Consider the following 102917-nt stretch of genomic DNA (forward strand, 5'->3'; position numbering starts at 1 on the left):
GCCTTTTCTGGTGAATAGGGCGAGGCTTGATTAATTGATGATTTTAAAAAAGCATTTTTTTAATTACAAAAAGTTTACATTTGTGTTTTTATCTTAAATTTTTAGCAAAGAGAACATATCTCACTAACATGTGAAACAACTTTTTATGAAGTCGCTTTCTTTCAATGCAAAGTTTTGTTGTTCATTTTCAAAATTATTGTGTAAAAATAATGGTATACTTTACTATGATGAATATGTTTCAATTGTAAGTTTTATTCTTCAATTTGAGATAAGGCAGGGAAGCTGAAAACGTTCAGTTTATTTTTTTGATTTTTGTTTTGCTGAAATAAGGAATAAACCGCCATGTTGTTTGATTTCATGTCACTGTGATAGACTATAGCCTACAAAGTGTAAATTTTTATTTTTTTCTGAAATATTTAACTTTGAGTACGAAGAAACCTTGTAAATCGTAAGCCTAACGTGGTGTTACTGTTGCGTAGTCATTAGTTGGATATTTCATTTGTGAAAATGTGTTATGTACTTTATTTTTTCGTTCGGCAAACTTGAATTGCATTCAATAAAAAAACGACAACAGCTCCAACCTTTCAAGCTCAGCCAGACGCGGGCGTGAGCCGAAGCAAATATGGCTCAGCGAAAAAGTTAAGAAAAAAGAAACACGTGATTGTATTGCTATAAAAAGGGAAATCGAGATATTTTCAAGTCATATCTCTTCGAAGTCGTTTAGACAAACTAGCAACAAGCAACGGATATTACTGAATTTGTTTGCATTAGCATATCGTTTCTGTAACTGGTAAACTCAACTCTTCAAAAATTACATCGGTATTGCTGGAATATTTGCAAAAATGAAGTTCGTCGTTTTGTTCACCACTTTCTGTTACTTCTTTTCAGCTCAAGGTAAATAGTTATGAAAGGGCTATTATTGATTTTTCAAAAAGAAAAGTCAATTTGTCTTATCTGCAAATACTTTGCTTTGTCAAGTTTGACAATTGAAATAAAATAGAATAACATTCTTCTCAATCTAATCTTGTTTGTCTCTTAGGCGCTCCAACCATCAAGCGAACTCCTTGCCTAGACCGATCCGAGCAAGTCCTTTTGGACATTGCTAGCACCGGGAGGATAGTCAGTGAGCCAACCTATGTTCCTGAATGTGAAGCTGATGGTGTCTTATGGAAGGTGAATACAGTGAAAGTAAATAGGTTTACTGATGTTGTTCTCCATAAGCTCAAAAAGCCGACGAGCTTTTACTATTTTTGCTCAGAGTCAGAAATACTTTGTAAATATTCAAATTTATCAGCAATTGTCAGCTTACGTTAGATTTGTGATTTCTAAATTTGAATTTATTTTTTTCAGCACGCCCAATGCTCTCACCAAGACATTGGTTACTGCTTTTGTGTGGACCCAAACACAGGAGCACCACGAGAAGAAACAAGAAGCTACTTGCAGAGCAAAGAAAGTTTAAACTGTGGTGAGTTACCAATCGTGTTTTCGTTTTTTTTTTTTTATGTTTTAACAACATTTAAAACATTTTTCATCATTCGTATAAGCAATGGTAATTTGCCTATTTTACTAAGAAATACTAATGTTAATTTTTTTCTCATTTCAGTACCGTCTGAAGAATCAACCGAAGACTTTTCAGTGTGCCAACTGCAGCAACAAGCCTACGACCTTTTCTTACAACAGTGGCCAACTGTGGTTGATATCCCCTTTGAGTACGAACCAATCTGCGCAGAAGACAACAGCTTCACTGTAAGTAGGCAGAAATAATATTGTTCATTTAAATTGATAATCCTGCTTGCGAGTTTTTGACATTTAAAATATAAATATCAAAAGTTTCGTCTATAGTATTATATTTGCAACAACAAGCAAATCAACAGGATTTTTTTCTTTTATTAATCATTTCCTTATTCGTTTTAGGCCTTGCAAAGAAATTCTATGTCCTTCTTTTGCGTTGACATAACAACTGGAGATATTATTCCTGGAACTCAACAACCATTTGAAAATGAAAACAGAACTCCATTGCAAGAAAATGTCTGCCAGTCATATTCAGATATATGTAAGTTAAATTAATGTTAATACAGTATTTTTATAGATCATGCATGTAACTGCAATACTTGCTGGCGATATCAAATCATTAACAGTAGTCTATTTTATAACTGGAATTGTTGTAAAAAGATTTTAAATTAAAAAATAATGAAAAAATATTTAATTTTTCCCATATTAAATCAGCGCTTTATTTCAACAGATCAAGAGTATGTCTCCATTGCCACACTGTTCAATTTAGAAACAGATGAAAGCAACTACATGATCTCCTGTAAGTATTTACAAGCATTTAATCAAATTAGAGACCTACAGTAGCTGTTTATTTATATTTGTCAAATGATAAGCATTCAAAAGTTTTTTTTTTTATGTATTTATTTCGGTTTCTATAAAAAAATACTCATGTTTTTATTATGTTTTTCAGGGACTGCCTTTTTGCAAGAAAACGCTAACGCCGCTTTGAGGAGATTCTGGGGCTCGGAGCAAACTTCCGTTGAATCCCATGGCAATGAAATTGAAACCGAGGAACCCACGCTCAATAGAATCTCTGTTGAAGTTGATTCAAACGAAGAAAATCTTCCAGAAGAAATTGAAGAGACTGAAACCGAACTCCAAGAGGGAGAATATGAATATCACGGATACGAATACTATCCGTACGAGCCGTATACTTACACTGAAGAAGAGGAAACGCACGTACCTGACGAAACAGAGGATCCTTCAACAGAAACAAGCAATTCGTCGAATTATCATTCACAGAACTCTAATAGGTATCTCTCCGGAGACAATTCAGAAGCGTCAGAGCCAGAAAATATGTCAAATATTGACATTGAGTTTTTATCGGCAGAATCGGCTCAGTTAGTAGATAACCATGAGAGCACAGTCTTGAAAAAATCTTCGACGTAGGCTAGCGTTGTACTGTTGGGATTTTGTTTTAACGATCTTTCGTTCTCATCACTGTGAATTAATCATACATTAAACGTGATTTTATTGTTTGAAATCATATTAATTTTTATCACTATTGTCGTACAGAGAAAGTATCCTTTACTAATTTTAATAATACATGTAGTCTTGCCCCTATAAGCTGTAGCCGTGATCTGAAAGCTTCGTTATAATATACCAAGCCTTGTCTACAGTAGGCTATATATTTCTGATTTAACTAAGCCCAGTATGATGTGCTTGTGTTTCTGCCGGCTGATTTTAATTCTTATTTATTCGAGCTGTGATGCCGTATTTCATAAAAGAATAAACTTGTTCTGGATTTTATCTGTTTTATTTTTTGATTATCTTCATTGCCGAAATACAAAAAAATTACTGAAAATCTTACCTGCTAATCACTGTGCAAAGTTGTCAATTTAGCAGTGACTGTACTGTCAGGACGTGACTGTATCATTTGACGCACTTGCTCAGTGTCTGAGTGATTACCGCCTTTGGCTCTAGTGCTGGGAAATCTAGGTTCGATTCCAGGTCGGGTCATGACAAAGACTTTAAAAGCCGTACAGATTGTAATCTTTCTCGCATAACGCAGTGAGAAAAAGTCTGGTAAAAATGTGGCGTCATCGTAAATCTGATACAAATTCTAAACGAGCCCTGTCGCTGAAAGGCAATAAATAGCACCATAACATTATTTGAAGTAAGCCACCGAACGGTTATGGCAGTAGCCTACAGTGAAAGCATGCATCGGGAGTTATTGCAACGAAATAAAATCTTTAAAAAAGGAGAAATAATTTTATTTTTAATTATTATTCAAAGTGGTGATTTTCATTTAGAAAAAAATCCCTGTTGACTAACTTGAAATGGATTGCTACCCAATGAATACACTTTAACCGAGTTTTCTTGCTTTGCTTTGAGTGCAAATCTTTTGCAATTATGTAATCACGTTAGACAGTTGTCTTCACTAAATCCATTAACAACCACTAATAGGCGACCATATTAAAAACAATATTTTTTGCATTCAAGTGCTAAGTGATAATTGAGTAATAGCGTTGTCTGTTATGTTCCTTTACCTAAAGTCTTCTTCAATGCATAGTAAATCAAAAAGCAGAAAGACTTAATAAAAATCCGCACATGGTCAAGTTACCAAGCAAAGGATGTAGCAAAATGTTAGCAAGAGTTGTTGAAGCTAGCAATCTAAAATATTCTGGTAGAATAAAGCAATGAGATTTTGTTGCCAAAACAAAATTTTACAAGAATGCACAATGAAAACTTTAGATAGAATAACCATGCAGCTGTGCTATTGAAAAGCTTTTTTTTAATTAAAAAAGGGTTGTACAAAAGCTATTTGCAGTAAAGTGCGCAGCAAAACTTGGCGTATTTGCATTGTTTCTCTGACTGTTGTTTGCACGGACAACAACATCACCGTCTGTAACTTGCAGTACCGTATATCTCCCGACATGGAAGTGTTTTCTGTTTCTTGACAACACTGACAACAAAGATTGGTTAAAAATACGTGTCGAATAGCCTGAAGGATTTTGTGCGGTTGTTTGCGCAAGCATGCAAAAGCAACCAAGCCGGATGAAATAGGCTAAAAGTGTCTTTAAGCTTAAATGTGAGCTAGATCTTTTTAAAGGTAGAAACATTCGTACCTTTTTTGCTGAAAAACAGTTAATAGTAGTAGATTCACTGAATAACACTTGTGTAGATTCAGAGTACCGAAACAGAATACTTATACTTTTTACACTTGTTGCTTAGTTCCATGTTTTTAACAGCAATAGTGTTTACTAAAAACGCTAAAAAGCGCATAATATCTTGATATTTGCATTTTCAAATCAGACAAGTCTCCCAGAATTTTGCAAGGAAAGAGAAAAAAATGATTGACATCCGTCACTTGAAGATTTTCTTCCTTGCTTGCATTGTCCCAACTGTGTTTGCAGACAACAGCGGTAAAGTTGTAGCCTACCTTTCACACTTCGATACAATATTATTATGTTTTGCTGCTGTTACTCAGTCAAACTTTCTGAACAAATAGGATAAGAGTCGATGGACCTAAGAAAGAATGTTGGTGTGACGTAATCACAGCCTTCATTTGAAAATTTCCATTGTCATTCGGTTTGTTTTGTTTCGTAAATGCATGGTTTCCTGGTATACTTTATCTTTCGCAGAAATGCGAAACTTTTACATATAGTTTAATCAAGCTTTTGACCTTGAGACCTAATAATCCGATAACTCTTCCTCAATACTTTTTGAAAGAATGTCATGCAGGCTTATAGTGTTGGATCACTGACCAATGGAGGAAACAAATTTCATGTTTATGCCGATCACAGAGAACAACAACATGTTGAATTTGAGGGTGTACTTGATAAGTAGCCCTTGCATTAGATTCTGACGTAGTCTACTGCTCATAGACATTATTATACATTGTTTTACATTTAAAAAAAATTGGACTGCCATACAATAAACTAAAAAGTTTTTTTAACCGGGCTGTCCTTAGGTGATCGATAAGCTGCTTTAAAGTTGTTTTTTTTGAAAATTAGTTTAGATTGAAGGTTTTTCGAATTCATATTTTGTGATATTCGGGCTTATGCAGGCAGGCTAGTTAAAAATTTAAATTTATGAACAGAACGACAATGAATCCAATTTTCGTGTCCATCTCCAAGCATGTCAAGTGCCATGCCAAGACTCAACAGAGTGGTTTCTATTAGTTAACAACCAGACGTCTTTTTGAACTTAGTGCTAGTGCTTTCTCCACTCGGCCCAGTAGCTGATTGACATTTACATTATAGCTGTGTTTCAAGAAAATGGCTAACATGAGTAGACTAAATACTGAAAAGTTTGGGTGTTCATCAGGACAATTATCGTTTCTAGCACTAGTTGCTACGTTCATCTGATGAAATTGAAAGTAAAATTAACAACAAACGAGATGGTTTATTGCTTCACTGACGTTTCGCGCACCATGACAATGCGCATCCTCAGAGCGAATAACATACAAAATAAAATTTCACCAGGTTATATACTGCAGTGCGATTGAAGGCAAGAAAAAATAAAACACGCAATATTTTAAAAATTGGCCAATGATGTGTGAGCGGTTACTTTCCACGTTAAATTACGTAAAATCTTCCAACAATAAACATAAATTCGAAGCACTGAAGACCACTAGAAATTCGAGACAAAATTAGATTACAATAACATTTCCAACTGTGTTTAAGTACTTAAACACAGTTGGAAATGTTATTGTAATCTAATTTTGTCTCGAATTTCTAGTGGTCTTCAGTGCTTCGAATTTATGTTTATTGTTGGAAGATTTTACGTAATTTAACGTCGAAAGTAACCGCACATCATTAGCCAATCTTTAAAACATTGTGTTCTATTTCTCTTGCCTTCAATCGCACTTTTTCTGTTGGTCGTCACCGCTTCGAATTTTTGTTTATTGTTGGAAGTTTTTACGTAATTTAACGTGGAAAGTAACCGCTCACACATCATTGGCCAATTTTTAAAATATTGCGTGTTTTATTTTTTCTTGCCTTCAATCGCACTGCAGTATATAACCTGGTGAAATTTTATTTTGTATGTTATTCGCTCTGAGGATGCGCATTGTCATGGTGCGCGAAACGTCAGTGAAGCAATAAACCATCTTGTTTGTTGTTAATTTTACTTTCAATTTCATCAGATGAACGTAGCAACTAGTGCTAGAAACGATGAGTAGACTATCTATTTGGAAGACCACGCTATTTATTTTTCGTTCCATATGAATGGGAATAGGATTTATCTCGCTTGTGAGCAACATCTTTGATTGAAATCTCTTGTTTTTCTGTTGTTGTGTGTTCAGGTGGGAATCCTGTTTGGAAACAAAGACTACAAGCAGCCAATCATGGAAAGAAGTTAGAGCCAATGTCGTGGTAATTTACAGTAGGAAGCATGCAAGAGACAATGCAATAATTCGCTTGCTTTTGAAACGAAATAACTTGGCCTATCATGAAGTAGAATTTTTTGTAAAAAGTAGAAGCAACTGAATTTAGACAAACTTGTGCAAGATTCACACTTTCGGTTACACATACTGCAAAACCTTAATACAATTAAACTTTTGATACCAATCAAACCTTGTTTGTTGGGCAGTTTGATTTTCATTGATAAATTTGAAATAAGGCAATAGCAAAGACTAATCACAGTTGGACTTTCATGCATGTATCTAACGCTTGTGGAAAAAATATAATGTTTTTCAACAGTAGCTTGCTTTTAGGGATTTAATTTTATTCTTTGTATATTTTTTAACGAGTATAAACTGAAATAATTGTCAGGTCAATTATGCAGTTCGTACCTTACAAGCTTTTTATCATAGCCTACAATAATAATACATGCATGGACGAAATCAAACGTTAAACACTGCTTTAAAGCGTGTTAACTTTACTCAAAGAAAAATCAACAGGTGCTTGTATCACCGCTTGCAGAACAAGTCGGTGGTCAGTTGATTTAAAATAAGCGTAGGCTATTAAATGTTTTTTTTTTGCTTTTCTGTAAGTTTCGTTGTTTTTATACGTATCTGTAGCGTCACCGTGCGGCGTAAGATTATCAACGATGTATCTAGCATTGCATTATAGATTACATAGTAGTTCACAATGTAGCAAGAACAGCAAATGGTACGTATTTTGGTATTTTGGTAAGCCTCATTCGTTATTGGGTTCAAGGGATCAGAAAAATGGGATTTCCAAGTAGGCTTTGCCATCTATCGCGTTAAGAAAAACTGTTGCCAAATGTTTTTAAAATTTCAATCAGCAATCCTTTATTAAAATTAGGTTAGTAGTCACTTAGATCTTGACTATTTTAAACAAGCCCAAAATTTTGAGATTGCAACAAATTTAGTATTAACCAATTTATAACAAAGTCATATTGCAAGGATATCTGCATATTTATTTGTAGAACATCATCTTAAAAGAACTTACAGGTTTGCAATACCTACATTGTACTGAGCATCTGAAACTAAAATAATTTAAGAAAACTCGAAGTAGGCTACACCACAGAAATAGACTGTATTATGTGTCAAGTGATCATATTTTTCTTTGCTAAAAAGATCTGTGCGTCTGTAAAATGTGAACACACTATTACGGTTTGATGCCTTGATAAAAGTTGCCTCGATAAAAATTAATTTTTAAAACAAATTTACACGTGCAAGACTTGAGCATCAAGCATCATTACTGTAAAACACTACTCTTGCAGAAGCTTTGAACAACAGTTGGCAACAATCAATCAATCAATCAATGGTTTATTTTTTTCTCAAATTATCACGACAAATACACTGGTACATTACATAGAAGAGAGAGAGGAAGGAAGCGAAAGACCTTATGAGGTCACCAAGTCAACACTAACACACATTCTTGAGAAGTAGCTTGACATTCCATATTTGATTTCTAGATATCCCTGATTACCTGATTAGTGCTTATAGGTTTTATATGGGAAATGTTAGAAATGAGACATGGCTTTCTTTAGCTTCAAACCTACGCCAAACAAATAATCTACTAAAGTATTTGATATGGTATTGGCACTTGGCAGAGATTGAGTCTTTTTCTTTGTCTTGATAGAATTACTTTCTGAGTCTTTGTTTTGAAAATAGTCTGATCGCATTATCCATTGTTCGATGATAAAATTTCCATTTATCAAATGTTTCCGACATTCTTACTGCATGCCGCTAACCGCTAAGCAAGCACTTTATTCTAGCCGAGGAAAGGCCTAATAGAGATAACTTTTCGCCTCAAACCATTTCACCCTGGTTCGATATATGACTGAGCTCGACATTGAAAATACCGCTCACTTATACCTGAATTGCATTGACTAATTTAGACAGGTTTGGGGGCTAAAAGAAGTCAGCTAAAGAAATAAATTGGCCAGACTGCCCATAAGTAGCCTACCACAATCCTACGCCTACATATTTGGTAGCATCTCAGGAGTTCGACATTCTTGCGTTAAACCACACTAAAGTGCATGCTATCAAATCGGTTGCATGCATTTACCTGATTGATATTAATCTTAACTTGGGTTGCATTCAGCTTGTTGTTAAATTATAATTAAGATGCGTTCAAGAGTTTTAAAGTAGCTCCATCGTCGGAAGGCTTGAAGTTTTTAAATTTCTTGTGGTAGTGGATTTTCTAAAATATTATTCTAGCACGCTCTGTGTTGACACCAAGTACTTGTTTTCAGGTTTGATCCAAAAGAAGTTTATGAGTTGCAAAGTAAGTTTTTAGGTTATGAAAGACTTAACCAAAGAAGTTAAATTTAGTTGATGTTTAAATTTTTATTTTAGTTCTTGTCTTGCTCTTGCGTAATTTAAATTTTAAACTTTGTAAAGGCCCGACATGTATCTTGTGGGGATTCAGGCTGCCTCATTTTATTAGCTCGAATTGCAGTGGTAGGCAAACAGTACGACCAACACAAGCAAAAGTGAATGTCCAATGTAAAGATTCGATGACTTGAAGCAGCAATTCCTAGATTCTGAACTTAGATTCTTTGCTAGACGTTGAGCAATTAGGTATTAATAAAAATCATTGCAAGATTAGTACTGTATTTTCTAAGCTTTCTAACTGAATAAAGCTTCTTCTCATTCATTAATTCCTTCAATTGATGGTCAACATTAGATATAAAGTACTCAAGTTAGTTCTAAGTTTGGTGGATACCTACAGCAGGCTACTTGCTTTTCGTCGGTTGTATCAACAGGCACAAAATTCCAGGGTATATAAGTTGATTGATTTGTTTCTATGGTAAAAACTTTTACTGTAACACAATTCCGCGTTGGATTGCGGGAAAATAAACACTTTCGTTTGTTAAATAGAAAAGTGCCACGGCCGTCGATTCCAAGTAATATTTGTGCTTGATGGTTCAAGCAGCATGCGAAGAGAACTTTTCCGAAAAATGTTGAAGTTTACTGCAGAAATGTCTGAAATGTTTTACATTGCATCCAGTAGAACAAAGGTAAGCCAACAATTAACACAAGGCAATCTACGTTGATTGATTTCGTTTTACTAAACCTGTTTACAGACAACCTCAACACTGTTTCTTTTGAATACATTCCTTTTACGTAACATTCTGGGCATAAAAAAGAACAACCAAGCAACCGTGGTGTCGTGTGCAAAACAGCAGTTTTTTTGTTTGTGCCGTCTTAGTTTTGTGTTCAGACATAGCTTTGTTGAATACATAAAGAGACTAATCTCTGACGTTTTCAAAGTAGCGACTGCATATTTTGAGTATAACTGTAGTGCTGGATGGTTAGTGATGGGTGATGCATCCTATTTACTGATTTTTCAGAACATATGTTTAATTTTTTTCTAGATTGAAGTGGTGCCTTGCAGCAAGAACATTGATCCACGCAATGTTTTGAACAAATATACTAAAATATTAGAGCTCCAAGCTGCCATCATGCGGATTCAATACATCGGGAAGAATTGCAATATTTCTCGGACTCTGAATCATGTCGCTAAATATATGTATGTTACATATTTCACAAGTATAAATAAAAAGATCTGTTTTAGCCCAATGCTGCGGATTTTATGTGGTTTTAGCAATTTGTTACGAGCTTTTGGTACACAGTGGAACACTGAAACACTTCCTTCTGAGGTCCCTGACTTTCCTAATCAAATGCAATGACAAAAAGTCATGAAGATAGGCCTATAACTTTTTAAAAGTTAATTGAAAGAGATTTGCGTCAGATTTTCCTCATCTCCTAGCAACATATGTATCCAAATACATACCCTGACTTTTGTAAAGAGCTGAACTATCACAAGATGTATAAAGTAATAATCTGCTTTCATTCCGACGTTTCGTCCCGAGGTTTTGTCAATCAAACATGACTGACTTCTTCAAAGGGCTAGGTCAGGTAGTGCCTACTTGGTTAGCATGGCAAAACATAGGACTCTGTTGCTGTAAACCAACCAAACATGCAAAATGAAATTCAACTTCCAAACAAAAACTATCGCGCGCAAATTGTGAAACTAGAAATTACGGCAGAGCGGGGAGAGAGTAAACCGTATGAGTCACGAAGAATCAAATTGTGTACGCACTACTGCACAGTTTTCAATCAGCATAAAACCGATTTAAATACACCAGACAAGCACTTACAGTTTTTTTTTTTAATAGTAGGAAAAGAGATGCATCATTACAATTCAGTACATGGGGCATTTTTGATTGACAAACCAACCTTCAGAAAATACTCGTTTTTGATAATCACTTTCAACTTTTAAAATTGCTTCATGTTATTGTATGATCTAAAGTTATGGCATGCATGCAGGGAGCTGTTTTTTTTTTCGGGCGTTGACATTTGAAAGCTCTTTTGTGTTCATTAATGCGAGGTTTAAGATCTCGTTTTGTTCGGCCAACATAACTAAATTGCAATCATCACAAGATACTTGGTACACTAAACTTGAGATTTCACGTAGTTTCAAGGGATTTTTTAAAGACGGCAAAAATTTAATTTCATTTAAGATACGCCAATTTTTTTCAGAAGCTTCCATAAGTACATAAGATAAGTCAGTCGTGTCTGATTGACGAAACGTCGGAATAAAAGCAGATTATCACCTTATACATCTTGTGATAATTCTGCTTAGTTTACACCAGAAGAACGTATATCATGTTACATGTATTTAACTATTAAAAACGTTAATTTTTTTTGCTAGAAAGATATTGATTTTTTTTTGTATAAAATATTGAATAATATTCTACCTAAAATCAATGTCGTTTTGTTGTACCGTATTTTTATCAAAAACCTGTTTTAAGGTATTCTAAGACAAATGGTGAAACAAGCTTATCTGAACAACTAAAAAGAGTCATGATATTTCTCACTGATGGAAAGTGGTCTGGAACCAGAGCTATCTTAGCTACAGTGATGGAGCTGGAAGAGCTGGGCGTAGAGAGATATGCCATAGGGGTAAGTAAGAATTTTAGACTTAGTTAAATTGACAGAAAGCTACTTATAAACCTTGGAATGGAATGACATTCGATAATATGCATTCTAGTTAATAGCCAGCCAATTTAAAGCGTGGAATGTAGGCTATGTTTATTGTAACGCTATACGCTTAGAAGAACCTTTAATGTTATAAAGTGAAAATATAAGTACTGTATCGGTAAATCAGAAATATGGTAGAATGGCTTTCCAATAATGCAATCCTGGTTCGACACCCGGCTTAAGTTGGTTGTTGACAAACACCGCCCGCCTCTACCCAAGATGTGATGAACCGAGTGGGCATGGTTGCTGAAAAAAAGGCGGCGGAAAGAAAGAAACTGGCCACCTTGGCGCCTATGGCTTAATGTGATGAGAACACTTTCTTCTCACTCCCCAACGCTTAGTAACTGAGTAGGGGACCACTGTTACCTTTTAAAGCAGAAAAATTGGTTTTTCTTTTGCTTTTCTAAAACAAAATTTAAAAATGAGTCACTTATTAGATCGGAAGCACTTTAAATGCTGCAAATTTATCTGCAATTGCATCAACACCTTTCAAGAATCAACAAGGATACTGTTCCTCATTTCGTTCTCTCATTCTCAAAGGACAATCGATTGTCAAGGACTTGTGTTCAGGTGAAAAATTGAGTCTATACTTGCAATATAACTGTGAGACTGGTTATTGGAAAACGCTCTGGTTGATAAGCTTTCTGCAGAAGTTAGTCCCGATATTCTTTTTATTGCATGATGAATGTTCAAATTGAAAGACTATTTGAGCAAAACAAAGGACTCTATTTCCGTATTGGGTTGTTGAAAATTGGAATCATAAATATACAGCTTAGATTGAAACAGTTGAAAATTATTTTTGTTTCGATTATCCTTGCAAAAAGAGCAGGCAAATTTTATTATATTTTTTAGGTTAAAAATTAGATTAAACTTAAGTTCAAAAAATACTTTTTAATCAAATATTAGCTTATCATAAGACAGGCCAAAGTTAAAATTTATGCTTAGATTCTCTCGTTTTATGTTCCTACAATGTCCTGATGATGTCAATAAAGTCGTTCTTTTTTGAAAGTTTACCACAACAACTACAGACAAAGCACGCGAAAATGGTTTGCAAAAAAAATTGAAAATATTTTAGGTTTTCTTTAGCTAAAAATTATCGTCATTACTATGATGAATGGCTTAAAAAAATGGTGAAATTCAATATTTCTATTGATATTTGCAGAGCCACAACTTACCACATATTTATTACTTTTTTAAGATTGAATCTACTGTAATTTAGGATTTGAAATCGTGCTGTGTTTAACATGAAAACAGTTTCAGATGTATCTTATAACAGCCAACACATCGGTGGGACTGATTCTTCCGACCTCAATTCACATATCCCTGTCCGGTACGTTAGAAGCGTTTTTAGAAGTGTGGTAGGCTACAGGACGATAGATTTATAAAGCAAGAAAAGAAGCATAAACTGTAAGGGGAAAAAACCTTTACTTTTATTGCGGCTTGTTCTTCTGTTTCTTTAATGTTAGTCTCTCATTTTATTTTCAACAAGATTTGAACGTAAAATTTAAATTGTAAGACACTCTGTGTCGAAAAGGGGTAAATTCTACCTGCAGAAATTAATAATAATACCATGATTTATTTTTAAAGCATTATTTATGTTGGTGCTGTAGTTTTTTTACTACAATTAATAATTATATGAAAACATGTTTTGTACAAATCTTGTGGAAAAGTTTATTTTAAAGATGACTTCCTAGGTCAGGAGGAGCGTCTAATTGATTTTAGTTGTAAAATGTTTTAACTGCTTCATATATGCTGCTTATTGAGAGCGTTATTTTGACAGTGTGCTTTCTCCAAAGCGCTTCCAGAATAATTTTGCCATAGTGTCAACTTTTCGGATGATGCATGGGACACTTAACAACAATTGGAAACTTGTCCACTTGACTCAGACGCCTGGGAACGCCACCATGTGTTTGGAAATTGCTGGCAAAACAAAGCAAGTCCGCTACATGGCCAGCGATGGTCAAGGGAAAATACACATTTGTGACTTTAAAGGTTGTGGTTTGCAATAGAATGTCAACATCAAGTGGTATTTGAAGCACTTTACAGTACATGATCTCAAAATAAAAACTTTATAAACGCAATATGCTTCAAAACCATATTTGAACAACTTTTCGGTTAAACTCTCATGGAAATCATACAAGATTGGAAGTTTGCTGATTTTTTTTTATTATCGCTGTAAAAATATTTAAGAACCTTATGTTGCATATCTGCAAAAACGTTTTGAGAAATACACAACTTTAGGGCAGTACAGTAGAATGCACATTTGTGAAGAAGATAAAATAAAAATGTACTTTTAATGGTATCTTTATAGAGCAATGTTGCAAATTTGCAACACGTTGTAGCCAACTGGCCTAAACACTGCTGTGTTGGATAGATACTTTTAAAAATAGTCTTAAAATTGTATTTTTTTATTGGCCACTACGGCGTTGTTTAGCTGTTTTCGTGTACATTAAGAAGTCGAAGTTGCTTAGGCTACTAATTAACCTCAGTGTTAACATTCTGCACATGTTTTGAACAGATACAGCCGACCTTTTTGAACCTGGTTTTCACAGGCTTCAACTCTTCGTGTCTCCCCATAATATAACGTTGGCAGTAGATTGCTTATTCACCGGCCGAGTTTGCCATAACCCATTACCCCGTTATTGGAAGCCTCATGAAGAAATACACGTTGCTCCAATTTTTGATTCTTACAACGCTGTTGAGGTACTTACATAAGTAAGCTACAGAACATAATATGCAAAAAAATGCTCTTTTGTTATATTGCAACTAAACTATTAAACTTCATTAGGTCAGCAACTCAGTCAACAAGCTCAACAATTTCCTCCACTGAGAACTCCGTATTGCAACATGTGGTTCAAGTGTGTCGCCTGAAAATACCGAGAGAGTTGAAACGTGGCCATTTGATCTCGCAGTTTCGTTTGTTTATAACTGGAGATGATGAATATTTATCGAATAACTATTTGACAGTAATTGTTAAAGTAGGTTAGCCTATTTGTTTCTACACAGGCATAAGCCTAATAGGCTAAGCTACTGCTGCAAAACCACAGTAGGCTATCACAGTTTTGCATCTTCTTGGCGGTTTCGAGGTGGTTTTCAGCGATTTTGTTAACTTGCTTGGGTTAACTCTTGTTTTTAACGAAGGTTGATTTACATCGACTTTGGATAATCTGCAATATTTCCTATCAAGAAAAATCAAAAATATCGTATTGCTGCAAACTACCTAATAAACAGGTAATGTCAGCTCATATATGTGACTAAATACTAATTGACAAAATGAGATTTCTGTGTAGGCCTATCCTAAATCTTGTTCACGCTGTGTCAATACTCCAGAAACAAAACATTTAGTGATTATATTGACTACCTGATGGCAAACTACACTCATTAGAGAAACAAATAAAATAAACTTAACTTATACTACGTCAGCATGTGAGAAACCCTAATAAAGTTGAATGACTTTCCGGAGTTGGCAACGTTGAAATCTAATTAACGGATAGGGCCTGCGTTGAGAGTAGACGCATCTCCCAAACTTCACCCTGTATCAGAGTACCTTAATAAAGCATTTACAACTCACCATATAGTTGCTTAGTTTTGTTGAAACATTGGAATTTAAAGTTGCACTATAGGTACTTAGGCAGTCATCTTTTTGCTGTTTACAAATTTTATTGTGTTCACATTTTTCTTTAAAGACCTGGTTTTATTGGTGCATTTGTGAGACTTGCAATTGACCTATTGCACCTTGTAAGTCATATTACGTAAGCAACCTACGTGGCAGAAGAATTTCACAGGTAAATGAAAATTGTTTCGCCTTCTTAAAAGGCTGTTGATGCTTACATCTGGAAGTTTAGCTTAAACAGAAGTCGCAGGCGTAAGCTTTAATAGACAGAAAGTAAACTAAAAAAGTACTGTCATAGACCTACTAGCCCAGTAGTAGGCCGGTTAAGGAAAAAATCATGTTATTTTGTTTGCATACGTATATTAAATATCCTAAGAATGTGAGAATGAGGTTAATTTTTTTGTTGTTTGTTTTGTGCACTGGAAACATTCTTACAAACTATTCTCTGGTAAGCAAATAACCTATATTTATGCAATAATCCTGCAATCCTCGCCTCAATACGCAGTTGTTTGCCGCAGGTGCTTCTTATCTGCTTAACGTATTTTCTTAATTCATCATGTGATGCGTTTTTTCCTTGCGGAATTAACTGCCATGTGATGCGCCTTTCTCCCATGCTTTGCCGTTTCATTCTTACGCATTTCGTTTTTCAATTCATTGTGTAGATCAGTTACTTATTTCCAATGTAGATGTAAAATCAGTTATTTTTCGTTACTTGAAAAGGGCTAACATGTGTATGGCCGAAAACGTTTGTAGTTTATAGTTTATGTTCAGTTTAATGTATTATGTTAAATGCCGTGTATTTGCTTGGTTTTACCTGTCTATGATTGAAGAAAATCACCTCTTTACCAAAATTGTATGCAATAAAGTGCAGATTCTGAATCACAAAAAATTGGATTTTATCCACCAAACGAGTAATTTTATCAGGAGTAGGATGTTTTTCATGGCAAAGAGCAGTTAAACATGTGAAAAAAGTTGGATAGCAGTAAAAACTAAATTTCAACATATTTCTAACTCATAACTGAGCACTTGTTGTGGTACTAATAATAGGCTATTGGTTGTTTAATTCTAAAAGCTATTCTGTAGCCTATACGTACTTTCCTTATTGCAGTGTTATGCAAAGAAAGCATCCACACGTGATCAAAGAACTAACTGGAGAAACAAGTTTTCTCATAATACGAACGTGCACAAAAGTCACGGTCAAATGTCTTCATCAACACGAAATCTGTACTCGCGCTTGACCGGTCCTCCAACATCCATTGAAGCTGAAAAAAGAAAGACCTTCCCTCCATATCCTTCACCCGAACTAGATGGACATCTAGAAGATGTAGATGGATTTTTCAAGATCAATTTAACTCCAAACAACCATAAACGAAAAGCAGCATCTCTTAATCCACCACACGGATCGCGGATGCAGATTCCAAAATTTCACTTTGAAGTGACTCACAGCTTTCCTAAACGTACCAAACTGTCAACTTATGCGTCCAATCTAACCCACAGTAACCCTTTCGCAATGAAAGCTAATCCCAATCGAGGCCATCATCACGTGATCCATCACCATGACAACAACGATCGTGTGTCAATACAACGCATACCCGTTTCGTCAGAATATCACACAACGGTAAGCCAATGCAAAATAACTTAACGTCTGCTAAAGAATGAACACATCTGCTAGACCTGGGTTTTTGCTTTTTGTTAGCTGCAAGCTGGATAATTTGAATGCACTGTCCGTAAGCTATATGATTGTCTCATCAATTTTTTTTTTTTTTTTTTTGGTGGGCTAGGATTCGTTATAACGTAGCCTATGCTTGTTGAAAAATTATTACAAAAATATTTTGCTTTATTTGCTATAGAACTATGGTGTAATGATTAACATGATTAACATCTTAATTTTAGGAAGATCATCTTCGAAAAGAAAAAGGACATTCAAGATTACAAACTTATACCAGCTGTCCATGTGGGATGTCAAACCTTCCAGGAAGACCTGGATTACCTGGAAGAAAAGTAAGAATGTCACAATTGAAAACAACGGAATTTCATAGCAAGACAAGTCATTTTTGATCATAAAATTCAACGCCGTGAGCTGAAAAGTCTCTAATTTTCACGTAAGAAAGTAAATTTAATTGTTTCTGCAAGTAACGATATGGAGAGAACATTGACCCATGGTAACGCTTGACCTTCAACAGTAAAACTTTAGGTTGAGGTTGACTTCTGGTCAGGTTGACTTAAGGTTGACTTCTGGTAAGCAAAAGGTAAGGTAGAAAAACATCTTTCTGTTCCACCTAGGTGCCTGAAGGTGATCGATAGAAAGGGACCAGCCAGTTTTATTACCCTAATTAACCTTTGTGTTTATTCTTTAGCTTGCCACAATATGAGCCTATTTTTAGATTTACAAATTTTCCTTGACAATTTATATTTGTTTATGTTTTAGTTAGGCTTTAACAGTTTACTTGAAAAAATCATATTCCAACTAAAAATTGGAAGTATTCTAGTTTTTTTAATATCGAAAAAATAACACTCTTTTAAGGGTGAGAAAGGAGAGCGCGGGAAATCTGGTAAGGACGGAATTCCAGGAAAACCGGTAAAATGTTAGGCTACAGAAACTCCATTTTCGAATATTGTAAATACTGTAAAAACGATAATTTTTTTCTTTGTAGGCCTATACAGTAAATCGCTACTTACATCGACTTAGTTTACTAGCATATATACATAGTACAAGTAGCCTACGTATCGTGCCGTAGCTTACCTCACTTATCATGATATAATGTCATATCCATTTATGATTCATTTTTAGGCAAGCCATACTTAATCAAAGTTTGAATCTTTTAGGGGTCACCTGGAAAGAACGGAAGACCTTGTGCTCATATTGCTTTAAAAGCACCAAGGGTGAGAATACTAGGCTACTTTATGCATAGGCCTATCGAGGATCTATGCATTAAAGTGTTGAATATTTGCAACTAGAAAATGTTTGTAGGCTACAAGTTCCTCTCTTACAATGCATTAGTGATAATAAGTAGAGCTTCAAATTTGAATAAAAAAAACTCGGAAATTATATTTCCTCAACAAAATCTTGTCGGATCTAATTTTTCCAAACCTTCAAGTCTGATTTGAAAAACTTCACATTTTATTAAACAAGAAACTACAATTGCTGGAAAATCATTGAATCCAGACCTGTGAAAATTTAAAGTGCAAAACTCAATCTTTCCCTATGCTCAACGTTATGTGTGCTCTTACAACTTCAGCAGTTTAGCAACAAATTAGTTTGTAACCTGACAGCTCACCGAGGAGTAAGTTAGTCTACTTTAAAAAAAGTATTTCTATTTCAACATTACCGAAACGTATCTTATCCAAGAGGAATCTATTGTTAGCCAATATAGTATTACTGTACTTTTTTTGTAGAATTTGCACAAAATTTTGTTTTGATTCAGGTTTTCCCGTTCTTTCGATAAACTGTAGTTCGATAAATTGTCCCAGCACTAAGTGGTTTGTGTTTTCTTCAATCTTGAAAAGCTTAGATTTGATTAGCGGTTCGCTCATGTGAAAGACTTTCACTCGGTACTAGCGTGCTCTTTTTTATAAGCTAGTGAGCATAAGTTAGGATGGCCTAAACGTGTTTTCATGGTGAACATATAATTGGCGATTTTCAACCAAATGTCGCAGTTCTTCTGGGCTGTGCGCTGTAAGGAATCGAACCCTTCACATAAAAGTTTGTGCTGGTCTTCGTTTGTTTCGTTTGTCTTTGATCAGTTTGGTAATATAATAAGATATTTTTTATTATAAACTGAGTTGATTAGATATGGAATCAAGGATAACCTACCTAATTTAAACAGGCAGTTTCTTAAAAGCATTAGTTGCTTTAGAATTCTAGATCAACAGTAAATACGTCATGGCTCATCGATATTGTTTAATTTCAAGGGTGTGCAAGGACCTGACAGAAATCCTGGTTTACCGGGAAACAAGGTTTGATTTTACAGCTTTTTAAATTTTAGTGAAGTTGTTGGTAAGCTAACTGGTAAACAAGTGGAGTTTTTCAGTAACTGCTTGTCTGTTCCGTAAAAATCAATTCTTTCTTGGTAGGCCTATTTATTGATTTAAACCACCCTAATGCTTTGTTGTGCCAAAAAGCATGAAGCCATCTTTTGAACAATGTGGGCCCATTGTAGGCCTACAACTAACTTATACAGCTAAAGTTGAAGAAAAATCATAATTGGGATATTTTACTTCGATTAGGGTGTAAAGGGTGAAAAAGGTTCCAACAGCAAAGCAGGACAACCGGGGCCACCAGTAAGTGTTTCAATTTACGGTATGTTGGCTTTTGGGTTTTATTTTTCTCTACAGTTGAGTTTTGCATTAGTTACTGAGTTAGTTAAATCCACAAAATAGCTATATGCAAACTTCAGGATACAAATACCCAAATTTAGAACAATTGAGAAAAGCAAGTCTTAATAAGCAAGATAAGGATTGTTATTTGTAAAAAATAAAAAAACTAACAGAGCCCCAGTCCTTGACTTATCCTTTTGATGTAGACCTACCGTACGTAATACGTTAATACGGTACATTAATTTTTTTTTTATCAAGTTTGATAAGCTACATAGGATATATAAATTTTATTTCAACTGGTCTGGATTGTTTTAAAAATATTGACTGCCATCTTTTTAGGGGCGGCCTGGGCCTAGAGGCGCCCGAGGAAAAGTTGGCCCAAAAGGTTATCCAGTACGTTTATCATGAAATAGCCTACAAAGCTGTTGTAAAGCTTGCTTTTTCTGCAATAGTATTGATAAACTGTGTAAACGTTTCAATGTGCTACACCCTGTTTGTTTGTTTGTTGTTGTTGTTCGTATGAAATCATATTAGAACATTGGTTTTTATTTTTATTATTTTGGTAACACACGGGTATTTCTATATTTCTATTGAGGGTGAAAAGGGTGACAGAGGATCATCTGGGCCCAGAGGAGACGAAGGAAAACCGGTAACAATATCCATAAAGTATATTAGAATACTAAAAGTTTACATTTTATGAATTAATGCAAATCAAAAGAGCAACAGAATTTAATTTTAAAAAGAGCGGTCTACCGGGCGTCAGCACGCTCTAGGCAGATCATTCTCAGCACGATACTGATGAGTCCAGCATCATGGGCAAAACACTTGTCTATCGCTGACGATTCTTGCTACATTCGGCTCACGAGTATCAGTATTTTAAGTTTGCGACCGTGGCTTAAGGCTATTCTCCGCAACTAACTGCGTTAAATGCGCAGTAATAAAGAATGATTATACAATCACATTACCTCAATAAAACTGTGGAACAGAGAGATTGTTCTATTGTGATGAGCGAAAGGAGTTTGGCTAACTGGAAGATACTTTTAAGCCATAACAATCCATCACAACAATGCTTTTTTGAACTTTTTTTTCTGGTAAAAAAGGTTTGCTGCTTACAAAATATAGTTTTAGTTTTTCATTTGCAACAGTTCACTCCTACACATATTTTTTGCTACATGAAAAACTTCATATTTTAAGTAACGTTATTTTTAGGGTCCGAAAGGTGATGCAGGGCCCCTTGGCTTCCATGGAAAACCTGGATACCCTGGGTATCCTGGAGCAAAGGTAATATTGACCGTGATTAGTGCTCTCTAGGCTACTTCTTTTGCACAAAATAAATAAATAAAATTACTGCAGAAACCAACTATTTTTTCTTTAAAATCATTGTGACACAATTGTTCTTGACACTGAGTTTATTTGTCGTCACAGCATCAAATATATTTATCATGATTTGAACAAAATATTTATTAATTGTCCTGGTAATAATTTGTGTCGCCCGATGTCGCCATTGAGTTACATAAACAAAACTGATTGCTTGGAATTGTGAATACCATAATTATTATAATGTATTATTGAATTATAACCGATTGTAATGATTATTCTATGATTTTATCATTTATGTTATTAAAATTTATACTGTTGACAGGGTCATAGAGGCCAAGAAGGCCCGGTTGGCAAAATGGTAAGCAAAACTTGCTATTTTGCTTGCTATTGCACGGCAAGAAAGCTGATTGAATCGATTTTAGTCTACAGCTTTTTCTAGCTTGGTGAAAAATAAGCTTTGCATCTACCAAGGAATTTAAAGCACCTCGTCAAATAAAGGATCTTCATTCAGTAAAACGTGATTGATAAATTTGTCCTCAACAATGATACTTCTTTGTTAAAGCATTGTCAGGGTTGATGAACCCATGCAATTAATGACTCTGCGAACACCACAAGACTGGTACGATATGAAAAATAAATTTTCTCAATCCTAAGATTAATGCTCACAATAAATCTTATAATTCCCAAAGGTTTCATGACATTTACATTTTTTCTGCTTAGGGTGTGCGAGGAGAACTTGGTCCTGTCGGACAACCCGGATCAAAGGTAAGTGAAATACAATTCACGTTCCACAAAATATGACCAATGACATACCCAAATTTATATAAATTTATTGCAGGGAATGATTGGTCCAAGAGGAGCTCCAGGGCAGGTGGGCTAATTGGAGAAAAGTGATGAAGCAAAACAAGATATTGTAACAAGTTGTATACGCTCGTAATATTCAATGATTTCATACGTGTTAATTTTTCTGTAGTGATTTTAATATTAATATTCAATATTCTCTACAAGCATTATTTTCTTACTCATTCGTGCTCAGTAACCGAGTGAGAATGGATCAAGAATAACGATAGACACGTATTTTAGCCTTTGGGCAACTTTACGTATTACATAAACTGTTTTGAATTTTGACTATTTGAGATTCGGAAAATATTTCTAAATATTTTTTATTGTTTTGGCGAAAAAGTTTGAGACATAATGTAGTTATAAATTGTTTTAGAAAGGTGAAAAAGGAAGAACCGGTTCAAGTGGCCCGATGGGGCATCCTGGACTGAGAGGACCCTCGGGCCCAAAAGGTGAAAGGGGTTTTCAAGGTGCAATTGGAAAAATCGGATTAATTGGAGAAAAAGGCTCCCGCGGATTAAAGGAAAGATTACACATTTCATTTTGAGTTTGGCCTATGCTTGTTTTTTACACGTCAGTGTGATATTACGGTAACGGGCCATTGCAATTCCAGTAAAGCTTTCAAACACTACAATTGAACAAGAAAACTAAAAAATGCAATATAATCTACTTGAAGTTTAAAAATCAGAGTAAAGTTATTTAAACTGTTTTACAGTTAAAATAAGCCAGTAAGCAATTATTTGTGAAAAGAAAGGTTATCTCTCTTACTGTGCAGTATGTAAAGGAAATATGAATTAAAGTAATTTACATTATATTCCTAATTTTTAACTGTTTGTTGTATTAAAACTTGCAGGGTCCACCTAGAGACATGAAAGAAATTGAGATTTTGCTGAAGAAGCTGCTAGCTCAGATGCTTCCTAGGTAGCGCATTAGTTGAATATTATTTTCAATGTTTAGAATGCAATGACAGGAAAAAATACCGGTATTTTGTAGCCAACTATTTCCTTGTTTAAAAACATGCTAACAGCATCCATAAAAGTGATTTTAAAATTAAATTAAAACTACTAGAAATATGAAAGAAAAAGCACAATTATTTTCTCACGTAAAAAAAAAAACTGAGTCAACTATAGGAAAAATTTGAAACAAGTTTTAAAAGTTTAGTTTTTAGAAGCGCTTGTCCCTCAAAGTTGATTTCTATCTGAAAATTCTACTAGTTCTGAGACTACCACTTCTTGGCCATCGAACCACGCTTGTGATTGTTTTCTGCAGCTATATAGTGTCTGTTCGACATCAATGCCAGCGATGCATACCTCCAAGGAGGTTAGCTGGAGCTGTTGGACCTAAGGGAAACAGAGGAACCAAGGGAGAAACTGGTCCTTTTGGAATTCGGGGAGTTCTTGGAAATAAAGGTCATCATGGAATTCCAGGAGTAAAAGGAAATTCAGGAAAACCTGGTAACTAAAAACTAAAACAATTATTATTCCAACTGCATTTCATTAGCTACAGTACATGAAACGCTTCATATTAATACCTAGGCTTGAGGTCACTGACCTGATAAACAATTATGTGGATTATTTTCATTTTGAATTGACCATTGTATTTTAATTTAATAGTTTTTCATTTTTAAAATGTTTTATGTGCAGGCGAAAAAGGAGACAGGGGAGATACTGGAGCGAGAGGCTATTTTATCAAAGGACCTGAAGGGCTTCCAGGACCTCCAGGTACATCATGTCTTTAGCAAATGGGCAATAACTAAACGTAATTCTACATGGAAAATTTGTTTTAGAATTGAAACACAGCCAAAAGTCATGTTTCATCAGTCGCTTTTCCAATCTTTTAATGATTGCCACTAAATTGTCTACTATTGTATGTAACGCTATAGGTCGGCCTGGAAAACCAGGAAAAATTTACAGAGGAAAAGATGGAAAAAAAGGTGCACAGGGGATTATTGGAGCTAGAGGAGTGAGAGGAAGGAAAGGTCAGACTGGAGAACAAGGTGTATGTGACCCAATCAACGATTGCGCTGCACTTCCAGGATCGTATCATCCATCTTCAAATGTAAGATAATCTTTTTGAAACTGGTAACCACTTTCCACAAAACAAACCTTTTTTTACATTATTTTTTGCCTTTTTAAAGATATTAGGATCTTTTGTTAGTAATCTTGTTTCATCAATCGTTCATGTTATCAGTTATAGTATTTTCTGGTAAGCAATGCATTCGAATGACATCAACATACCAAATTAAGTTTTACCTTTTTTACAATTGATTTTCTGTACGCTTGCATTAAACGTTTGTTAAAACATGCTCATATTTTCAGTACCGCTCCAATAAAGGGCCCTCTTCAGCATACAACTCACCAAACAGGGTAAGAAAGAACTTTGCAAATTCCACTGAAACTAGCCTAGGTCACTATTTTCTCCACACTGAAAAAAATATTAAATCACCAGTCGTGTTCCTTGATTATTTTATATCTACGCTTAATTAGAGGTATGCTTTGGTTTAAATGCCAAGTTGCAGTAGATGTAACAAACAAAACACTTTCCCTATTTTGAGGCAGTGTTAACTTGCTTTACCTTTGGCGGCACACCGACGTAAAGTACCAGCTTACAGCAGTAAGCGTCAGGGCCTGGTTCATGTTTATTTAAAATGTTGTCTTTGGAGCAATTTCTCTACAAATTTATTTAACTGCTCATTAAGTATGTAACCCATGTTAGAATTTTTAAATCTTTATTTGCAAAGGCACATTAGATGGTTTGTTTGAGATTCTTCTTTGTTCATCATAAAAAAATTATCGCAGTATTCTTCTGGGGAAAAAGGACCATTGCTTCCAAACATACCTGCATATAGAACGCCAAATGAGGTAAAATACAGCATGGCCACCTGGAGATGCGGCCTGATTTGTCACATTTTGCAGATTTTGATTACAGCTACTGCTAGTGCTTGACTGACATTTTTTGAGATGTTTTTACTTTTTGCGGTTTCCTAATGACATAAAACTTTTTTGTTGTCTTGGGAAAGCAGTAGCAAATGATAAAAAGTCAGTTGAAAAACGCAAAATCAGACTGACTAAAATCTTCGAAATCAAATTTTCTTTGTTTTTCAACATGTGAGGATGTTAAAACCTATTGTGTCATCTGGGAAAAAGAATAAAGAAAGCGTAAAAATCTAATGTTTAGAAAGATTTATTTAAACGTTCGCCCAAAGTTAGAAAAACCTGAAAATTTCTGCAAAGTGTGACAAATCAGGCCTTATCTTTAGGTGGCCATGAATACAGATAGATCAAATGTTGCCTAATGATTAGAAACGATTGCCCAAGCTTATGCTTTCTTGCCGTTGTTGTGTCACTGAAAATGTTTCTTTTTTTTTACTTTGCGAGAGCTTTGTGAGTTTACGGTAATCGTTTATAAAGTCTTGTCATTGCACATGACTAGGCAACTGTGTTTCGAAAGCTATTGCGAATCGCTACTACTACAGAGAACCATAGCATCAGGCCAAAACAGGTCGGTTGTATTTATATTTGTGAAGCAAACAACGATCGTTCTGCTACAAGCAAAACACAATCTATTGCAAAGGTTGCCATTTCAGCTCCTCAAATGATTGACATGAGATTTGAAAAATGCTGAGATTTAATGTCCTTCCAACGTCAATCTGGGCTAATTGCAAGCAACTTACATGAAAACAGATTACAATGTATAGCACATGGTTTGATGAAACAGTTTAGGAACGGCAACTCTTTATAACTGCAAGTGACGGTTTAAATTTGTCAGTTACATCGATCCGATCTTTTGTGGTGGTTTGACTTTTCTGCTCTAGAGCAAGTATTCAGAAATGGATTAAAGCTTCCAAAAAAAGGTATCTCTGCTTCATATTTACAGTTTTTCACCAATAAATTGCTAGATTGTTGTTCAGCGACATTACTCCAACAATAAAGGACCTTCGTCTCCACGTGGCTCAGCTCTTCGACCTCCTCATAGTGCAAGAGCAGGCTTGACCAAAGCTCAACGACTCAAAGGGAGCACGGCTTACATTCCTGAGAGCTCGTACCATTCCTCTGAGCGTCTGGGTCACATCGATGTACCACCTCGGGTACTGAATTTCTTGAAAGGTATAAAATTTTCGTTTTTACAAACTCAGGAAGAAATAATTTACTGTTGTTCTCAATTTTACAAAGGAATTTAGAGTTAATTTGGAAAGAGTTGCAAACCAAAATGCAGAAACGTAACTCATGGCTCAGTCAACATAAAAATAAGCTCAACCACTAATTGGGTGTCTGCTTTGTATGCTCTTTTTGTTTTATTCAGATAAAATAGCATTCCATCTTGCTCTAAAATACTGTAACTCCAAAAACGATTTTAACACAGAATATGATAGCATCTATTCTCAATAGTTGGCTACCTTGTGTTAGCACAAAATCATAGCAAGGTATGTGAGAAAGCATATATGTACAGTATGTTCGATTTGAAAATTAACATAATCTCATGCCATTTTTGTTGCTTTTAATGTAGGACCCAGAGGATATCGAGGGGTTAATCTACGGAGATCAAGAACTAAGAAATAAAACAAAACAAAATCATTAAAAGTCGCTACCTCTCTGTATCACGGGAACTGTGAATGGCGTCATTGTGAACCTTGTAATATTGTGTTAGTGTTATGAATTTTGTGAAGTAAATTTTTGTAAGTGTTTTTCTTCTTTATTGGCGACTCCAAACTGGTGGATTGTAAGTTTCTTGTCGTGCCTGCACTCACTTGTTCAGTATTCTTTATAATATGATGTTCCCGACCAGAAAACGAAAATGTCTAGTTTGTGTTGGATTTAGCAATTTACCTTTGACAGCTAAAGCGGAGATCGAAGAAAAGATAAAGTCTAAGTAGACGTAGGGTACAACGCACTAATACCGATAAAAACTGGTGTTATGGTGACACCATCTGTTTACAATCTCAGTAGAGTCTTTTGATATTCATTCCACTAGGTGTCGAACCTATAGGTTTACTGCTGCAGGCGAACGCTCACGATTAAGCCACTCCATCGATGATAAGATTTCAAGGGTCATTAATTTCGCTAATATTTCGAAGATTTCTTTGGGGTTTGAAACCGATTGATTGTGATAAAAAGAATTAAATTTTTGGCGATAGCATAAAAATCCCTGCGGTTGAAAACACTAAAACGTACACTTAGGAATTGAAAATCGTCGTTCAAAATTTATGTTCTGAGTCATCGAATTGTCAAAAGACAACAACAACTTTTCTGATTTGTTCTCAACTGCTGGCTGTTTTTGTGCCTGCAAATCAGCCACTTAATCTTTGACAAAAGAATATTGCAAAGCCAAAACTTGAACGATTAACATCCTAGGCCACGTAACCTATGCGAATCAGCAACAATTTAACAAATCAGTAGGCCTAACAATTTTACGCCACATCAATCGCTGTGTTCACAACATGAAACTAATGACATCTGCTTCCGTAAGTAAAAGCCCGTACCGGTAGCGTGTAGCTTATTATATCCAACAGGAAGTTAAACATTGGTGCGATATGTTTGTTAGCAGATCCACTCAAGACAACATCCTGCCCTTCATTGTAGCTTGAGAAATTTTTAACGGTAACAAGTAACAACCTCATGTTTCCTTTTTTTGTTTTGAAACAAAATGTGAAAAGTGTAAAGTAATTTGCAAGTTAAATATAACACAATATCTCATTTGTTTTAAAAACGTGAATTGGTTGTAGTGTATTCTATTATAATCTGTGGCCATAGAATACACCAACAGCCAAAAGTGCTAGAGGTATTTTAATCTTATGTCGAATGAATAGCATTCGGTTTAGGTTAAATTGAAAACAGCTGTTTTTGTTGTCCACATACATTGTGTCAACTAATTACATCAACATAGGCTATCTATAGAGTTTGTTTCAAAATTGCAATTGGCAAACTGGGAAAATGAAATGAAAAATGCGCATTGAAAGTTAAATTAATTTGATTGTAGTTCCGAATGATTAAAGTTAAAAAAATGTTTTTTGGAGTAAAAACATAAAAAAATATTGCATGTGATGTATAGGCAAATTTTTCATGATTAATTTAAGACCTTCTGTTTCATAACTTTAAAAAATCACTCCAATTACGAAACTAAAAGCCTTAAATGAATCATAACTAATCTGCTTGCTAGAAGATTGTTTTGTTTGTGTCTCTTCTACTACAACTAGGCCTACTACAAACTCAAGACACATACATTTTAAAAGAAGCCAAAATATAGGTAATAGGGCAAACGGCAAACGTGAAATATTCTGGTGATGATGAAATCAAAATTTATTGCAGTAAAAAGGCATTATTTTATAATCACTTGATTTATTCACAACTTTACGTCAAGCAAGAATGCATTATTTGATTCTTCACCATCAATGCACCGCCATAATCCGTATTTGTCCGGACATCCAGGATCCTTCCTTTTCCGTCTTTGCAAAATGAAACCGTGGCAACGAAACGTGGTGATATTACGTTTGGTTGCGTAATATTTGAAATATGCTGTTGGCAAAATAACCTGAAATCTGTGGACATATGGTATAATACTTACATTAATATACTGTGAATTTGAATTAGTCCACCTATAATCATTTTCTAATCATGCTACTTATGTTTTCTTCCATAAGCACGTAAATCCCAGTAACGTGGCCAGATTAAACATATCGCGTATCTACGTAGGCTATATTTTTAACACGCACAGGAAAAACTACATTATGTGTTCTTGTTTAACTGAAACAAAAAGGTAAATCCAATTCTACATTGCCTTGATATCATTTTATTTTTCCGTGTTTCCTTTTAAAGGAAAAGGTATTTGTCGAGTTAATGCATTTAAAATTTACGAAGGTCATCTTGGAAAATTGAGACTGCGCCTGATGAAGAACCGCACCGGATGCTTGTCATTAAAATTGAATTAATAACTTACTTGGCAAGAGAATGGAAAAATTGACATTCAGGACTTAATCGCGCAAAACTTAAAACTAAAATGATGCAAACATCGGGTGGCTTCACTTTATCGATAGGTAACGGATCTAGTTTCGAAATTAAAATAGAAACAGCGGTCACCTGCTTTTTCCTACAAGGTATTTGCTAGCACACAAATACAGCGAATTCATATAACTTACCTAACTAAGGATTCTGTAAGTGTTTTTTAGATTTTGAATTTTTTATTAATTTCAATTTGCTCATCCGCAAAAAAAGGTTAATTCCAAGCAGAAGAATCTGCGTTTTTCAATCAGGCACAACTACACACTTTTTAACGTCTTTCCTCTTCAGCTGCACGTCTCATCAGACCACATCAATCATAAACTGCACTGACGATAATCCTGGAAACTGAAACATATCACTTCAAATTGATACATTTTTTTCTGTCATTCTGAGGGTTTATTTTTGCGAAAACCTGTGATTTGTTTGTCAAGCTGTGCAAACTCAAGTCAAGCTATGGAAAGATGCCAACTGGCAATCGTATGCCAGACAAATAGATTGATCAATTTCATCAGAAGCGGAGAAATTCGAAGAATCTTGATGTGCACTTGAAGTCCTCAAGCATCGAAGTCTGTATTCCTTCTAATTTTACTTTGACATCGAAGTCTGGTGGATTTGGCACTTTTGAAAATCTAAATTTTAATTGGAGCGTTCTATTTGAATAAACATCAATGGCGGAAGCCACACTTGTGTGCATCAGAAAACTTTACATTTTATTTAATTTGACAAGTTATTACAATGATCTATTTTATTGATAGCTTACCAAATTTAAGTAAAAGTTTTTAACGCATAAATTCTTTTATTGATGGCTAAATTAAAAAACTATACTAAAAAAAAAACTATAAGTCTTTTACCACAGTCAGCTTGTTTACACAAGTAAGATAATTGTCTGGAAAATTACAATAAACAAAAAGATTAAAGTTCTAAATCACATTAGAATAAGAAAATATTCAAATTCTACAGCAACTTTACCTGTGGCTAGACATATCCTAAGGCTTAAGCAATAAATTTTACAACATCACGTGGAAAGATTACTGTGAAGCAAAAGTTTAGATTTTACATCGTGTGAAGTTCATTAAAAAACTGAATGTATTTTTGAAAAAATACTGTATTGATTTTGTATTGCAAAATAAATTTATTACTGGCAAAGAAAAGATTATCTTGCTTTCTCAAATAAATTCACGTTTTTGGCACGACACAATAAAAAACTACTGCACTACTTTACGTAAATGCTAACCGTAGTTAATTAACATTTGTGAAGTGACAGCGGGCGAACCGTTGCTTAAATTAACGATGAAAACACTTCTTAAAGCGACGTAAATCTTGTCTTGGGAAAATAATAAATTGCATAATTTGAAGTTTTCGTTTTCTTTGCAACGTTAACATGTTGTTGAGAAGAACTGCCTGATTTTTCACTTGTATATCTTTATAGCCTATTCCACAGAATAACAGTCCATATCACAGAAGCTGTTGTATAACCCAGATATTTTTCGGCCAGAGATTTGACTTTAAAGGCAAACTAAAGAGCCTAAAAATGAAGATACTAAACTCATGTATAGCAAACGTTTCGAAAACTAAACTGTTTTCATTTCACACTTTGTATGCTAGCCTTTGGAGCAATTTTTAGACTTCTCCTCTTGCTCTTGTTGCCATGGATGAAAAAATGTGTTACCAAACTATAGGAACGCTTTGGAACTCTGGTGCAAATCGGTGTTGCAATTGATCGGCGAAACAACCATTGGATTTACAAGCGTGCCTCGCCAGTTAGCAAATCAGTTGAATCAACCTATTCAGACGTGAAATCAATGTAAAGAAAAACAATAGGCCAACTCCGTGATGCACCGTATTCTAACGTTGAATCAATGTAAAAATGAACTGTTAGGCTAACTTGGTTCTTGGAACAAATCGAATGGTATCTGTACATGTTTCTCAGTTTCAACTCATACCTAGTCAGCCAAAGTTTTCTTTTCTACACGATTTTAACGTCTGGCGACGTTGAAACAATGCAAAAAGGGCAATTTTGCTGGCCGGGTATTAGGCTACCTTACTGAAGTTGAACTTGGCCAGTTCGGCGGTTGTAAACAAATTTCCTTTCGATGAAATCCATAGGCTACCACGTTTGATTTGCCTTTACATTCTCTTATACATGTAAAGCTTTGATAAGAAAGATAAACCAGAGTTTATGAACAGGAAATATTTTGTTGGTATGAAATCTTTTTTGACTGTTTTGAGGTAGAGCATCTTTTTGTGCAAAAATTGTTTTGATGTAAAACAATTATTTTTGAACAGTCTATCCAAAACTATTAACTTACAGACTGAACGCACTCCCAAGTAAACACTGGATGAAATATATTTGAAATATCATATAAAATCAACAAATAGCTTAGTTGGCATATGAACATATTATTACCATAAAAATGTACGATTATCAGTAAAAATTGCTTTTGGGCATTCTTTTATTTCCACAATTATTTGGACAGTCATAAAACACTGAGAGCTGGTGTACAAGTCTCCGCCCTGATCAAAAATACATGTCATACACTGGAATCGACCAAACATATAGGGTGAAACTAGTTTGCGATGCCAAAAATTAAAAATAATGATTAAAAGTAACTACGTACAGTGGCCCTTGTCATTCCTGTCATGTCATTTTTGTCTTTTTTCAAGTTTTTATTTTTAACAAATTTCAATCATTGCTTAGTAGCCTAGCCTACAACTTTTCTAAAAAATATTATACTTTCTAATTGGCGGTAAAATTACGTTTCGCTGGAGTCCGAAATTAAACATTAAATCAATTGTCATTGGCTTAATAAAAATCACTCTTAGAACCATCATCTCAAAACTTCAAGACAACTTTCTACTTTCACTTTACTACGCTGAAGAGATCGGAAGATCGAAGCACTGGCCACTGTCTGTAGTTACTTTTAATGATGTTTTTTTAGGCAGTTGTCTATAGACATTCTTTTTAGACAATAATGTATTTTTAAACATTAATTTTAAAGAAATAAAAAAAGAGTCAAAAGTCATGCAAATTCCACTTTGTGTGGAGCTACATGTACTTGAGAGGTTAACTGTTATTTTTTTTATCCACCTGTTGAAATTCATTGTTGTTTTGGTTTCTATTTAATTTTAGGAATAGAGGAAAATGGGTTAAAAGTCTTATTTTTTTTAAATTGAAGCAACCTGTCAGGCCCCAAGATTGGAAACACAGGAAGCCTTTTTTAGGCATTGTGACGTCATATGGCGTCAAATGATCTCACAATGCTACGCCTATGAGGGTAGATAGCCACAGCAGCAGTGTTGTGTTATCATTATTTTATCTTGTATTAATTTTTAAGGATAGTGTCAGACTCAAATTCGGAAATCTTAAAATCCTTGTGATTCTAACACCCCATTGCTTCAAACAGCCATGAAGCCGGATTAAAAGCATTCACAGTCATTTTATTCATTGATTAACTAACTTGTTTCTCTACCACGTTGGGATAATTCATAACGTTAAGATTTATGGTTGACGCAGTTTGTCATGCATGCGGTTTTTGTATAAGGTTTTTGTTTACAAGCCTATAGCCAACTAATGCACAAAGAAAAGAAGAATATTATCCGGTTCACACATTACAATTATTTATTAAAAACGGACTTTTGGTTTTTTCTTAGATGCGCATCGTCAACATCAACAAGTCATGCCATTGCTGCCAGATGGCCTCCGCATACATTTTCACAACATTTTGTCTTTTCGCTTTTCCATCTTAAATACCAATCTTTTCTTCCAATGTAATCCTGTCATCTTCTTTTCGGTCTCCCTTTAGTTTTTTTTTTTTGAAACGCTCATATTAATCTGTCGATTGGATGCCAATTATAATCAGTCGACTCAAATCGAGAAAGATTTGCGCCGTGTCGTGTCAGTGTTTGTGCCGAAATATATGAAATAACGAATGCCCAACCTGACAACGATTACTCATGAGAGCAAATATTGAAAAAATCATGAAAAAAGTCTTGAATTTTAGTCATATGAACGTAATCATAAAAATGGCAATATAAGGTAATTAAATTTATTTCTATTTGGCCACACACATCAAACTTTAAGGTGTTTTGGTCTGTCGGTTTAGATGGCGTCCATTTGCACACCTATGCCACACGCCTACGGACAACCGAAAAACGATGCAAGTGTTCTGGAGTGCTATTGCACTAGCTGCCATTATCTTTTTTTTTTTATATTTAAAACTGCACACGATCTTCAACTTATTTGTACTGAACGTTTGTCACCGTGATTGGGAATGTGTGCCAGTTAATACAAGAAGACATATTCCTGTCTCAAAATTGTGCTGAATTCACAATCAGTCACTTAGAATGTTGTCAGTTAGTATTTCCGACGACATAATTAATGGAATGACCTTCGGTTGTCACCTAAGGAAAGTTTGCATTTTAGCTTTTTTGTAGAAAGCATCCAACACTACTGTCTAGTCTGAAAGAAAGGTGGTGGCTTAAAATAGATCTTCAATACTAAAATTTAATTAACAAGTTTTCTTACATGAAAATTTGATAAAAAGTAAACTTACGTGACTGCCAGGCTAAGCAGACAGTCCTATCGTGTGGAAGTTTTGCTGTTACTATGTAAATTTTGTGAGATTTCTTGAAACAAGTTACAAAGAGTTTTTCGATACGTTGCAGAAACAGTATGTAGAATGTCAAGTCAATGTGTAAATTTTACTAAATTTTTCTGAAGGTGTTTCAACCGTGCCAAATCCTTCAACTTAATAACTTACTTCGGTCACAAGCACGTTTTAACGTCTCTTCTACCTTTTCTCGACCTTTGCTATGTTGACGTGTATTGTTTTTGCTGTGATGGTCAGAAATAAAAACAGCTGAACTGAACTGTGTAAGTTGCGACACAAAAAGATTAGTTTTCATATTCAGAAGGCAGTTCTAAAGTTTTTGTACTGAAAGTATATTTATTCTTCATGGTTAAGTTCTTCCAAGAAAACATATTGTGGTTACTTTAAAACACTGCAAGTTTACAAAACAATGCCAAAAAGCAGAATTATGCATAATAAACCAAAAATTAACTCGATGTAAATTTTAGAACTGTTGATTATAAAACAAACATTAAAATAAATTTCAATTTTTTTTCAAATTGTCATTTTCAAAATCTTAAATAACACACATGAAACAATAATTTCCTGCAATGTGCAAATGGGAATTTTATTCTTTATTTTTCTCAAGCTCACTTTAACAAGATAGCGTTAGTTGGTAATCTTAATCTATTACAACGAAGCGATTAAAAGACAACGATTTGTTTGATTAATTATTGTTTAATTAAAATTTTAAACTTTGGTTTCGTTAAGGAGGTATAATGCTACTTGGTCCATTCATCATCATGGTCAGTATTAAAACGGTTTCTAAAAACTTAGAAATGCGTGTGAAAGCCAGCTGATGGTGTAGCTTTAACAATGGCACATGCAAGTACTTTTAGCGTTATCATAGCATTGCACCAAATACATCAAAGTTGTTAATACAAGTAGATGTAGTGTAGTTAGAGTGTGTATAGTCATTACGAAGTGTTTTCAAGCACTATAACCAAGTCATTAATCACTTGCATGCAATTAGTGAAAGTAAGAAATAACTCCGTATTTATTCAACAAAAGCTTTCGCCATGAACGTAAACTCTTGTTGAATAAATAAAAATGGTGAACGTTTTAGAAGCTTGCTTATATTTCTGCAAAAAGTAGCCTTGATTAGAGTTCAGCACTTCGATATCTCATTAGCACGTGGTTTCTTGTATTCCATCAATCGGATTACAAAAGAATTAGCTCAAAAACTAATTCTCTCATGTTTATGTTGATGAAACGTTTTTTAACACCAATCCTTTAAAATAATTTCACGTTTTTAGATTTTTTTCTAAGTTGTACTACAAATTCATAACCTCGGTCGAAAGCTCATTAGATGAAAATTGATCAGATGAAAAACTATATATATCAGAGCGATAACGGAACAACTCCTCATTACATGGAAGCCTGGAGCTGTGAATTTTTAGCAAATAAAAACCTGTAACTTCCACTAAAAATCACTGTTTAAAAATTAACTTCAGCCTTCCTAAGCAGAAAAAATGATAGGATTTGAACATTTTTCTCTTCTGGAAACGGTTCTTAAGTTGGGAGAGACATTTGAATGTAAAGCAGCTTAAATAGAATTACTTTTCGTTTGAAACAGCTGCCCTCGGCTCTTAGAACCTGCTTCAGGATGAATAAGATGAAAATGTGTTCTGAAAATTGAGTTAATTATGTAAACCAAAGCGGGTACGTATGAGCAGGTATCTCTGAAACACCTTCAAATGCATACGGAGTTTAGAGGAAACAGTGCGAATACACATTCTAGTATGAGAAAAAGGTGCATTGCTTAGACAAGAGCAATAATGAGGAAAAATTGATGCTTTTGAAATCTAGTTAGGCTATCTAGTTTATTAAAAAAAACGACATGGTTGGTTAAAATGGCGGAACAATTTTCACAAATCTGCAAACTGCAGCTCGACAAGTAAGTTGCGAGATGAGTGTTTGCAATATTTCAAACTTAGCGACGCAGAAAATTTTTTTCTGAACGTTATTAATTTAAACGTTCATCAGAATTAAACTACAGGTGAAAATATGTCATATTTGTAGGGGTGTAGTTGATTACAGGTACGCACGCAATCGTGTGCTATGCAAAGCAGTTGAAACTATGGTTAAAATAGATTCTTGAAATCAGTGCTCTATAAGTTGTTTATCATAAAGTGTTGCCAAAGGTATTTTAATAACCGCACACGTACGGTATATATGATGAATGCTTAACATGTGAGCAGTTGGTTTCGTTGACTTGGTTAAGTGAAAAGGAGCAAAATATATTTTATATAAAAAAACTCACTTTTAAAGAATTTGTCGGATACATTCTAATGTTGTCGCATGCGCTTCATGTGCATAGCCAAAACGCAGTTTCTGCGTTTTTGTGTAAAGGCTTGTGCATTCAAAAACATTGATGATGTGTTTCTACAATTTATGTAATCAATATCATGGTTTAAAATTTTTTTTCAGCAAAGACTCAATAATTGTTTTGTTTGAAACAATCAGTTATAGCCTATTTAGCTATTCTACAAATCGTTAAACAAATCTTTTTAAAACCACAGGATAGAATAAATGTAAGTTTAACTATGTCACAGACGTCGCTTTGTGTGGTTCTGCTTTTCATAGCGGTTGTTGCACTGAAGGTGAACTGCCAAGGTATGTGCATTGATGTTTCATATAAATACTTTACAAGTATGATATTTCGCTTGAGATAAGGATCGGTTCAAATTAAAGTCACCAGGTGCTGCCCATTGAACGAGATTTTTTTTAATCTGTCGCAGCAACCTATTTTCAGTTTACAAAATGTAATTTGGGGTGATTTCCTTATGTTATAGGTGTTATAATGCTGTATTCATGTAACATTTTGAAGATAGATGAGCAAAGGTCGACGTTTTTATAATGATCTGTTATCACGTTAAGCATAGATTCTATAACATAATCGATCAGCAACTATTAAGCCAGCTTGTGTACAAGCGAGATAAAGACCTTTCATTCAATAAACAAGTCATTAATTTTCAGTTGTTTCACATTAAAGTCTAATCACGACGCGCTCAAGTCGATGACAGTACTAAGATGTTCATCGTTCGAGTTATTTTTGCTTTTATCTTTTTCATCAAAATATTTCATCGCTGCATTCTGGGCATAGTGCTGGGCTATCGCCAGTATCTTAGTGTGCAATACAGTATAATAAAAGAGAAAAAAATGATGTAACTATTAAGCTATCAGTTGTAGGCTAGTTTTAGACCAAAAATTACCTGTGATGCGTAAATAAAGTAACTTATGAAAATATCAATTTGCTTGGGTTGTGATAAAACAGATTTATAAACTTGAACTTATTTGTGATAAGTTTTCCATTGGTTTATCATTATCAATGTAATACTACCGCTGACGCTGACTAGTGCTGACATCAGGAAGATCGTTCATTCTCGACACTACTGCTTTGTTTCAGAAAAATCCCGTAGTGGCGATTCAGTTGCAACTTACGATGTTGGATGCTACACAAACCGAGCCCAATCGGCTGGAAAAAACCTCTTTTCATCTTTGTTTCGTAGTTTTGCTTTGCCAACTTGTGAAGAAGGAGGTGTTTACAAAGTAAGCTGTATGTTGTCGAAAACAACACTTGGAAAATTATTGAATGTAAAACTTTGAGAATTTGAAAAATTGATGGACGGCTTCATCATTGTTGCCTAAGTTAGCAGTCAAATCCGATCTGTAATAGATACATAGAGATGACATCTCAAGGATATCACGCTGACCAGTACTTCTGAATGTATATCTCCAGAAATTTTAATTTTTAATCCGGAAAGTTATTTGTTTATCTCGCAAGTATCACACGTTTAGTTATTATTTTTGGCGTGTGTTGTCTGTCATTGCGATCGCTTAACACCAGTTTTTAAAATTAAGTACAGAAGGTTAAAACTGGTTTGTAGGGGAGACCGGGGAGAGATGTTACAGGGGTGGGTTGTTACACTCCCTTTAATTTATTAATTATATTATTCCAACCGCTGGAATTAAGTTTATTGGTTCAGACGCTTGTTTTCTCTTTCCAAACAAAGTTTCAGCTGTTTTGAAAGGTGTAGTAGCAAATTATTTATGAAAAGTGGTTTTGGGGTATCAAAAGTAAATTTTTACATTGTCAAAGAAAATGTGATTTCTATAAAGAGAGGAGTGATATCTTTTTGGTTTCAAAGTTACTGTAGGCTTCAAGTGCTGTAGCTTAGATTAATTAAAAATATTTTGGAGCTGATTATCAAATGTTTGACATATCTAGACATTATTCAGTCAACCGCCATAGGGGTGAGTTGTTACAAGGTGTAACATCTCTCCCCTACCAGAAAATTTACTTAATTTGGTATTTGAATAATAAATTTTTCAAATTTTTAAATTGCTCAAGCAGTTAAATTATGCTCCACTTCATCTTCTGTGGAAGGTAGCCTACCAGTGCAGCATCATGTGTTGAATTGGAGGATTTACCTGAAGGCATAACAGCATCTCGGGTTTCAATTCGGCCCTTTCCGAAAGCTCCAGCAAAAGTAGGTAAACATACTTCTCGAAAACGTTATTCTGCTGTTGTTACTTCTACTCCCAAAAAAAAGAAAATAGAAGATGCCTTCATTATCAGAGAAGCTAAAAAGACTGGCCACAACAAACAAGCCAAGCGAAACCATTTGAAGAAGAATTGCAGCCAAAAATCAAAGGAGTGGTTCTGCATGGTGTGTGATGATTCATACTCAAACTCTGCATCAGGAGAAACATGGATTCAGTGTGTACACTGCAAAGGCTGGTCTCATGAAGCTTGCACTGACTTTGAAAAGCAATATGTCTCTGAAAACTGCAATGAGTAGGCCTAGTTGGGTAGAGATTGTGTGTTTGCTACACCCAGTTATAATGCATTGTTTTTAGTGATTTGTTACTTGTTTGTTCTTGTTTTTTTTTTCAATTAAACTTGGGTGTTCAATAAATTCTGACAGACTTTGTTAAATATGACATCAGTTTTAGATGTTTTCTCTTAAAAGTAGACTTCTTATTTATAAAAAATAGCTGATCACCAGTCTAAAAAAAAACTGTAACATCTCACCCCGATACTGGGGTGAGATGTTACAACTGACTCATAGTAGGGTTGGGCAAACAACATGACTTTTTTTACAAGGAGTGTTTTTTATAGCCATTTTTCACGCTGATCACGAATCCGTTGAAATTTTTGACTTAGGATGATGTCTTAGGTTGGTAAAATGCAAAAATTCAAAATGGCCGCCAAATTCATGCATTTTTCAGATAAAATTTGATGATTATGTCTTACTAGGTCATGTAATATGTCATTTTTTATGTTTTTAGGGTCACTGATATCGAATATGAGGTCAAAACAGTGATATATACATAATAGCTTTTTATCAGTTATAGCTAAAACTGTGTATTTTTTATTGAAAAATACTTACTTTTTAATTTCAGAACCATTTTTGAGTTGATTAATCAACTATATCCTTTGTTTTTGATGTTGTACGTTTTTCGTGTCATTACAGATAATCAACAGTGATGTCTGAAACTAGTTATACACTTAATACACGAAGTGACTTTGTGAAAAAAACGTTGTATGGGATGGTTTACCATGAGGAACCTGAAATAAAGACGTTGAGTAAATTACCCGATGGAAGATACATCCTCGGTCGCATGTTAAATGTATGCAAAACAAAGAAAGGACAAAAACAACTAACACTAGTAGATAGCAGCAAAATAGTTGCAACTGAACTTTGCAAAGATTGGCTGGAAAAGAACGTATACCCAGAGCATGAAAGCGTGGTATCCAAAAAGATCAAAAATGATTATGAACTTCTCAGAAATTTGTGCAAACAAGATAACAATACAAGGTACAAGAAAACGGATGCGTGGATTAGTAAAGTAATGAGTTTTAATGAGAGAATGACTAAAAATGCATACGATGTTCGAACAAAAAACAGCGATTATCAAGCGAAATTAGAGAAGCAGTTTGGAGTAAAAATGACTCCAGAAGATGAAGAATTCTACCGTGATGACTGCTTTGGAAGTTATAAAGCTATTTGTCTATCTACTGTTTCAAGTTCCTGGCGAAAACAAAAGCACCGACAAGATACACGCCAATTATCAGCTGAGAAGAAAAGAGGAGAAATGAAATCTTCTACAATGCGAAAAATGGAGGGTAGGAAGTTGCAGTATGAGGAATCATTGTCTCTGGCTGATGGCGATAATCAATCAATCATGATCAGCGATAAGCAGAAACAAGATGTGGAATTTTCAATGGATAATCTGAACTTTCGTACGTCTTCATCTTCTTCCATCACTACCCGTAGTAAGAAATCGTCCAGTTTACTTGATACTCTGGACAGTGTCAAAGACTTCTACAGTGATCGTTTCCCAAAAGTCAAAGTCAGAGAAAGTCGCAATAAACTCAACGAAAAAATAGTGCGATGTACAATGCAATGTTTCTTGGATTATAAAGTGAGTGCTGCGGATTTAGCCGGTATAATAGTACAAACTGCTAACTTGATATTTGATCAAAACTGGGATTTGAGCACTGAAGAAAATGAAGAAGATGATGATGAATCGGATTCTGAAAGCCAAGAACTAATCTCTTCGCTTCCAAGCGGAAGCTCCGAAGCCGAGACACTTGCACAAAAACGACGAAAATGTACCAAAGATTTGACCTTCGTTTTCCCAAGTAGGAGAACTCTCAACAGGTATTTGGAGGATGCCTCACATATGAATTTGGAGATGGTCGCTAATATACTTCTAGAGAAAGAAGACAGTGTTGTAACTGTCGGCCTCGATGACACTACTAAAGCGGCCGGCCATCGGTCGTATGATGTAAAGGCCGACCACATTACAATATCGGGACCCAGTGGTGACAGACGTACCATGACTACTGGTTACACAGAGCATCTAAGTCACGCAGGAGCAGATGGCGCCGCAGCATACGAGTACAAGCTTAAATGCTTGGCAGCATTGTCAAATTTAACCGTTGATGAAATCAAGGGTGCCATCGATTTTTGGATGTCCGACAGGGCAGGTGACTGTACCACGCTCTTGCAACATTTAGGTATTGAAGCGGAGAAGATGATAAAATGGTGTGCCCATGTAATTTTGGGAATTGACCATGCTTGCGATAAGGTTTTTCGTAATATAGAGCAAAAGATTGGTGTTCAAAAGTTGCTACACGTATCTGCTGGTGAGAAAGTATTCAATATCACTTTATATTGATAAACGTGAAGATGACACGGGTGGTGAGAGAACTTGGGAAGGTGTCAGGTCGTTTTTCGATAAGAAAATACCAGAAATTAGAGCCAAGCAAGAGGAGTGCATGAACGCGGAGAGGGGTCAAGTCCGATTGTATGGTGCTGTACTGAATGAAGTTCTAGATGCAATGGACAGACAGTTGTCCGAGATGAACTTTTTTGCAGGTCAAAGTAGTGACGACGTCAAATTGAAACATGCACCATTGACAAATTTAGGATGCGAAGCCGAATTCGCCAAACTTGATAACCGTATAACTTTCAGTGGTGGATCGACGACAGTAAGAACTCATTCAAGGAAGAATGTAGTTTCAACGGATAAATTTCTCATGGATTCGTCGTTTACAGATCTCAATGAAGATGAGAAGTGGAAATGGGCAAGGTGCTCAGAAGAAGTTACCCAGGCGAAAAAGCTTGAACAAGACTTTATTGTTCAGTTAAAAACAAGTCAACAACTTGCGCTTCTGAAGAAGCAAGAAGCGAAGAAGAAGAAAATAGCCAAAGTGCTACTGGTACTTGAGGAGTGTAAGAAGCATGGAGGTCCGGCGACTCCAAATACACTTGACTCTCTTGATAGACTTAATGAATCACAACTGCTCAACGACATTGGTTACCTTAGATCGACAGTGGCGCTCGATATACGCCAAAAGCGTAGAGTTAAATGTGCAGACGGTATAAAAACATTCACGTTTGAGAAGTTCAGTATAGACGAACTGAAAACATCCATCAGAAATGCTATCAAGCCAGAAGACAATGTTTCTGTTGCTGTCGATATCCTGCTGAAAAAAGTTCTTTGAAATTCAAAGGACTCTTGTACAAACAAAGTTGTTGAGATGCTGGTACGCAGATGTTGAAGTGAAAATTAAAGTAGCTTATGAAAATTTATATCTTAATTTTTCCTTTGAAATTATGGTTCTGCTCACATTTCAGTGCACATTTTATCGCAATATGTATCTGGAGCGGTCCAGTTGACCTGTACAAGTTTGAAAACATGATTATCGATATCAGTGACCCTAACAACAGAAGAAATGACATATTACATGACTTAGTAAGGCATAATTATCAAATTTTAGCTGAAAAAATGTGTAAATTTGGCGGCCATTTTGAATTTTTGCATTTTACCAACCTAAAACATCATCATAGATCAAAAATTTCAACGGATTCGTGATCAGCGTGAAAAATGGCCATAAAAAACACTCCTTTTAATGGGACAACAGAGAAAAAGTCTATGTGTGCCCAACCCTACTCATAGGTATGTAAATGCAAATATTTTTTTTAAAGCTCAATTTAAAAAATAATTAAAGTTGCGATTATAACAACCAGTCATGTAGCAATAGTGTATTAAATTTGCAGCAACTTTGCACAAATAGTAGGAAAGAAATCTTACATTTACTGAAAACTGTAACAACCCTCCCCGGTCTCCCCCTATGTATGTAGGCTACATGGCGAAAATAAAAATAAACACTTGATTTTTTCTCTTCTTCGCCTTTTTATTCAACCTACAAATCTTTCAGATCAGTTTTTTCACCTTCTTTTAAAGCTGCACTACGTGAAAGACGAAACTTATTTTTAAGTTATTGCTAAATAAGAAATAAGTTAAAAGTAGTACCCTTTACCTTTCAGGTGGTTCAGTGTACAACAGATCGATGCTCCTGTGCATATGTTGATACGGGCACTAAATTTGGAAATGGCACGCACGGTACTGAGAGAGAGGAAGAAATGAGCAGAGAATGTCCGATTCGTACGGAAAAATATGCAACTAGCTGCGAAAGGCCTCCCATCAACTATCCTTGCGATCTGTCAAAACAGAAGTGAGCTTTGTTCTATATTTCGGTCTATGTCATACAATGTCACGGCTTGTGAGGCCAATCGTCAATCTTTAGTTAGCTTTTAAATGTTGTAGCTTGTTACACTCAATAGCGTTAACAGGGTCCGGTGGATACTTTTAGATTCTGGACGGGATGATTTTAGGGGCCGTAATTTTTAAAAAGGCCCGGGAACACAAAAGCAACGGTATATTCTTTGAATAGGGTGTATTTTTAAGTGTCCTGATTTGAGACTCGAGGATCTCGTTTGTACCGGGTCCAAATCATCCTCTCAATGGCTTTAGTTACACTTGTTCAAACTTTTCTTTTGATTTGTCAATATAATATAGCCTACAATGACCTACGATTTGTAACTGTATGATATAAAATAGCTACAAGTGCGTCAATTTACTGAAGTTATCTGCTTGTGGTGCAACAAAATCTTCAAAATTGTGTTACAAAATTTTAGATATTCTTACAATGCTGAAAAGCGACGCTGTGAGGTTGCTGCGTTTGGTTGCTTCGGATACAAAACCAAAGAAGAGTGTCGAAGAACCTGCGGTAAGTCAGAATGCTGGTTGCCTCATATTATGTTTAACATACACACTGCGGTAAACAGTTGTTTGAAGGGTACATTTTTATTGCTTCAAATACCTTCAGTTAATTTGTTTTTAGAGGACATGTGTGGAAGTGGATAGGCTAATCGTAGACTACAAGTGCAACCTGTGGTAGTCTACTATATAGACTTACCTATGTTTCTTGGTTCAAATTTTCACAAACTATATCAACTAGAAAAGTCAAACTATGCTGAAATAATAACAGCCAAATTTAGGCCTGTAAAGGAAATATTAATATAGGATAGCCTGCAAAATGCAAACCACTGATTGAAAGATGTACAAATATTTGATTGTCAAAACACGGTTTTTCAATTGACTGAACAGGTACATAATAATTCCCCTTTCTTCTTAACTCTCTGCTTAGCACACAAAGAACTTTTTTTGTCCTACAAATAAAACTGATCATACTAACTGTATAGCAAGAGCGGAGTGATTTATTGAAAGCTGTCATGATTCTTCCAAAAATATCAATGTAACTGTTAAATTCTACGAAAATCCTCAAATCAATAAACAATCGCTCATAGTTTACACGACTAGCCGCAGAAGTGTTCAAATTCAAGATATGCAGTCTTGTTCCTTCCACGCTAATATGTGTGTCACACGGTCAAGCTTTGTTTGCAACAAATTATTTTTAATTTATTGTGTTTCAACTTTCAACCACGGCCTACTTTTTTATAGATGGGCTGGAAGGACTGCCAGGTTATTGACGCTTGTGGACAATACAAGGCGAGATTAGCCTATGTCTCAGCCTGGTCCATAACATCTGTGTTTTCGTTTTGAAATCGTCAAGTCGAAAAGCATCATGAACTAGACTCATTGTTTCGATTAACTAGTTCACAACGCCCGACTTGTATTTCGTTTACTCAAGATCTTGAAGAAAAAGCTTCACAATTAGTTTGGCAGCATTTTGTTGCTAAATCTGAGATTATTCATATCAAGTTTTGAATGACGTGCGCATGACAGACCACTGCTGCTCGTTACTTGCAAGGAAGACACCGAACGTCATTTCGTAACAAAAACAGTAAGATTGCTCGTATTTGTAAGTGGTCTTGTTACGTTTATTCTGAGGTAACCAGAAAATTTCATGCATTAAATTTTAATTAGCTTTGTATTAATTTTCACATAATTTTTAGAAACCTCACGCAAACCAGTAACACGATCAGCAAGCCATTTCAGCAAGTGCTCTCTCCCACTAAACGTTGGCCGTCGGTGCTCTCAAGAACGAGAGAGACGCTACCGACATAATTCAGCAACTGGAAGGTGTGAAGATTTCATTTATGAAGGTTGCTTTGGAAATGCAAATAATTATAAAACCAAATGGGAATGCCAGCGGGATTGTGGTGAGCGTAACTTTTAAATCCTTTCAATTTTCTAAATAAATTTTAAAACTTTATTAAATTATTTTGTTGAGCTTTTACTTTCATCAACAACTCAACGCTTCTTAATATAATGTATTTTTATTGTTTCTTTACAACTGCTAAGATCTTTTAGTGACAGGGCTCGTTTTTTAATTTGTATCAGATTTACAATGCCACCACATTATTACCCCACTTATACTCACTGCGTTAAGCAAGAAAGAACACAATCGGTATTGTTTTTAAAGTCTTCGGTATAATTTGACCTGGAATCGATCTCAGACTTACCAGCACTAGAGCCAAAGGCGGGAGCCACTCGGCTACTATGCTGGTCTCAACACCTGATTTAATGGTAGCACTTTTTCACTACTTCGTGATGACTTAATCAGCAGAAAAGTAGGATTAAGAGAAAGTCCTGCAGCACTGATCAGATACTTTGTTACAAATTTTTAAACTGCTGGAGATAAAACACACAGTAAACGAATAACTCAAGGCTACATGTTTTTGAGTAGGCCTATGACAAACATTTATATTAGAAATATAGGCCTAATTCGATTTTTGACTTATTTACAGTTCCCCAAGGCAACATTACCATCAAGATTCAAGTCGATTTTGAACAGCAATATTTTGTCGTGCTTTCTGATTGGCTGATGACACGGTTCCGCTTGAGTCATGAAAGAATGAATGACGTGTCGAGAGAAATTTTTGGTGACATCAGAAAACACGCCAGTTCGATGGATTTTATCCAAAAGCCATCCAGATCAAGTAAATCATTTCGTTTTAAAATGTGATAATTTTATTTTAAGTTTACTGGCATATTTGATTAAAGGTGTTGCGACAGTGACAAATTGTTGAACTTACCATCTTACTTCGGTCTCAAGCAAGTTTCAACAGCGTTTTGTCGCTTACACAGTAGCCTAGATACATTTTTTTCTAGACCTCTGCTATGTTGGCATGTAATGTTTTGTTGTAATGGTCAGAAATAAAAACAAATGGCACTAATTTTTATATGTAAGCTATTTAAACTTAACAATTATTTTCAACATTTTCATTGTGATCTTTCTTATTGATTGTAAATAATAATCAATACCTCACGTACCAATAAAATTTTTAAAAGTGATGATTAAACAATTGAAAAAGCGGAAGGAATAGCTTATAAATATTTTTGTTGAACTTGCAGCGACCAGAAATGCAGTATTACATGTATTTCCATCTTACGTACAATTTTTTTTTTTTGGAAATTGAAGTTATGTTTACACAAAAGTTAAAAAGTTTAAACTTTTACTTTTTGCAATACTTGTATTTTGTGGTAAAAGAACATTTTATCTCTTGTTTTTCTGCATTCATTACTGTTGGCAATTTGAAATTTGCTAATTTTAATGCTTTTGAAGCAAGTCTTCAATGTTTGACTTAACAACAGAAACTAAAATAACGATCTTTCACCTGTATGGTTGTTATGCTCTCAAATGAACTGTATGCAGTTTTGATGTATAATTAAGTCAAGCAAGCTCTGTTTTTTAATTAGCGGTTGGAAAGTTATTTTAACGACAATAACGAAGCCATGCAATGAACGACGTAAAGTGCAATAATAATGTTTTGTGAGATAAGGCTGGAGAACATATCGCCTACTTTTAGAAACACTTAAATTCAAATTAAAAACTCACTGCCTGTGCCTGACACTGGAAAAACCTTTAGCCCCGTCTTGTAGAATAGATAATGTACTTATGTATTTTGTGATAAGAATAACGAGAACCATTCTGACAAAGGAAGGCAGCTACAGGTAGCAGCTACAGGTAGCAGCTACAGAGTTTCACTGCCTTAAGACAAATTTTTAAAACAAAAAATGAAAAAAAAATTAAAAAAAAAATCACTTTAAATTCACAACAGAGGACATTCATATCTAAATGGTCAACTGGGTTGTTTTGTTGGTCTGCTCAAAACTAATAGGTTATAGCCTACTTCGAAGCATTTTTCTCTAGCAGTTCCTTTGTCTAAATTTCGTTTAGAAAGAACATGAAAGTCTGCAAATTATTTGGGCTTACAAATATTCAGCACAAATACTTCGTGTTGTTTTTCTGTTTTTTTTTTGTAACGATTTTTGTTTAGAATGTAGATCAAAAGCAATCTATTTCGAAAGGCCATTACAGTATTCTCTCGGAATTTAACAGCGTCCATAAGCGAAAGCTACTGGAATTAATCAATTCTACAGTTAAATAATTGCTTTTCTACAGCTACGGGACCAAAGCCAAATTCTCGCTCTGATTCTAATTCACTCGATGAGGAAGTTGAACGCCACAGAAGCCCTCCCGAAGAAACTTGCCTTCTCGCATCCGATACCGGGACTTGCCGCGGATTTTTTGCAAGATGGTAAAATAACTTTACATATGTTCAATACTCTATACGTACATCAGAAAATTGTGTAACAGCGATTTTCAACCAGTGTTCCGCGAACAATATTGTACCGTAAAAGATCGTCAGATGTGCCGTAAAAAGTTTATAAAGTCGTATTCTATTGACCACCGATCGAAAATCGAAATCACAAGAGCTTCGCGTTTGTCTTTCAGCAATTTATGCTCCAATATCAACTTTGTGCTCATCCAAACAGGCCCAGATATCTCACTGAGGAAATTATTGTTGTGTTGTCTATTTTATTACATCATTAAAAACTTTGTTTGGTATTCCGCAAGATTATTTCAATGCATAAAGTGTTCCGTGCTCAAAAAGGTTGAAAAACATTGGTCTAACTAACGTGAAGTTACGTTTACTGCAGCAACAAAGTTTACCAATGAAAAATTGATGTAGTTTTTGAACAGAAACAATTTTGAAAAAAAACTTAAACTGCCCATAGGCTATAGCCCACATGAACTACCGTACTCAATTCTTATAACGAAGTCTGGTGTTAAAAGAGAATGAAAAAGTAGGCTAAACAGTTGTTTTAAGGATTTGATCAAATCACAGTTGTGAGGGTTAGCGAATGATTAGCAACATTATCCAATCTTCAGTTTTTTAACATTTGCATCCAACTGCTCATGTGCTGTAGCCCGAACTAGATTTCATTAAAGAATCACGTTTTAAGTTGTCAGTTGAAGAACACAATGTTAATTTTTCTTAAATACTTTACCTTCAATTAATTATATGGCCTTAGTTAACTCCTTTGTGCTATTACTGTAAATACCCTACCGAGGCAGCTCTTTTTGTTTGATGGAGCACCATTAGCACATATCAGTTTCCAGATTAACAAAAAACAGTGTTTTAAAAATATTTCAGGTACTACTCCCATGAAGAGTCGAAATGCAAACGGTTCACATACGGAGGATGCCAAGCCAATGACAACAACTTTTTGACACTCCGCGAATGCGTGCACTATTGTAAACCAGTCAAAAAAGCAGCAACTGGAGAAAACGTATATGTACCTTGATACAGACATGGATTAAAATCGTTTTTTGTTCTATGTTGAGTTACTGTAACGGTAAATTTTTTTAACATGGCATAAAAAAACTTCAAGTTTTTTGTTCCGTCGAAACTACCTAACAAGTTGATTGCTTTAATTTATTAATCCACATTGTAGTAACTTATTAAAAGACTAAGAAGATAGCCTTTTTACAAAAGTTCTAATGTGTGTTTGAAGACACGCAATTGCACGTTTGTGAGGAGATAATCGGTGCAAGAGATAGGCTACGTGTTGCTCTGAGTGTGCTTAAAACCTTTAACGTTCTTTCGTAAAGTATTTTTCCGTGGAAAAATTATATTTAACGTATCGTTCTCAATACAAACGTTGCGCTCTCAAAATTCATTTTTTCTTGATCAAAGCAATGAATCAGACAACGGAGCAACTTCTTTCTTGGTTTAATAGATCAGTGGCATGATCAATCATCAAACCCGAATAAATGAACAGGCTCGGTTGCTCGGTGACTGGAATGCCGCTTTTGAGTTGTGGTTTCGATTCCTTGTCTTGTCAGGCAACAGACCTTATCAAAATGGCACAAATTTCATTCTTGGTTAGCACTTAGTAGCATATAGGGTGAATTAGTTTAGCTGGATTAGGTGTGTAGCCGCGAGTCGCATGCGGCTTTTTAAACTATTAAAAAGTATTTAATTTCTTGGTTGTAAATAAAATTTTAATGGCGGGTTTTTTAAATTACAAGACACAATTTAAATTGTTTCTTTCTTTGCTACTGACGTAATGATAACACACCAGTATTATCAATTACGTCATGTAAAAGCATTTGTAATTCTTCAAAAAAATGATATAGGCCTAACTGCATTACTAAAGTCGTTGCACAGTTCAAACTTATTGAAGTTTTGCCAAAAAAAAAATGTTGTTGTCAAATAATTGAAAAAAGGAAAAACATGAAAACGAAAACATGAAACAGAAAATAGAACATTTAAAGAAGAATGAGGAAAATTTTGTATTTACTAATAATGGAGGTAAATTTGTGTCTTATCTTCCATGCTTCGCACGATCATTACAAAACCAGTTTTTTCTTTGTCGTATCCAGGCTTACACCTGGTGGTTGAAAATTTAGATTAAGTGGACGAGAAGGCAGGGAAGCCAATCTTCGTGTCCACCTTCAGGCATGCCTTTAAGTGTCCTGCTAAAGACACAGCTGCATGCTCTTGAGCGGTGTCGAACCGGCACCCTCTCGATTGCCGTTCCAGGGCTCTCACCATGCAGCTGAACAAAACCAGTCACTTGGAGCGTCTTTACATTTATTTTTGTGTTTCGGTACTTTGAAACTGGATACTACGGTATTCCCTCCCCAGTTTTCAGTTATACCAGCTCTCTCCATCCCTCCTGGAGCAGACCTCTCAAGAAAGGCATGGGTCACATTGAGCAAGATCAGATGTGACGTTGGCTGCACTGAAGCTAATCTGTTTAGGTGGGGGTTGCATAATACGCCGATATGTGTCTGCGGAGCGGTAGAACAAACAATGCAACACATACTCCACCAATGTTCCATCTTACGGCCCCCAAGTGGAATCATTGGTATTCGACAACTGGACCCAACTACCGTATCATGGCTGCACGAGGAGGCATTGCCAATCTAAGCTATTACAAGTCAAACGAGTGAGAGAGAGAGAGAGACTACGATATAAGGCTTGAGCATGAAGCAGGACTGACTGCCTTTAATCTAGTCTTTTCGGCTGTTCTCTACACTATAGGCTGTAACTGCGCTGAAACTGATATTTTCTCTGTAAAGAGCTAGGAACAACGCATATCTGCAATAAATAAGGCGCCACAAAAACACAAATGTAAGTCGATAACAAATTTTAAGAAAAGCGAATTTTCGCGATCGTAAATATTACGAAAGTCTTTCTGCACAAGTTCTCTTACCAGTAGGCCTAACTGACATTTATGTTTGAATGTATGGGAAACCTTCAAAGTAAAAATTGTCAATGGAGAACATCCACCATTGTAAACACAAATACTTTGGTAGCCTAAGTTTAATCAATGTTTTCGGCACCACAGCGGCACTCATCTGATAGTATTTTGGTTATCCTAGTGCTATAAAGTAATAGGAGAGCCAGGAAACTGTGTTAATTCACAAGATGTAGGCTATGTGCAACGCAAAAAATTATGAGAAACTAAATTCGTAATGAATATTTTCAATAAAAATATTTTATTTATTTCATGTATGATGGCACAGCATATCACAAATCCTTCTGATGAAAGCGCTAAGCATAACATGTCACAAAGATGGTTAAGACCTTGCTTTGAGTTGTAGGGTTAACTTTTTTATACTACACACTGAGCATAGCTGGGCCTCTTTCATATATTCTTAGAAATAAGAGCCTGTAAGCATCCATGATACCTTGCAAACACAGCATGATTACTCAAAATAAGGTCAAATGTCAAGTTCAAAGGTCAAATGTCAGGCTCGAAATCTGCTTCCGGATTTAAGTTTGTGGTTGATTCGTCAGCCTCAGTAAAGAAATTCTCCAGCACACCCACAAGAGCTTCAAACGTTGGTCTGTCCAAGGGATCTGCTTCCCAGCAACTGAGCATGATGTTGTACAACTTGAGCGGACAATTAGGCATCAAGGACAAAGGCATCCTGTATCCTTCGTTGACTTGCGCGTAAACCTCGGTGTTGTTCATAGCTGAAATTTCAAAAGGATGTTGCAACTTATAAAGATTTATATTTCGTAATGTCGGTAGATAGGCTACTGCGGTTGCAGCAATGTTGATTTTATATATGCCACTGTCTTTCTCAAAGAAATACAATAATTATTTCATTCCATAAAAAATATATAAATTATATATAGAGAATAGAGAATATATAAAAAATATAGAGAATATTTTTGTTATTCAAAATGGATAAGTAACCGTACCGTTTTCATCGATCATTGCTGTGAGCTTGACTTCTGGCTACAGAAATATCTATGGTCTTTTTTGCAAGACATACAGACTTGTAACGCTGTGCGGTTTTGATGGTTTGTTGGTAGGTTATATTACCGTTCCGACTATTCGTCCGAAAATTTGTTAACGTATTGATGATGGATACAGTTACGTCTTATTTATGGTGTTAATCGTGTGCTTTGAACATGTACCACGATTTCAACGAGGATTTCAGCCACTCATTCAGATTGAATGTGTCTTACCCGGATATGGTGTCATGCCTTTTTCAATGATTTCAACCAGAACAATCCCAAACGACCAGACATCGGATTTTGTAGTAAACTCTTTAAACTTGAGGGCTTCCGGAGCCGTCCACTTAATCGGAAGCTTGACGTTCTTTTTTGTCGTGATGTACATGTCATCCTAAGCATGCAATAAATACTATTACTACTGCAAAGAGAGTCCTCAATGCCAATCAAAAAGTCAAGCAGAACGGATTAAAGCCAATATACACAGCATATAACTGCTATTCTGGCGAGGTTTTTCATTGCTTGAAGCTGCAATATTTTTAGTCTGACTCTTTTCAGGAGCTTGTCGTTAGAGTAAAGTGAACCTCAATTTTATTATGACGACAAGTTAATGAAGAGACTCAGACAAAAAGTACTACGGCTTCGACCAAAGAAAAAATACTTTTCTCACCATATTCAAGTTTTGTACCACAAATCAACTCTTCAAGTTACTACTCTCCTAAAAACCTTAGATCTTGAGAAAGGTCTCATTTTGACATCATTTTAATGTTGTTAGAGGTAATTTTTAACCTATGCCTGAACAACATTTCAACTGTAATTTAAGAAAACTAGGCGACACTATTCAATTTACCTGTGTTATTCTTGCTAATCCGAAATCAGCTACTTTGCAAATATTTTCTTCTCCCACTAAAATATTTCTCGCTGCTAAGTCTCGATGAACAAACTTTTTAGATTCTAAGAACGCCATGCCACTAGCAATCTGCGATCCTATGTCAATTAACTTTGGAACAGGGAGCAAACGTCCTTTTCCTGGACAAAAAATAAGAAAAAAATAAATGGAATATAAATCTACAACACTGCAAGACTCCAGATGAAAAATTCAAAAATATTGTAAGTGTTTTCTATAGTACCTTAACAAGTTAGTTTGCTGCATACATAAAAAGAATAACTAAACATCTACCGTGCTTGATAAATCTCTTGATTTTCGTCAGTTTTAGTAGCCTATCTGTTTATTAAGATTAAGAATCAGAGATATCTGGTAAGAATGTAATCAAACCTAGATTCTGTTCACTAACCCTATAAAAGTGACATTAATTAACAAATTACTCGCACAAACAGCGCATTTTAGAAATTCCATCAATTTATTTTCGCCAATAAAACCAAATGTTAAGTTTTGTATGTGTACAAAACCTTAATACAATCGTCTCTACATAAACATCAAATCTACAAGCTCAAGAAGGGTTTTTTTCCTACAAATAAAACAAAATAAGGGGAATTAGACCTATACAAGGCTGCATAGCCAACTGGTGAGATTCCTGGTATCACGTTCGAAAGGGCGCTGGTTCGATACCGCTCAAGAGCATGTGGCTGTGTCTTTGGCAAGGCACTTAAAGGCGTGCCGTCAATTGCGGAGTGGCGCCCTCTTCGACTATAGCCCTTGATTTCTCTCATTATAATAAACAGTGAGTTGTTGTATAGAGAAATGCTTATGGCCTTTTTTAGGGCTATGGCCTGCTAACTCGAACTCAATCATGGCATAAAAAAATCGGTCTCAGACTTGTATGAAAAATAACTAGGTTTGGAAGAAAGTCATAATCAGTAGAGTCATGAGATGGTAGAGTAATGACATTTGTCAGTGAATTACCTTTCAACAGATACGTCAGCAAGTCACCGCTGCTCATAAGTTCCGTCACAATGTAATAAGGATCCTCTGATGTGCACACACCGTATAGCTGGACAACTCGGGGATGGATAAGTTTTTTCATGGTTTCTGCTTCTTTCAGGAAATCTTCCGATTGCAATCCTCCTGCAAAATTTTCTACATGTCTTTTTTCGATTTCTTGCACATGCCAGCATTGGCAATCTATGTAGCGGATCTTTGGCATTTTTGCACCGCGTGTAGTAAGTTTTCTTCTCAGACAGCAAAATCCATTATTACATTGATTCAACGTCTGCAGATGACGTTAAATCAGTGAAAAAATTACGGGTTTTTTGTCTGGAATTATCATCCATTACGTCGGATCCTATGACGATGTTGAATCGAAGTAAAGTAGCAAAGGGGGAGAGTAATGAGTCATTACGGATCCAATTCTCATTTGCAATCATTGAAGAGTTTTAAACCAAAACTAATGTCGGTCTATAAAAAAATAGTTTCGGGAGAGAGTTTGCTTTTTTATACCAAAGAGAGGCAAGACACAACAATAACACAGGGTTGAGCATTACAACAGTAAATTACATATTTACAAATAGTTCAACATTCAAACGTTTTCGGCTTAACTTAAGCCCTCATCAGGAATCTGCAAATATTTATAAACTACAATAAATTTCACTTCTTGACAGTAACTACCGTAGCTAACTAACTAAACAACTAACTAAAAGCATCGAGAAACACGCAACGATTAAAAGCAATAGAGTGGAAAACAAACAGACAAACGAAAAACAAATTACATTAAGAAAAGGCAACTGCGTTATTATGGTATGTTCATTATTATGGTAAAGGGTCTTTATTTTTCAGTCAACTTTAATTTCATTTAGGCTTATTCAACACCCTCACAGTGACCCTCAATAAACGGAGAAGCACAACTAAAGTGTGAAAAAAATTAAAACTAGCTAAATAAGACACAACCAAGCTAGCGAATCAGTCGTTTTTTTACATTGGATCAACGTTTGCTGGCATTGAAATAAAAAAGAACTGATTTGCTGGGTTGGAAAAGTTAAGTTATCGTTTGGCTCATATAAAAGAAACGATAGCAGGTAAGCACGGTATAGCAAAGTTGGAACATTGTGTTGTTGAGACAAACAACCTGGTTTTAATGTTTTTATGGCAACTTTTGTAACTCCGTTCCACAATCCTTCATAAACTTCACCAAAGTTTCCATGCCCTAGTTTCTGTTTTAACTCCAGTTTATTTCGACTGATTTCCCATTTGTCAGTAAGTTCGTATGACAGGCCAACAGTCTGAGGGACTTCCAGCTGAAAAGAATTGAACTTAAGGATGCGATTTATCAGACAAGAACCTCTTATTAAAAATGGACACCCCTTCTTATTAAAGATTGATATGGTCTTCGCATTAATATAAAAACATTGCCAGAAGAATAATGAAGAAGGGCTAAACCGAGTTGCTTAAATAGGGTAGCCAATGTAGGTAAAGCGTTTGCAAGGAAATATAATAAAACATTGCACGACTGCCATACCTATAGCCTACCTAGTGATTCAACATTTGGAAAATTGATCTCTTGTCTCGATCTCTCGAGCCGGCGTTGTAAAAATTGGTTAAATAGCTAATACAAAATTGAGCAGTACAAAGAAATCTCCTAGTATCAAACTAAGTATTTGACTAATCTCTGTTTAATAATCTTTTGAGTAAATTGCAACACATTCACAACACACCACAACTAGAAGAATCACTTATTCATTGAATCAAAATATAAAAAAAATTGAGCAGTACAAAGAAATTTCCTAGTGTCAAACTTAAAGTATTTGACTAATCTCTGTTTAATAATCTTTTGAGTAAATTGCAACACATTCTTTTCGAGCAAGTAGATACAAACAAGTGTGAATACAGATAAATTAGACTACTCTAGCAAAGCACTACAATAGTTCTCGTTAAAATTAAAAGCAATCGGCGAAACTTACCTTAATGCAAGGAGAGCCAAGTTTAGATAGATGTCTGCATCTGTGTGTTTGATGATACTCGATCAGCTCGACAATGTTGGGAAACTTTGCTTTTGCACTAAGGAAGACCCCTTCGGTTTCGTTCCCATGAATCAAGTAATGCCTCACTTTTTCGTAATCACGAACTATTTGCAGGATGGTAAAAAAAGCAGAAGTTATTCAATTATGGAATTGTGTTTTGCATATTATTATTGCGCAACGTAACTACAACGAAGCGAAACGGATTTCTTACAGTATTCAGGAAGCTATGGCCTACTTGGCTACTTACTTTTAAGGCCTCGATTTAGTAAAGAATTTGGCGGGCAGCGACACGTAAGTGAGCAATGGACTTTTTTTTGCAATCTTGTAAGTGTTTAAGATTTTTGAACGAATGGATTCAAAGAAAACTTATTCGTAAAGGGTCTTTAGAATTGAAGCCCCAAAATTGTAAAACATGCGAAAGCAAGGGTGGTTTCAGCTGATAAAGCTTGTTAATATGCTAAGATTACTTTATAAGAATATTTGTAGTCTACACACAAGACCACACTAAACCTGCGATAATTTAATGATCAATCGAGTTCAATTTCTACTCAGCAGCGTAAATATACATTACTTATTGATAAAGAAAAACTAAATAACGAACGACATCTGTTAGATGAATTTTAAGCAGCGATATGACAGCAAGATGTCGTTCAGCAAGTCAGCCGACACCTTTACCGAGTGAAACAATGTAGAACGAACAAGATACAACAGTGTGGACAGAGCACTGATTACAGCTAAGGCATGGTGATTGGTGAACCGTCAGATAATTTTGAAGGTATACGAATCAATCTGACTATTAAAAACAGCTTTATGGAGCAAGTTAACTTATATCCGCCCCAATAGCTCAGTTGGTTAGCGCGTGACTTTTAGAACGAAGAAGCTTCAAGATCAAGCGGCGCTGGTTCGACTTGGGGTGTGCACTTGAGCAACGCATTCTAAGGACTGCTCTCCATTCAGCAGCACCTAATGGATAGAATAATTCCCCAGCAACAATACTTCATCAGAAACTTCACTCTGTCAATCTCGGTAACTGGCCCTGCGTGAAATATCTCTACAAGTATGCGAAACTGCCAGAAATAACCTATCAAGGCTTTGTCAGGCCGAGGATAAAGATTCAAAAACCAACCAACCACTATATACGAAAAATCATAACTAAATTAGAGACCAACATCACGCTGTCAGTCAGTGACGTAGCTACAGTAGAAACACAATTTTTATGGGGGGGGGATAGCAACTGTGGGGAGAGTAACTTTACTTATCATGACTTAAAATGGTATTAAATGTTATAAAAGTATTAAAACATATTTTGGGAAAAAGGTAATATTTTGGAGAGTGATCGCCTCCCTCCTGTTACTACGTCCCGGATGTCAGTAAGTTGTCATTTACCTGACAATGCACGTTTCCCTTCTTCATTTTGAGAACCTCTAACTAAGAAAGAAGCATGTCTGTTTCGGGAACACATCAAATAGCGCTCAGCTTCCACTCTACTGCAGCGTGGAAAGTACCACCTAAATTGTAGGTACAATTACCAGACATAAAGTTAAGTAGACCCGAGCAGGGCTTCTCGCTTTTTCACTCCGAAACCTATTTTTAAAAGTATATCGGTGGGTAGCATATTCTACAAGAGTAGTCTACCTGCTAATGGCCTACTTTTAATTAGTTTGTGACTCCAAAGTTACAATTTAGCGCCTTACGACTAGCAAATGAGTGTGAAAGTTGGCAGCATTGCATTAACTTCACAGGTCTCTATTCCGTAAGACCAGCTGTCAAACAGGCTTTGCCTATCGTTTAACCTCAAAACAAAATTTTTCTGGCCTAGTGGTTATTTATACAGGAACTAGCCTTTATCGAAGTAGCCTACGCTGGGCTACAACGGTCTGTATTATATACGCAGTGGCGTATAGTTATGGCCTGGGTTAAGTGTCCCAGAGTGCAGTAGGCTTATCGGGGGAGGTAAATTGAGTGTTCGTTACATGCACAATGTTATGTAAAGTAATGTTTTATGATTCATACTTGTCATCTGGGAAACATAAAAAGTGTCGTTGTCCCAAGTTAAGCTAGCAGTGTGGAGCAATACTGACAAGAGCAGTTTATGAAAGGTTTCCAGCACAAATCAAATAACCTACAGTATATGGATATTAGAGATCTTTATCACGTAGGTTATATAGCTTACTAAAATCGTGAATCTGAGGTGGTAAAAGAATAGACCTCGACCCAGAGGCTCACACGACGAAGATATTAGTAAGTGGAAAACATTGTTGCTTTGGATGTAAAATTTACCAAACTTTTGCCTCGTCGCTATGGTGTTCTTTTTTGTAAAAGTATGTTTAGTTTTATTAGGCTATATACTGCTTTAGTCCAGTGGTTCCCAACGCATGGGAGTTGGGTCGCCTGATTATTTTTTTGGAGGTTGCTTGTTTTCAGGCATATTGTATCTTAGACAAATAAAATAACAATTAAAGGGCGGGGAAACCCAAATTAACTTTTTGCGAGTTTTTTGTTTCAGCGTGATGTCATTGTGTACAACATGCGTTTTAGCAATAAAAAAATCCAAATTTTGTTGCCCTCGTCTCGCTAAGGCCGCTTTTGTTTGATACCCGTTTGCGAGGTCTCGCGCGCATCAAGCTGTGACGCTGTTCGCTGTGACGTCACAAGGTACATATAGTTGTGGCCAAAATTTTAAGACCAGACTTGATTTATGACCATTTTTGCATTACTTCAAAATAATGCATCAGATATTGTTTCAGTTGCATCATCTTTATGCATCATCTTATATCTAATGCAGTATTTTGAAGTAATGCAAAAATCGTCATAAATCAAGTCTGGTCTTAAACTTTTGGCCACAACTATATGTACCTTGTGACGTCACAGCGAACAGCATCACAGCTTGATGCGCAACGAGACCTCGCAAACGGGTATCAAACAAAAGCGGCCTTAGCGAGACGAGGGCAACAAAATTTGGATTTTTTTTATTGCTAAAACGCATGTTGTACACAATGACATCACGCTGAAACAAAAAACTCGCAAAGTTAATTTGGTTTCCCCGCCCTTTAAAAAAAAATTATAACATGAAGAGATCGATCACAAAACTGAAACATATAAACACAAGTCATGAAGCTTTTCATGTCGAGACATCGGAATGCTTTGTAGCATGTTGGTAGTGCAAGAACTTTTAACAGTTTTCGTTTTTATTATTGTTGTTATTATTATTAAATGTAAACCCTATATAAAATGTAAACCTAAAAAAAATTTAAGTTTCAAACGTAACTTAACTTGCCAAATACATTGCAACGTGCACTATATGTCACGAACACTCGAACACTACAGTGGGTAGGACAAACCATGACAAGGTTTTCCACACATTGGGCCACACATTGGGCCACACATAGTCTGGTGTGGTAAAACGCATCAAAGACAAAGCCCCGAGTGCTGTATGGACTCATTGCGTTCTCCACAGAGAGGCCCTTGCTGCAAAAAAGCTGTCTCAAGAGCTGCATGAAGTGTTGAATGCTGTTGTGAAGTGTGTAAACTTCATCATAGCGAGGCAACTAAATCGGCGTTTGTTTTCGTTTTTGTGCACTGACATGGATTCTGATTATCCAGCATTGCTGCTGCACACGAAAGTGCGGTGGTTGTCACGAGGTCGTGTCCTGAAGCGAGTTCGTGATTTGCGGGAGGAGATTGCTATCTTCCTGAGGCAACTGAACTGTGTGGGATTAGCCGCGATACCTTGCCGATATATTTGACTCTTTGAATTTTCTAAATTTATCTATGCAAGGCAATGGTTTTACGGTGATTGATCACGCCGCAAAAGCTTCTGCTTACTACAAAAAACTCATACCTACTCTGGAAAAGTTATGTCACCCGAGATTACGATATGTTTCCTCAGCTATCGCAATATATTTGTGGCAAGGAAGTTGATATTAAGAAAACCATAATTGGACACCTCGAACAGTTTGCCAAAAAGTTTTGTGCGTTAGCCTACTATGGAGAATCTCCAACACCTAATAGCCAAAATGATTGGATAATTGATTCATTTGTTGGAAAATATCTGCCTCAACTTCCCATCCATGTTGCAGAACAGTTTATGGACATAACAGCAAATCGTATTTTTTTAGCGTCCTTCAAAAACAAATACCCCAAAGATTCTGCAAACATCCACTTTTGGGCTTCCATGTAGGCTACAAAGTGAATCCCACAGTTTCAAAATTAGGGATTCAAAAACTGATTCCATTTGCAACAACTTGGCTTTGTGAGGCTGGATTTAGCGGTATGTGTGCATTGAAAACTAAACAGCGAAACCGGCTGGAAGTTGAAGCCGACATGCGGCTATGCCTAAGCAAAATAACGCCTCGATTTCAAAAACTCACCGACAGCAAGCGAGCACAGCTATCTCATTAGTGATTTGATAAACCTAGGCTATTATTTTCGGAACAAGTTAATGTTTGTTTGCAATGCAATCTTGTATGGCTTTTAAAATATTACGACAATTTGCTTGGGTCGCAAGATTTTACAAAACTGAATTTTTTTTTTAATGGGTCGCCTGAAAAACGTGTTGGGAACCACTGCTTTAGTCTACATCGCTTATAAAATTTTGATGACGTCTATACACACGGTTTTGATTCAAGACTGTCTGGTTTTGCAACAAATGTGTGCGGAATGTAACCAACAGAATAGGGAGGTTCAAGTAACTTTGCTTTCCACCAATCTCCCTGTCCATCCAAAATCTCCAACCGGTCTCCTGAAAATGTAAACCGAACTGCTCAGAACTGAGCACCTTTTAACAAAAGCACGAACTGAGCACCTTTTAACAAAAGCGGCCAAACTTAATCTGTTTCTAACAAAATATTGCAAAATTGGCAAGGTCTTGTCAAGGTGATCTAACTTTATTTTGTCCTTGGCCAGTAGCCTAAAGAAGATAATCAGTTTGAGTTTAGTGTCAATGACGACTAGGTCTGTTCGAAACGAACTTTTTCGTGTCAAAACGAAATCTTTCTTAAAGATTTTTGCTCTGAAATAAAACAAAATCAAGATAGATAATTTTAGGTCGAAACGAAATATTTCTTAATTTCGAATTGAAATATCTTACAGCTAATAGCAGGCCATTAGGCCTAGCCTACTTCAGAAGTCAACAGGAAATTTTAAACATCCATTTTTGCAAACAAAAGTGTGGCAACACGAAAAGAGGTCGACAGCCCACGTCATCCTTTCTCCATCAAGCAGAACAAAACACTGGATTGCAAAAACGTAATCAACCAAATTTGGTAATGTTCGAAACGACTCTGTTAATGATGTCTGAGTGTTCAGTTCAGTTTATTTTTTCTGCTGGCGAATAAAAATAATATACACAACACAATAAACAAAAATGATTCGTACAGCAAGGATGGCAGCGAAAAACCAAAAGGTCACCAAAGTCAGCTGCCATGCAAATATATAGGCCTGAGCAAACCACAAAAATTAAAGAACATAATACAGTGAAATAACAAAAACAAAGCAACATAATGGCTAGGCTATGTGCAAGTAGATTAGCAGATGATATGTTTTAGGAGTGATTATTGTCCAATTTTTCTAAGAAACAAAGTACTGTAAGATGTTTCTTTTAGTTCTTGTAGCCTATTATGGGTGCCGGTGTAGGCGATGTAGCCGAGCGGTGTCAGGTTTTTAGAAGTTTCATAAATTAAACAAAACTTTTACTCATACAAAAACGATGCAGTAGCCTACAAACAAGAAAAAGAATGGGCTGGGCACAGTCAACGGAGGTTATAAAATTGTGCGTAGAAGGCACGTGTCCAATGGAGTTCCTGATCGTAGCTCTCAGAAAGGGCATGTTACAAACTCTTGATGTGTTCAAGGATGCTCGACTTGGTACCACAATGTTACCAGCGGCAGACCACAAACGCTCACTTGTGGTGGAAGTGGCTAGCATCGCCAACAAAATCTGTGTCAATTTAGCCAGCTATGGAAAATCAGTTCGACCATTGTAACGGAAACTATGTTGGTATACACTCAAGTTTCCAAAAGCGTTGCAATTTGACTTCAAAATCGCCTGTTGGCAGTCTTTCTGAACATGTATTTTTAACTTCTAAAAATCCCCAAGCCTGCAGCAATTGTTTCGTTCGTTTCCTTTTCCTAAACTTTGCTATCGTCCGACAGATCTTCTTTCGCTTTGTGATGCAGTTCCAAAAGTGTTCTTGAACACGTTGGTGAACTTTTTTATCAAACCAATTTCTTTAATTAAAAATTTTTCTTCCCAGTAACCTTAAAATTTTTTCAAATTTTGTGAAATTGGGGATAACATTCCTTGTTTGGCAACACTAATGGAACCCAAGGCGGTGGCGAATATAATGAAGACAAAAAGGAGCTCCTCGTAAGCTTAGTTTTTCTTACTTAGTGACTTGCGATGTAATTATCAAGCCTTTAAAAAACATAATGCGAATTCACTTTGAACGAAGTATGAGGTAGCCTACTTTTTAAATTTCCAAATTCTTGTATATTTCGTTTCAAACTCAGAACGAAACGAAATGGCTTGGGATTCGAAATGAAATTCTTCACTCAGAAATTATCTCAAAACGAAATTATAAGTAATTTCGCTTCGAAACGAAATACTTTTGTCTCGAACAGCCCTAATGACGACACTAGATGCAATCAGTTAAATCAACGACACCCAAATCGACAATATGTAGTGCACTGCTCTGGTGCATCAACTACAACTGCATTAAAATCTGTGATAAAATGCTAAAAACGTTATGTAGCAAAAAACCATACAAGTTTACCTACCTTCGTTAAAGCTAAGCTCTTGTTCTGTGCGTGCGATATAACTGTAAAGTCCTACAACTTCATCCGCGCTATGTTCATGCTCTGAAGATGAAGGCTGTCCTCGCTCACTTCCCGGTTTCAACTGATTTTCATACAGCTTTCCTACACTGTCCTTGTACTCGAGATTTTCATCAACGCTTTCAGCTGCCTGACTAGATTGTGGACGAGATTCTTCAGGCACAACCTCACGTTGTGTGAGATGAGTGGAGTGCGTTTTTTGCTGTTCTTTTTCCTCGGAGCCACGGGCTAGTGTGTAACAACTAATTGCACTTCTTCGCTGATGTGGCTTGACTAGGCCTATATCTGATTCCGAACAGCTTACGCTGGTTGCTGCACATAAAGTATCACTTTAACATAAAACAAATCTAAGACTATGTTTAAATAACAAGTAGGCTATTTGCCGCGGTGAAAAATTGAATATCGACTAACCCTATTAAAATCGATTTTTATTTTGGTAAAGCTCCTGCACAAATGATGTTTTTCGTAATTCAACGAAGAAATTCAACCAGAAACGGTAAGAAATTCAGGCAATGAATTTTGAGTTATAAAAATATAGCCTATTTCGAAATATTTTTCGTTTGCATAGTGCAAGTTAAAAACATATTTCGATAGGGGGTTTGCTTTTGTTTTATTTTAAACGACTTTTTATGCTAAATAATCTCGTTTTGTTTGGACTCCCTTAAAGTTTTTGACTCAAAATTATTCATACATTTTTTCCTCCACGAGAGGCTGCATCATTAGCAGCTAGCAGGACAATTAGACGGCAGGCCGACCTCTAATTCAAGGGTGCACATTAATCATGTTTCAGAACACAACTTTGCCGGTAAACGTGGCCAGCCTTAAAGGTAAAGTAGGCCTACAGTTAAATACTATAGGCTACCAACACCAACGTTTCAATAATAGCCTAATTGATAATTTTTTTTACAAATCTTATTTCAATTGAAGTTTAATCCTTCAGTAGTTATACAAAACCAAAGGCTTAGCCCATAGGCGTAGCCAGGGGGGGGCGAACGGGGCCATGGCCCCCCCCAAATTTTCAAAGTTTGGATTCCGAAGTTGAACCCTTTGTTGAAAATATAATATAATTTGTATAAATTTATATTGTTTTCCAAGACATCTGGCTATTAACACCCCCCAGGACTTGTTTTAGACACACAGAAAGACACCATAAATTTTGCAAATCGTAAATCGCGCAAAGTTTACGCGATTTACGCTTCTTTTAACTAATCTGTGGAAGCAATTTCAGAATCGCTTACTCTGTAGGGTTTTTGTGTAGCTGAGTTTTTTGTGTTCTCTAATTTTAGCCGCAGTTTTTGCCCGTTTGTGTGTAGATAAGAGCTACCTTTACTAAGTTAATAGCTGTTTATCTGCTAATAAGTTTCATACAAATATTACCCTGAAAGTGTTTCCAGAAAGCGTTATAATCCATTATTTAAGTGTAATTTTGCAAAAATTTTCCGGGGGAGCATGCCCCCGGACCCCCCTAGAATACGCGTGCCTTCGGCCCGCTCTAACCCCCACCAGCTTTATTGCTTCCCTTGCTTAACCCACCAGGATGCGCCACTGCACATCAGGTGGCAATGTCTTAAATCAAACATTTTGTCGTTCTCTTCAATTCATGAAATATTTGGCCCCCCCCAAAAATTTTTTCTGGCTACGCCACTGGCTTAGCCTACTTTCTACTTTCAAATAACACAAACTTCTTCATTATTTCAGGGCTTTGGAGCCGGAGCCCCGGAGCCGTGCATTTTTAACGGAGCTGGAGCCGGAGCACTACATGAAATTCAAATGGAGCTGGAGCTAGTTGTTTGAAAAATAGCTCCGGCTCCGATGTATTTCATAGGATGCTACTGCTATTGGCTGAATTTACATAATCTAACAACAACCCTTCACAAAATTAAGAAGTTGTTTGCGTAATCAGACGTCGAATTAATGAACATATTTTGAAATGCAGTTGCGCATGGCATGTTGATGAAAGTAAATTTCATGAAGTTGTGCCAGGCAATTTTAAGCTTTAGAAATTAAATTGATATGTAGTCATTATTTTAATGAAAGTTCTTTTCGAAGCGTGGAGTTGGAGCCGGAGCAGTGGTATCAATAAGCTCCGGAGCAGGAGCTAATTTATTATAAAAGAGAGCTCCGGAGCTGGAGTAACTTAACATTTACGCCTGCTCCAAAGCCCTGATTATCATCATCAGGTTATAAAAAGTTAAAAATGAGAATATTTGTGAACTGTAACGTAAAAATTGCAAAATCGTATCGTAGCCTACAGTGCAGCAGCTGAAAGCTAGAATATGTTGCTTTGGAAGGGCAGTTTTAGTGCTACAAAAGGTTTCTTTTAAAATTTTGAGATACCGGTATTGCAGCATTATGACGTACCGGTAGACAATTACCATTAAAGTAGCCTACTTCATAATTTCATGAAACTTGGTAGCTTTGGTTAAGTAACCTTCAGTAAGTTCAGCGGCCTGCCTATCTTATTTTCTGTAGCCTACAGCAGCCTAACTGCTTACGTTCTTCTCCATCAGTCTTTGGTCTAAATCCTTGATTTCTGAAACGTCTGGCATTGATTTTGTGGTGGTCTGGCTGGAAAGCATGTTTGACATATTGGTACGTTGAATTAAAACCTCCCATTTGTACAGTATATTTTTCAGCGAGCAATCAGATCCCCAGCGTAATAGCACTCCGCTTTGGACTCAAACATAGCATTCAAGCATGTGGTTTAGTTATGGCCAGTACTGGTTTATCACTACATTGGGTAACCACAGACCAAGGACAAACAATTAAAAACTAAAAAGAAGGGAAATTTGACTATAGGCTACACATCAAGTTTTGGCAGACAATTTGGTTTCAGTTTTTTTCAAATTGCAGTGATGTGCTATGCAATTCGATAACACTAACATAAAAAGTAAAGGCTACTATCTACAATTCAGTATTGAGCATACAGAGCTAGACAATACAAACAGACAAGCAAACTCCATGTTTTGCCACACAACTTATTTTTACACAGGCTGCTGCACTTGCATAATGAATTAATGATGTAGCCTACAAAACGGTTACCTAGTAACGCTAATTTCATAGAAATCATTATCAGTCAGAATTGAGCTGTGACTTACAAGTGTGGGACCACAGTGGTGGGACAAGAAACACTAAACAAATACAGTTAATTTCAAAAAGTAAAAATATTTCTATATCTTGGCTGCTATTAGCTTATCGGGCTTTACAAAAACTCGTGTTGAACTCTCATGAACTCACACAAGAAGCTCCTGAAGCAATGCAACATATAGCATTGTTATCGTCCAAGGATTTTCAAATAATTAAAGTTCTTTTCCTTAACGTTACAATATTTAAGCTATTTTATCAAAATAAAATAGAGGCTTATAAGAACTTAAAACTCTTAAAACTACCTGATATTTAAAAGAAATACCCTAAAATCAGCCTTTAAATCCAATATGAGCAATTGCAAATTAGGCTTCTACAATAAGACTTTGTGGGCCCATCTAAGAAAAGAACCTGTAAACTGTGATTTTGAACTTATTGTGTTACATTGTTTCTTGTAGATTTAGCGGTTACGTTAGTGTCATTGAAAACGGACCTTATTGTTACTGTATGTGCAGATAAGTTTATTTTGTTTCTGGCAGCAGGCCTAATTCCTAAAATCTATAATCAAGGTAAGATTGGGCTGGATTTACAACATTTTTTGTATTTACAGCATGTATGTAATAGCGGATACAGGAAAGCACTTGGCTAGGTGACCTCCAAAACAAAAACCCAAAACAAGCGAGCAGATTTTATCGGGCTTTACAAAAAAAATTCCCGTTCTGATTTTCTCCATTTCTTGATTGGTTCAATCACATTGGAGGCTACGAATCGTTATTTTATTAGGTAACGTAGCATATAGGACACGCTACACGTGTGTTTCAAATCGGCATCGGATTTAAGGATAGAAATTTGGTCATTTGCCTATCAACAGCGGCTCTGGGAGGAGATCACTTGGCCTTGTGCCTCCCCTAGCCTACCCCATGAAAAAACAGGAAGATAGTTCTAAATTCTCTTAAATGCTGTAAGCTACTTAAATAAAATTTAAACGGCACTGGATATAGGTACAAGCAAGAGCTATTTATGTGGTGTGAAACATGGAAGTGGAGGCTTATGCACCACGTAACTCTGCTGTTGTTGAAAGTAGGCTAGACTAAAATTACAAGAACTTCAAAAAACGAGTATAAGATTACAAGGTAGCCTATAGCAGGGCTTCCCAAACTTTTTTGCTCAAGACCCCATTTAATCTTCTAAAATGTTTCCCGGCCCCTTACGATTAAAACGATGAACCGTGCGAAATATACATTTGTGTTATTTATTGAAAAGCTTAAATCTAACGAAAATCAAAAACAATTCACCTTTCTCGGTTCAGTTTGTTTTTATTTATTTCTGACCATTACAACAAAGCTTATGGGCAGCCTATTGGAAACAAAACAAAAAAGCAAGCACATTTATTCAGTGTGAACAAAGCAAGTCCAGACGTGGCTCAGTGTTTGTTAATGCTGGTCTCAAGGCGGTTTCAATGTTGCTTAGGTTGGAACTGTAGGCGATGTGAGAAAATTGCAGATAAATCATTTTGAAATTTTGGTTTCCAGATGTTCAGTTTTTTGATGAACGCATCAATTTTAAATTTCAATGCAAAATATTGATGTTTTCTCCTAGAAAGAACAAATTAAATTCGTTTAGTTTTTCAAGCAAATCTGACATTTGACATAATTTCAAAGCTAGATGTTATTGTGAAAATGGTGAACCAAGACCGAATTTTATTCTGTTCGAAAAATCACGATTTCGATTTTCAACGTTAATTGGCTAGCCATTTTTAAGCTCTGGCTTTCGAAAGCCACCTCACTTCACAAGGCAGTAAAAGAGTTTTTAACTCCTATTCCATTTCACCTTATAAATTTTCAAAAATACGGGCACCCTATTGAGTGCGCGACTCTTAATAAAGTTAATAACTGTCAGAGCATCTCGCACAGAAGTGTTAATATGCAATACCTTGTGCAAATTGCTATACTTTCTGCGACCCCTGAAGTTCGTTACGCGACCCCTTGAGGGATCGCGACTCCCAGTTTGGGAAGCCCTGGCCTTGATAATTAGGATAGGCTAACCTTAATATCAAAGTACGGTAGTTTAACATTTGCATCAGTTGATCTTAGAAAGCAAGTGAAACTGAACTTTTCGGATTTATAAGCTTAAAGCTCTGAACAATCGCCGGGATAGGTTATAGGGTTATAGGCCTAAATAGCACAAATATACGAATTTAATGAACATAAACTCTTTGAAATCATAAAGAATTAAGCTAATAATCAAGGTAACCAGTCAACATATGTTTGAAACTGCTACCGTACATGAACTGTCTGTTTTTAAAAATTGAAATCGTTTTTTTTTCAAGAATATCTCCTGAAAATAACTTTAATATACCGTATACTACAATTTCAGCTGTTACTTAAATTGACAGACAATCTGTTGATGGGTTTCTGTTAAAAAAAGAAAATTGAGATGTTTCCAATCTATTGATGACCTAGCTCCAAAACGAAGTCAGTTTATCACTTGCAAACTTTTGATTCTTTAGTTTATCTACACCAAAAAAGTAAGCCACCATTTCTTTCAAATAACTAGGTTCCTTGTCTTGAAAAGTGCCACTAGTCATGATCGCTGCTTATACCGGTACCTATAGCTAAAATCATTCAAGATCTGAGGTTGGTACCGCACAGTTATAGCTTGGATCTGGGTAAAAATAATCCAAATCGTACAAAAGTTGTCCAAACGTGGGCCTCTGAAACGGATCCAATTGCCAACATTTCACCATGATCTCGTACAATTTGTCTGGACAGTTTGGCATTAATTCCTTTTCCATTCTCAAACCTTCACATATTTGTGATACAAACCTGGAATTGTTGGAGAGACCTGCATACAAAATTAAACTCAAAGTGAAAAACTGAAACTCATGTACGGTGTTGAATGTTAATTAATTATTTATCTACCTTTTACTAAACTTAGACCAGCAGTTTAGCTACAGATTGCACGTGCCCTGGTGTAAGTTAGAAGGACCTTTTGTTAAATTCGGAAAATTTTACTTAAACCATTTTCAAAAATTAAATTTTCAGTGTGCTATTTAAAATTGGAAGACAATAAAGTTATCTTAAGGTGATGTAGCCAACTCTAACTAAGAATTCAAAGTCTTTTTTAAATGGACGATGCTTTTACCACTTCAAGCAGAAAACCACCGTGATAAATTGCTTCTTTCAATTAAAATTAAGCAATTTATACAGACGTTGGATGAAAGTAAAACCAAGATAAATTTGTTGGTTGAAACTAACATCTTCCAACAAGTTTTTAAAATGCTCACCCGGGTATGGTACCATTCCTTTTTCAATAATTTCTGTTAAGAGAATTCCAAAGGACCAAACGTCAGATTTAATCGTAAATTCTTTGAACTTTATTCCTTCTGGCGCCGTCCATTTGATAGGGAGTACCAGATCAGGCACGTGTGACACATAAACATCATTCTATAACACATATACAAAAAACGCTTTCAGTGTTACTAATCTTGTCATTATGTAAGATCTACAGTTCATATTTTGTTACCACAGACTTACAAAACTGAGCAACATCAATAGTTTAACAAACTTTATCTACGCCAAAAATATAGCCTATACAAATAAACTCACAAAAACTACACTTCGAACGTTTTTAACACATAGTTGTGTCCTCATCAGGAATAGCGTAATAATGATTACATCTGCATTAAAAAAAAATGACTGAGATTCAATTTTTATTATACACTGACTGCAAACCATAGTTCTCAACTAAACAGCAGAGACGCAACAACTGACAGAAGAATGATAAGAAGCAAATAATTTGGCTAAAAATAGTCACATGAGGTTGTTCACTTCGTGTGGTTATAATAGCTATCAATTCCTTGCCGTAACTTCGAACATTATTTTACGAAATCACTCTGGCGTTACTTTCTCCTATATCCTACGCATCGAATTTCTCCATACTTTTAGGATAATCAAATGCAAGCAAGCCGTTAGAGACAATTACGTAGCCACGAGGGGGCTTCGGGAGCAATCGCACCGCAAAATTTTATCTTTTCTCCAAAAATATATGTCTTTAATACTATTGCAACGTTTTAATGACAAATTAATATATACTGGATGATACTTTATAAATGTTTGGCTACATTCAGCAGCTATATTTTTAAACAAATTATATATTTCAAACAATAAAATATTTGCCCCTCCCAACAGTTGATTTTCTCCCTTACAATTTTCTTTTATCTACATCATTGGTTAAAGATTTCCGGCGGCTACAGCCGTTGCCGGCTACATAGCCGAGTGGTGAGAGCCCTGGAACGGCAATCGAAAGGGCGTCGGTTCGACACTACTCAAGAGCATGCGTCTGTGTCTTTGTTAAGACACTTAAAGGCATGCCTGAAGGTGGACACGAAGATTGGCTTCCTTGCCTTCCCGTTCACTTAATCTAAATCTTCAACCACCGGGCGTAAGCTTGGATACGACAAACATTGGTTAAAGATTCGATGTCACTGCACGCATCAACGTCCCTTAATGGTCCGTTTTAACCATGTCTGCACCTACTTACCTGTGATGTCAATCTTGCCAATCCAAAATCTGCTACCTTGCACACATTATTTGCTCCAACCAAAACGTTTCTTGCTGCTAAATCGCGATGGACATACTTTTTAGTTTCCAAGTAAGTCATGCCTGAAGCAACTTGGGCCGCCATGTCAATCAAAGTCGCTTCGTCAAGACGCTTGCCTTCATCTGCGGTACACGTGATCAATCTAGCGTGCCAGTGGCAAAAATAGACATTTTAACAAGCTTAGAGAATTGTTGAGCTAAAAGTTGACACAAGGTTGGTGAAACGTATCGGCAGAACGTTTGTTTTTTAAATTTTGCATTTTTTTCGTTTTGCTTCGATGGTTTAGTTTGTTTGCTTTCAAGGGTTGCTTGGAAGAACTTACTTCCATGTATTTCAGAAGAGAGCAGGGGCGTAAGCAGAATTTTGTAACGGCGAGGGCTATTTGTTTCAATTTGGCATTTTTCACAAAGAGTATAACACTTTAATATTTTATAACCTGTGCGAGTTGTAAGGCAACCTATCGGAATTACTGATACATTAAAAAAAAATTGTGGGAAGGTAAGGCCATGGCCAACTGTCTCCCCTTCCTACCTGCGAAGGTCACTGTAACAAAGTATAGATCAATGATGCTGGACAAATGGATGATCATGTAATGTCTTCGAGGTGATGTAGGAAGATTTTACAAAAGTGCATTAATTCTTTGGGTTACTAAAGTGACAATATAGGCAACTTTTGTTGCTATTGGTATGAGATTATCACATATTATATGACGTAAGCTTCTGTTTTTGTGATCCAAAGTTGTATGAGACAATTTTGTCAACGTCACTAATGTGATGTCACCACCCACCATGATTCTTTAGTCTGCACTCAGCCATTCTTGTCGCCTGATAACTGGACGTCTGAAGTCTACAAATACCAACAAACTTTACCTGCTTGATGGTATTGCACCACCAGGCATTAGAAGAGATGTTAACGGTAAAGCTGAAAGACTAAAGTCAACATGTGATGAAAGACACCCTCTCTATGGACAAACTGCTGCACAGACCTGGTTAAGATCAAGAAAAAGCTTCATAATCCACGTTCAGCCATTAATTTCAACAACAAAAAACAAGGCTTATGCCAAAAAACAATGGAAACAACAATAGGAAAATGATCCATCAAACGCAGAAATTAAGGTTCCACTATCAGAGTCCCTTCTCCCATGAGCAAACGCTCTCTGGGCAAAGCGAAAAACCTTACATCGACTTCGAACCGGTGTTGGCCGTACTAAATTTGCAATGGTAAAGTGGGGCTACAACACGGACCTAGTTACGTGTACTTGGGGCACCAAGCCCCACATAGCGGACCATCTTCTTGTGTGCCCCCAGTTAACCACCCAGAACCTTTCAACAGACAACTCCGTCGCCCAAGAATATGTCGACCTGTGGTGTAGGCTATCCACCAAATTTAAAAGACTCTATAGAAAAAGACCAAGCACCAAATCCAATGCATCTTTAACCTGGTTAATTTAACCAAATTACAAAGCAATCTTAGTGAATTTGTACGGCCAATTTAAGCATCAAAGTATTGTATAAATAAAACTGTTATTGTTTTTACTACAATTAGGTATGCACGTAGCCTATGTTAAAGTGTACAAGTTGATTTTTTTTAAATAAATGTGCGTTTTACAGTAGATACACAAAGTGCACATCGGTAAACGTTTAGTTTGACTACACATGTATGACTTACGACTTCTTAAGTAACTACTCAAAGCACCATTGCACATAAATTCTGTCACAATATAAAAGGGGTCTTCATTTGTGCATATTCCAAACAACTGAACAACTCTATGATGGTGCAATTGCTTCATAATGTTAGCTTCTTTTAGAATATCATCTGGATGGATCGTTTCTGAAAAAGGTTGTTAAAATCTTCTTCAAATTCATAAAAAGCAAGAGCAACAGTCATGTTTCCATGAAAAATCAAACTATACGCACTTACTGTATGCTTCAGCAAAAGATCAATTTATGGTATTGTAAATATTACATAAACGTATTTTCAAATGACTTTGCGCCACGTCTTTTTATCAAACGCTGCAGTTGTTACTTACCTTTTGCACGCTGCTTTTCAAGTTTTAGTGCAAAGAAGTTGTAAAAATAGATACTGGGTGAAGAAATTTTGATATTTAAAAATTTGAGGGTCGACTAATGAAACCAATCATTTTTAACAGTCGGAATCGCTATTGAAATTATAGAAAATTTGATTACCGACTATAGCACTCTGGCGTTACTTTCTTTTATTTTGTAGGTATCGAATTTTTCCAAGCATAGCCTCCTACAGTCTATAGGTCTACAGTTACAGTCTACGTTGTAACTTACAATAAGAAAGCTTGAGTAAATCTGTACTACGCCTTCAACGTGTGTGTTAGATGCCAATTCCCTTAGTTCACAAATATTCGCACACTGTATTTTACATCTATGAAAATTTTCTTCATTACACTGCAATGCAGAATGTAAGTTAAAAAAATCAAAGAGCGCTGTGCTGCCTCTGATCGATCACATCTTTATTTACAGCACAATTTACCTTTTTTAAGCTTTTTAACAGCAACCTTAGTTTTTGTATTCCAGCAACCCTCATATACTTTAGCAAAGTGTCCAGAACCAATATTCTTGCCAACTTTCAACAGAGACCGATCCAGTTCCCATTCATCAAAACTCTAACATAATATAAAAGAAAACGAATAAGTTATTTTATCCCTTTGTCGCTTACCTTGCCATTTTACTCAGGTCATGATGAGGTAAAAGCGCAGTCTTCAATATTTTGATCCGATTTTAATGTAAACTTATTCAAGTTGATGTCTACAAGTGCTAGAACAACATGAAACATGCATTAGATTTGACAGTAACCTAATAGCAGGAGCTTTGATGAAATAAAGGCGTGATTCCAAACTGTTAAAATGAGAGTGCAGTAAGATAAACTTTTACTGAAACTGGATAAATTGACAAGCTTAATTTTTTTTTTGTCTCTTAAGAAAAACTCACTTCGTTTAAGAAAAACTTTTTAAAAGGAATTTTGCAATCCAAGAATATTATTTCGCGGACCCTTGAAGGACTCGGACCACACTTTGAGAACCACTGCCTTAACATCTACACCCACAACCTACCAAGCACTGTCCTGGCAAAATACGCATACGAGGATGACCTGGCAATTCTTCACTCCACAAAATCGTGGTAAAACCTAGAAAACACCCTAAGCCAGGACACAAAAAAACCCTCAGCTTATCTCCAAAAATGGCGACTGAAACTCAGCCTAACCAAAACTGTGGCAGCAGCTTTCCTTATACACAATCAGGAAGCTAATCGTGATCTGAATTTCCAGTACAACGGAAAAACTTTGTCTTTCTGCCCCGAACCCAAATACTTTGGGGTGACATTAGATAGATCGCTCACCAGTGATGTACGCGCATACAAAAAATATTGACGCCGTCAGCGTAAACGCAAACGTTCGAAAAACCATACGCCGTATGCGTCAACGTAACTTGCAAAAAAAGTTGGCGGCGTCAGCGTCAGCGCATACACTGGCGTAAACTCATTTTGTTTGTTAGGTGCCAAACATTCACACGGTATAAACAACTCGAAACAAACAAGTTTTATTTTGAATTTCCACGAAAAACCACAAGCATCTGAAAGTGTTCATCTGACATTTTGCTGCGTTTTGGTTTCAATATGTCTTTGCCCATTGAAACCATATTCTTTCAACTTATTCAAAATTTGGAAAGTTTGATACAAAAAAATGCAAACAACAGCTAAGACATTAACAAGTATGCGTTGACGCTATGCGCTAAAAAACCGCGAAAACTTTACGGCGTAGCCTCAAGCGACAACTATCCAAAAAAATGTGGCCGCAAGCGTTAGCGTAAACAAAAAGTCTACGCCACAAGTCTACGACATAGAATTTGCGGCGTATACGACACGTACATCTCTGTCGCTCACGTACCGCCACTATTTGATGTCATTACGCAAGAAAGTGTCAGCGCGCGCTGCGCTACTTAAGCCCTGGCAGGCTCTAGCTGGGGAGCGAGGGCTGACACTTTGCCTATAACAAACCTAGCCCTTGTCTATTTATCAGCAGAGTACTGTGCATCTGTTTGTTGCCGCAGTGCTCAGTGCCAGAACATCGACATTGCCATCAACAGCGCTGCGCCCAATGACCGGATTCCGCATCCAGCACCATTGGAGAATCTTCCCATCCTTGCTGGCATCCAACCTGCTGAACTTCGTCACGAAAAAGCCACTCGGTCTCTCAGACAACGGGCGTTTTCCAAGATCTCTGCTCCTCCAAACGAGAAGCCCCGCCGACTGAAATCAAGACACCCATTCGTGCCAAACGCTCAACTCCTGGTCAACCAAACTGATAAACAAGACATTTCTGCGGCCAATTGGGCGGACAATCGATGGAGCTCTCAATGGAAGTCAAGCACCACCGGATTCCATTCGTTCAGCTCCGACGATTACACCCGTCCCATCGGCCTGACACTACAGAGACAGGCGTGGGTGCGCTTCAACCGTTTCCGTAAGGGCATCGGGATTTTCCGCTCAACCATGCACCAATGGGGAATGGCATTTTCCTCCTGTAAATGTGGTGCTAAGGAACAGACCGCAGACCATGTCATCAACGATTGTATACATCTTCAAGACATCTAATGGAATAAAAGGTTTGGGTGTATTAGATAATGAAACCAAAGGCTGGTTGCTATTTAGTAGCCTTCCAGCATAGGCCGGGAACATCATGAATATGGAGTGGTAAAATGATAGACCCTCGGCCCCAGAGACTTGCACGATGACGGCGACGACAACATTTAAAAATTCATTTTGCAAATATTAACTACTTTCAGAAGTACAGTAGCGTCAGTAGGCTATACATATCATGGACGTACCATTATGCATACTTTCCCAAGGTTTGGAACTTTGCCACAAGGATGTTCTCGATAATATGCAATGAGCTGGTCAATGTTACGACGTTTTATTTCAGCGTTCAAGTAATATTCCTCATTCTCATGGTGTAAGAGAAAGTGCAAAACTGTATCCTGATGGCGAACTGAAAAAGTTCAAAAATTTGCTCCAAGAAAGCACGCAATAGTAAGTTTCCAAAAAAAAAATTTTATCTCCAATTGTATCTCAGTAAAACTTTTCAAAACTTCTACTTTAAACTTCAGTGTTAAAATTGTGTAGGCTACACTTTAATTTATCAGAAACCCAGCGCCTCATTCAGCAGGCCAACTAAAATATGTCGAGTAGGTAAATGCGTTTTTGTGGAACACATACCGTACCGTACATATCAAGTTAACTGAACAGTTTTAAAACTGAAGTTGTTCAACCTGCAAAAAAACACTCCAAAATTCGTTTCGCTTATTTAAACAGAAGAAAATTGTATATTTCTTTCCACCAGATTTTTGTTTTTTAAGTTGCCTGATTATTGAAACTGTTATCTCTAAGTTTAAACGCTTAATCCCTAGTTTATACCGAGTGGAATTTTACAGTTTCCGCTTGTTGTTAAAGTGTTTGTCATTGACTTGTTCTTTATCAGACTACTTTTGGATTTTGTTGCTCTGTTTTCTAAGTGCTACTCAAATGAGTGTTATTTAAAATTATAATAATAATTACGAAAGTGTACAGCATTTTTTTTTAATTAAACATACTCTGGCTTGGATTATGGAATATCTCGAATCGTTTGAGTAAGCACGTATTTGAACTAAGCTTTTAATTCCAAATAAACAAGATCAAATACAATGTTATCCTTGCTTTTAAGCCTACACCTTTGTGATACAACAAAATAAAAGATAAACCAAAACTTTTTCGTTCTTTGCTAAGTCTTTTAAATTTTATGGAGGGCAGACCGCCACACATTTCTCCAACATGCACTCAGATGCCTCACCCACTGGTAGCTGGCCCAGTCTTGTAAATGTAATTCCAGCTCACTATTGCAGATCGGATTCTGTCAATAACGGTTCAAAGTAGACCTTTGGCGTGTCTAAAATGTGCTTGCAGAAGACTTGCCCAAATTCACAAGCATATCTATTTGTTTTGTTGTTTCGTCAATGGAATGCCAAGTGAGAAATTGCTCACAAATGTAAAAGTCTGGCGTGACTCCCATGATAAACACAGCTTATCGCTTTGCATCCGTAATGTCATTTGTGCATGGTCACTAGATATACATTCTACTCGTCGAGTAACTATTTTCTTTATTTCAAATAATGTTTTTTTTTTTTGCATTGATGAGGGTCGCAGGAAGAACGGTTGAGGACCGCGGTTGAGAATCCATGATTTATGTCATGTAAGCTGAGCTAGCGGTTCTAAAAGTTTTTTTATCATTGTTTTTATCTTGCTTCTTTTTCTGTTTTTGTGCCTTGTGGTTCAAGAAGAGTCAAAATGTATTACGACTTTGAAACGACGTCACGTTATTCACAAATAGTGTTAAGCACAAAACAACTTCTCTCTTAAACCGAGTTTAGTCAAAAAAAGTTAAAAAATATTTTCTGCTTACTTTCATTATTGTACTTCATTTAATGCTTTTAGCATTTTTACTATACCTGATAATGCGTATGATGTCACATCTCCAGTTTTTTGTCGTACAAGGAAAGAGCCATTGGAGTTTTTGTGACACTTTAAGAGTCTAACCGCCTCCTTTCGATCTACATCTCCAAAATACCATCTAAAACAAAATATAGTTGATACGATCCCGCCTGATTGGGGTTACTTTTAGTTTCAGATGATCAGTGACGATGTCCAGAAACTACCCCAGACAGCAACAGTCATGTTTACATTGATTTAACGTCTGAAAATGTTGTAATGTAAACACGACTGATGTTGTTGTCTGGGATATACTGTAAATTACAACGTTCACAATCGACGAGTGGCAATCGGGTTGAAAGATGTAGCCTGCATTTTGATTAAAGCACTGATTGTGTCCAAAATTAACCGTAGGCTGCGTATGCTGCAGCTTAAGCAAATCGTGAGGCTTCTTCGTGACTGCACAAATTTTGGCAGTTTGAAAAAAGATACTAAATTTAAAAAATAAGTTAATTTTAAATCCCTTCAAATTTTCCTTTCAACTATTCTCCCGCCATACAAGCTCTTTCAATATTTTACAAGTTGTTCCTAGTGTAAAGTATTCAAGTGTATTGTAAACCACTACATTTTTGGCCTTACTCAAAGAATTCCATAGAGTCTTTTTGAACTATGTAGTTGCTTGGCACCAGCCCTGAGATGTATGGAGGATTGAGCAATGTAACTTCTGTCCAGCCGTCGTTTCCTATTCTTTTGATTTCCATTTTTTCTCCTTGAAAATTCAATAAATGCATTGAACGTAACTAGCCCACAGACTTTGAAAGAGATTTTACTTTAGGCTAATCTCAACATTGCCTACTGTATGTGCCCATGAAAGCAAACGTTTTTGTGTTGATGTTTTTTACAAAATATTTTCAAATGACAACCATTATTTTTTCCTAAATACAAGCTTCCATTGAGAGCTTAATCCTGGCAGCTTCTAATACTTCTAAAGCAGTGGTTCTCAACCTTTTTGTCTTAGCGGAACCCTTTTGGTACCTTCGAAGCGGTCGTGGATCCCTAAAACAAATTTTCTGAAATTTGGGAATATTGCGTCAGCAGTGGCGGCTCGTGCCACCTAAAAGAAAGAGAAGAGGGAAAATACGTTTTCCTCTGTGTTTGTCCAACCCGGTTACTTTTTTCACTTTAGAATTGCGGATCGAAAATTAAAATATTAAAAGTTTCGTTTGGCAACACCCATTTTGGGCAAACTTCTTTGCAGCCCGAGATTCTGGATTTCAAGCGCTCTGATTGGCTAAAAATTATCCTTGAAGCTCCTCCTCTTTTGGTATTTTACAGCAATTTTTTGAATCTGTTGGGCTGCATGGAAAACAGCCCCACCTAACCGAATAACTTTACAGACTTGTTAAAGTTAGTTTTTATTTCGCAAAGTAGCGATGAGCCATGAATGTAGAAGTGTTAGCTATAGAGTTAGGGTATTCAACAGGTTATAGGAAGTGTTAGGGCATCTCACAATCACAACCTCGTACGCAACGGCTAGGCTAGTCAAGACTAAGCTCAATACTAGTAAACTTTGTCTCCAAAGCAATACTGTTAGTTTTTTTTTTTTAATACAGCTTAAAAATACATCAACTTTTCAACAAAGTTGACTGCATTTTTTCAAAATTTGGAATAAAAACATGCTCAGAACGCACCAAATTTAACGCGATTTTTCACATTTTTCTGGAGGGAGACCCCCCAGACCCCGCGAAGTCGTTTGCAACCCCACTGCTCACAAACACCACCAGCCGCTACTGATTTGCGTCTCCTAATGGAATCAAATGTTCATAAGTTTCGAAGCGACACATTTAAAAGTATTTGCTAATTTCGCGACACATTTATGACGATTGACATTGACGAAGTTATGTTATGCGCTACATGTTGACACACAGGATAAAAATCAGTATTCTATATGCTGAATGTTTTTCTATAAATTTTATCAAAAATTAATTGAACTTTTGAGATTTTATCCCTTTTTTCAATTGAATTTAAGAATTTATCCCTTTTTTCAATTGTAATAAACAATCATTCGTTACAATCACAGCCATAGCAAAACTGAGAGTGTTGATTGACGGATAACGTTTGCAATTCTAAGTTAAGCCTTGATGAACATAATTTGCTGTCTCAAAAGAATTAAGTTGGGCATATAGCCTTTGTGCAAACCGAATCTTTGTGGGATGTCCTTTGAAATGCCAAACGACGCACCAGGACTTTGCGATGTAGCTTACAGTTCGAGAATCAGTGTAATACACAAATAGATCGCAATCAATTCTTAAATCTGGCAATTTATTAATCATGCTGCAAACTCGGAAACTTTCTCCCTGAAAATCGTTTCGTGGACCCCCCCAGTTGAAAACCACTGCATGTAGAACAGTGATTCTCAACCGCGGTCCTTAATCATATTATTTGTGCTCGAAGACCTGCCTAAAATAACAAGAATACATCCTTGTCACAATGTCACGTAACTTACGTGTTACAAAAAAAGCTTTATAATAACGTTTCTCGACACTACGGATACAGAGCAATTCAGCTGTGTTTATCAGGAGAGTTACGTCATACTAACATTTGTGAGCAATTTATCGCTTTGCGTTCCATTCAGGTAGCCACTTTAACAAGTCGAAATTCTGCCACTGCGATTGACCTTCCATTCACGGTACAACAAAAGAAATAGAGGAAAATCAGTCAGGAGCGGAAACCGGAGCTTAGAAAACAACAAAAAAAAGTATGGATGGCTATAGTTAATACGACACAGTAGCTAAAATTTCAGTGTTATTAAAGGTAGGACAATTTTTTTTATTAAAATTTAGGGTTTGTAAATAAAAAAAGTTGATTTTTCTTTCTTTCACAACCCAGGGAGGCCCGCAGCCTCTCCGCAAGAGCCGCCACTGCATCGAACAGGCCGTGTCCCAGCAGGAATGTTGCCAATTTTGCATCGTTTCAATGTTGCTAGATGTTAGTGTTCAAACGATGTGAAGGCAAAAACTTGTCACAGTTGGAATAAGGTCACAAGTTCATGTCACAAGTCTAAACATATCTTGCAATAAAAAAAAGTTTCTTACGTTTGTAGTCAAAGGTGATTTTGTCTATTACTTTTGTCTGCAGCTTGGCAAAGCTGACAAACTCATTAAAATTACAATAGTAGGCCTATATACTGCACAATGTATGCGCAACCCAGACGTTTAGTAATTGTATTGCTAATTTAGACTGTTTTCTTTGGCTTATCTATTTGTATAACTTCTATGCAATTTGTTCATTACCCACAAAGACTTTGAGGCCTATTATTGGGCAATGTTTAATTTTCATTTAAAACTTTAATTTCGAATATTTTCAAACCTGACAATCAAATAGACGCACGGTACCTTTCTTGATGCTAAGTTCTTGTACAGCTCTTGAATCATAGTTATATCGTGCGGCTGCTAAGTTGGGGTTTTCGTAATGATTTTCCTTGTCTGACACTGGACAGAAAAGCTAAAGTCAAAACTTATAGGCATCATTTATTCTTTATTTTTTTTAAGTATAATTTTCCAAAAAATATCAGTTCAGTTTAAATAATCATTTAATTTCATTTAATTGCAATAAGCTAGTCATAATAAATTCAAGATTCCGGCATTCATGTTTAAGAAATCCTACTGCTAGCCTACTTGCTGATGTGATGCTATAGTCTATTTTTAATTTACCTGGTGGAGGACTTGGACAGGGCGATAGTGGAGGACTTGGACGGGGCGATACTAGAGGCGGTTTCTGTTCACGACAGCAGCCGCAGAAACGTTGAAATAGTGCACGTAATGCTTTCATAATTATGTTTCAAATTTTCGTTCTACTGCATTTTCTCCGACTGCGTTGACGTTAATTTTCGTTGTAACTCAGTTTTAAGTTTAAACAGTAACAGTTGCATTTAAAAAAAAAGTAAGCTACTATTTATCTTTTTCTAAATATTGTTCATGGTACACATATGGAGTTATATCAATGATAAACCTTTTTGAAACAATCAAGTAGGCCTATGCGTGTAACAATCTCAGTCCTCATTGATGTACAGAGGCTCTCAATAATAGGCTACCCCTTTTTTTACCTCTCGACACTTGTTTGAAGATTAACTAACGCTAAAATCAGTGTTTCTCAGTCAGTAGGGGAAGGGAAGTAATTTGATACGGAAGGTATTTTGATGCACCCCCCTTACAAAAATGTACAAAAAAATGTAGTCGAAAATACTGTCATCAAGTGGAAAATCTGTGAAAATAATGCCTACAAAAATGACGCCATGCGAATGCAGATAACTCGCGCTTTTTTGGCATAAAATTGGAAAAGTGGATTTTTTGAGAATTTTGGTAAAGTTTTTAGCTCATGATTATTTTCGTCTCGAAAATTGAAAAAAGGTTCCAGAAAGATGAAACCAAATTGATTTAAAAGTTCGTTGATAAGGCTTCAAGCGCATGTTACGTTTTTTTGTAATGTGTATCCAAGCATATGGAAAGCAGAAATTTATAATCATTTTTGAAAAAGGTAAATTTGTACATGTGCAGAAGGTAAATTGATGCAGTATAATTCCCTTCTGTGAGTGTAACAAATGCTGTCATTGATCTAATTGATTTAAACAAGTTATTGTTCTTCTTTAACTAGACCTGCTATTTTGGGAAACAGCAATTATATTGGCTTTCATAGGCCTACACGCTATCTGCTGTCAAAAAAAAAACACGAGAGAACAGCGTAAGGCTCGAACCTTGAATAAGAACTCAAGCCAATCATCCTTCCTATGTCCATCCTGCAGCAGAAGCTTTGCCGCACACATGGGCCTCAACAGTCATCTTTGCACCTAAGCACGCCAACCACATATTAAGATTTTATTTATTGCTTTGCTGTCAAAGGAGATTTCTGTATTAGTTTTACTGTATCAAATTATATTTCGTGGAAGGTAAATTAATACATTTGAGTGACGTTTTTAACATTACAATTAAAAAAAGGAACAGAAATAGAAAAGTGAAAATGTTTTTGAAAAGTGTGTAAGAGATCAGACTTTCATTTTAGTATAAAATCAATAGTTTGTGTCACGTAATTTTCAGTTGATAGGCAAAAATGTTAAAAATTCATCAAATTACCTTCTCTTCCCCTATGCTAGGCTGAAGCACACCAGTGAGCCATGAACCAGCTTTTGATTTGTTTAGAGATCTTCTTAAAAAAAATGTTAGTCATAGCGTGAAATATCGATTGTGCGTTTTCTGGTTGTCGCTTAACATCGAGATTTCCATCCCTATCAGAACTGTGACGACTTGCACACATTAGTTCCGACTTGCCTGCTAACGATACCTTTTGTGGCACTTCGTCTTTGCAACATTGGTGGATTACTAGTCTACACAACCTGTTAAGAACAAAAACCGATGAAAAAAGTGTGCAGTATCTAATGGTGCGTGCAACTTCAGCGTGTCGTACCGAAACGGAATGTAGATTATATGGTTGAACTATGGGTTGGACAGAGACTGTGACTTGTGATCTATTTTAGTAGCCTATTTCTTTGGTCTATATATTGCATTGACTTGTATGATTGTATCAATGTTAACAGGAGTTGAACACAATAGCAGGACGATCAAACCAACATTAAATAATGTGTGTTCTATGTTTAACGGAGGTTCATTTAGCTGACTGTTTTCAATTTTTTCTTGGTATGATAAGCAAAAATGACCAGCAGACATGAAACAAAAGGCAATGCTCACGTTAAAAAGGGTAATGCTCAAAAAGAAGAACTCAAGAGACTTACTTGGTTTTAACACACTAAATCAAAGAAGTGTGATAAACAATGCATAATAGGCTACAAACTACCTTTATTGCAAAAACGGAATTTCCAGCCAAGGAATTTCGGTTGTTTAAAAAAGTAATCGGTAAAAATCCCCCATGGCAAAAGTACACTCACAATTTCACATCCTAAAAATATTTATCTTTAAAAATGTTGATTAATTTATTGCTAATTTAATACACAATAGCGCGATGCATAAAAATTGCACCCGCCTTTCAGTGCAACAGCCATTTTCGCGGTTTTATTTGATTCGAGTCATCACAATAATGCATCAGTCGGTTTGGTCTGCTTCAAAATGTGAAACTTATTCGACTCCATAAAAGATAGTAATGGATCTTCACATTATATTGTTTTGGAATAGTTTCGGAATATAGTGCCCGTTAGCTGAGTTGGTTAAGCGCCCGACTTTATACACAAAAGGAACTTTAACGTCGTGCTCTGGTGGGGCTCTAGGGTATGCAACTCTTGAACTGCGCACTTTAAGAACTGCTGTCCATTCAGTGACATCTAGAGGATGACCTAGTTCACAGACAAACAGCAATTCGACAACTTTCGGAAACTTACTGTGTCAATCTCGGTACGGTAACCGGCCCTGCGTCAATAGTTCAAACCCTCTGCAAGTATGCGCAACTTCCAGGAATCAATCAGAGGTTTCTCAGTCCGAAGACAAAGATTCAAAATCACCAAACCACGTTATCAGAAATCTTGAAAAAACTTATTGCAACAATAAAAAATTTCAAACATAAAGCTGCCTGTTCCGTTACTATACTGAGTAGTCTACAAGCATGATGTTAGTCATACAGATGTTGAGAGTACAGAGATTACATACACATAGACTACATTATTTTAACAGCAACTTGTCTGATAAGTTTTCATTTGTTGTTCCAAGGGACGTTTTTCAAGGAAAGTTTTTTAGACCTTTAGAAAGTCTAGAAATGATATGGAAACAAAAGCTTTCCATCAATAACTGAAAATTATTGCTAGCGTTTACCAGAAAGGATCATAGGGATGATCCAGTAGGCTACACAGTGGTGTCATAATGCGGCGTTGTGTGAAGCATGGCCATTGGTCAGGAAGTACATCTTCTTTGCGTCAAGTAATCGCATCTGTTATTGCGAGCCAATGGGATCATGTCCTCTCATGATTTACCCCATTAAGGGTAAACCGCTTGCTCTCTGGTGTTTGTCGCTTTGTCGAAACTATGAGCTATAGGTATTGCATTCGAGTTTGCGATGGAGTGACATCTATAAGTGCGGTGAAGTAGCCTACAGGCGGCAGGCTATATAGTTAGAAAGCCTATATGGTGTGGAAGGCCTGGTATCCATTGATGACACCAGCAGGTGGCTAGCTGAGAATATACATAAGGTCAACCTCATTTCACTTCGAACCGAAGCGGTATTTACTGCGTTGGTTTTTAAACTGAATATCTGCCGCTCATGAAAATGACGCAAAGACTACGTAAATATAACCGCCTTGAGGCGTGACGCAGTCGTGTCTTGCGGTACGCGACGCCCTTTCGGGACATGAATCAGGTTTAAGATGTATCTGGCAACACATTTCCAAACTGCGTCATAAGCGGGATAATGGTTGAGTTAAATTTGGCTTATCTATTACATATGGCCTTTCTACATTTCAATCAAAATTTAGATTCTTGTTGGGTGGGCTGGAAAATTTTCCCCCTCCAGCACTTATTCTGTTTTCGTAGCCAAGTTAAACCCGGTGGTTTAAAATTTTACATGATTCAAAGGCTGGAAGGCAAAGAAAACAATTTTTGTGTCCACCTTCAAGCATGTCTGTGTCTTGCTAACGACACAGTTGCCTGCACTCCACAGGTGTGAAACTAACGTCCATCCGATTGTCGAGCATGTCTCTAAACGTTAATTTGTCTCTCAACAGGCAATTATTTACCTGTGGCTCGTCTTTTTTTCTGTGTGTGATCTAATTGTTGTTACATGCTTGTATTTTACACCTGACATGATCTGTTTCCGCCGTGTTATTTACTCGTAATCATTCTTGTATCACTTGTTCAGTTTGTGCTTTTCAGTTCAGAGCGTCGTTACAGTTATAGTGCATAGTCACATTTATCTTATACTGTAGCCTACTTCTCATTATATGTATATTGCAGATTTAAAGTAATTCCTGATGAGAACACCAGAACGCGTCGAAAGCGTTTGACTTTACTTTAATTATGCTACATTTTTTTGTGTAATAAAGTATATTAAACCAGTTGAAGTTGTTTTGTCTGTCTATGGTTTAACAAAGCGAACTCTCTACTAAAGCTTTTTTATCATGTTTCTCAATGCAAGACTAAGCTCCCAATCATTTATGCTGTGAGTTTGTTGGAAAAATATCTATCTAACAACACTCAGGATGCGATCACAGGTTGTTTAAAATTACCGAAAACAAATCAAGGGTCAGTCCTTTACCGGGTAAACGCTTTTATATGGCTCCGCATAGCGAAAAAATTCACATTTTATACTGAACTTGGAAGGCTGAAACCATTTCGCACTTTGTTTGATTTTTCAAGTTGAATGAAATCTATAGCTTATAAGATTGCTATTTTTTTATCCATAAAAGTATCCGATTTTGTACAGAAGAAATGTGAAAAAGGCCAAAAGCCTCTTGTACAAGTGTTAGCCTACCACCAGTGAAAGCAAACAAATCTTTGCAGCACATTTGCGATGGTATCGCAATGTGAGACTACTTTGTCATATACTTCCTTTCTGTCGTAACCAAACAAACAAGATCAGCATTACTTTTAGTGTACAGTAGCATTCGGTGTAGAATCGAACCAAGTCCACCAGAAGATAATAAATTTTCCGCCATTAAGCTGGTGAACCATTATTGTTTTATAATAAGCATTATAATTTAGTGGGCAAATTCTTTCTTTGTTGCTGTTTTTGCATTTATAAAGGTTTTTAGCACCTGTGTTTTTTTTTTGTTCTGTTTTATACAGTACCGTATTACAATTGCGATGTGGTCACAATCATCACCACCAACAAAGAACACAATAGATAACATTTCAAAATATTTTATACTAGACATGATCAGCAATCGAACCACTGATAAAGATGAAAATCAAAAACGAAGGTTTTGATTTAGACTGGGCAGTTTTTCAGATCGAAAAGTTAAGTTTTTTAAATTTATTTATTTGTATCAGACAAGAATGCCCATATTCAATTGCATATTCAATCGAATGCCCATGCCCATATTGTGAGATTAAAAATACACTAAGCTTTTTTTTGCACGGATAGTTTCAACTTATTGTTACGCAATCGTCTACGTAGCATGAATTTTTGTTTAATTGAACCTTCGAAGAAATTCTGTTTTTATCAAACTGATTGCCTAGAGGTAAATGCTCCAGCAACGGCTGGTCACGACTCAGAAAAATCCCAAACGCATTTTTTCTTTGTTTCTTGCAGTTGTTTTGCTTTGAAAGAAGATAATAAACTTCATTCAGCAACTTTCCTAGAGGAGATCGTGTGATAGTGAAAATTTTATGTCTGTAACTTCTAGCTTGGCTATGATTGTCACTGTAGCTTTTACTGATTTCAAAAAATATGTCAGGTTGAAAAGCCAGCTGGGTCGTTCAAGGTAGACATATTGTTCTTGTTTTCTTTCGGTAGAAAGTGTTAAGTTGTAACAATACCCCCGATAAATATTGAAATGATGCGATTAATAGTACCGAAGGATCTACAATCTATAAATACTCCTGTCTTAACATAAACGAATGCTTGGCCTACATGCTTTTTTAGCGTAAAGAGCCAAAACTCATGTGACCTTGAAGACATAATCTCATGCGATATCTTTTGTTTTTGAAGATAAAACATAAATAGTGATATGCAATATGCATTCAAAAAAAGATATTTCAAATTTACAACTTTGAGATTTTAGGCCAATGCTTCACCAATATCGCTGCGCGAGCCAGGTAAATTGAACATCCGTGAAATCTGTGAATAGCTGTAAGAGAGACAAACACTACAAAAGCATGTATTATATTTAAAAAATCCTACAGTGGTAAATCAGTGGTTTATTTGTGCTGTCGCCTGTCTGTTGAAAAATAAAATGTGATTAGTTGCAAAGAGTAAGTTTAAAATAGTAGGCTAGCCTACGACACAAATCCAGAGAAGTTTGCAAGTTTAGCTTCAATCAAAATTTTTAAAAATAGTTGCAAAAATTGTATTTTTTAATTTTGCTTTTCTTCATTTGTGTTTCTGAAATTAAAAGAAGGACCAGTCAAAACTGGAGATTGTTTAATATGTTGATGAACAGAGCAAATATTCAAGTCAAAGCTAACGTGCATGAGCAGTTGTTTAGGTTGCAAGATTCGACTACGGCAATACGAAACCTACTCAACAGCCTTGTCAAAAACCTGATTTAATACATTTTTTAAAAAGAATCCATTTATTTTTTAAAAGCAGTAAATTTTAATTTTCATCATAACATTGTTGCCATTTAAACGCTGCAATTACAGCAACAAAATTAAGTTGCAACTTAGTATTTATGTCACTGCACGACCAGCAAGAATTAATGACCAGATGCGCCCGAACCAGCAATTATATTTTATTTGACGGTCTGGGTGAGGTTTTGATTTCGAGAAAAACCTTCATGAAAGCAGAAAAATTATATGCCAACTTACGCCACTTACATTTTTGTGACTACTTTAATATTTTTGGCGCTGGAACTTTCACACATTACGTGGAATCAGCGTCTTCTAAAAAAATCAGGTTCTGAGTAAATTACCTTTCAAGTCTTCAACAACATTTTTGTGTCGGAAATTATTTTATTTAATAACTTATTGCAGTTTTTTTTTTTTGCTGTGTGGCCAATTCGTCACTCAACTAATGCACATTATTGTTCAAAAGGCGCATTTCATCAGGCGCATTTTATCATTGTTTGCTGTTGTCAATAGTTTGAAATGTTTTGTGCAAAGTTTGCATTATCAATTTCTGGGAAGAAAAAAAATGTTTTTCAACAGTTCTGCAAGCTGATGACTTCTTGGTCATATCCGCCCTTTTGTCTGGCTGTGGTTGAAGACTTGAATTAAATAGCAAGGAACCAAAAGAAGCAAATTCTTTGCTTTACCATTAAGCATGCCGGTATCTTTTGAAGACCAAGTCCAGTATCCTCAATGGGCGTCAAAGTTCTTAATATCGGTCTGTCAAATAGCTATGTGGTTTTTCACAACGCAGCTAATAGAGCACTGACGTATGGTTGCCGCAGATCACGTTGTCACATCCAGGCGCAGCAGCCAATGGATTGTGTGTTTACCGAGCGTTGTGAGGTCCACATATCTGTCCTGGGGTCGATATACAGGACTAGCCTTATAACGTTTGTACATGCATGATTGTATGCATGAGTGTAGTATTGATGTAATCAATGATACAGTAAGTTACTCGGTGCAGTTAGCGTAGTTAAAGGTTTGTGTCAAATGGAATAATATAGCTTGTACCACTTAACACAAGGGTGATGTTTACGCCAAAGTTTAAAGCAAGATGTTGTCAAAAAGGAGGGTCAGTATTAACCCTCAGCTTCATTTGAGGAAGGACATTTCGACCTTCTGCTTGAAAGCCAAGAGTCTGTCATTTATCAATTCTATTGCTAGCTTGCCACTGCCCCATTACACAGAAACGTTTACCAGCAAGCATCCTGCTGTTGTATCGTCAACCAAACAAAGTAGAACTTATCACGATAAATTGACCTACCAACGGCATATCAATCACGATTAGCATGATAAATGTGGTGTGATAATCTAGTGTCAGCTTGTCGTGACAGAGTAACGGTAACGTTATGAGGCTAAATCGGAAACGCAATAGCCTACTAGTCATTTCATTATAAAAAATCAACTACAGTCCGTTTATTTAAAGTAACTTAATCATTATATTTGCATAATTTTCACAAGGAAATTTTATGACGAAACGTTGTACTGTATTGTATATTGCGAGCTATGTAACTATAACTACAACGTTCACATTTGACATGTAAGGATTAAAATTCCAAAGCTGTGATGTTGGTAAACATACAAAAATCTTCATTAGCTTTTGACAACAGAAACCATGTTATCGTAAAAATCCTGAGTCATTTTATGGTGACAAATCATCATCGATGTTCGAAGGATGCTGAAATAATAAAGCGGAAGAGATACTTAATGAGAGGAAGAAAGTTTCTAGGAATTATTTCAAATTTGGAATTTTGATTTTAAAAATACTACGCAAGAATCGAAAATGTCAATAATGTGTTGTTTGTCAAAAAATAAGTTTTTTTATATCCTTTGGAATGTTTTTTTGGGAAGGAAGCACGAAGATGTTAACTGTTACAAAAATAAACAACTGTTTATAGATTTTCGATACTGCGTTCAAACTTTATGTATGGTAAGGCATGCAGCCTATGCCACAAAAAGTTAAGCAAAAAAAGTAGTTTTCTTTACGAAAATGAACTTCACAAAAACAATGAAAAAATTATGCCAATGAGTTGGATTAACAAACCGGGTTAAGCTAATGTTTGATTGATCTGAAATTTTTGACTTTGTTGATTTTTTTCAAAAAAAAAACTTCATTGCGCTTTTTGTTGAACTGTCAGATTTTTGCTGAGTGCCTTTAGATAGTGAGCATTTCGTAGCGCACAAGAATAAGCCAAATCATTAGTTAACTTTTGTTTTCCAATCTTGAAAGTTTTGTATGTGATGCTGCATTTATCACAAGGACTACGGTACAACCCAGGGCAAGTTATACATTTAGAAATTAGCGTCGGCTATCACTTATAAACTTTCAAATTAAAGGAAGCCATGAGCAAGCTATTCGCCTAGCTTTTCCAAGTTAAGTGACACCCAGCAAGTTCAATATGCTGATTTTTACGCATATAAAGTGTTCTCTGGTCAAAACTTTATTCGTTGTAAAGAATAAAATAGTGTACAATATAAATTTGGCGGAACGTGATCGCGCCAATAACTATCCAAAAAATTAATTAAACAATGCAGGAAAAATACCTTTTTTTGCTTGTCGTACACGGGTGACTGATGGCAATCTTGCAATGCTAAACCAAATATAGACAATTGCGCCGCGGAAAGTGCCAATTACACAATTCATTTGTAATAAAAATTTGGACACAGCTTTTTAACAAAAAAATCAACAAGCAGTTTTTACTACTTTTATTATTACCTTATTACAGGGGTTCTTAAACTTTTTTGATCGCGGACCCCTTAAAAAAAAATTTGGTTTGCGTGGGCCCCCTTTGTGGCCTAGTCCGAGAAACTTTTCTGATCAGCATGAATTGGACATAACGCAATAAAATTAAAATGAATTGGTAACAAAATTTATGTTTTATTAAATTTAAGAAATAGCGAATGCAGATTGTTTTTTAATATCTTCGATTTAATTTCATCAATGTGAAGGATGCTGCTGTTTGTCTTCAACAAGAACATTGTGGCTTCGTCTTTGATAGGCAACATGCATGTCATCCTTTGCATCCAACCGGTTTCGGCTTTTTGTTTTGATAGTTACCAAGGAAGAAAATCCTGACTAACATAAATATGTGGTTGCAAAAGGGATTAAAGCAGCCATGGCTCTCTACCAAAAGAGCATATGCTTGCGTCAACGAACTCCAAAAATCGCCAATACTTTTCAAATTGAAGGACATTCTTAATGATTCCATTGCCCTTAGTTCAATGAACTCATCTTTTGCAAGGTCCTCATCACTGATAGATTCCAGTTCAACGAGGAAAGGGTAACGTATCAATGCTGTGTTTTTAATATCCTCTGCGGCTAAGCAGTAACCTCTGAAAGAGTTTTGCAATGCTTCCAAATGTCTGCACATGTCTGTGTGCAGGGAAGATGGTAGAGCATTACAAACTGCAGTTCCATTTTGAAGCATAAATTCTTCCAAACGTTGAGAAAATAGAATAGTTGTTAGTCTCCAATCTCCTCTTCTACAGAGATAACTTGTCCTGAAAAGATTTACAGGTAAGTTTTTCAGAAGCGTCCATAGTTGTAACGGCAGGGCCTTGAACAGAACGATTTATCTTATTCATATGAGCAAAAGCATCCGCCAAGTAAGCTAACCCATGAATAAACTCTTCACTGTTAAACTGCTTTGAGAGTTCAATATTTTTGTCTCTTAGAAAAAAAGAAACTTCCATTCGAAGTTTAAATAAGCGATTCAAAATTGTCCCAATGACAGCCAGCAAACTTCTGTATGATAGAGGAGAACTATTCCTGTTCCGCTCCCATTTCTTGACATAACCTCTTGAATATTCGATGGTTCAAAGCACAAGCTCTGATAAAATTAACGATTTTCACACTACCAGACCAAATTTATTTCAAATTTGTTGGGAGAGTTTTAGATGTTAATGCATGGCGATGTAAAAAGCAATGGGTAACGATGACCTGAGGAAAATCATCAGCGTTGTTTGAACTTAATCTCTTTTCTTTTAAAAAATTTATTCTATTTTTGAAATTATACACGAAGATTTCGATTGGGCCTTCATGGACCCCCTAAAACTAGTCCGCGGACCCCTTGGGGGTCCATGGACCCCAGTTTAAGAACCCCTGCCTTATTAGAAACGTGTTCATGAAGTCATAAATGAGATTTTTTATATGGACTACAACTTTTTCACTGCAGTATGTTTGCGCATAATTCCGATTATTACATTAGTTTTTTGATTGAGTTTTGGGTAGCCTACAATCAGTGGCGTAGCTAAAGAAGGTATCTGAGCTCAGCGCAGTATCAGGGATTGTTCTAAGATTAAAAATAGGATATTTTATGGCTCACATGGACTGTCATCAGGAGGCAAAAAAGTGTCTATATAGACGGGCGCTGGAAACTTTTGCTATGCCACTGGCGACAATGTAGCGTAAGTTATGAGTTAATTTAAATTTCTAATGGTGCCGATTTCAATATTATTGTTGTTTCTGCATTATCAAAAGTAAAACATTTTAATACACAACAATCACAAACTTATTTTATCATCGACAAATGATGAAGCCTTCAACTCATCAAACAAAATGAAACATTAACCTTTTCTTAAAAGCTGCCGAAAAAGATGTATGCCTACATACTGTGGGTCTGCAAATGCATTAGGCACAGCAAGATGTTTTGTACCAAATTGTCATCGATCATTATTTATAATGTCGATCGTGATGTGAGTATATCGCCCGGCATCATGCGCAGCAAATGTGAGTCTCACTAAATAGGCTAAACTTTTCTGTCTCCAGACAAATTGCTATGCGGATACATTCTACCAAGCCAGAGCACGATAATAAAACTAGCAAAGCGTTTGAAAAGTACGCACTTAGTTTCATGCATGCTTTGCTATGTTCTCACTTCGCTTCATTTTCTAGACACAGTTAAAGCTTATGCGTGATTAGAAATTGTTGCACGTGTAAATTATTATCAGAACAATGAAAGGAAGCGTGTCCTCTTGGATTAAAACAATTTTGCTGCTTTTGACTGGCTTGATTAATGGTGAGTACATAGGCTAAGCATGAAAATATACTTATCAAATCATTACAGTGAAAGCTTAGTAGTGACTGTTGCAGTGTTTCACAAAAATTAAGATGTTTGATAGTGCTTTAATAGATAATATTAGGAACTTATTTGTTGTAATTAAAAATATAAACTGCATCCTATCAGTTCAAAACAAATTGCGTTTCGTGTTAGAATGGTTTACTCAAAGCAACACAAGTTATTTGTAAATCTTACTGCTACATCAGAAACAGTGTTGTTAAAACGTTTGACGAAGTTCTCGACAAACTTTTCTTGTCTCCTTTTCTACTTGAAAAGCTAAATTATCACACAATAGTTGGTTTCCAATCATCCAATTGTTACGCTCAGTAGCCTTAACAGAAGGGGTCCAGGTGATATTTTTGGACCTGGACTGGGGATGATTCTAGGGGCCCATAACTTTTCCAAGGGGTATACTCACGAAAGTTCGGCAAGCACACGCATTTCGCTAGCCATGTCAACATAGCTTTTTCCAAATATTTAATGTACATATTTTGGTAACCACCTGAGGAAAAAGGATCTGTACACAACTCACTATCCATACATGCCTTGTACGTGCCACGTAGCCTTAACTATGCAAGAACTATAGCACATGCTTACTGCTTTACATCATGAAAATGGTTTAATGAGTAATGAAAACTAAAAAGAGAGTTAAAGTGTTCTCATCCAAGTGGGTAAGCATTTAAAAGGATCAATTAGCCAGACCTTTGTTGTAGCGTGGTATTTTGACGTAAAATATAGCCTACATTATTGTTTTTCATAATTTTGTGATAAATGGAAAAATAATCAAGCTATCAACTTTGTACTAAGGCAAAAAGGACTTGTGACAGTTGTGTGATTATTTTTGTTTTATCACCTGACACTACCAGTACCGTATCGAAATACTTGCTAAAGGAGCTAAAAAAGCTCTTTTCTTGACGCAATCCGTTGTCCTTTGCATGCCTCGGGCAACTAATCATTCACTACGAGTATTGAGGAAACAGAACATCGGCAAATTTTTGGAAAATCCCAAATAGAAAGCCACGTAACTAAATGACAATAATTATCTACTTTCCTGAAAAAACGACCAACATAGAATCGATTCCGCAACATTGGCCTTTGAAGTCGAGGCTGATTTTGTGATAATTCAGCAAAACGAATTTGCAGAGACGTCGGTTTTTACCGTGCGCTTAATCAAAGTCTTTACTTTCCAAAAATAAGCCTAGATAAGACAAGAATCAAATTACTCAGTGCTTTGAAGTTTGACATTTCAAGTAAGCTACTGTTGAACGATTTAATATTCAATTAATTACCTGATAAGCTAGTCAACGCTCGTATGCATTTTTATAGCGAACCCAATACCAAAGCGCTTGTTGCAAAAATGATTCTTCTTATTCCACTACTCCAACCTCTTCCAAAGAATATTTGGTAAAAATCATACGATGTTTGTGAAAAAAAATAGGCTCATAAGGCAAAGAGTCGACCCTGGAATTGGACGCGAGTCCTTGGCGTAAAAAGCAAATGCACCAACCTTTGCAGCACCTCACCTGTCTACTGTAGGATAAAAGAAAATTAAAAAGTTGCTGTTTTTATTCGAATACAAGTTAGTCTAAGAACTGGCTTTCACTATGCAAACAATTTTGTTTAGGTACATGGGGTTATGAAGCAGAATCTGCTAGTAATTACGACGTGGGATGCTACTCTGAACGATCAAGGGTTGTAAGGCTTTATGGACTAGCCTTTGCCTATAATAATTTTCTCATTCCAAGATGTTTAGAAGGAGGTTTATTCAAAGTAAGTATTAAAACAAGTAAGAAAAGTTAATTTAGTGCAGGGGCGTGCAACTGTTTATCTCAATGGGCCACAACGTACAATTATAATGAACTGAGGGCCAGTCTATCGAATAACACATGAATTTATATGAAAAATTTATTTAATGGAAACGTACACACAATCGTTACACATTGAGTGAGTGATTAATGAGATGTCTGATATCTTCTCTGTCCAGAGATCTTGCCAATGTCAGCTTTGACGGAGGAAGTGGCAACTCGAAGTTGACTTGACAAGTGCTCATCTGTAAGCTGATTCCTGCATTTTGTCTTGAACAGCTTCATTTTTGAAAAGAACTGCTCTCATAATGCAATGCTATCATGCTATAATAATTAGCAGAGTGTTTTGCACAGTAGTGTCGCTTGATATTGTACTCTTTCATTAGGCTACTGCTATAGTGTTTTGACAAATCAGGCAAACAACATCTAGATTGTGTTGAACAACGAAGTAATTTATACAGCATTGTTGAACTTCCGCCTTTCATAATCAACCTTCCTTTTCTTACTTGTAGACATTTTTACTATGCTAAGCTTTTTGTAAAATAAATATTAATATATTCACCACACTGCACCCATAAAGTAAGATTTATGTTAGGGAACGTTCAAATATTACGTAACGCTTTTTTTTTCCGAATTTTTGACCCCCCCTCCCCCATGTAACGCCAACGTAACGCTTTTTTCAATCCCCCCTCCCCCATGTAACGCTTTTTCACTACGAATTCAGCACAAAAAACTACCATTCCGTACTCGAAAGCGTTACGTAACGTTTTGCTTGAACCCCCTCCCCCCCGATGTGACGCTAACGTAACGCTTTGCATAAACCCCCCCCTCCCCCTCGAAGGCGTTACGTAATATTTGAACGTTCCCTTGCTGAATCATTGCCAGAAGAACAAGGCGGTTTTCTACAACGCTTACTAATGACGCAACAATAATGCTAATGATGTAATAATGCTAAAAGTCAATAATGCTAATGATGATGTTACAAATAACAACATCTTCCGATCTAACAGTGAAAAGCATTTAAAAATAATGGGCTACTTGATGAAGAATGTGCGGGCCACGTAAATGGGTACCGCGGGCCGTTCTCTGGCCCGCGGGCCGTATGTTGCACACCTCTGATTTAGTGTTTATATAACAAAAATACAAATTAACACTGATGCTTTTTATAAAAGTAGCTAGCCTACTTTAAAAGTGCAGCAGATAAACGTAGCCTAAATAGACAAAAAGAAAACAAATCGCCAAAACGAAGCAAGTACGAAAATAAACAAAATTATTCTTCACTACGGAATTTTGCTTGGAAACGAAAAGAGCCCCTCTTACTTGCTTAGGCTATACCCGCTTTGTATAGGCTATATGGTCATCAACCAGGGTCCCACTGTATATTTATTTGTTTCAGAACTACCATTGTGACAATTATAAGTGCTTTTGCACTTACGCGGATACTGGAAGACCGACCGGACAAATATTTCTGTTTGCGTTATATCCTTTTTTAACGGAAAGCTACTTGGATTTTGTTTGCAACAAAACAACAGAAAATGTTGTCAGTGGGTGCCAAGCTCCTCAACTGGAATATCCATGCAACGTGAAAGCTGTCAAGTACGTTTATTTAACGCTTGACTTACGTTTATTTAACAAAAAAATTATTCAAGCTGAGAGTTTTTTTATCTTTGTTAAAGGTTTGCAATAACAACACTACAATGTCTGAAAAGGAAAATCGTTTTATTGATAATAAAATTAACACTGTGTTGTTGATCTTCTAGTTCAGCAACCAATAAAATCGACTGCTCATCAAACATTTGATGGAACACATTAGACATTTCAGCCAGTAGCAGATCCAGGTGAGGGCACGTGATCAAGTGCCCTCCTAAAATTCTAAAAAAAAAACATGTAAATTTTCTACAATTTTGCAAAAATTTGCGTTCATTAACGTAACGTGGGCATTGGGGTAGCTATGGTTTCAGCAATGGAAAATTTCCAACAAATACATTTTTTAATGCTTCTGTGGTGAAAGAAAAAAATATTCAAAATGTAAGTTTAATTTTATATCAAACTTACCACTCCAACTTCTAAAAAAATTCAGTTTTAATCTGATGAAATTGGTCAAATACAAGATGTGAGTCTTGATAGAAAAAGCTTTATTGTTGGGTCTGAAAATACACGAAAGCGATGAAAACAAAGTTAAATTTGTCAAAACGTTCTGTGGGTAAGCCCCACACCCTTTGCTAAGCTGTTTCCCTTTTGAACCTAAACTTTAATTGTTTATTTGACCTTGAAATTTTTGATTATTTGATATACTTTATCGGGTGCCCCTCAAAATTTCTTGACAGATCCACCTTTGATTAAAACATGATAAGCTATTTGCTGAAAAGGGATGATTCTTAAATTTTCGAAAACTTTATACTTGAATTTCATGACTTTTACTAATTAAGTATTGAACCCTTTTTTGTCTTATTTTACATTTATTTGCAGATATTCATTCAATCAAAATACTCAAACTTGTGAGGCCGTTCCTTTTGGGTGTAGAGGATTTAAATCACTTTCAGATTGTCAGAATCAATGCAGTAAGTACGAACGAACAGTAGCAGCTAACCAGATCGAGTTTCATTCATAAAGGCATTTCAGTTTAGTACTATTAAAAAGATACCCTGCTTGATCGACATTTCCAAAAGTCTTCTCAAAAAAAAGCTTTAACTTTTTGTAAGTGTTTGACAGAAAACGATTGGAGAAGGTAACCGGTCGATCAAGTACCACTTTGGTACTCGACATTCGAGTTTAAAGGCAGCTCAACAAATTCACGTTTGACATTAAAAATAAAGTAATTGCAAGATTAAGCAAAGATGCTTTAAATCTTTCTCCAGTAAAGAACTGCGCACTTTAAGATGGCTCTTTCACGGGCATCTGTAGGTGACGAATTAGGCTACTATATGATATTATCTGATTTAGCCTCTGTGCTACTTACAGCCATGTGAAATGTGGGTTTCTAGAGGCATGGAATGCAAACTTTCCTGCAGAGAGAAAAATACAAAAAGTAAAAATTCCTTCGGATTTTTTTTACTTTAGCCCAACTACCTTTCTTAAACATTTCAAAAGTAGTTTTTAGGCCTATCTGGGTGTACGTATAAACTATCCTAAAACTAAAACAAAAGAACAAAAGCACTCCAGAACAATATTACTCAAGTCTATCTTTAAGCCGACGTAGGTTATTGTTTATAAATTTAGCCTGCTTGCTGTAGCACTTAAAACCTTTAAGGTCTTAATAAGATTCCTAAGTTTGAAACAGAAGGCAACTAGAACAGAACCTAGTATTGCTGTCGTACAAGTCATCACCCAAATTTCAGTACTGTACCGTACTTTGTGGATATTTTCCCAGCATGTTTTTTTAGTCATATCCAGGCTTACGCCAAGTTGTTGAAGATTTAGATCAGAGGTGACGAACCTGCGACCCGCGGGCCGCATGCGGCCTGTTAACGAATTTTGTGCGGCCCGCACAACGTGGCCGCACAAAATTCTTTGTGGAATGTTCAAGTCTTTTGGAAAGTTTTAATGTTAGATTTTAGATTTCAAGATATCAAAAGCAAATAACTGGAGCTTGATTTCTTTTCTATCCCCTTCAATGTTACACCTGCTTCTGCACCCTATGAGCTCCAACTTGAACTCATAAAACTAAGAATGGTGGCACGCTAAAAGCAATGTATGTGAACAAGCCGTTGCTTGAATTTTATCGTGTATGTTTATCAAAGGAAGATTTTCCAAACTTGAGAGCTCACACTCTCAAATGATCATCTGTTTTCGGCAGCACGTACCTATGCGAACAGTTCTTTTCTAAAATGCACTTTACAACAAGTCGTTACAGGTCGAGACTGACAGATGAAAATCTTAGTATGCGGTTGAGAGTTGCCACATCGTCTGTTCGACCTAATATTGAACGATTAGTTAAGCAAAAAACTTTCCAAAAATCCCACTGAGCAAAAAAATCAAAGCTTCAATGTTATTTTTTAATATTTTATGCTTCAATGCTGCATTAGATAGCTTCAGCTGTATGATTCGCATGGGCTTTTGTTTGTTGTTTGAAAAAGAAATTTCATTAACTGATTTGTTGTTTCGGAAAAAATAAGAAATCATACTCATATGAAAGCAAACGCTTCGAAAATTAAACTGTCGTCATTATCAGTGCCAATATGTTGCTCTATCCTTTTTGCTCAAGTTGATTTTTTTTCCTGTTGTATGCTTCGATTCTGCGTAAGATAATTTCAACTGTGTGGGTTTTATTACTTTCATCTGCCGTTTAATACTTTTCATGAATAATACCTTGAGTTGCTTTTAAAACATTTCATAGTAGGTTACGATTAAACAGTTGTGTGGTCTGATAATTCATGTGTAATTGACAAAGTGGCCCGTGACCGCAAAAAGGTTCGTCACCCCTGATTTAGATTAAGTGTCTTGTTCACAGGCACATGTTCTTGAGCGGTTTCGAACCGGCAACCTTTCGATTGCCAATCCAGAGCTCTCACCTCTGGGCTATGCAGCCGTCGTCAATGTCATCTAACATGAAGCTCGATGTGTTGAAAAGAGGCTGATTTTTATTCATTCATTCATTTTATGTTTGTTAATATTAGAAAAAGACTAAGCAAAAAAGATTTTACTTTTTACCAGCTTCTATGATATTATTTTTAATTTTTAGCCCCTCGAGTATACGACGCTTGTTCTTTTCCTGAAGATGTAGGAAAATATTGTAGCGATGACGATGACATCGACGACTTGCCGATAATTCGTTTCCGACACAACGATGAAGGAGAATGCGTTCCATTTAGTTACCTTGGATGCGGTGGAAATTCAAACAACTACGTCACCGATTGGGAATGTCAAAAAGCTTGCGGTAAAGTTTTACCTGTTTGAAAGCGTATTGATAGAAACTTTCCTTGTCGAATAGGCGTGTGATATATTTATAAAAAGAATAACTATGGAGAAACGCTGTTAACGCTGTTTGAAGAATCTACATATTTTTTCAGCTAAATAAGCTTATAAGAAATAATAGTTCTAAGCTACACCTCTCAATGACCTTGATTTGCTTTTTGCGGTTAAATATTTGCGAAACATTAGACCGATCAAGCATAAGTAGCCTAGCTTAGGCATATGAGTGTGCATAGTCATATCACGACATTAGAATGTTGCTATCAAATATCAAATTGACACTTTTAGATTGCGAATCTATCTTTTGCTGCACAACTTTTCATTATGAACAGTTCTTACTAATCTTGTAAATGTGAAGGCCATATGTAGACACTGATCTACAGTAGGCATACAGTACAGTCCTTGCAAGGTAGTTTACGAAGCCAACGCAAAGCTCTCGTTTTAATTTACAGTACTTATACAGTGCTGCTTTCTCAAAAGCAGCTGATCACAGTGCTTGCTTGTGTTGAAATAACATTTGCATAATCATAATGCAAATGTTTATAAATCTAAGGCACTTACGAAAGTGTAAGTATTCTAACGGACAGTAGCAAAAACAAGCATTTTTTTTCCGTGTCTTGTTTTAAACTTGTCGCTGAAAGACTTGTTTCTTGCAGCTGATGAAGATGAGGAATTATTTGCGGTCATAATTCGAGTGAGCAACCAAGATAGATACAATGTCACAGTTCCAAGGTGGTTGATTATCAAGCACGACTTGTACGAAAATCAAACTAATGACGTGGATCGTGACGTATTGGTAGATATCCAAGAATATAGCGGAAATATCACTGAAGTTGGTAAGGTTCTGGTGGTTTTTATATTAACAATCTACATTCATACAAAGTTGTGGTTATTTCAGCAAAGGCCTTTATGAGTCAATATGGTCGTTTTTGCCAACTTAATCCATAGGTCTACATAGCTCATGCTACATACAGCAGATAGGCTAGGCCTACTCATGGTTTTACGAGCTAGCCTAAGCACTTGTGTAGTGAGACACACACATGAACTCATCTAGACTTGCATCTATTTTCGTTGACAAAGGAATCCAGAGGTTATGCAACTTTCGGACCCGGCCCAGGATGATTTTAGGGCCCATGACTTTTCCAAGGGGCCCGGATACGCAAAGAAACCACCTCGTACTCTTTGAGTGCAGTGGGTTTTTCTTTAAAATGTCTTCCTTTGGGGCCAGAGGATCTGATTGATAGTGGACCCAAATTATCCTCTCAGCTCTGGCTACACCTGCAAATAACAATGACATCTTTAAATTTACAGATACTATGCTCATCTCTGCAAAAGATAGCCTACTAAAAGAGTAGGTGCTCTTGGTAATAAATTTTTAATAATGAAATGTTTCAGTTGAAAAACATGACGGTAGGAGACGGCTAGTGGTCGGTGGGGGTCGGCCTAGGATTCCTCCGCCACGTCAAGGAGATCAAAAAACGGCAGAGCAGTTAGTAAGAGAACAGCTCATTCCTGATATCGTCTGCAGGCAACGCGCCAAGACTGGCTACTGCAGAGGCTTCTTTCCTAGATGGTAACCAGAAAATGTTTTTGTTTGCATAAGGATAGTTATTATCTTTATTTTGGAAATTAGAAAATATCATTTTTTACCTAATAAAATCTAGAACCTTCGGCGGATCCAGATGGTGATTAAATGCTCTTCAAAACCTATATTTTTACGAGACTATTTTGTATTTTTAAAGCTAAAGAATAGACCTACGAAGCTAAAATGACGACGATGGATTTCAACCAATTTATACTGACTTTGATGATGCACATAGCCACCTCCATCATGTCAACTGATCAAACATACGACTTTGTAATTTTGTTGTTAAATCGTTGACTTTGTACACAAAAATATTGTAAGATTATAAAACGACAATTGAACTTTTCGTAACTGTAAGCACGCACAACATTTTGTTCAAAGGAGCCAAGAAAGTGCAATGATTTTCAATGCAAATTTACTCATACTACGTTGTATCTATGCAGGTTTTACGATCGCAGACAATCCAAATGCGTCAAGTTTGTTTTCGGAGGTTGTCGCCCAAATGGAAATAACTTTAGAAGATCTATCGACTGCACGAATTATTGCGACGCCCCGTTCACTCCATCTCCTCTTGAAGAAGTGTCTCCTCCAAAAGATGGCGCTGGAAGACCAATTTATAATTCCAGAAATCTCAACACTGGCTCGGAAATCGGAGAAGGAGTTGTTATCTATCAAGTAGGAGGTGGAAAACAGACTACACCCACCACATCTGCAACTACCACCACAGTTGACAGTGAATATCCAAATGAGTCAGAAATAGCAATGACGACAGATCCCAGTGAAAGTACCACCAGTGAGGTTGAAAAAACAACCACCGGCTAACCCCTGTAAACATTTCAAAATATTTGAACTCATGTTGTTTTTCTTTGTTGTTGTTGTGTGGGCGAGTACCAGTTCATTGTTGTTGTTATGAAATTATTTCAAGTTTGCCTTAATGAAAGAAAAGGACATAGGCCTAATAATGCAAATAACTTCTTTCAAAATGTTTTTTAGTTATCAATTCAACTGCAAGTGCATTAGAATATTTAAAATTAGGAATGTTAAAATCCCTAAATAGGTTTTTACAAATAACAGCATTTAAACATTTGCGATACAAATTTCTCACTTGTAGCAATTATTCTCCCTTGATTTGAAGCTGACCAAATTTGCGAGCGCTGATGTGGCACTCTCATTTAATAGTTGCCAGCTGCATAGCCGAGTGGTGAAAACCTTGGAACGGTAATCCAAAGGGCGCCGGTTCGACACCGCTCAAGAGCATGCGTCTGTGTCTGTGGCAGGACACTTAAAGGTATGCCAGAAGGTGGACACGAAGATTGGCTTCCTTGCCTTCCCGTCCACTTAATCTAAATCTTCAACCACCGGGTGTAAGCCTGGATACGACAAACAAAAAAATTTAATGGTTATTAATTTCCCTTATCTTTCAGAGAATAAATTTTCATCAGCCCTAACACCAACAACTGACTTCAAGGCTACCAATTAATGATTTTCTTTTTCCATCTTTTGCAAGAGACCAAAATTCAGATTTGTTTAATGATTTGCCTAGGCTTAATGCGTAACTTATCTACCGTAGTTATCATCATTATTCTTTCGGCCTTAAAATTAGAGCAATTGATCACAGACGTTGCACATTCGTTGATTGCGCTGAAATGGGTAAAATATTTTACCTTGAGTGACATATAGCTAGGCTACTTTAAATCTCGACAGTCGCTAAATGTAACCGCTATACTTTATCCTTGCACTGCAGGCAGGCCCACTCAGGAGTTGAACTATCGTCACTTGATGTTTTCTTTGTTCTTGATGTTAGATATTGGACTGTTGGGAAGTATTAGCTTAGCCTACATGTGTTTCAAGTAGCTTTCACGTTCATTTTTTTCATTAATGCATTGAGAAAATCTTGTCAGTTAGGCCTGCCACAATCTCATTAAGGTCGTAAAATTTTTTTCTGTTTTGTGAAAATTGTTTGTTATTTATGTAAACATGCGTAGGCCTACAGTATTTACAAATTTTCATGTAAACATTGGCCTACTTTTTTTTACACTCGGACCACATTATGCAGTGATACTATATGGTTAACATCACGCTGCATCGCCTTTAAATTTTTGTGGTATCCCAGTTTTCGCTGCGTGGTTAAAAATTGAAATTGCAACGGGAATGCAAGAAGGCCTACATTCCTGTTCACATTCAGGTATGGTTTCAAGTGTCGCATCAAGGGCACAGCCGCATGATTTTAAGCGGTGTCAAACCGACGGCCTTTCAAGCATCGCACAAGGGCTCTCACTAGTCGCCTATGTAGCCAGCAACGTTTCAAGACAGGTAGCCTAGGCTAGGGGTCAATAAGTCCTAACACCATTTGGAACGTAACTTCGGCGAACTTCATGCGAATCTAAGTAACGCGTCTAAGAAGCGTTTTGAAAACGCATCCCAGAAGCGATATATTTGCTATCGTGCGCGTAGCGAACGTACGCGTTGGCAAGGTAGGCCTAATTGGTGTGACAGAGGATTCGACACCCATTTTTCAATTAAAAAACACAGCAGCCTAGCAACAAAATACACGTTTTCGAAGCGATATTTGCGCTGAACTCGTCATATAAGTTGCCATGAAATGCATCACTTTCAGTTGCCAGCTCGCGAAAATGTTATAAATTCAGGTTGTCAATTTTCTTTCATTAGCACGATCAGGTGAGATATGAAGTAGGACCACGTGTAAACCTAAGACACGCTATGCTGTTTATGATTAAGTCACTGAATGATGAGCTGAAATAGCAATAACTTATGTCAATCGCGACTTGAGAAAATCTGACATGCTATAATGAACTAGCGAAAGAGTTATAGCGAAAACGTTTTTTTCTGGACGTAGCCTAGGCTATGCTAATTGATTGATTGATTTGTAGCAGTGCCGGTCTTTGGGGTGTGCAAACCGTGCGATCGCACAGGGCCCGCAATTTACTCAGAAAATACAGTAATTTTGTCATTTCCAATGGAAAAATTCAACACAGGAATTAGAAACAAGAAAACATAGAGACTCAACGGGTGTAACCTATTTCGTCCCCTAAATAGATCGAGAAAAACAACAACAGAGCCGAAGTCGCTGATCGGAGTTGCCGCAAACATTTCAAAATTTCTCTCGATCTTTTCAGGGGACAAAATGATTGAAATTTGATTTTGTTACTTCGATTTCAGGGTACGAAATAGGTTGCATCCAGATTCAACATAGAGACATAGGCTAGCTTTATTTCCAAAAAATGCCAAACAAATGATTTTATCCTTTTGATATGCCACCGGACAGCACCATTTTACAGTAATATCCATACCCAAATTTTTGTTAAACATGCT

The 102917-nt window shown here is 36.2% G+C and overlaps 7 protein-coding genes across 8 annotated transcripts; 5 read left to right on the forward strand and 2 right to left on the reverse strand.

The window, feature by feature from the left end:
• Window positions 1-721: 721 nt before the first annotated feature.
• LOC145785766 (uncharacterized) lies at window positions 722-3349 on the forward strand. The gene is made up of 7 exons (XM_082597472.1): window positions 722-894; window positions 1040-1173; window positions 1351-1465; window positions 1604-1746; window positions 1915-2053; window positions 2243-2311; window positions 2462-3349. The coding sequence occupies exons 1-7, from the start codon at window positions 843-845 to the stop codon at window positions 2938-2940; spliced, it is 1131 nt and encodes a 376-aa protein (XP_082453598.1). The 5' UTR covers window positions 722-842; the 3' UTR covers window positions 2941-3349.
• Window positions 3350-17061: 13712 nt separating this feature from the next.
• Window positions 17062-22593, forward strand: LOC145785212 (uncharacterized). The gene is made up of 13 exons (XM_082596900.1): window positions 17062-17187; window positions 17463-17570; window positions 18094-18147; window positions 18396-18452; window positions 19482-19526; window positions 19797-19850; window positions 20226-20279; window positions 20482-20535; window positions 21096-21167; window positions 21529-21564; window positions 21927-21971; window positions 22045-22077; window positions 22423-22593. Exons 1-13 carry the CDS (start codon window positions 17080-17082, stop codon window positions 22591-22593), a joined length of 891 nt encoding a protein of 296 aa, XP_082453026.1. The 5' UTR covers window positions 17062-17079.
• Window positions 22594-22903: 310 nt separating this feature from the next.
• Window positions 22904-26674, forward strand: LOC145786017 (uncharacterized). The gene is made up of 8 exons (XM_082597706.1): window positions 22904-22967; window positions 23316-23500; window positions 23690-23767; window positions 23929-24104; window positions 24365-24412; window positions 24845-24907; window positions 25957-26152; window positions 26553-26674. The coding sequence occupies exons 1-8, from the start codon at window positions 22915-22917 to the stop codon at window positions 26603-26605; spliced, it is 852 nt and encodes a 283-aa protein (XP_082453832.1). The 5' UTR covers window positions 22904-22914; the 3' UTR covers window positions 26606-26674.
• Window positions 26675-36195: 9521 nt separating this feature from the next.
• On the forward strand, window positions 36196-48552 carry LOC145785551 (actinia tenebrosa protease inhibitors-like). The gene is made up of 8 exons (XM_082597211.1): window positions 36196-36285; window positions 37079-37221; window positions 42516-42703; window positions 43167-43258; window positions 44448-44654; window positions 45243-45434; window positions 46901-47036; window positions 47937-48552. Exons 1-8 carry the CDS (start codon window positions 36216-36218, stop codon window positions 48085-48087), a joined length of 1179 nt encoding a protein of 392 aa, XP_082453337.1. The 5' UTR covers window positions 36196-36215; the 3' UTR covers window positions 48088-48552.
• Window positions 48553-50085: 1533 nt separating this feature from the next.
• On the reverse strand, window positions 50086-64777 carry LOC145785094 (tyrosine-protein kinase-like). The gene is made up of 10 exons (XM_082596792.1): window positions 64283-64777; window positions 61731-62099; window positions 59568-59694; window positions 56340-56461; window positions 54894-55057; window positions 54062-54230; window positions 52903-53064; window positions 51889-52067; window positions 51273-51432; window positions 50086-50771 (listed from the first exon to the last, which is right to left on the reverse strand). Exons 1-10 carry the CDS (start codon window positions 64401-64403, stop codon window positions 50536-50538), a joined length of 1809 nt encoding a protein of 602 aa, XP_082452918.1. The 5' UTR covers window positions 64404-64777; the 3' UTR covers window positions 50086-50535.
• Window positions 64778-65452: 675 nt separating this feature from the next.
• Window positions 65453-79918, reverse strand: LOC145785096 (tyrosine-protein kinase Src42A-like). Of its 2 annotated transcripts, XM_082596793.1 has the most exons (10): window positions 79675-79918; window positions 79357-79452; window positions 76601-76730; window positions 75982-76103; window positions 74329-74489; window positions 71976-72108; window positions 71142-71303; window positions 69414-69595; window positions 68158-68317; window positions 65453-67715 (listed from the first exon to the last, which is right to left on the reverse strand). In XM_082596793.1, exons 1-10 carry the CDS (start codon window positions 79790-79792, stop codon window positions 67492-67494), a joined length of 1488 nt encoding a protein of 495 aa, XP_082452919.1. In that variant the 5' UTR covers window positions 79793-79918; the 3' UTR covers window positions 65453-67491. The 2 variants fall into 2 exon arrangements, with proteins under 2 accessions (XP_082452919.1, XP_082452920.1); XM_082596794.1 differs by lacking the exon at window positions 79675-79918 and having other exon boundaries at window positions 76601-76727; window positions 79357-79388.
• Window positions 79919-91115: 11197 nt separating this feature from the next.
• LOC145785607 (papilin-like) lies at window positions 91116-101208 on the forward strand. The gene is made up of 8 exons (XM_082597280.1): window positions 91116-91241; window positions 92908-93053; window positions 94485-94684; window positions 95558-95649; window positions 97770-97964; window positions 98656-98835; window positions 99395-99572; window positions 100028-101208. Exons 1-8 carry the CDS (start codon window positions 91178-91180, stop codon window positions 100404-100406), a joined length of 1434 nt encoding a protein of 477 aa, XP_082453406.1. The 5' UTR covers window positions 91116-91177; the 3' UTR covers window positions 100407-101208.
• The last annotated feature ends 1709 nt before the right edge of the window (window positions 101209-102917 follow it).

The sequence above is a fragment of the Aplidium turbinatum genome, chromosome 16, assembly GCF_918807975.1.
Source record: "Aplidium turbinatum chromosome 16, kaAplTurb1.1, whole genome shotgun sequence".
Taxonomy (NCBI): Eukaryota; Metazoa; Chordata; class Ascidiacea; order Aplousobranchia; family Polyclinidae; genus Aplidium; species Aplidium turbinatum.

Bases quoted from the DNA above. Each gene is read 5' to 3' on its own strand.
- LOC145785212 (XM_082596900.1), top strand. From the start codon at position 17,080: ATGAAAGCTAATCCCAATCGAGGCCATCATCACGTGATCCATCACCAT. The intron at 17,188-17,462 runs GTAAGCCAATGC...TCTTAATTTTAG, and splicing joins CGTCAGAATATCACACAACG to GAAGATCATCTTCGAAAAGA. The intron at 18,148-18,395 runs GTAAAATGTTAG...TGAATCTTTTAG, and splicing joins ACGGAATTCCAGGAAAACCG to GGGTCACCTGGAAAGAACGG.
- LOC145785607 (XM_082597280.1), top strand. From the start codon at position 91,178: ATGAAAGGAAGCGTGTCCTCTTGGATTAAAACAATTTTGCTGCTTTTG. The intron at 91,242-92,907 runs GTGAGTACATAG...AATTTTGTTTAG, and splicing joins TTTGACTGGCTTGATTAATG to GTACATGGGGTTATGAAGCA. The intron at 94,685-95,557 runs GTACGTTTATTT...ATTTATTTGCAG, and splicing joins TGCAACGTGAAAGCTGTCAA to ATATTCATTCAATCAAAATA.
- LOC145786017 (XM_082597706.1), top strand. From the start codon at position 22,915: ATGAAAGAAATTGAGATTTTGCTGAAGAAGCTGCTAGCTCAGATGCTT. The intron at 22,968-23,315 runs GTAGCGCATTAG...TGTTTTCTGCAG, and splicing joins CTAGCTCAGATGCTTCCTAG to CTATATAGTGTCTGTTCGAC. The intron at 24,908-25,956 runs GTAAAATACAGC...ATTGTTGTTCAG, and splicing joins CATATAGAACGCCAAATGAG to CGACATTACTCCAACAATAA.
- LOC145785094 (XM_082596792.1), bottom strand. From the start codon at position 64,403: ATGGGAGGTTTTAATTCAACGTACCAATATGTCAAACATGCTTTCCAG. The intron at 52,068-52,902 runs GTAATTCACTGA...TTTTTTGTCCAG, and splicing joins GCTGACGTATCTGTTGAAAG to GAAAAGGACGTTTGCTCCCT. The intron at 50,772-51,272 runs GTAAGACACATT...TTGAAATTTCAG, and splicing joins AGGCATGACACCATATCCGG to CTATGAACAACACCGAGGTT.
- LOC145785096 (XM_082596793.1), bottom strand. From the start codon at position 79,792: ATGAAAGCATTACGTGCACTATTTCAACGTTTCTGCGGCTGCTGTCGT. The intron at 76,104-76,600 runs GTAAGGCCAAAA...ATTTTGTTTTAG, and splicing joins GACTCTATGGAATTCTTTGA to ATGGTATTTTGGAGATGTAG. The intron at 69,596-71,141 runs GTAAGTCATACA...CGTGTACCGCAG, and splicing joins GAGTAGTTACTTAAGAAGTC to ATGAAGGCAAGCGTCTTGAC.
- LOC145785551 (XM_082597211.1), top strand. From the start codon at position 36,216: ATGTCACAGACGTCGCTTTGTGTGGTTCTGCTTTTCATAGCGGTTGTT. The intron at 36,286-37,078 runs GTATGTGCATTG...GCTTTGTTTCAG, and splicing joins ACTGAAGGTGAACTGCCAAG to AAAAATCCCGTAGTGGCGAT. The intron at 37,222-42,515 runs GTAAGCTGTATG...TTTACCTTTCAG, and splicing joins AAGAAGGAGGTGTTTACAAA to GTGGTTCAGTGTACAACAGA.
- LOC145785766 (XM_082597472.1), top strand. From the start codon at position 843: ATGAAGTTCGTCGTTTTGTTCACCACTTTCTGTTACTTCTTTTCAGCT. The intron at 1,747-1,914 runs GTAAGTAGGCAG...TATTCGTTTTAG, and splicing joins CAGAAGACAACAGCTTCACT to GCCTTGCAAAGAAATTCTAT. The intron at 2,312-2,461 runs GTAAGTATTTAC...TATGTTTTTCAG, and splicing joins AAGCAACTACATGATCTCCT to GGACTGCCTTTTTGCAAGAA.